The 108,351-nt window shown below is 41.2% G+C and overlaps 4 protein-coding genes across 6 annotated transcripts; 1 reads left to right on the top strand and 3 right to left on the bottom strand.

Annotated features, from left to right (window-relative positions):
- The first annotated feature begins 2,082 nt into the window (after nt 1-2,082).
- Nucleotides 2,083-11,685, top strand: dpf2 (double PHD fingers 2). 3 transcript variants are annotated; one of them, XM_073479130.1, is made up of 12 exons: nt 2,083-2,150; nt 3,578-3,738; nt 4,299-4,406; nt 4,559-4,737; nt 4,828-4,920; nt 5,246-5,324; nt 5,796-5,837; nt 7,769-7,906; nt 7,997-8,128; nt 8,212-8,324; nt 8,414-8,495; nt 9,400-11,685. In XM_073479130.1, exons 1-12 carry the CDS (start codon nt 2,119-2,121, stop codon nt 9,480-9,482), a joined length of 1,242 nt encoding a protein of 413 aa, XP_073335231.1. In that variant the 5' UTR covers nt 2,083-2,118; the 3' UTR covers nt 9,483-11,685. The 3 variants fall into 3 exon arrangements, with proteins under 3 accessions (XP_073335231.1, XP_073335230.1, XP_073335229.1); XM_073479129.1 differs by lacking the exon at nt 5,796-5,837; XM_073479128.1 differs by lacking the exon at nt 5,796-5,837 and having other exon boundaries at nt 4,299-4,433.
- Nucleotides 11,686-17,902: 6,217 nt separating this feature from the next.
- LOC141007653 (sodium/potassium/calcium exchanger 3) lies at nt 17,903-43,024 on the bottom strand. Its single transcript, XM_073480033.1, has 17 exons — nt 42,502-43,024; nt 34,660-34,770; nt 24,266-24,342; nt 24,070-24,144; nt 23,878-23,962; nt 23,418-23,521; nt 23,131-23,205; nt 23,014-23,039; nt 20,789-20,842; nt 20,537-20,679; nt 20,295-20,461; nt 19,977-20,214; nt 19,672-19,838; nt 19,436-19,550; nt 19,236-19,348; nt 19,009-19,074; nt 17,903-18,218 (listed from the first exon to the last, which is right to left on the bottom strand). The coding sequence occupies exons 1-17, from the start codon at nt 42,602-42,604 to the stop codon at nt 18,108-18,110; spliced, it is 1,830 nt and encodes a 609-aa protein (XP_073336134.1). The 5' UTR covers nt 42,605-43,024; the 3' UTR covers nt 17,903-18,107.
- An 8,715-nt stretch (nt 43,025-51,739) lies between these two features.
- Nucleotides 51,740-95,306, bottom strand: sipa1 (signal-induced proliferation-associated 1). The gene is made up of 16 exons (XM_073479994.1): nt 95,065-95,306; nt 76,242-77,849; nt 68,992-69,116; nt 68,727-68,915; nt 67,266-67,440; nt 66,807-66,910; nt 65,417-65,574; nt 64,480-65,086; nt 64,124-64,398; nt 63,019-63,429; nt 60,676-60,802; nt 60,454-60,577; nt 58,705-58,803; nt 57,735-57,804; nt 56,259-56,337; nt 51,740-54,042 (listed from the first exon to the last, which is right to left on the bottom strand). Exons 2-16 carry the CDS (start codon nt 77,353-77,355, stop codon nt 53,899-53,901), a joined length of 3,801 nt encoding a protein of 1,266 aa, XP_073336095.1. The 5' UTR covers nt 77,356-77,849; nt 95,065-95,306; the 3' UTR covers nt 51,740-53,898.
- A 3,687-nt stretch (nt 95,307-98,993) lies between these two features.
- On the bottom strand, nt 98,994-108,142 carry LOC141007158 (histone acetyltransferase KAT5-like). The gene is made up of 16 exons (XM_073479511.1): nt 108,070-108,142; nt 107,923-107,989; nt 106,872-106,940; nt 106,571-106,707; nt 105,738-105,806; nt 105,481-105,651; nt 104,589-104,759; nt 104,430-104,504; nt 102,926-102,994; nt 102,424-102,672; nt 102,235-102,324; nt 101,994-102,134; nt 101,803-101,896; nt 101,536-101,695; nt 101,345-101,426; nt 98,994-100,527 (listed from the first exon to the last, which is right to left on the bottom strand). The coding sequence occupies exons 1-16, from the start codon at nt 108,088-108,090 to the stop codon at nt 100,393-100,395; spliced, it is 1,800 nt and encodes a 599-aa protein (XP_073335612.1). The 5' UTR covers nt 108,091-108,142; the 3' UTR covers nt 98,994-100,392.
- Between the last annotated feature and the right edge of the window lie 209 nt (nt 108,143-108,351).

Below are 108,351 nucleotides of genomic sequence, written 5' to 3'. Positions count from 1 at the left end.
ATGTGAGAAACTCGAGACCAAATGGGGCAAAATGGGGATCAAAATAAGCTTTTAGACTGAGGATGGACATAATTAACAGAGGATTTGTCTTCACTTTTATTAATATAACACAATAGTTGCTCAACACTAAAAGAAACTTCACGTTTGGCTTACTGATCATTACAATAGTGAATTATTCTGCATGCTATTTGTAGATTTAATAACTAATGGGATGTTTTTCTTTCCTCTACAGCTCAAAGATGACAAATTAAAGGAAAACACTATATACAATACAATTATATTTAACTCCGTTAACGGTGTGAAATACACAGTTGTTCCAGTGTGTGTGTGTGTAGAGGATATTGGAAAGATACCTGCTGCAGTGCTGCCATTAAAATAGATTAATGATGCAACTGCAGCGAATGAGGTCAAGGATGATGGAGCAACGTACAGCAGGTAATGATGAATCAGTGGATGCTGGGAAGGATGTCATCATCTAAAGAGTAAAACCCTGAGTGAGAGTTGCTCAGAGAAACCTGAGCCTGAGTTTCACCACAGTGGCTTTAATCTCTGTACAGGCCTACAAAGCCAAAATGCAACTAGCCTTCATATTTTGTCAGAATTTATATATATATATACCCCTTATGCCAGCTGTTTCCCCTAAATGGGATCAACCTGTTTTTGTGGTGAATTCATTGGCATAATATGAGATAAAATAAAGATATTATATCCTATCCATCTGTTTATCTAGTAGTTAAGACTACTCCAACTTCAGCTTCTCTGGAGTTACTGCTCTCTGCCTTTGTGGGACAGTGTGTACTGGAGGTTGAAAAATGAGGAGAGGATGACGGTGATGGTCAAAGACCTCAGAAAATAATGAGCCAGCAGGATAACAAGTTTATATTGAGGGCAGGGTGTAGGAGGAACATCTCCTCCACATATTTGAAGCAGTTAAACGCGGTCTGTGCAGTTTAAATATGAGACATGAAAAGTCAACAAAACCATTTCGCAAAGAGTTGAAATTTAAGCACAGAATGTTAAATTTTACAGTGAAACTACAACTAGGAGGTCTAATCAGACAGAAGTGAAATCACCTGTGTGTGTGTGGAGCAGGGGTGTGTAGACATTCAACTGTCTGCTCTTTCTTTTCATTTTTTGTTGCTATTATGTAAAGAGTTATGAACCACATTTTGTATATGAAAAGTGCTAAATGAAGTTTATGTTGATGAAGGTTCTCAGTCATCCAGGTCATGGTAACTCTAAGTGCTGTATCGTAGGCAACTGGACTTGTTTCAGTTTCTTGAAGACGTTTCACCTCTCATCCAAGAGGCTTCTTCAGTTCATACTTAACTAGAGGGGAGCAGGCTTTTAAAGTCTGTTCAACACCTGGGCTCACCTAGCCCTAGCAACCCACATGAAGGCCAGCTGGGTCAACAACCCACAAGTAGCCCTAACGACTCTGTAAGGACACTCTCACACACAAATTAAAAGCCTGCAAACGTCTCCCCACCAGTTAGAACTGAAGAAGCCTCTTGGATGAGAGGTGAAATGTCTTCAAGAAACTGAAACAAGTCCAGTTGCCTACGATACAGCACTTAGAATAAATGAAGTTGACTTTTATTAAGAATATAATGCAGTCAAAGGTGCAGGCATATGCTATGTTAGTGTCTTTTTTTTTTTTTTACATAATGTAAGGGCTGTATTGCAAATAAAATGCTAAGTTATTAGTCAGTAATTGTTACTACATAATAATTAATTAAGAGAAGGTGAAAATATGATTTGATCTGTTATTACCTTCTGTTTTGTTTATTTACCTGTCCATTAATGCCCAGCTTTGCGCCTATGTTATGGTACTGACAGAGGTTATTGGTTTATACTCACCTGCAAACCTTGTAGAAAATAAATAAAAAGTCGGCCACAGATTAAAATGATGAGGGCTAATTTATCCTACAGCTTCATGAGTTGCAGAAAATATCATTTTAGTAGAAAGACTTGCAGAGGTCTATGATGAAATATCTAGCAATGGGACAACGCCACCACTAGAGGGCGCCCGGTGTCAGGTTCCTGCCCTGCCTGCCTTCAAGTCCTCGCGGAGGGCACACAGAACCCGCAGCTACTTTCCCCGTGTAATAAAGCAAGATGGCAGCTGTTGTTGAGAATGTTGTCAAACTGTAAGTGTTGGACTTTTCTACACACCTTACACCTGGCTACTTGACACACACAGCGGTCACTTCACTGCGGCTGTGTGACCATACGGTCGCTGACCGTGTCTGTAGCTAGCTTAGCAACATTTCCACTGACTTAGTAAGGTTAGCCAACGTTGTCGGACCGTCGTGTGTGTTCACATCCTGGAATGGAAGTCTAAGTTAGCAGTCACGCAGATGACGTTTCTGAAACATGAATCACGAGTCTGTCTAATAGAACATGCGTCATTTTGGTGATACATGTATTTCTACAGATAATATGGTCACTTGTTGTGTCTTTCTGACCAAACGGCTACCGCGGCGCTACCGTCAGTGAAGTAGAGCAGCTAGGTGGCTCGCACGCTAACGGGCTAAAGAGAGTGGGGTTGTGGTTGTTAGCGCAGGCTGGCGTGCCGTGGCGACCGGCCAGACATTAGTTGAGAATGAATGAAAGACTGGCCTTGAAGACCACTCCTCTCGTGTTGAGACCCCGGGGTTATAGCAGCTGTAGCTACCACATGTCTACGTCTCATAGTAACTCTTTGGGAGTGTGTAGTTAAAAGTTTTAATGAGCTGTACCCGTTTGTACCGAAACGTCCCGTTTCCGTCTTTCACCTTGTGTCGGTGCTCAGGTGGTTGATGTTAGGTGTTTTACGGTAATTACAGGCCCCTAGTATCCATGGTAACATATGGAAACGATTAAACTTAGCAGACATCTTGCTGGATGTACAAGTTTCTGCTAAACTTTGCTTTTTGGACTTCCCCATTGCTGTGTCACTTTTGGCCATGTCATTAACTGCATGTTGTCTAGGAAGTAATATTCATGAAATATTAAAAATAGTATTTAACATGCTTGTTTGGATGTATAGTTTAGTTTAGTAGGTTCACAGCATCATGCAGTTATTATCTCTGAGTTATTATATTACAATATCTGTTGTTATAAGTTTAACAGCTGCTTCAAACCTTTATACAACTAGACGGTATACTTGCAGCTCTCTCGTCAAGTATCAACTGTGCTGTTGCATCTGATGAGAAGATTTGTTTTTATTCCCTCTTTTCCTCGCCACTCAGGGATTTAAAGAACCAAGAACTGTTAGTCTCAGGAGATGCAGTCCTTAGCTTTCCTGAAAGGCAATAAGCACACAGCACTATTTGAGTGTATTTATGTTGAAAACACAGCACGCTTGTGCACGAGCTCTCTGTTGTTGATGCACCAACAAAAGAGCACCTGCTGTTGCACTCACACTAATGATTTAGTCTGAAGTACAAAGACATTGTCTGCGATTGTGTGTGCTGTTTTTCTAAGGTGGCGGCCCCATCGGAGAAAGACGGCAGGCCTTAAACTAAACTGATAGAGGGGGTTGAAAGTTTGAAGACTAAATACTCTGCATCTGGCTTTGGTTTTGTTGTGTCAGGTTGGGAGAGCAGTACTACAGGGATGCCATGGAGCAGTGTCACAACTACAATGCCAGGCTGTGTGCTGAGAGGAGCGTTCGTATGCCGTTCATCGACTCTCAGACAGGTGTAGCTCAGAGCAACTGCTACATTTGGATGGAGAAGAGACACAGGGGACCAGGTGAGTCATAAAAACATGAAGTGTGCCACAGAGTGCACTGTAATCCTCCTGACATGATCATTTTTAAAATGTTTTTAGTGGCTAAGAATCGATTCTGGACCACAGGTTCTGCAGTTGAAATGTATTAGTCTCAAAGTGTTATTTCAGAGTTACTGAATGGATGAAAGATGAGGGATATGTACAAATGTTCACATATGCAATGCAAAGATGGTGAGTTTTGAGCCTCACTGTAGCTGAAGATGGCTTTTGAGCATCTTTCATATCACCATCTTGTCTTCCGAGTTTGTAAATTTTGTGAAAGAGCTTAAAAAAACAATATGAAGATAAAAACACCTAAATTAATGCAAAAAAGAGTCAAATACAGCACACAAACTTTTCAATGAACTGAAGTAATTTAAATCAATCGCAGTTAAAAGTACCCTCTTATGTGAGCAAGCCAAATGCCATTTTGAGGAAACGGATGTAGATTTTCTTTCCCATTAGGTTGTCAAAAATCTGTCAAGCTCTGTATTAAAATAGGTTCAGTTTTATGTAGATGGATCTGTTCTGACATCCCTCAGGCATGGCTCCAGGGCAGCTCTACACCTACCCGTCCAGGAGGTGGAGGAAGAAACGGCGATGTCATCCTCCAGAGGACCCTCGGCTTATCTTCCCACCTGTCAAGTCAGGTACCAGCACATCATCTGGAATAACAGGTCAACGTTCAAAGAAAAAACTATAGAATATTAAACTTTCCAGAAAAACTGCAAGACGTCATCACTTTTTAATGAGTGTTTTGCTTTTTTGCTTTTGTCTTAACTACTCTGTGTCGTATTTATAGAGGCAGATGTAGGACTGAAGAAAGATGCTGTGTTGTCAGCGGATGGCAGCAGCCTGGAGGCCTTGCTGAAGGGCGACTCGTTGGAAAAACGGACGCCTGCAGAGATCCGAGGGTCCGAGGACGATTCGAACCAGAGTGACTACACCGGAGGCATCAACCCCGCTACTCGGATCAGAAAGGTTCTTGTTTAGAGCATAAGGAGTCAAGAAAATGATTTGGCTACCAAGTATTTGCCTACTTTTTCTAATTGCGTCATTTCCTCAACATAGAGAATCCTCGAGCCAGACGACTACCTGGACGACCTGGACGATGAAGACTATGAGGAAGACACGCCTAAAAGAAGAGGCAAAGGGAAGGGGAAGGTAAGGGAAGGGTCCAGCTGCAGGCTTGCAATTAAAAATGTTATATTTTGTTGTGCTTCCAATGCAGGTAATCATCTTTCTTTGCCTCATAGTTGCTAAAACTGCAGCCTTATATGACTTGGACTGCAAATGTTGATTGGACAGAAGAAGATTTTATTTTGAGCTCTGGGAAATTATGATGAACATTTTTCACGATTTTGACGTTTTATAGACTAACCAATTGTGAAAATAATAGTCAGGTGACAATGACAATAATTGTTAGTTGCAGGCCTAATCCCAGCTGAGTGAGTGTGTGTGTTGACTCTACTTATGTCTCTGTGCTCAGGGTCGAGGAGTGGGCAGCACCAGGAAGAAGCTGGACACAGCTGCACTGGAGGACAGAGACAAGCCGTACGCCTGTGACAGTGAGTCCTGATGGGGGAGAGTAGAGCATGTGACCTTGGGTCTGAGTAGAGTGTCACTACAGATGTTAACCGCTGTAGCGTTTGTAAACTTATCAGGAAAGTCTTTATCGCTTCCTTTTTCATCCTCTTCCCTTTCTCTTAATGTAAACCATCGTCTCTCTGCTTTTTGTTACGATCCAAATACTGATATTTGTAAAGCTAGTCTGTATTTTTTTTTGTTTGTCATTAGGATATCATACATTTCAATTTCAATCTTTCCATTGGTAGAGTGGGGTTGTTTCTTCCACTTCTTGGGTGTTGTCAGACTGTGTTTCTGTACTGCTTGATGTGTTTGTTCCTCTTTTGTAAAGCATTTTCACTTTCAGCTGCAGCTCTCAGTAGGGTGGCGCCGACTGACTGATCCTCTGTCGGTCTATGAGCCTATTTCTCTGAGTCTCTGCCTGTTCTCTCTTTTCTCCATCTCTCTTTCAGACACTATCAAACAAAAGCATATTTCAAAACCTTCTGAACGAGGTATATTTCTCTCATTCATTTTTACTCCAGTCTGCTTTGTCTTTTGTCCTCACTGCCTGTTGTTATTTTCTGTCAAGTAGATTTGCTCTCTGTGTAGTTCAGTTCATAGGATGACTGTTTTGTTCGGCACAATTTACTTAAATGTGATTAACTAGATTTAGAGTAGGTCAAGATGTTATTTTACATCCCCAGTTCAATGTAATCTGCCAAAGATATGAACTGTTTTGGCTTACAAATATAAGCTGTGGCCCATGAAAGTAATTTTTTCCCTCACTCTGGCCCTGAACGTCCTCCAGGTTTAGATAAGCTAGACGCCGGAGCCTGCTGCTGTTTTTCTCACTCTGTGCTTCATCTTTTGTCTCGCTACTTAATGTGTGCAATTGGACTGAATTAGTTTTATTTCCTTGCCTTTTTTCCCTTTTACTCCTCACCACCACCTCTGAACCCCTGAAGTCTCAGTTCACGTTCCTTGTTTTAGAGTGATCAGCTGCTTTGGTTTTGAGTCAGTTTGATGCCTGTTTAAGCTTTTGAGGGAGTATTTTTAATATCTTTCTGCCACTGCACACAATCACCTGGCATGTGGCCATCTGACTCTGTCTTTAGCGATGTTGCTGTGATGCCCTGGAGAAAATTGTCCCAAATAGTCCTTGAAGAGAAAAGCCTTTTGAGGAAGTGAAAAAGGGAGAAAGCATGGAAGTGAAAGAAGAAGTACTTTGTCTTTGGGTGTTATCTTATGACAAACCTCACACACCCCGGTGGCAAACGACACAGCTGCATCTTTGTCCTCCTTAAAGCCAGTAAATCCTCCTTACATGATCCCACTGGCTTCTCTCCCCACTGATTAATAGACTATAAATTCAGATCAGAAACAGAGGTCGTGTACACTCAAGTGCATTATTTATTAGTTAATTTCCATGGAGTGTAGTCATGAGTCAAACTCTGCTGTGGCAGTGCTCGTCTTAAATGGAGAAGTGAAAACAGTTGTTGTAAAGGTCACACACCTCTGCAGTTAACCAGCGTCTCATTTACTAACTGCAGATGTGTGGAACATCTTATCTTAAATACATGGCTACCACAGAGATCGTCGTGAGGATGCACGTGATTGTCTCATAGCATGTTCTTAATACTCCCAAACGTCTTCATCATTCTTCATATATCATGTCTGTGTGGTGATCCAGATGTTAAACAAAAAGCAGGATATCACATAAATGTGTTTGGTCTTAAAACTGATTTTCCTGCTGTTATAAAAGTGTGTGAAATTGTACCTCCGTATATTATTAGACTGTTAAAAAAAGATCAAAATGCAGCAGAACCAGAGATGTATATATGTCTTTATTTACTTTACACATTCCTCTTCCTTGTCAAAACCTCGCGCCACATTACCCGCGATGCAACTCGGCTGCTAACAGTTCAGTCGGAGAGAGCTGTGCTAGTAGCAGCTAAAGTAGCTTCAAGCCGGCAGCGTCATGCAGAGCCGAGGAGCCGGTTTCAGAGCTGGAAAATTTAAAGCCCCAGATCTAATTATCTGAACATATAAAATAAGATTATCAGCTTTGTCTGTATGGGCTTTGAAGTCTAGGAAAAGTCATTATGGATATCCTGGAGCCTGATCTTGTACAGTATATAAAATCCTATCTGAAGCTGAAAACTGTAGGGCTCTGGTAGACATTTTCAGAGAATTTAGTGAGTCCAACAGCTCCAACTAAAGTCCTTGTGTCATCATGAAAGCCACTAAATACAAAAATCTGGACAATAGAAATGACGCTCAGCTGTGCTATTAATATCTTATGGTCAGAAGTAAAAATGCACAATAGCATCAAAAAGATCGAGTCCACCTTTCCATGAGTCCCCCCCTTTACTCTGCACACCCTGGGCTTGACTAATGTATTCTTTGTTTTCATACATGTTGTGTTTTCTGGTTTTGGTGGCAGTCTGTGGGAAGCGCTACAAGAACCGTCCCGGCCTGAGCTATCACTACGCCCACTCCCACCTGGCTGAGGAGGAGGGTGAGGAGAAGGAAGAAATAGAAATTCCTGAGCCTGCCCTGCCGCTGCCCGATGAGCCGAAAAGTAAGAGATGATCCACCGTTGCAGAGATTTCACAGTTAAACATAGAGCTGAACACTGACATTCTCTGGGTGTTTTTATCTCGTTTCTCAGCTCCAAAGAAAGGCCCAGATGGTATTGCGTTGCCAAATAATTACTGTGACTTCTGCCTGGGAGACTCTAAAACCAATCACAAGACGGGCCAGTCAGAAGAGCTGGTGTCCTGCTCTGACTGCGGACGTTCAGGTGCGTTAGAGAAAGATGAATAGAGCAGCAATAGGAAAAAAAACTCCTGAGATGTGAAGTAATAAACATCATTAAACCCACAGGCCACCCCTCCTGCCTGCAATTCACTCCCGTAATGATGGCCGCCGTGAAGACGTACCGCTGGCAGTGCATAGAGTGCAAGTGCTGCAACATGTGCGGCACTTCAGAGAATGATGTGAGTTTACCCACATTCGGATGTTGTATTTATCTATTTTGGGCTAAAGTCTGAGTCATTAAGTGTTCTTGTTGTCACATTTCCGGCAGGACCAGCTTCTGTTCTGTGATGACTGCGATAGAGGCTATCACATGTATTGTCTCAACCCACCCATGTCTGAACCACCAGAGGGTAAGTTCACCACATGTGGTCTACTTAAATGTTAAAAAAACTGAGAAAAGAAATGTAACAGTAGCAAAATGTGTGATCATTGTGGCTTGTCATTTGTTTGTAAGGCTCAGAGAAAGAGAAAGAAAACCCGCAGCACAAGGCACCAAATAAGCTTTGAGTCAGATAGCTTCGTCCACTTGTGTTGATTAACAACACTTGATGTGTTGGTACCAACTGTTTGTATTGATTCTACATCCTTGGTAGCCTCTTCATTTAACAAAAGATGAAAATAGTTCTCAAATGTAGTATTATTTCAAAAAGCTATTATTGATCAAAGAATAAATCAAGAAAATTACGAATCTGACCAGAAATTTGATGCACACTTTGTTCAGTAGAAAATAAGTATGCAGGTTCAAGTTAGATATTCAGCCTTATTGGTAGGATCCCTCATAAATCAGTTGCATCATTTTTGCACCAAATATTTGCATGTATATGCAGTACTTGTCAGTCAGAATGAAGAAATATTGTCCATGTGAACATGGCTAACGTTACAGTGCTAACTGTTTTATATCTCTTACCTTAAACTCTCTTTGATTGAAAAGTATTCAAGCGCTAACGTCAGGAATATCAGCACGCTTCATAGCATTGCACCTGAAAAGGGGCGGAAATTAGCGTGTCCACCCGTCCGTCACGTTTCCATCACTGCCCATCAGAGCTGTAGCCGATAAACACCTGTGATTACTGGAGTCTTTCTACTCTGGAATGAATGCTGACTGTACCCTTTCCCACTGAAGACGAAAGCCAGATGTTAGTGGGGTTTTTTCCAGCGTGGAAAGGGTTTTGGTGTACTGTAGCGCCTGCTGTCGGCTCATGGACAAACATCTTTAAACAACATTAACATATTTTCTGTTATTTTGGCACTCAGGGAGCTGGAGCTGTCATCTATGTCTGGACCTGTTGAAAGACAAGGCATCCATATACCAGAACCAGAACGCCCCACCATCGTGATGGTCACCACTCCCCTGCACACACTCATCGCTCGACCGTCCCGCAGCTGTATGGTTTACCCTTCAAGTCGAGCTGACCGTGGAGGGAGTGTGTCCAGAACAGACAATAAATTGTGAAAAGGGAAGTATCCCTTACCTAACTGGCCTCACTTAGCTTCAGATGTGACTGTTGCACAGTTCCAAGCTCAGATTCAGACCCCATTCGTTTTTATTTTCACCTCTTTGCCACATATTTGAGAAGTTCTAAATTTACAAGATAAGATACACAGCTTAAAGAGCCACAATCTGACCTCCTGTTCAGGTTTTTTACACACACGCCTACACAAAGTTGCTAAAACCTTCTCTATCCTGCAATCCACTGATTTTATGACTAGAGCAGAAACAGAGCTTGGAATCAAGTAGCATGTCTATGCTTGCTCATCGTATATAAAAAGAGACATTTTATAATATTTATATATTTCTATGGTATATAATAGTGTTAAGTATGTACAAATTGGAAAAGAAGATTGGTCATGTAATGGTCTTTTTATTAGTGCCCATCTCATCATTATGGAGAAATCCACAACCACACGTTCTTTTATGGCACTGCTGATATTTGGTGATACACTCGATAAGAGTCAAAGGGATCTGAGGGGCTGAGACTGTAAATTAATTTCCCATCTCATCCACTGCCACTGGCCACGGACTGGCACACATGCAACCTTAAAAAAAAGACAGGAACTATGAATAGAAATCCTTGGCATGCTCGCCAAAGTGGCTCCAAAGGCTGAAGGAGTTCAGGGTCTGCAGGCTAGATGGAGCTGCACAAAGCTCAAGCAGGTGCATAATGTCCATGTTGCATTCAGGCTTCAGGGCCGCTTTTCACACTGTTCTGACGACTGCAGTTCAGAAGTGATGCTGATACTCGTGCTAATGTTTTGATGATTATTCCAGTCAAATTTAAAACAAATCCTACTTGTGTTATCAGCCAGGTAAAGGGATAAAAAGCCTTCATCGCTGTGTTCTAGCAGTTCGCTGATCATGCACCATATCCAATATCTGTTGATGTTGTGACACCACTAGATTATTTTAATGTAATTGAGGACTATGCGACCTTGCAGATGGTCACTCGCTGACCATGTTAAAGCAATACAAGAGCTCCTGTTGGGCGCTGAGATGACGGGGACTGAGTCACTTTAGGCTCTGTTTGCAGAGAATGTGCGATACTGTAAATTTTCTCTCTCAGAAAATGCTAATACAGATAGAGGATTGTGGCAGCAATTATAGACGGATCCATAGTGTAAAAAAAAAGATTATAATGTGTAAGTGTATAGTCCGGTGGAGGAACAGCTCTTTTTGTTATGGCTTTTGTAGTTTTAATTATGTGACGGTTTCCTTCTGTGGCAAGGCTAAAAGAAAAAGTCTGGCTGAATTTACCTCAAACAGAAACAGTATTTAAAGGGTTAAAACATACTGTTGATAGACGGGACAAAGGCAGCAGGATGAGTAGTAATGACAGCTGCAGTGTCTGCTTCAATAACTGCATATTCTACAGGTAAACAAGTGCATGCTCAGTAAGTGTTTGCACTCATATGCTACATAGTCGTCTCAGCGTTAGGTCGGCAGAGGTGTTGGGAAGTGGTGTAATATAAGTAACCATGCTTTCATGTTGTTTCAATAGCCAACTAACAATTACTAAAGCATTACAGTATAACTTGGTTTATTTTCTCATCACGTTTAAACTTAGTTATTTAGAGACAGTGGCTACTAGAATATTTTGCTGGTTTTTGTATTCATTGGGAGTGTTTGCGTACCTGATGTGTGGGGACATTTTGGGACTTGAGTGGAGGTTGCTTTCTAGTTAATCCTGTGATCAAGGTGTCACCTGAGCCGCTCTCTTCCAAAGCTGGAAAAACAAGGAGCAAAGCCCATAATGTGATTAAGAGGCAAATTCTGGAGCTGCACCTTCTACACTGAAGGGTTAAGTAATGATGGAGCCAGTGTACACCTTCTAGGCCGCACACAGGAAAGCCATGAAGAAAAAGGAAGGATTCCTGGTTTCTGGCTTTGGGAGAGAATTGTTCTTGACAGCAAATGTTTAAAACCAGGATCACAGGTTTACATAGCAGGTGAATTCTCTTGGGTTGGACTTTCATTTGGATTGTGATGGAATGTTTTATTGTACGAAATTTGTCTTCAGGAAAATAAAATACTAGGCACTATAACCTGCTGATGTTTTGTTTTTTTCTTCCTCAATGAGCATTTGAAAAATGAAAATCTTAAAAGCACACCATCTCATCAACAACCCTCTTTTTTTTCTTTTTTTAAGATAATCTGCTGAATTTGAACTAACTGAATTAATCGCATTTTGCTGCACAATTTTGTGTTGAATGGTAATTACGAGTAATCGTGTTCAAAATCTACACGCTCCCACTAACTCACATTATTGTTAACGAAATGTTTTCCCATAATTATGCAGACAGCACACATTTTTATAACAACATCACCAGGTGAGAAAGGGCTCATGCTAACACTGAGTAGGGGTACTGAACAAACCAGTCATCGAATGCACTACGATTTTCTTTAAAAGATAAACATGAAGACTTTTTTGGGAGGCAAAGAAAAAGAAGACTTACGTATCAGCAGGATTTAGAGCGCTCACGCTTTGGTATCTTCATTGGGCCCAATTGCTGTACAGGTGTCCCTTCAGAGTTGATCGAGCTGCTGCAGGTGACTTAGGACACTGCTGCTTGAGTGCTAACTGAGACCACGAGAGCGCATGACATCTCTCCAGTTCTCTGATCTTTACACTGGCTGTTTGTCAGAGAGTTTGCTTTAACTGTTGGTTTATACTGTAGAGCACTAAATGGTTTACGGCCAATAATACATTTCTGATCTGCTGCTCTGGTATGAACCGCCAACACCTTTCAGATGACTGCTCTGCTTACACTCCCAGGATAAAAACTAAACATTGAGAAGCAGAATTCCGTTTTTATGCTCTGCATATCTGGAACAAATCACCTTCCTCGTTTCGTGATATTTCCTTTTTCTGGATTGCCTTTGGAATCACCTTTTTCTCTCGTTTTCCAAAAGCACCCGACACAATTCTTGACTACGATGTGTTAAATAGAGCAACCAGTCATGTTGTCTTTTTTAAACCACCAGAAGACTTGAGATCTTTGACAAACTCTTTATGCCTTTAGACCCTATTTAAATGACTTTTTATTTTTTCTTTAATGCTTCATTTATTGCCTACTAATATTTCTAAAGTATAAATTTTGTCTATGTTTTATTATAAAAGTGTAGTTCTTAATAAAATAATTAAGTAAAACTCATTTAGTAAAACAACAACTGTTGTAGAAATTATGCTCACCGATTTGACTTTGACTTTCATTATATAACATTTCTGTAATTTATATTATTTCTATTCAAAGAATATACTGTATGATGTGGCAGGAAAAAATCTATTTAAGATCTGTGTGTTTTTTCTGGTTTGCTCCATTAGATGGCGGTCATGGACTAAACCACGTCCCCTCTCAGCTGCTCTGAATGTCTGCAGCTGCACCTCGGTCCATTCACTATCACTGCTACCTATAGAAAACAACGGGACAACAACAAGACATGAGTTGTTATTGCACAGGTTTTTTTTTTATTGGACTCAAGATACAACAGTCTTCTATGATCCCATACGACCTCTAAGCAATAAATTGAAACTCTAAAATATCTTCTACCTCCAACATCACAGCAGAATAAACAGAACATTCTTTGAGTGCCGTGAAACCACAACAAGTTCAGGAGTTCATCGTTTGGTTTGGTGCTGTTGTGTCTCCGTAGCCGTGACTACCAGCTTATTGAGATTATTACTGGATTAGAACAGACTCGACAGCAGAGTGACAGAACACATTAGCATTACAAACTGCTGTGAATCATCTTCTGGCAAAAAAAACACAACTGAGGATGTTAAACAGGGATGGAGATGCTGAGGATACGCAGAGACAGTTTCTACCTCAGAGAACGCTACAAAGAAACACAAAAAATGATGAACTGAGAGCATGGTACACACGATTCCTCTACTGATTACTTTTCCAAGTGATTAATTGGTCGGTTCTTAAAATGGCAGAAAACGGTGAAAAATGTCTTGTTTATTTCTCAGAAGGTGGCTGTTTTGTTCAACTAGCCTTCCAAAAGACAAAAGCAGAAAATCCTCACATCCGTGAAACGGTAACTAGTGAGTGTACACCGTGTTTTGCTTGATCAGAGACTCAAATAATTTATTATCAGAATAGTTATTAATTAATTTTCTGTTTATCAACTACAGGATTATTCAACTAATCGTTTCAGTAGTAATAGACCATATTCACATGGCGGCCATTTTCCTCTTGGGACACTGTTACACTACTGTGTTCCAGGGTGCAACTCGTATTAAACGTAGGAAATCTGTCAAATTGTTATCATTTCATCACTTCTCGGCTCATCAACAGCTGAAAAGACAGCGGATGGTGAAAATGTATATTATCGGGCCATATTTCCAGGTAAAACAACATATTTGATAACCCATTAGCTAACGTTAGCATTCCACCCCTTCCTCGCTAACATTACTGTTTCATTAGCTACAGCCAGTGCATTTAACCTCCAGGCTTAAATAAATGTCTAATATGAAGCTACGTTGATTTTTCAGAATTACTTCACACCTTTAGTGTTGTGTAACACAATCAAACATTAGCTAATCTCAGTTAGGAAGTGGCTGAATGCTAACGTTGGCTGTTGTGAATTTCTTTTTGTCTTTTTAGTTGCTGATAAATCAGGAAGTGCGAAATGATAGCAATTTGTGTAGATTCCCTACATTTATACGACTTATAACCTTGAACAAAGCAGAACAACAACTGAGCTTCACGCCCATCACGTGATGTCAGAGGAAAATGGCCGCCGTATGAATATGGTCTACTAAGAGTCCTCTGAAGGTGCAGGAAGCACTGGAACAAGCTAAATACAAGTGTGAACGTGTCTTCTATCTTCTGTACGTATTTATTGGGGACACGAGCAGTTATACATATTTTCTTTTTTGCACTGACATTTTAAAAGTGCGTCCCTCGCTTATTGAGATGCACTGATGGGATCTGATATCAAACCTTCTGGCATGACATTTGAGCAGATCTGATCAAATGTGTTTAAATGTAATAACATTTTTAAATGCGAGTATGAATAATGGATGAAAAAAATGTTTCTGAGTCTATTTAGTAGGGAAAGACGTACTTTGTCATTTAAATTAAGTGGAATTTTTCTCGACATTGGACCCTGAAAAACTAAGAAATTGAACACAAGAACATTGTAAAAGTTAAAAAGGGTGAGTAGTTTCCAAAGACTTGGTCAGTTTGAAGTGAAAACTAATTTAACTATTGAAATGGTAAAAACTCAGATTAACTACTGAGACATTCACAAAGTTAATATTTTATCCATTCTTTAAAAAAGGTGCAATATGTAAGAATTTTAGTTCAAAACATTCAAAAATAAACTAAAATGATCAACAGACGGTGAAGACAAATCAGTTTGCCGTTATGTCAAGACATCTATGTAGGCCTACTGTGTTGCAGAGATATTGTTAGAATGCTAACCAGCTAGCTCTGGGCCTGAAAACGCTCCAGTGCTCCTGTGATAGCGGTATAAAAACCAAGACTCCCCCAGTAGTCCAACTAGCTCCACGGCTAACCGAGCTAACAAGCTAAGGGCAGCTACAGTCAGAATAGAATACAGTTAGCACCAGTTAGCGGTTACCTTGGTGATATGCTGCCCCTATATGTTGGAGTATGAATTCAACAGATGGCCTATTCCTACATATAGCACCTTTAAAACATTTTTACAATTATTTTGTTGTGCCTTTTTATAAACTAAATTAAACCTGTAAACGGCAGCTTCATGTTCTGCGGGCCCTTGCATGAAATAAGGTTGAGTGTGTCAATGAATCAATACTGAAATGAAAGAACAACTTAGCGCTGAGAAGATTTTAAGACACAACTTCAATTGAATTCACAACAACTCGAGTGCTAGTCTCACATCACAGCCTTCATATTCCACTATACAAACAGTGACGGTATGCATTCATTCTGCTACAATTACAGTTCACAAGTAGGCTTACATTATAATTTTTAAAAAATATCAAAAACACCACAAAACTAGTCTCTGTCAGACATTCATTATTGTAAAACTATGTAAATTATTTAACATTTACAAACAGTAAAAAGTATTGTCAGGTAGACAATTATAATAATCATACAGCCATTTAAAAAAAAAAAGAAAAAAGATTGCTCAGATCATTTTGGTGGAATATTTAGTCATCATATTATCTTAATGCGTCCAAATTGCTATTTTTTTTAAGGACAGAGGAGCAGCAGGTGTATACAAACATGGAATATGCAGCATTATTTGCCATACAACACACAAATACAGTACATGTATGTGTGAGTATATAATGTGCTGCTTCTGTCCCGATCGAAGTGCGTGAAAATGTTCCACCAAAGCAAAATTAATCTCCGAAAATGTACAGGAAACAATACAAACATCGATTGTCGTACCTAAACGTGAAGTATTACAACTAACCTGCACTCAAAGTCATCAAAGTTTGTGACACTCATAGAAGAACATTATATATTAGATTTCATAGTAATAAGACCTCTAAAAATACTGTAACACTAAGTTAATCTCTTAACGTACATTTAGATGTACCAATACTTGCTGATAAGCAGTGAGGCAAAATCTTCAAAATATTGTCACAAAATTGTGCATTTTCATATCAGTGTTTCTGTTCCACATACATGGAGTCCTTTACTGTCGGACTAAAGTACCTCACTGTCTGTTCAGAGGTTCTCCGCTGTAATTCAGTGCCGCCTGCTACATTTGAATACATGTAAATATTTCCACACTAACGAGTGTACATTCAAAACATATTCAAAGCTAAGGCCTACAAGCATACTAGTCTGATAGAGGTTTATTTTTATCTTGAACAACGGGCCCAAGCATGACACGGCAGATTAATGTACCATTTTTGAATATCTGTGAAATCTTCAGGGAAAAGATGTTTTAACCTTTTAACCTAAAGCTGTTTATAAGGATGAGATGGCCACAGAGCATGTGAAATGTATTTAGATGTATATCCTTAAATCTGTCAGATAACTGTATTCATTTACTTTTTCAAATCAACGGTTTCCCAGTGGGATTTTTTAATTGGTAGTCTCATTTTAAAGCTGCTGTAAGTGATATATGTTTCATTATAATAATAAGTGTTAAATAGCTCTATATTCCAACAGTAATCACTGTTATAAAGTGTTTGGTCAATAACTTAGGTCTCCTCCTCCTGCTCATGCAGTAGAAGAGAAAAATAAATGTTCTGGTATCCCTGCTCACGCTATCCAATCAGGACAGAGAGCTGCATAAAGAGGCGGTCCTGTCTAGAGAGCAGGATCCTCATGTTTGCTGCCAGAGAGGAGGGAGGGGACTGCAAACTGCGAAACGGACAGGAAGTTAGCTAAAACGACCGCGACGCTTACAGCAGCTTTAACGCATAATGTCCCCTGCTGTAAATCACAGCTGCAGCTGTCTGCAGCCTGTGCACATCTGCTCAAACTGTTCCATTAGTGTCAGCAGAAACATGCACTATTGAACTCTCCTCACCAACGCAAACTTATGGAGACACAACATGTGGATACAGCAGCAGAGGTGATGCAGGCTTATAAACTTACTCTCCATGATAAACAACGGCTGTGTTGTTATGAAATCAGCTAGTTTGTGATCCTGTATTTAATTTACTCTGCAGCTGCAGCAGGTTCGAGAACACAGACATTAAAAACATAAATAAATAAATTAAACAGTACTCTCAGATGAAAAGAGCTGCAGTGACAGGAAGTTGCTGAAAGGACGAGGACCTTGTGTCATTGGCATGAGATGTGAATAGTCTACGCTTGTGAACAAGTAAAGTGTGCGTGTGTGTTGTTAGACAACTTCTAATGGCTTATTGCTTTAATGAAACAGTAATGATTCAACATTTATTCATAATTATCAAGCAGAAGCAGCTAAGATTTGTAGTGTGTTACCCAGTAGACGGGTAAGCTAACTTGGCTAAGTTTTAGCGGGAAGTGATTTCTCTCAAAACTGAAGCTTTTGTCAAAGATTGTTAGTAAAAGGCCAGGAGATTAACATCGTCATATATTTCCGTAAATAAACAGACATAAAATAAATGTCATCAAAACATTAGCGAGCCACAACAACGTACGACAACCTAGCTAATAAGGACCAGAACAATTTGTTTTCTAAATCAATTTTTTTTGTTGTTGATGATGTCATTTCCTGTTTTATATTGCTACTAATAAAGGCTTCCATCTGCCATGTCATTAAATTTTTTCATAAGTCATGAACAGTCACTACACTGTACGAAAAACAGAAAAATTGTGCTATTGATAAGAGACTTCAGTGTGTATTTGTGTAGTTGCATGTGTACAGTATCAACCTAGTGAATCCTACAGAGGTGCACAGAAACTCTCACAGTTAACACAACAACGCTGTCACTCTTGTTTTTGGCTTCAGGAAAGAGGACGTGTGGTAGAAAGGTAGGTACTCAGCATGTTGTCTGCCGGGGGTGACCTTTGACCTTAAGGCCTCACATCTGCCCGAAGAGGATGGAGCAGAGCAGGAAGATGGCATAGAGAAACAGCAGACCCAGACCCAGCCGGCGATCCAGCTTCCAGTGGTTCAGATGAACACTCGTCACCTAGAAGCAGAAAACAGTGGAGAGGAAAGAATTTTACACCACTGAATCAGTTTTGGATAAACGTAAGTGTGTACACACAATTTTGACAAATATCCCTCAAACCTGCATTCATTTATTTTTTCATTTTTATTTTCAACCCTAACCCTGCCCATTCTATCCAATCAGGACAGAGTACTCCATAAAGGGCGGTCCTGTCTGCAGCTTTTATCGACTGATATTGGAGACAAATACATGATGTCAATCTAGGCTAGCTTCTGCTCCGCTTGCTTCTGTGACTCAATGCAATCTGTCTTTCGGTTCATTAAAGGCCACTTTTTCATGAAGGTTCTCATCTAAAAGTATGGAGTGAACAACAACATACTATTGATAAAGTCTCTGTTTCGAGGCTATTTTTTTCTTCACTTTTGCTCTCTTTATCGACCCGACCAATATATCAGTCGAGCTCAACAAGAAGCCTAAAACTGTCAAAAAGAAACCTGCGTTCTGAGAATATATGACAACAATAAGAGGATTTGAATCATGTTTAATATCCTTTAAGGCCTCAGATACGAGACACATTATTTTAGAAACTTTAGAAACCTTTTCACATTGAACTAGTGACCTGGAAAACATGCAAGTCAAGTTTAAGTCTTAGGTTTAATACAGAGTAGTTCTCTTAGATGAAATCACAGTGACAGTCCATGATTGCTTGAACTGAATTAAAATCCACTTATATTGGCTTATTTCCATACTGACAACAGACATTATAACGACTACAGTAAGCAACATTTGGTACGTCTCATTTCCTCACCGTCAGAAACACGGACGCCAGCAGCAGGACGACAGAATACACCAGTCCTTTATTATTTATGGAGACCTGTGGGGGCAAAAAAAAGCAGATGTCACAATTTTATGACACATCAACACTACATTTCATTTTGGATTAACTCTCACACACATGCAGACTGTAAACAAGTCAAATCACAGGCAGAGGCAAAAAGAGATTGGTATTGTAGAAAGATAAAAGTGTATGCATACTGTTGATCCGTTGTCCACCACAAGGGTACGCAAAGCCCAGGGGAAACCCAAACCCAGCAGGATGTCAAATATATTGCTTCCTATGGAGTTAGACACTGCCATGTCCCCCATGCCTGAAAAGTGATGGGAAGGGTGACGGAGATATGCAAAACTGAAGCAAAACAAAGTGGGAACAGAAAAAATACTTTTTCTTTTTTTACCTTGTCGAGCTACAATCAGACTTGCCATGCAGTCTGGCACGCTGGTCCCTGCTGCCAGGAAGGTTATCCCCATGATGTAGTCTGGGATGTCTAGTGTGTAGCTGATGATGGTGACCTGAAACAATGGAACAATGGATGATGGATGTATGGCTTGTTCTGTATTTTAAAAGACAGCAATATCCTCATTTTTATCGCTTCAGAACCGGATCTCTCTCTCTGTCTGTCTTCCTTCTTACCATCCACACCATGAGGTAGGAGAAGACAGCAATCCACAGGGTGGAGGCCACAAAGGTGACCATGAACCAGCGGTGCCAGCGTGGCAGAATACAGTTAGGCACAGTGCAGTAGAGCAGGAGGCCCAGAGGCCACGTGATGACCCACTTCACACGCGCAGAGCAGCTGCCTGTGGAGAGCAGGAAGTCGATCAGGAGGGCGCATGGTAGTATTTAAATAATTAAATATTTTAAGGACTTGTCAACCAGAGATGTTAAAGCACTAACTAAACGTTACATTTTTCTTAACAGTGCTCAATCTTCCTCACCTGGTATGCGCACAGGACTGAAAATCCCATCTTCATCATCCTCCTCCTCCTCTGGCTGGCTGCCCCCCGCCCCCGGCTTGTCTCCCGGCTCTGCGTCTCCCACCCCGGCTCCCCTGCCTCCGTTCTCCAGACTGCAGGAGCCCGTCCTCTTTAGGCTGTTGGTGGTCGACCCCCCTCGTGACCCGGGGCCGGCCTCACCGTCCCTCTGGTTCTTTGAGCTCTGGATCAGCCTCTGTCTCTGCAAGAGGAAAACTCCTGTCGGTTTTTGTTGTAAAGCTCAGAGATGTGTGTTAAAATGTGCGACGTGTGCGTAAATACCTCACTGATTAGCACGCGTCCTGCCATGGAGAGCCTGGTGCGGGGGGAGAAGTGCGGAGTGATCATGATGCGCAGGCCGGCGTCAGAGAAGGACAGTTTGTGGGGGTTGAGGATGAGAAGCTCGTCCACCATGACGACTGGAGCAGGCTCCTGACCGTGGGCTTGACCTGTGAAAAGATTCTTGTATTTGATTTTCGAGAGCAGCGAACAAACACACAAAGACGACAAGGTCATCCTCACACCTTTGTTGAGAAGCACCATGGAGGTGTTGCAAGCAGAGGCATCCTCTCCCATCTTGTCGTCTCCGTGATCCTCTGATGCGGGGCAGCACGGCCTGCCGCTCCTGAGCTGACGCGTCGCAAACGCCAGAAGCTGGCTGTTGAACCTGCAACCGGTAAGATACTGTTTGCTTACATCCATATAAACAATAAACAGGGTTTGTACGTCGTGTGGAGGCATGATGACGTCTTGATGTTGTCTTTTAATCAACTTACTTCATGATTATAATGTAGACTCCATACATGGTCATGAGGAGCAAGGACTCCCACCTGCACAGCAAGAAGTGAAGTTGTGTTAGTCCGGTGTGACGTACAACTACGTCCCATCTACTTCAGTTGTTTAGGAGAATGCTGCAGCGCTGTTTTGCTGTGAGGCGCCAGAAATGTTTTGTGGACTACCAGACTCCACTTGACTTTCCATCAGCATGAGGGTGAGTAGATAATGACTGAATTTACATTTTTGGGAGAACTTATCCTTTAAGTCTGCTTTCTTTTATAATTATAATTAATTATAATTTCTTAAAGGCTCTGAACACCTGTTCTCTCTATCAGCATTTTAACTTCCTCCATGAACATAATATTTTTCGCTGAATTGAGAACAGGTCTGGTTATTCCACACAAGAGATGTCCGTATTTCTATCTTATTCTTGCATTTCTCACTGGTTTTTAGAGGGCATAGCAGATCAGTTAGGTGTGTGCATGTTTAGCTATTAAATATAACTAAGAAGATTTTCCTTCTGAAGTTTCACTTTGATTGTAGTTGATAGTCATGAAAATTTAATCAATGAGAGAAATACCCCCTTTCCAGAGCCTCAAGTCCCTGTTTATGAACTGTCTTTAGGAGAGAGCTTGTTCACAATCATCCTCGTGAAATACAAATACAGCACCAAGGGCACTGGACAGATGCTAGATGACCACTGCTGCACCTGCGCAGACTCATATCTCAGGTATTCTGAGCATGTAGTGATTTGGCAAAGTCAGCTGAAACACAAATCTGACAAAGAGCATTAAGAAGCCGAAGAGTGGTGAGGTGAAATACGCCAGGACAGCCTTAGCTTGGCACGGTACGAATTAATAAGCAGTCTCCATATATCACTGTTCAGTCCACAGCTACAGCCCACATTAAGACCATGGATAAATCTACTCTTTCATTAAAACCACTGACAATAGAGAGCCTTTTTTTTTTCCAAGAGGCCTCAGGTCGACAGAACAGAACACATTCAGGACAGGCACCTCGTAGCTATGAAGGCATCAAGAAGACAAAATGAGCCTGTTGAGAAAAGAAAAGCTACACAAAGGAAATCAATTGAACAACTCTTTGCAAATCAATTCGACAGCTGAGCTCTGAATCACTGATCATGTGTGAAGCGGCTGCCACACGCACCTCCTCCACACAAATTCAACAAATGAAAAGTTGTCTTCAAATAGGTTTCAATTTGAACCTCGTCACCTCTGACAGACTCTAAAATGAGCCGCGGCTGCCTGATTATAAATATGCAGATGTTTAGTTATTTGTCGAGCGCAAATCAGGAATCAGAATCAATTTAATGTGCCTCACAGTCGCTAATTGTTGACCTTGTTGACACCCTTGTCTTCATGACTATAATAACAGTCATTTGAGGTTGCTGACACCAATCAGAGCATAAGAGGAAAAAGATGAATCATTTGCAGATCTGTGTCGGTATGAATACAGATATCTGCTGTAGGAGAGCTTGTACAGAAATGTGATCATATGAGGAGATGTGCTCACTCTCTCAGTAGCACAGTGGTAGAAGCAGTACTGAGATCTTTTGCTTAAACCTTCAGTGTGGGACATACTAATGAACGTCTGTTAGATTCAAGCCCTTGCCAAACAAGTTCACACAATGCTGATTAACCTCATCACAGCTAGATAAATCTCCGTATATCACATAATACAGACTTTTGAAATTCTGCGGCAACTTTCCCTTGCTGGAGCACCGGTAGCGATGAGTTTTACATCAAAGTCAGTGATATAGTCTTCTGGTTTCACCCAAAAGAACGAAAAGGTCCATCTCTGGGGGAATCCTTTCTGTAATGCTGTCAGACACTTAGCATAGCAACGTCAGCCTGTCAGTGGCAAAAAACAAGCACTTTCTATTATGGTCGCAGTTGCCCCAAAGGATTACATTGATTCCATTGCAGTCTGTTTCGTGGCTGCAATAATGGTCTGCCAATAATGTGAACGTGAACAGAAAAATCAGCCTCCTTTCTGTCGACTGTCAACACGTAATCCAAGTTTGAAGACGTTTCAAACAAGCTGAGCCCCAAAAGATAAATCCAAACTCATTCATACAGTTCATATCTGTGAAAACTGTGTAAAATAGTGCCTGGTGTTCAACACCAACAAGGGATTCGAGCAAATCCTGAACAATCATTTATATAGCAGCAGCTAAAAAGTAAAAAAACAGAATTGAACTCACCAGACAACTGTGGCATCATAGATAACCTAAAGAGGGAACAAAATGGATTCTTCAAAGCACATTGTGGAAGTATAAAAGTTTAACACATAAATTGTTTTGATAAAAAGCAGGTCTCACCATGATGAGAGTCAGTACAGCGAGGATGTAGTAGGAGGAATCTCGGAAAAGGGACCACCATGTCAGAACCACTGTCTGTGGGAAGACGTTATAAATGTTGGAGTTCAGTCACTCAAGAACAATAAATAAGAAGACTAATTACCTGCGAGTGCCGGAGTTTTGTTTCTTCTAAACCTTGCCACTTGTGCGCCCGATATTGTTCAATTTTAGGAGAAGTCGGCGCTTTTATTTTTCCGAGTTCTCTCAGGAACAACTGCATGCAAGATGTTGGTAAAAGTTTTCCATACCTGGCCTGCAAAGATCCCACTCAGGCCAATGATGACCAGTATGTTGAAGACAGCCGAGCCAACTATGGTGCCGACTCCAACGTCTCCTTTAGTGATGAAGACACCTGAGGGTGGGGGACGCAGAGGGAGGGAGGGGAGAGGAGGAAGTGTGTGTTTACAGTCTGGCTTTGTTTGGTTTTCAGGTAAGAAAACAACCCTGCAGTCTGTCATCTCCTGGTGGCTTCTGTGAGCTCTTATTTACACTTTTTTATTGACACACATCATCCAGCTGTTTGAAATGTTTAGGAAAATCCCTTTTGAGGACTCTGCTGACATCTCCTGGAAGATGTTGGCACTGCAGAAGCTGGGAAGACTTTACATTTCCAGTATTTCTCTGAAAAAATGTTGAGGATAATTTAAAACTATTGATTTTTTTCTCTGCCACAACTTCTACTTGGTCTTGACGGGCTGAAAAACTAACCAATGAGAGAGGTGAAAAGCTCTGGAGCGGAGCTTCCTGCCGCCATAAACGTCGCCCCGGCCACATCTTCACTGAGCTGCAGGTTCTGAAGGATTAAAAAAACACAATCCAGAATAAAATCAGATTAATCACTGAGTGATTTGTTAGATTAAGAAAACTCTATTTGAAGGCTGGTTGATGCCGTTTCCTCACCTCAGATATTTTCTCAAGGGAAGGGACAAAGTAGTCGTCACAAACGATGGCCAGAGCGTAGAACATGTAGATGGCCTGGAGTAAAGTAAAGTTAAATTAGTTGTGTAACTCTTGGCTTGTAATATATGCTGCTTCTACTTCTGTCAGACCTTAGCGTGATGAGTCAAGGACATGAATACAGAGAGAAAATACTCACACAGAGCGCATGCAGGACCACAGCCCCCTTCTTCCTCTGCTCCTTGGTGAAGATGTCCTCTGGAAACTCATGGATGGCTGTGAGGAGGACAGACATGATGATAAACATCTTCCCAGATAAAACATACATTTCATTTCCCAAGTTAATAATGTTTATAATCCTGCATGCGACTTACAACAAGGTTTAAGAGGTATAAGTGGTTGACGTATTGTATTATAAGCTCTGCATTCATAATGCTTATAATACCTTCATGCCAATGTTTGCACAGCACTTTATAACTACCAGAGCTGAGCCAGTTATGCACGGATATAACTGCTCCAGTGTATCATAACTGATTATAAACTCTGACTTTGTGAGCTTTGCAGTAAAGTGGCAGCACTATATAAGGTTATTACAAATTGTATGATACTATATTGTATGACTTAGGAGCAGCATTTGCTGGCTGCACGTCAAGTGTAAGACATGAAAAATGATTATCAGAGCCAAAGCTGCATCATTGTTGTAAGTATTTATGAAAATGAAAATACATTTTTTCCTCACAAAAATGACTCAAAACGATTAATCAGTTATCAAAATATATATTGGCTTATCACAGATATATCGGTATCGGCATATATGTAGTCCAATATGTGCCGGTTTTAATTTTTTCATGACATTATGCAGAAAAAGATGCTTGAGGGAATTTACAATTATCAAATTCCCAGTGAAGTTTATTGTAACAGTGCAGTGATGTCATTTTGGATGATAAACATCATTGTTAGGAGGTAAAAGATCCTGTCAAAACTGCATCTTCGTCACAAGTGTCTGATAACCACATGTTGGATCACTGCAGATCACTGTCTATATAAGAATAACAGCTGATATATTAATATCGGGTATTTTTTCCTCCCTAAGCTCAGGATCGGCCCCAAAAATCCAGTATTGGTCGGCTCTATTGGAAAATAATCAATGAATCCATTCATTGTTGCAGCTCTAGTGCTACCATCAATCTCTGTCACATATTCTGAAAGCTGCAAAGCATCAACATCAATTTACGGAGGAACATCAAGCTGATACAGTCAGTACAAAGAGTCTATGAGATAATGATGTAATTTACATAATGCCCTCTTGCTTATGACTTATTCTGGGTACAATTTTATAATGATATGCTTCGTTTCTATTTGATCTCTGCGATTACAAAGCTTCATTTTCAAATGGCCTCCAGTGATTTCAAAATAAACTCAAAAACACAAAGAACAGAAGTCATGAGAATAACTTTGTGTTGTCAAATGTCATAATATCAGATATCATTTCTTTCAGACAACCACAACAACCAGCAGACACACTGCTTGTCGTGACTAAAGAGTGAGACAGGAAGTGAAACTGGCAGCTGCTTCCTGCCCTTCCTCGAGTGTCAAAGAAAAGAAAAAAGAAAAGCTGTTAATGACAGCTTAGCTTCCCTCTGTTCCCTCGGCGTTACAAAAGAGAGCCTCGAAAGTGTGGTGCAGCTCCAATTTACAACTCTGAGCCGCGCTGGATGAATTTAAACTACTGGGGAGCATGGAGCTATTAATAGCTCCTCTGCTGTGTGAGACAACTGTGGGGTTGACAGGCACACAATGAGCACGGTGCAGCCGTCACGATGTACGCTGCACGGCGGTGGCTGCATGGAAACTGAACAACAGACTGCGTGGATTAAGAGAAGGGTCCCTTGTGATCGGGGATATGAGATTTGATCTTTGACACCAATGTGTCAGGGAGAGAGGAGGAGGAGGAGGAGGAGGAGGAGGAGGAGGAGGAGGAGGAGGAGGAGGAGGAGGAGGAGGAGGTGGCCATATGGTCCTGAGGAGGGGACAGTAATTTGGCTACATTCTGTTGGAAAATGTAAATGTTTGTGCAGCGATGTTTACACATTCTGTGCCTGAGCGCAGCGCTGCCTGTCAGGATGCTTATTGTGCCTTAAAGAGCTTCTTGTGCATCTTGTGCAAGTTGAAGTGAGTTCCTGGAGGTTGGCAGGTCTCTGTTTTCTGTGTGCCAGCTGTTATTGCACGGCACGGCTCGTCCACTAAGTCATCGAGGCTTAGCATGTAAACTTTCTGTCATCTTTATCGCACGAAATAAGGGAGCCTGGATGCAAAGCTGCAATGTGTGCGTCTTCTCAGGCGGCCCGTCAGGCCGATCAGCTGTTGGACATCTGTGCTCCCTCTCTGGCTTTATTTCTTTTTTCTCTGCGTCCCGGAAGCCTACGTATCTCCTCTCTGCCCAAAAAACACACACTCTCAGGTTGTTCTGTCGGTGGAAACGCTGCAATGTGTAGCTCAGATGGATGCTTTGAGGAGTTGCTCTGGTGAAGGCTGTTGCTATGGCGACCCTCTCCCTGGGGGCTGCTTTTTTTTCATGGGTGGCAGTAGGAAGCCAAAGGCAAGGCAATTGCGTGAACAGTGAGAAAGGGGGAGGTGAATATGTGTTTCCCATGGTTAGGGTTTATGAAAAATGAAAAAAAAAAAACGACGTGACAGCAGCTCTGGACCGCAATTTCTAAAAATATTTATTTTTCCTTACAAACCCTCAGGAGAGGTCTGAGAGAGTGAGGGGAGGGGGAGAAGGACGCCTTAGAGACAGAAACAGTGGACTTGTTCGCTGAAGGCTGCTGGACAGGAATGTGCTTTGCCAAGACTCTTTATATCTTGGTTTCACAAGACCAGACCACAAACTGAACTGACCCAGTTGAAGACGATCGTGCATCTGCATCTTCCCGAATCAGGGATTTAAGCCAGATGTGGCATCAGCTTGATAGAGTCGTAGTTTTGTAATCAGAGGTCGAACAGCGAGCCTCAGTGAGTTGAGGAAAGATTTGGGCTGTTGATGTGCGGTTACTCTGACAATACAAAAGTCTCTGTACTCAGACCAATAACATCACGTGTCAGAATTACAAAATCCTCCCACAACTCTTTCACCTCTCGTCCAGTAGTGTCTGTCACAGTCCTCACAGCAGCTCACATATCTTTGTGCCATTCCTACATAAGCTCAAGAACTCGGACTCTTTAATAGATCATCCACAAGTGTGAATATGTTTCATATCCTCAAGCTTCTCACATTTATTGCACACAAACTGTTGCTGTAAATCATAAAGGGCAGCCCTTCCTGTTCAGCAGGAAGCAGACAGAGGACAGATGTAAAGCTTTAATTAACTGGATGAATCACTACACTAACAATTAGCACACTGGCTCTGTGATCCTTAGAAGAGGGAGATCAGAACTGGACTATCGTCTGGAAAAATGTAGAAAGTATTAAAAGATGTACTATGCAGGTTTGGTAAAGAAATTCAAACTCAAAAAATAATATTTACAATATTAATAAGATAATTATACAAACTCATAAATGTGATGAATGTCCTCAGAGAGGAATAAGGTCCCCAGAGCGCTGTTTGAAACTAGAAAGGTGGATACTTAGAAGAAATTGTGTTGTCCTTTTAGACAGTTTGTTTATTCAGCTTATTCGCTCATGAAAATCAATGAAGGATTTTCTGATTTCTTCCCCAAAACTACACGGTGCACCTTTAAACAATCTTCCCCTGGCGCGACTCTCCACTGAAAAGAAGGCAAAACTGAACTGGCGTCTGAACTTTCAAAGAATGACAGAAAATATGATACTTCAAATTAAAAAAGGCAAAAAAGTGATCTTACAATATCGGACATAGGAGTGTGTCTCCAATCTGAAAATAAAATAAGCGAAGCTAACAATTTCACTTTGCAAATAGTACTGCTGGTAAGCTACATGTGTTTAACACAAAGTGGATTCAAGTTGAAAGTTGTTTACTTCATATGCTGCCCAACAGCCCAACCAAGACAACCAAGACATTGTCTTTTTTCTTAGCCAGGAGGATTGTTCAATAAAACAGTCTATTTGTTTCTTTTTTTATTTAGTTCTTACATCTGGAACTTTATGCTGACTTTACTTCTTGCCTATCTGTTAATGAGCAGACATGGAAGATTACCAGACAGATTATCAGTTGTTTGCTTTCTTTGTTGAACTTTGTGAGGAAGAGAAAAAGACAGTGCTATATTAGAACAGAAAATAATTGGTGGAAAATCATATTAACTCTGCAGCATCATAAAAGCCAGGAGGCCCGAGTTAAAATGAGACACTGTTTGTCAAGATGCAAAGCGTAAATTGAGCCTAATGCATCTGCTTCTAGTCCGTACACAGACTGTCTGCTGTATAAAACTTTATTAGCTTTTAGCTGAGTCCACTTTTATTACTTTGCAATTATAAAACACTGTCGCCTGTTCCTAACTGCAGCAGGGTATCAACCAGGTATGGGTTTAGTTTGTCGTAACTTTGATCATATAATAATTAGGGATGCACAATGTGGATTTTTTTCAGCTGATATTGATAACAGATAATTACCTGCTTTTCCTGGCCGATACCAGATGATATAACCGATAATTGAACATTTTTGTAGTTCCTAACCTGTAGTTTATGCACACCTTAGGGTAAGAAAGCTTTAGATTGAGTAAAGATTGATGATTTAATAATCTGTAGCTCTAATAAGATTTGTTGTGTTAAAACTCGTAGCTTCCTCTTCTTCTCTGTGCATACCACCACTGACTGTATCAAAGTGTGTAACAGCCATGTTTGTTAAGTTCATGAAAGCAATCTGGCTTCGTACTGTCATACATTTTAATTGGCTATAATTTCACAGAGACTGATAAAAAGAAGATAATATACATTTCCCAATGTCGGCCCGATATACAGTATATTGTGTCTAATAATAATGACAGATAATTAAAGTCTCAAGTCTAAGAGGCAAAGATTCAAGATTCAAGAACTGTTAATGTAATATTCCTGCTGTGAAAGCCAACAACACAACAACTATGGCACTTCCTGATATTAAAGCAACAGTATGTAGAAATGGGCATTTTATGTGATTTGGCGCCCCCCACAGTTTTTGAGTGCAACACCACTGTCGTAAATACAAATCCCAGGTCTGTAACAATTTGTCAGGTGTTATGTAGGTGACACTCATCACGTCATAACAATGTTGTGTGTTAAAAACTTGTATGTTGAAGTAAACATGTATGTAACGCTGTGATCCTACCCTCTCACTGCAGTTACATAGTGCAGAACAAGTGATAGGAGGGCAGCGAGGCTGAGACAGACACGACATGCACCCTATTACAAGACACTGTACCATCAACATGATTTTGAAGCTGTTATCTTAATGTAAAAAAGTACAATATAAAAATATAAAATAGGAAAATAAGGTGTGTAAAATATCAGGAAGTAATTAGCAGCAAAACAAATGCAGCATCAGTTCTATCAGAAAGGGCCCAGTTTTCTCAACAGATGATGATCCTTTCATATACCTGTATTTCATGTGAGCCCAGATCAATAAAACTTTTGCAGCTGATTAGATCTTCAAATATAAGGTCAACACCAAGCAAATACTTAAGAAGGCATTAGAAGTGAAATCTCCACTAAGTGAAACCAGCACTGATGATGTGAGCAGCTGAGCTCTCTGAGTCGATCTGCTGCGGGGGGGGCATCAGTGTGGCTGAATGAGGGGGGTGGTGCAGAGTAATGTTATCGATCTGAGAGTCTGCAGGGTGTCCTGAAGTCAAGCTACGCTATCGACTGGCACGCCGAGTAAAGTCGTACCATGCATCCACCAAACTGGCCTTACACACACACACAGGCCGCTGCAACAAGCCTGCATTTTTCATGAGGAATCAAAAAATAAATATTTCATCCACGTGTGTAATGTAAATTCAATTATGCATTTGCTCTTTGATTTGCTTTCCTTTGAGGCAGTTTGAATACAGCGCTGATGAAACGACAGCAGCGCTTCAAACCATCTCGCCTATCAATAAAAACACTAAACATCACGTTACACTGTGGTGAACAACAACAACAGAAAAACTTCTCAGGATGAAGCTTTGTCTCGCGGCTTGATCGTCTCTTTTAAGTATGGCATTCAGCTTTAACCTCCGTGTTTTTAGAAATGTGGAGTCAATTTTGCGGGTGGAAAGGGAAAGACCATCAGCAGGATTCACATGACGCTCACGTTGACTGCTGTTTGCTCTGTGTGGCATCCACAATCTGACTGCCCTGATAGAAAGTCCAAAACAGTTTCTGTTAGATTATCTGCCAGCTTCTCTTTCTAAACGCTTTCCCATAAAAACCCAAAAACATGGCTGTGGAAAAATACTATTCTCAGCTGACTGTCGCTTGCCAAAATAAACAACATAACAATCCTCGACGACACACACATAGTATGAGCCATTTACTTCATTTGCATCATTTGGATTCATCCGCCCACGCCGCCCCACTCCTCACCGTCTATTTTTAGTTCCTTGCTTTGCACTTTTAATGCTTGAAAGACAGAATTGTCTGGGTTTCAAAATTTAGCATTCAGTTGCCTAGCAACAATGCTCTCCGAGGCTTGTCTGCTGAAGGCGGGTCACACCGTCTCCATCCTGTTAAGCACTGGAAGGATGAGAAGAGAGACAGAAGAGCCTGGGGCTGGACGTTACTGTGCAATCCCCACGATAATATCCCCCGGGGTCCAGGGCAGGCTTTTTAATCACACCACAGATTATGCAATCACTGTCAGACGGCCTGCTGAGGAAGAGGGCAGCAACCCGAGCCTGGAGCCGCGCTCACTGGTGTGTCTTATTCTAACCTGTCCAGCCTTTTGTTCGACAGCCTGTCTCCAGTGTATTACCACAGCGGAGCGTCCACCTCGCAGTACGCTTGTGTCTTTGTGAGAGATAATGAGGGGGATCTGTGTGCAAACCAGGAACTCAATAAAGGTTAGGTGTGTTTTCAGGTAGCGAATACAGAGCGGTACACAAATGAAGAGCAAATGGAGCAGAGAGAGACACTGAGTCTGTATGGAAAAAAAACCCCACCTCTACTGTAATATAACAGAGGAGGATGTGTGGTGCCTGTTATGTGTCAACTTTGTTTCACTGAGCTGGGGAGTTGTTTTCCCAGATAAGATTATCAGGAGCCACAAATGTTTTTTATATAATTTTTAAGATTAAAAATTGATGTTGAACAAAGATTAAAACTGAAATGATTCATCATTTGATATCTTCTCAAAAGCACTTAATAAATGCAAGGACTGGGTAATAAATGATTATTGGCACTTTCACAAAATATTAACACAATGAGATTTTTAAATCAATAATCACCAGCAATGTGGATACGATGACTAAGTGGGGAAAGCTAAGTATTAGACCAAGTAGAAGAGTCTGGTTAAAACAGAAAATGACACCACTTTACTGTACTGCAGCCTTTAAAACCAGGAAAAGACAACACTTATGACATATCCTGATATAATGATATCCAAAATCTAAGATCATATAATCTCATATCATGACAATGATATAATATCCTTATATCCTCAGACATACTTGAAACCAGTGTAACACTTTTGAAATAAACAAACATCTTGGTGCATTCATGGGGTGTTGAATAGTTGGAGAAACTGGTTCTCTGTGGGGATGCACGATGTATAGCAGGGTGATGAATTATCGATATGGGCAAATCTATTTGATAAGAAAAATAAGTAGTAGTAGTAGTTGTGGTAGTGGTAGTAAAAGAAGAAGAATATGACAACACACTTGCAATGTACAATACATGTTCCACAAGTTAAAACAACAAATCTTACTAGAGCGATTGAATATTAAATCATCCATCGTTGTCACTACATCTGAGCCTCTCTCACTTATGTTTTGAACTTCTTTTTAAAAAAATATGTTATGTTATCGGTAGCGGCCACGAAAAGCAGGTAATTATCAGTTATCCGTATTGGCTGAAAAAAATCCAGATGGTGCATCTCTAGTTCTCGACTGGGAAAATTCATGTGAATGCCCCATCACGTTGGAAAAACTCAGAAACTCTGGATGTTGGCAAACGACTTGGAGACTATGATGTCATATACAGAGAAACATGATGGATGAAGTCAAAAGCTTGGTTGATTCATTTTATTCAATTTATTAGGTATTAGGTTGTAACCGTTGGATGGTGTCCATGTAGAGTGACCCAGATTAGTGAGAAAAGCGATTCATCATCATGAACGCCTTGTTTCCCACAGTTTCTGTGTCCATCATAACGGATGTAAACCTCTGGTGTTCACCACATGAAATGAATTTCTTCATGGATGTATAGAAACATCAACACAAACATGATAGAAGCAAATTTCCTTGGTTTTCATACGGACATGGAGCTTTATCGAGGAAAAAACAGGACCAATAACCCATGCCAACAAATAAGTGCTGAGGTTGGCCTGCCAGGTCTGGAGCCAGTTTTATGAAGTATTTTGTTGAAAGAAATATGAACCACTTACGTCAGACATGCACTATATAGGTTACACAGCTAGCATGCTACGATTGTTAGCTAAATATGACATCAAACTTTTCACCTAAAAGAATACATAAATAGAGCTGTTACATTCATCAAATAGTTAGCTCATGTATACGGTCTGCCCACAATGCACCGTATAAACTAGAATATAGAGTTCACAGAGGTTCCTATAGAAATGAATGGACTTTGGGTTGACTTGCATACGTACATAGAGCTATGTGGCAATGAGGCATAACCCTGATGACAAGTCTTGAAAGCAATATTTTAGTGGTTTTAGGGGATGTGGTGGTACAACAACAAGTCTGGGACAAAATCTCTGTATTATAAAGCTTTAAAGTTCAAACAGCTTGAAAGGCTCCGAGCAATAAAATATAACAAATCTGCTTTGTAGCCTTCATGTTGTTTCCACATTGCGACTTAAAAGCTCATGAACACATAGAAGTCAGAAGAATGACTTTGGACCATCCGAGACACATGTGAATGCAGGATTATAAGTCAAACCTTAGATACGAACGGAACAGCGAGTGCCAGATGCACATTATGTAAACATTTTGCAAATAAATTAGGATGCCCTGACATGCTGATCTTTTCCAACTGCTGTGATGAATTAAATATATTCGAAAAGTTCTGGGAAGACTGCAGCATGCAGACATCTTTGCCTGCAGGAGATGTCAAGAAAGCGTCTTTCACATAAATCTATTTTTAAAAGCCTAAAATGATTCATTGTGTGTGTGTGTATTTTTAGGTCGCGCACGCTTTGTAGACAGAGCAGTATGTTCTGAACAGGCCATTTGCATGGTATATTATTATCAGAACTTGATTTGCATTTATTTCTGTGACAATAAGCCTGAAATTTTGTACTCCGGCTTCTACAATAGCCACGCAGTTTGCATACAATACAGCTTTGTGACTGACAGCCTAATATTAGCACAGCCTTAAAGTCAAAGATACAGAATGGTATTCTGTCAGAAAGGCAGAAGCTTTTTCATATTGCAGGCGTGTTATTTTATCTACTCTGCTCTATTCTCCCCACAGAACAATAAAGAGATTTCCTCTCCGATCTGAATTTTTAATAATAAAACTGTCAGCTGTGATGAATGCGGCTCATGTCAGCCAGCCAGTTAATCAGCCTGGGAACCAGAGAAACAGAGGTCTGATTATGGCTGTCGATTGGCTGCGTGTCTCAGGAACAATTTTATGAAGAGCACTTTGGATCCGTCCAAACTGCTCAGAGTACGACCAGATTCTGGCATCTGCTAAAGACAGACCACCTTAGAAAATCTAATCTGATGTTCACCCAGGCAGACTCGGCTCATGAGCCCCGTCTTTCGGTGCATGAACTTCGACTTGACTAGTCGCTCCTGACAACTAACACAACGCTTTGTCCGCATGACCTTTCAGATCACCTGCAGGGGAGAGGCAGGAATCTCTGGTACACTCCGACTTCCTCGTTTACCTGCACACATACACCACAACACATGCACTACTGAAACCTACATTTTCAAATTCTTGTTGGGCGATTTTACTTCCAAATACTATAGAAACCAAATGAGGCATGGTCATTATGACAATATTAAAGACTGCCAGGTGTTTCTATTATTTTGTCCACCCCATTTATATCAATCAGGGTGAGTTAAATAACAGGACCACACACCTCTAAAATGATTAGGTTGAAACAAAACCTAAACATAACCTTCATGAAGTTCGCATTTAGTGATGGACTGCATTTGTTTTAGCTAGGGTGTTCCTTAATAAAATGGCCGCTGAGTGTATACCACGACTGTGATGTATTAATAGCATTATTGCATCATGTGATGAATTGTCTGCATCCATCAGGTGTTGAATTCACAGGATAGGTTACAAATAAAGATGTTCCTGTCTGTGATATAATATCACAGACACTGTGATAGGAGATAGTGTCAATATTGCCCACCCCCACACTGAGCGATAAGGAAGTGCAGCAGACAGTCTGGGGGAGTCTGCTGTTCTGACCTGGAGGAACAGGCGGCATCTATCCAGGTACAGACAGAAGAGTGACTCACCTGCTCGGGGCTGATCCAGGCTCTGGTTGTCTGACTTCTCCTGCATCAGCCTGCGAGTCCATCGCAGCGTCCCATCGTTCACGCCTGGCTGAAGCCCAGAAGATTCCGTCTCTGTAACAAAACAACACCGGAGTCATCTCAGTGCAGAAGCAGCCAGACACACTCACGCTAAAGCTTGGTGATCTGATTCGGGGCCACTAACAGTGGTTTTTAATATGTTGATTACTTTGTTTAGTTTAGTCAGGAAAATGTGGAGCTGAGATGATTACTTGTTCAACATCAACTTTTCTGATGATCCATTAATCATTTTAGTCTTTATTAAAGCAAAATGCTAAACACTAAAGCACCATTAAGTCACCTTTCACCTTAAATAACAGCTTTAAAATCATTTTGATGTTAGAGTGTCTTGTAATAGGTTGAATGGTGTCTCTAGCCCCATTCACTCTGCCCTTTCAGTGTGTGAATCATGAGCCGATTCTCCGCATTGCCGTCTGTGTGAAAGTTTCAGATGCGGAGAGGGGGGACAGTTTTGCTGCAGCTCTGATCTCTGCTAAACAACCACACTTGCTGATGTAAATCAATCAACAGGGTTCAGTCTGAAATGTCCAAGGATGAGGTAATGCTCTAAAGTTTTATCTACGTTATGTTTTGTCCCGTTTACCGCCTTCAAAACATCTTACATATTAAATCCTTAAATCAAAATATCTTCACTCATCCTCAGAAAATCAACCAAGTATTGTTACTGCCACTCTTACTATCCATGCAGTAATTGTCTTCAGAGTTATTTTTAACTCAAGTGAGGACTGAACAGACTATAGTTTCATGTTTCTAGCTCTGGGAGATAGCTGCATGTTCAGTAATTCAGTCCATGCTGCCGTCAGCTGTTCTGAGCCATCACCACTGAAATCTTTATGGTGTGTGTTTCAGCTCTGTATTTCATTCCTCAATCGCTAATCTCTGTGTGGGTTTCAGTTTTTACGGCTTTACTACAGCGACAGCCAAGGGACTCCCCACAGATCGGTCTGTCTCATCATCTCTCCAACAGGAAAAAAAATACAGATATCCTCCACTGCCACCCACAGAGATCTTTCCAACAAGCGGCGAGAAGATAGAGAGGCGGTTATTACGCTCTGCACACTTATTTATGAGGCAGCTTGGTGTCTGTGTGTGATGCATTTCGTGATTGCCAGGCGCTGTAGTGTCCCTTTGTACCTTACAGCTCAATGAGCCCATTTCGCGAGGGCAGCGGTCGTGGCTGAGAGGAGACGTGAAGGCTTTCATGTCGAGGCATCAAGAGGAACTCGACTCGTATGAAATTCAAATGGGTTTCTGCCACAGATGGCTCTGCAGCGTTTTCACACTTACAGCTAGGAGAAGTCTCTGACACTTAAGCCACATCTTGTCTCCGTAGAAATAAAAACGATGATTATTCTGTTTACTATATATAATATACTATAATATTTTGTGTCATCCCCACAATATTGTCGCAGGTGTTTGGTCAAAAATATTGTCATATTTGATTTTGTTGTCCACTCCTAGCTTATGAAGTGCTTTCAAGGAGAAATATCGAGATACATGTCGTGTATATAGCCTAAAAATATTTAAAAACACACCTTGTGGCCCAGGCCCTACACTTACTAGTGCTGTAATGGTTAGTTGACTAATCAATCATTCAGCTGACTGACTAAAATGAACAACATAACAGGCGAATAAGCAGTGTTAATTGTAACTGGTTGGGTTTTGGACTGTTTTTAGACACAACAACATCAAATAGAAGACATCACAGTGGGCTCTGGAAAATGACCTTTACCTTTAAACAGGCTTGGGGAGTAACGGAATACACGTATCGGGAGTACGTTATTAGGATATAAACAAAGAAGGTAACTGTATTCTGGTAAATTTGCAGAAAAAAAGATGTAATTAGATTACAGATGCAATCCTTTAAAAAAGGGGGATTACTGACAGGATTATAATTTTAAAATAAAGAATGATACCAGTCTGTAACCATGCACATGTGCACACATGACGACGTTTTATGAGTCTCTCACATCACCCTGCACTTGAGTGAAACCAAATACAAATATATTTGCATATATTTGGTATTGAGGTAATCCAAAAGTCACTGAAAGTAATCAAGTTACATTAATATTGTGACACTTGGATTACTGTCTACATTTTTTAACATGCAATTAGTAACTGTATCAGAATACATTTTTAAGTAAACCTCACACTTTGCCTTTAAATGATTAATTAATTCATCTAAAAACTTTCAGATAAATGATCCTTTAGTGTAAATATCGTTTAGTTGAAGCCCTGATAGTGAGAGAGCACTAACTCCCAGCAGGAATAAAGTATGACATAAATTACTTATACAAAAGGTAACACATTCTTCAAGAGGGCATCTATTTTATATGTAACCTAAGGCTCATCTGACAGTAATGACTTAATTAATTCAAACATAAATAGACTCCTTAAATAATACTTTGGCAAGTCCTTCTTCACTGTGCTTGCATTCGTAGATCCAGTCTACATGTGTTACTTGTCTCCCAGACCGTCATTACAAAAGCTAGACTCTCTGAATCATCTCCAGGCCTTCAGTTAGTTTGAGGGTTCTGGTGTTGCTAACCCTAAACAGCCTTTCCCCAGGAAACTGTTAAGCTGAGGTGGTAAACCACACAGATCTTGGCACCACTCGTCTTGTGATCAATTAAGTTAGTCGATGACAGCCTAAACGACAGCACATATTTGGCATTTGCTGCGTCAGATAGCCAGTTTGCTCTTTTTTCTTTAATGTTTCACTTCATAAAAGTATATAATGTCTATCATGTTTACAACTCCACTGTAGAACTTTCAAATTGGACACAAATATATATAATAAGTCATACAGACCATGCACTTAGCAATACTTTCGTCACTCTGACCCTGACCTTTGACCTAGAAGCTGCTTATAACTTTGGTGATCCTCTAACTTTACTGCTAAAGTGATTGTTCCTCTAGATAAGACGGTCTGCTGAAGGCCTCAAATGTAAACATAAGGGAAAGAGGTTCCAGAGGGATCAGTGATGGAAGCTGATGAAACATGAAATGTGGTGTTTGTATGGAAATATCTTAATCCTGCTGCCACATTCCTCAACATAAACACGCTGGTTGAGTGCGGAAAGGTAAGTGTAAATACTGCGATGTTAAGTGTAAATAACATCATTCATAATTCATCTCTCTACAGTGAAATAACGCAGACAGTGAGGAATCTCCGAGCTGCGTCACATATCGCCAAATGTGTAACATGGGAGATTTTATCATGTTTTTTTTTTGTCAAAATCTCATGAATTCCTCTTGTTGCATTGTGAGCTGAAGATAAACCAAATGATGTTACTTCTTCAAATCTTTAAATAGCATCTATTTGATTTTAACAAGGCCTGAAAGAAGAAATCATCAAAAGCCATACACTATCATCTGTCCCCTTCAGGAAAGACAAACCGCTGTTGCCTCAGTCTTCAGCAGAAACAAGACATTTGATCCCGTCAATCACACATCGACTGGACAGACCGGCTTCCTCAGGTCTTACCCCAAACAGGTTCACTGCCTCCACAGGGCAGGACTGCAGTCTGTGGTAGTAAATGTCTCTGACTGTCAAATCCTCAATAGTGGCAATGCAGGTAAGCACGGCTGCATCTGAAACCCGAGTCTGTTGATAATACTTTTAAAAAATAATATTTGGTTGTCCGTCCAACACTCTGAGCTCCATTTCCATGTAGATAACGGAGCAGTCCTCCAGACCTCCACTGACATTCAGACTGAACACTTAGTCAGTGTCAAGTTGCAGTAAACAGAGAGCTGATGCACATTTGATTTGACCTTAAATGAGATCTAAATCACAGTTATATAACATCTGACCATAGAGAGTACTGCATTCAAAGTAAAAAAAAAACACCTAAACTGCAAAACTAGAGTTCAAATCAGGATTCTGTCTGAGTGCTATCAAAGTTTTATCCCCAAAAGAAGCAAAACAATAAAACCTGCAGTTTGTTGTGGTTATTATTCATATGTATAGTTTGCATGCTTTGCGTGATCATAACTGGTCATCTCTTGCTCCTGCTGCCATTATCTGGTGTGTAAACTTGTATGGCTGCTATGGCTTGATTCAACTTTTCACAATATAATACAACAGTTTTCATGCTAATGGAGATCTGATACTTAATTGATTTGCTCTCTTAACACACATTTGTAGAAAAATGAGCCAAATTGGTGAAATCTGGTATGTGTGCTTTCAGCCCATCTAACTCCCTGGGTGGATCCCGATTGGGGGGTGCAAAAGTCAGAAATGTTCAAATTCTACAAATAGTTAGTTGAAGCAATATTTTTATATTAACAATGGGTCACTACTACATGTACCTAGATGTACCGGACCTTGGCCGTCCCATGGTCAACACTGTGAAATTGTTGCAGTTCAGTTAAGTTTCGGGCTCTAAAACTTCTTGGTTAGGTTCAGGAAAAGCTCATGGTTCGGGTTCAAATAAATACATAATAAGTACATTAACATTAACTTAAGTTACATAGCTGACTAAGTTATGTGTGTTAAAATCAAAGGTTGTGTCTGAAATCACCCACTCATCACTGCCTCCTCCTCCTCACCTACAGAGTTCTGTATAGAGGACAATACAGTGAGCTCACCGGTCAAATGAAAAAACACTTTTGGACACCACTCGGGTCATTTTTTTCTCCTCCAGAGCAATGCATGATGGTATATAATGCTTGGTTAGTGACCATTGGTTGTACACTACTTTTCACGATGCATTGTGGGATACTTTGAGCCATAAAAAGGTATAATAAATCTCACTATACATTCAGACAGCACTACAAAATGGCAAAAAGGGAGCTAAAAGGAGAGTCAATACCAAACTTACATGCATCGGGAAAACAAACATGACTCGAAATGACAATTTTGATTCATGTCTGCTGGATGTTTTAATAAGCAACTGCTCAATATATCAACTTTAAAAAATGATAATATGTTAGCTTGTTTCTGCTGCTACCAAGTAGCCAAAAAAACAATTATCGCAGGTTTAATATCAAGTGTAAAAGATACTTATTTTACCATCATGGAAACTTCTGTGCAAGTTAAAAATCAGTCAATGCTAAGCTCAATGCTAATCACAAGGGATCTTATGGTTCAGCTGCCTTTTCTAAATGTTTTGCATTCTTGAAGATAAAACGTGGACCAGTAGTGTTGGCGAACATGGAACACGGTCACCTTCAACACAGAAACGTGTTGAGTTTATCAGCTCTGCTTTGTCGACGTCTAAATGGAGTTTGCTCTTGGAGGTTGTTGCCTTTACAGCTCTGTCATAATACTACAAGTCTTTCATCATGCTGTGTTGTAATCGGGACTGTAACTTATATTTCCATTATCTTTATGCTTTTTGCCAGAATCACACCAATATTGATAGCGAGTGTTAGATCATTACATCCATAAATGGTTGTAAAAGCAGTGTTATCCCGGATGCCTCAGTATGTGTCATATTTTCCACGTATTGTGAGAGTAACTGGCCTGTCGACATTACACACAGCAGACCACATGCTTTGCCCCCGTGCTTTTATATGGTTTAAGTTGAGCGGCCTTGGTCTCGATTCAAAAAACCTCTTCTGCTTGATGGCACACTCATAATTTAAAGGTGAAGTATAAATATTAATGACACGGCTCATTCACCAGGACACTCTTCAACGAAGGACGGCGTGCAATACTACCTAACAAAGAAAAACCCAAAGTTCAATCGTACATGTCGTTATGAAAAAACAAAAAATGTTGGTGCTGAAGCAGCTGATGAGTGTGGGTGACAGTCTGTGACCACGACAGCGAAGGTGATGAGAGGATAATGAGCTGAAGGGAGGGAGGTGTGTGTGTGTGTGTGTGATGCCTTTGAGTGCAATGCTGCTCGATGAGATACTACAGTGTTTTTCAACCCTTACTGAGCCACGGCACATTTTTTACATTAAAAAAATCCTGTGGCACACCACTAACCACAAATGTTACAAAATGACACACTGTAGCCTAATACAGCATATATGATGAAGTTATTTTAACTAAGGTTCAGGAACTGGACCACGCCACTCCACCTCGCTGATCTGCCACTCAGGCCCAGCCAATCAAACCACCTGTGCCTCATTAACTTGAAAACCTTATCTTCCAAAAAGGATCAAGAGCTGTTCCTCAATCCTTCCGACGACGATCTCTTCGACAATCGTTCTGTCAAGTTTTCTCTGATGGCGTCTCCATCCACAAAACGCATATTGGCCAGGAGTTGAGCATTTAGTCCACTAATGTCCATAGACTCATCAAGTTGCAATGCAAATTTCCCACTGATGCGTATCTTTTCCAAAACAACGCTTTCGATGTCTGCGGACATGTCATCAGTACGTCTGGCAATTGTGTTTTCTGAGAGATAATTGGACAATTTCCCACGGCACACCTGATGATCTCTCAAGGCACACTGGTGGTTGAAAATCACGGAGGTACTAAAGCATCTGACTCAATCTTCACTTATTACCAGGAGAGATAACTGATGGGTCTGCTGCATAATACTGGATTATTTTAGGGAGGAGGTATTGTAGTGAAGGAGACGTGTATGTTCACCTTAATCATAATGAAATCCAAAGTGACATCCACGACAATACATTTCATTTTACAGGTGTTTTGTATCCACCACGTTTAGTTTTTTACGTTTATTTTGTTGTCAGGGCTGATGAGGAATCAGCCAACAATTTACCGACAATTAATTTAGGTGAATGGAAAAACATCCTTAGCTACAGTGACGGTCTGGGAAAAACACAGAAATTGAAAGGGCAGGCAGTCTATTTATGGATCCACAAAAAGCGTTAAAAAATCTGATGTCGTATACAGTATTTCCTCTGAAGATGAAAGATGAAGCGTCAAACGAATGCCTGGTGGATCTGCAATAACCTACAACTGAACTTATCCCCGGTGATTGGATTTGTACACGCCACAATTTGAGGTCTGCTTTATGTAATCGGCAGCCTGTCACCTTCCTGCAGTGTGAACAGGAGGATGGGAGCTGGGAGGAGGTTGGCAGTCACGTTAGAAAAAACACGATTTAAATATTTTACATTCAATGAGGGTGCTTCAGGGGTCGGAGAGGTTTGTTACTTTGGAGATGAGGCTTTCTAGTCATCAGAAAACCTCTGCATGTGCATCCTCTCTCACTTAGACAACTGAATGTTTGATCATGTCTACTGTAACGATGATGGGTGGAGGAGCAGAACCTTTTCACAGTAACATCTGTGCATTTCAGACACTGCATACATATATATACACATATGTACTCATATAAAATGACTTAAGATCCAAAGCATGTTGTGCTCTGAATAGATGGATTATGCATTATTTTCCACAAGTTTAATTGATGTACCTCTCTTTGTTGAGAGCAATAACATTTTATAGGTTTCAGATTGTGCAAGGGGGAAATATTTCTTGCAATTTCATTTCCTTATGATTGGCTCTTCTTCTGTGGTGCTTCTTTATTGTCAACATGCACTCTTACACTCTCATATTTGCTGTTTTCATTCTAACCCAGGGGATCAGTCTCGCTCTTTTCATGGCAAACACACACATCAATGTCTGTAAATCCATCTAGAATAACACTGGTTAACACGCATGTCATACTTTCTATACTCATCAGTGACTGCAGAGTGTTTTAGACAAGGTTTTCAAACAGACATCAATATGATATTGCAAGTCCATTGTAATCAGAAGAATGTCAATAGGATCATAATTACTGTGCACGCACGCAGGCGCGCGCAGCCTCTATGTCTATATTAAGGTCTCACCTGGTGCCTGGATGACCTGAGCGAGCCAAATGACAGCGACCAGCCCGACTCCACAGCAGCAGAACCGCTGGAAGGGCCGCCGGTGCCTCGCTGCTGCTCTCATTCCTCAGCCGGCCGCATATCGACGAGAAACATCTGTTGCTCTCTTCCTGACACTTGTTTCACACTTTCTCAGCGAGCAGCTCCGAGCAAAGCGCCGCCAGCACCGCCTCCTCCTCCTCCCGCAACAGCAGCCAGCAGCAGAAGCAAGCAGCGAGCGACTTCTCTGCCAAGTTGTGTCAAAAAATCCCCGCAAACACGAGCCTGGTTTTTTTTGGTTTTTTTTTTCCCCTCCGGACTCAGAGCAGACGCGGCGCTGCTTCACTCCGACAAAGCTCCGGGTCGCTCATAGCGAGCGGACGCGTAAAAACAAGCTCTCTGCGCTGGTGTGTGCCAGTCTGAAAGGTCGACGGCGGATCCCACAGTGAGGCGCAGCAACAGGAGGCGACATGCTCTGAGCTCCGTGTGTGCTCCACTCTCTCTATCTCTCTGCTCGCACCGTGCGTCACTCCCGTCAGGCCACCAGGGGGCGACAAAGCCACGGACTCACGGACACGGGATAGTGGGTGACACCTCCACCTTTTTAAAGCCCGTGGCCCCCCCTGCTCACGCGCTGACAGTGTTTTCACTCCCGAGCATTAAAACACACAGCGCACATATTAAAAGCACATCGGTGCAAACGAACTGGTCCGAAGCTGCATCCAATTTTCCATCTCTCCCTGCTCTCCTCGCACCAATTACCTCTTGATTGGCTGCACACACCTGATCCCATTAATTAGGTGTGACTAGGGAAGGAAGAGGTGGAAAATATGCAGCTGTGGGAACCACTGAATGTATGATATTATTTTAATCAATAACTCATTAAGTCAAGAGAACCTAAGGCAAATATCATGCTTGTGTAGTACATGATAGGACAGCATCATTATATTTTCTTTAGGATTAATAGGATCTGTAATACAAATAGGATTATTCATTTTAGGACATTTTGTAGGAAAGATAATAAAAGTAATAGTAACCCCCCAACGGGCCGGTCAGAGGTGGAAAATGCCAGGGCCGAATTTCACTCCCAGTCCACCCCTGACAGTGAATGAAAGATGTGACTCTACGGTGGCTCTCATAGCTGTGGAAAAGCAAACCAGTTCTTCAAAGGTTCTCAGATTAAAACGACTTTGAACCAGCATGAGCACCAGCCCAGAACCAGCAGTTGGTTAACTTTGGTTGAAAGGGAGTATATATGACCTACATAAACAAACCAGACCATCACTGAGGAGACTGGCCATTCCCACACATATATTCTTTACGCCTGTCACCAGGAGTTTATAACATTACTGGGAAATGTTGATAACTTCAGCTTTCTCAACAAAATTAATATTACAGAGCAACTGAATCTGTTATTTGTAGGCCTACATGTATAAAAGGTTTGAACAGGGATCAAATTGAAGATAACTTTGTTTCACTGTTGTCCTATTGAAGTTATTGACTGCCTCATCGCGTATTTCTTTGAAAACAACTCGGTCGACAACAAATGAATGTGCTTTTTACGTGAGGAGGAGGTGGTGTCAATACCGCTTTTGGCCACAGGGGCCGCCAGACGCAGCAAAAATGAAAGTTTTTTGTAGCATCTTTAAAGTGGTACTAAAGCAATTTTGTATTGTAATCATACATAGTTTGGGGACTTCTTCAAAGCAGAGATGGCAGAGATATCTGAATATTTAGTCTGTAATTTGGTTCAAGCTCCAAAACATTCAGTTCTGTGCTTCCCAACATGCAACCTGATAGTCTTTTCATGACACTCTTGATGCTCACTTTTCAAACTCCACACCTCCAGTCTGTAAAGCAGACTTTATATTAAAGAAGGTTGAAGGTGAGATTACCGTGGGGGCATCACTATGACATCATCGGGGTTATTTTTTTAAGATTTTACAAAGCTCCCTCAAACTGTTTTCACAGACTGAATAGCACCCTGTTAACCTCTCGAGGAACTGCCATTGTCGTGTTCAAACGAACAGTTGTTTCTCTCGCAGCCCGTTACATCTAAACCGCGACCATAGCTGCCGGTAGTTCCTCAAAGGTCAACTTGATCTTGTGAATCCAGCTGCCTCACAAGGTCGTAGTATAGCCATGATGGGTGAAACTGATTTGAAATGATGACCAATCCTGATGTGTGAAATTGGTGGAGTTGCCCTTTAAAGATGTTAAAGGAGTTTTCTTGTAAACAAACTAAAGACAAGTTTACATTCAGCGTTTTGTAACAGAAAAAAAAATCTTGAGCGCTTTTTTCTTTCCTCATTAAACATTTGATTGGTTTACAACCAAGTATTTTTCTTTACTGCTTTTGCACAAGTATTACTTTGCTTTCTTTGGGTGTTGTCACCACCATCTGTCAATCAGTGGAATACCACGTGTGCTGATGTGCGTCCTCAATGGTGTGCAGAACACCAACAAAACAGGGACCCACTCTTAAAAATATTCCCACAGCGCTGCCAGTCAGAGCCTCCACAGGGTGCCTTTAGGGTGCAACATTTAAAGCTATTAATAGTTCAAATCGACGACCGGTTTCGACCTCAGAAGATCGTCTTCAGTGAGAGGGCTGGAAATAGGCCTTTTTGATGTGGAGGCCTTTTATAAATGCATTGTGAGTAGTCCTAGGGAGGGGGAACCCGATGATTGTCTCAGCTGTCTGAAAGGTCTGATTCACAACACTCACTGTCAACAAGGTCCTGATTTACAAGAAGGTGGTGAAGATGGGACAGAATGATAAAATAACCATATAATTCAGTGTGGTACAGTCCCATCAGGAGACTGACTGATCCTTTAATGTGTTTTTTTTTTGCTGGCTTTATAGGTCCATTTCATTATCTAATAATTATTGCCTTAAATTACAATCTGTGCAGGTGTTGCTTTTCTTGTGTCCACCCCCTGCAATCTGCACCCAGCAGGAGGAGATTCTGAAGCTTCCCTACTCCTGTGAGCTGGCAGAAAATGTCTTTCCCGACAATATACTTAAAATAGTGTTATTACTTTGAACAAAAACAAGTGGGCAATCTGCCAGTAGGGTTTCGAACGTGAAATGAGTTAAGTGACTTTCAGTGATATAATTTACTTCAACACACAAAATTTTCGATTCATTTTTTACTTGTATTGAGAAAAATTTGATTTGTACTGCAAATCGTTTTCAGTTGATCTCTGCGAATGATTTCTCTGCCTTATTTTCTCCTCCGCCAGCTCTTGAATAACTTCTAAATTAAAATGTTAAAAGTCAGAGGACGGCCTCACGGTCTGTTTTGAGAAACAAAGACTACTTGTCACATGGAGACCTTCCAGAAACAGGGTGAAGATTAAGAAACACTGCTGCGGTGCTGTCTGCTAATAATCCACCCTGCTGCCAGTTTCCCAGGAAGAACAAGAAAGTACACAAACCCTTTTGCGTAAAAGTGAAATGTGCTCTTCAGGACAAGCAGTCTGGTTAATGTCTTCTGTTGAAAATTAAGACCTTAAAAAGCCTCTGTACAGTTAAAAAAGTAAAAAAACAACATCAGTAAGCCTGTAGCGTCCTGGTATTTTTCGTTCTTTAATGTTTAACAGCAGAGTTTGACTCTGATTAGTTTATCATTGACTTGCATGGCTTGTTTTATGAGGTGCATCACTTATTAACAGGTTGCACGCTTTGCAAGTACAGTACAGCTGTTGTTTTTTGCACTGGAGTACACCAATTTAAGAAGTTTTTTGTCTCAGTCTCATTTTGTCTCAGTCTTTAACTTTTCTTCCCTGAACAAGTTTGTAAAACTGTCTTGATTGTGTTAAAAATGCATCGAAGCCAAACTTTTCCCAACCAGGAAATTTAATTCCACAGATAAATGAACCATTGGTTGTATTTCTAAACATTAGCTGATCTCATAGATAAAATATGTATCTGTTTGTATCTGTAGATGTGTAATACTGATAAAACCTGTGAAATCTGACTATAATCTTGTTTATGGTTGATTATGGTGATGTTGGAGGCAAACTCATCTCCTTGTTATGTGTGGTGCAACAGTGGCCTGGCCATTAAAAATACAATATACAACCCCACAAACTAGGAGTCTAAACACCCACCCACACACACACACACACACACACACACACACACACACACACACACAAACACACACACACAGCAGCAGCAGCACGTGGCCTCTGTATTTACAGAACACGGATGAGTCAAACTGGCGTTAAGCCCTTGAGCTGTGTGTGACACACAGCCCCTAGTGAAGACTCCGTCCTGCTGCTCCAACCCCAAATAAAGACATAGGCCGGAGCATTGTTGTCATCAGTCCTCCTCCTGGTGTCAGGGCAGGGAAGATGGAGCGGTTTTCTGCGGCTGGTGTTTAGGGAAAGCCTTCCAGAGGACAGAGCCCTGGGAAATGTTTGTATGATGTTGTCGTGCTGTATTATGATCATGGAACAAGCTTTGGAAAGAGTATTTGTCTTACCTCATGCTGTATCAATCCAGGAAGGAGGGAAAGTGCATCCAATCAAAGTGTTGTAAATCTGTATTATCTCACTCTGAATCTCTACATGTGTTTATGTGAGACAGGCTCGTTTTATTTTTATATCCAGGGGCCGAATCTCAATCAGATGTTTTATTTAGTTGTTGCACTGATGAGACACAGTGAGAGGAGGATGAATCCTCCGTTTCAACCATCAGACGGATTGACATAAAATTTGGTCCACATTCATTTTAACCTCAAGAGGAATCGTAATAACTTTGCTGATCCCTTAAGTTTTCATCAGCGGTGGAAATATTCAGATACTCAACTTAAAAGCAGCAATACTAATAAGATTATACTGAAGTATAACTACACAGGTATTGAAAATAAAATTAACTAAGCAAAAAAAAAAAAGATTAACTAAGTATCAGATGTCTTACTTTTCAACGTTTTTAACTTTAGACTTAAACTGGAATGAAGTGTTTAATGGATATTAAATAGTTAAATTAGTTTCTATTTTGTTGGGAGTTTATTGTGGCCCTCTGTATTTACATGAGGGTGTTACATGTGTTGTTACAATCACCTCTGCATATGGGGGCAGATGTGACGTTTGATGTCTCATGTTTCAATGAACACTGTGACTCTTACATTGATTGTAAAAACATTCAACCAAAAATTGTTATAATTGCCCCTGGTCTCCCCAATCATTTCTAGTCCACTATGTAAAATTTTCAAGGGTCACTGTGTTGTTTTGTAGAAGAAATTAAAAGTCAGAATTATAATATTTACAATATTAATGAGGTAATACTACAAACTCAAACATTTATTTTTCCCCTAAGTGAATAAACAAGCTGTTCTCAGAGGAAAATAAGGTCCCCAGAACACTGTTTGAAGCTAGAAAGGTGGCACATATAAACAAAGTTCAACAGTTGTGTTGTCCTTTAAGGTCAATTTGTTTATTCAGTTTATCCAGTACCTCAAAATTGTACTTAAGTATTGCAAACAACTGATTGTATGCAAACAAGTTATTCTCCATTGCTCTTTTTCCTCTGGTAGAAATGCCAATATGTAGAATACTTTGTTTTACGACAGAATGCCTTGAAAGTGCTAATTAGCAAATGTTAGCGTGCGAACATGCTAAATTAAGATGGTAAACAGGGTCACGATTGCACCTCTGTTCATGTACTATCCTTCCGCTCCGCCACATTTTGGAAGCAAATATTGTACTTTTTACTCCACTACATTTACTTGATAACTTTAGTTACTAGTTACTTTGCAGATTAAATGCTGCATAAGAGCCTCAGTAGCACATTTTTAAATTGATATATTGCAATCTACTGACCAAAAGTATTAACATACATGTGAATATACAGTTGGCTGTGGCTCAGGGGTAGAGCCAGTGTCTTGTTATCGGAAGGTCACTGGTTCGATTCCCCTGGTCTGCATGTCAAAGTGTCCTTGGGCAAGATACCGAACCCCAAACTGCTCATGATGTGCTGGTTGCCACTGCCATCAGTGTATGATTGTATGTATGAATTTACTGTAAGTTGCTTTGGACAAAAGTGTCTGCTAAAATGTAAAAATATGTGTGACTTTCACATTTACCAAAGTAATCTTTTAACACAATAGCTTTACTTTTACTCAAATATGACTTTTTGTAACACTGGAGTTATTATATAAGAGTTATAGCACTGTGAATGGTGTAAGAAAGCATAATAACAAACATGTTTGTGTGATTAAGGTCTGACAGCATGAACCAGATTAAACTGAAGAGTTTCTACAGTTTCCTCTGTCAGCCTTTTTCAGTTCCCTGTAGGATGTTAAATAACAGAGAATATCTGGACAAACAAAAGCTGTGTCGTGCAGCTGATATCACTGTGGAGCTCTGAAGGGTCAGGGACAGAGCTCGTCACCGTGCTTTGCTTGCTCAGCTCATCTCAGAGACAAACAGGAAGTTAAACTGTCTGTTTCTTGGAGACGCTAAAGGTTTGTCAAGTGTGATGGTCAGACAGGTTGAACCGATTCAGTGTCAACACATGTTCGTTCAGTCCACATACTGCACTGAACACATAATAATCGTCGTCACCAGTAGCTCTGGATGACGGTGTTTCAATAAAATATGAAAGTCAGAGTGTTGAGATTAAATCAGAGCTTTTGACGTCCTGATTCTCAACAGTTAAATTGAAATCTTGTTCAAATCAGTGATGTTCTTCTGCGTCCAGATAGATATTATCAGCTCTCGAGCAGCGTTAGGCTGCAAATACATTTTTAATTAAAAAACAGTTCAAATGTTTGTTTCTTTTTGTGTGTGTGTGTGTGTGCGTCATGCATCAACCTCAAAAATCAGATTTAGAACACGAAGCAGTTTGATTGTGAAGAGATGAGTGTTTTTATAATCCTGCTCCTCAAAGCTGCTGCGTTTCATTTCAGCTGCGGGATTGATTTGCACCTGGAACAAGTGCAAACTGCAAATAACAGGAACCCTGCAGCACTCTGGGTGCAGAAAACCATTGATTTGGTGTAAATGCAGTCAGCTGTATCAGGAGAAGATTTAACTTTTTCATTATTTATTTATTCACGATTTGCTTTCCTCAGTCTGTTTAGAGATGTATTTTGCCCTGATGCAGCTCCAAAACAAAATCAAATCATTTCTAAAAGTACCTCAAGTGTGGCCCTTCCCTTTTATACCAAGAACATTTCTGTGTTTGCCCATGTACGAAGAATATTTTGCATACTACTTCTCCTTTTGCTAGCTCAATTACAGCAGAAGCCTTGTGTTTTAAGACCCCAGGAGAACACACCTTCCCATAGTGTGAGTTAGACTGTTTATACATACTTCTCGTGCTTTCATCCCACCTTGTCAACTGACTTTTACTGTCTACTATTTTCAGACAATCAGATTTGGCCCTGACCTCCGTCTTATGTCAGACCTTCAAACTGTTCCTTCCGTGGCTGCTTTCACCTCCCCCGCCTGCTGCGTCCATCAGAGTCCAGTCCAGGATGGGAGATCCTCATAAAATCTGGTTCTGGATAAATCCATCCAGCTCTTCTCAGGTTATCTCTAGATCTTCACCACCGCTTATATATAGACTCCAATGGGGTGGATACTCCTATGTTAATTAACAATAAGGTCTAATTGCTACTCTTTCTATTCCTGCCTATGGTTTCAAATAAAGCAAGTGGAAAAAAATAATACTAATAACTCTCTAATTTAACTGATGTTTACATCTCATGTTGTGCAGCGTCTCTGCTGCCGTGCTTTAAATAGAAAACACCAGTTCAACCAATCAAAACGTTATGTTCTCTCTGCTGTCTGGTGTAGTTATGGAGTGATTAGAGTGCCATACAAAAGAAAGTGAATATAGAAATATCAAGAGAAATAAATAAAAGAATCAATAAGTAAATAAAATATATTACATTCTAAACATAAGGAGAAGTAATAAATGAGTAAGTCTAAGGAAAAGAATAACAAAATACAAAAGAATAATTATAAGCAGTTTCAAATGTGCTTGTTTTCTTTCTGTAGTTATATATTTATTAATATATTTTTAAAAAATGTTTTATTTGTGCTTATAAATTACACATTTTTTCTGTATATTCTTAATTTTTGCAATTGTTTTACATCATTTGTTTATTTTTAATATATTTTTATATTTCTGCCCCCTTTTTGTGTCCTAATGTTTTTTCCCTGGTGTTTTTGCTATTTCTTGAAGGGCCAGGCTGTCCATCATCTGGCTTTGGCTGGGCCTTCCTGTCCATTTTTTATCCTCTACAAACTACAACAGAATGAAAACCACCTCCCATAATCATCCCATCACATCCTAAAGTCATTTAGACACATACCTCAACATTATCTGCCTTTGGATCACTGTGTTGACACATCATGTGTATCAGCTGTGTTTGTCACCAGACTGAGATTGTTGCAATTCAAGATAAGTTACATGTGATGCCCAATATATTGCAGTTTTTTCCCCCGTATGTCCCTTTTAGGTCATTCAGTCACAATCAGATTGTTTTCTCACATACTCTGTTGGATTTTCTGAGACAATTTATTTTTTTAAATATTTAAATACCAAAATAATCATCCCTAAGAGGAAGCATACGCCATTCAACACATTCATATCAACTTCAACTCGATTTCAATGCATCATCAGACATTTGAAGCACCTTTTTCCTTTTAATTCGCTTTTAAAAACCATATATTTGTCGGTTTGCGTCCGTGAACAATCGGTGGTACTCGCTGAGCTTCAGTGATTCTTCAGACCAACAACAACAACACACATCTATTATTATCATCTGTTCCTTCGCACCATGTGTTACTCAATGACTTTTCCCTGTGAGGCGGATGAAAGACCAGATGTTGCGACGGTCTCTTAGAAAATCCTTCATCTGCCGATAAAAAAACCTCAGTAAGTGCAACCGAAGACAAAGAAATGAGGTCACTATGCTGGGTTAACATACATTACATTTTCAGGTAGGCACAAAGTCAGAGAAATAAGCCTTCACGTAACACCAGTATGACCAGTTTGACCATCCATTCTGAAAGAGGAGTTTCACTCATTAAGGCGTACCTAATGGTGTTTTAAGACCTTATTAAATATGTACGAGCTATCGCTGAAATAGCTCAACACTAGAATGATAATAAGAGTCACATTAAGCAAGATTTGCAGATAGTATTTTGTCATATCATTGTTGGTTCTCTACAAAAGAAATTTATAACCAAGCCCACCTTTCCTTTCTGCCCTATTTCACATTTTTTTTCCTCCAGTTTAAACAGCTACAAGAAAATCCACATTTGCATGATTAATAAGTTACATTTTTATACATACACACATACAGAGAGGGGGGGAGCTTGGAAGTTGCTTGGCACATTCTCATGCTTGACCAACCTCCTACAATCTAAATAACTATACAAGACACAGTTGAACAGGTCTTCTCACACGGACGTCTCCCTGTTCAGTCGTGAGGCTCACAGGAGGTGAAACAGGAGCCTGCGGATATTAACACTTTGTCTGCATAATCATCCTGCAAAAGGAGGGCGTACACAACCCAATGCACTAAGTAACATGGAACTGTACATACAGTATCTTCACATACTGATAAAGATTCATAATTTAATCTGTATATATCTTAATATGCTGGTACCAGGTATTCACAGTGACTCTAAAATAAAATTACAAGAGGAAGTCTGTACAAGAAACAAGAGAGTCTGAGTGACCGGTGAACGTTTGGCATCCCTTTTTCAGTCAGTTCGGCTTGATTGAATTTGGTGGGATTCAGGAGAGCTGCCTGGGCTTTTTCGTTGGCACTGAGGAGAAGCAGTCCGACTCCTCTAAACACGTTTGTTTGTTTGTTTGCTTGTTTGTTTGTTTATTGGCGCCGTCAGCAGTGGACACAAAAAAAGGTGAGGTAAGGAAGGTGGTGCCAGGAGGGGGGGATGAGATCGTCTCCACCTTCTTCTGTTGAGCGAGGCTAAATGAAGTACAGCATGTGCCCTGTCCAGTGCTGATTTTACATAAGAAACAAAAATGAAAAAAAAAAAAGAAAGTGCAAGAACGACACAGAAACATACACAAACACACATCAGGGGTGGAACGGTAAGATTTCACCTACCACTCAGAAGCCATACTAAACAATTACCCCAAAATAGTCACTGTAGACATCCGCCAAAAACACAAAACATATTTTAAATACAATATTCTGTATTTCACTATGAGTTCAAGGTGTTTTATTCAGACACCTAAAGCTATTTTGCCAGCTGAAAAAGAAAAAGCTGCCGTTTGGCATTTTGTGGTTCAGGCCAGCAGGAGGAGATCTTCTACAGTATGGCTGCTACAAGAGTGAGGTTAGAAGAAAACAGCTACAGGCTATCATGGAAGGAAGCTGAAGCATTTCTTTTTCCTGCCATTGTCTGTGTCTTCGGGAGAGGTACGACCCCTTTAATATTGTTTTCATACGTACTTCCAGGAGGAACAAGCATGCTTAGTTCATTTTTTTTTTCAGGGGACATTTCCAGTTTACGTCCCTTTCATTTATGTTTTTTTTTCCCTCTCCCTACAAACTGTCTTAAATACAGTACTACTGAGAAGTGATGAGGGCAGAGAGTGATGTCCTTATGTAACAGACGCTGCCCTGAGGCCAGTCACTTAGCATCATTACATGTTTTGAAGTAGAAGGCAGCCTGCAGGCTCGTCATTGACATGTTCCCTTTTTTTTTTCTTGTGTTTTTGTTGCGAGGCCTCCCACACTATGAGCACACACACTCACACATTGCAACTACACGTCCGGCAGAGAGGATAGCAATACTACTGTTCACATATATTATTGGTGATATATATATACACTTTTGGTCATTTCAGATAAGACACCACCAAACATGCTATACAGTGTCTCTCAGTCTTCATTGCCACTTTTTTTTATGCAAGTGCTATTTCAGCCCAGCTTGTCAAGTATTTGAAGCAAGGTACAGTAAGAGATGCACACACACACACACTGAGGCACGCGCGCGCACACATGCGGCACACACACATACTGTAACATACACACCAAGAGAAGCACTCTGGCATAGCACGCCAACGCAGCAGCCTGGGAGCTGCCCATTGGTCAGTCTATGAAGGGATGTGGAGAATGTCTTTTGTATGAGTTGATTTGCATACTCCCTCACCAACTGGCAGGTCCAGGATTCAGGAATGAGATACACAGTTTGAAGAGGATGTGTTTGTGTGTGTGTGTGTGTGTGTGTGTGTATGTGTCTGCTTTTGCAAATATGCACAAACAAAATAAGTATACTGAGCGTACAAGCACGCTGCATGATTTGCATCTTTCCCTCTGCTGATTTGTGTGTTTGTGCGTGCCGCGGCGAGGCGAGGTGAGGAGAGGAGAGGAGAGGCTAACAGGGCTTGTTGACGTTGCACAGCAGCTCAGTGACTTTGATGAGGCGAGCCACCGTGCTCTGCGACTCCTCCTGCAGCCGCTGGTTGTTCTGCCGGAGGCTCTGCACCTCGGCCTGCAGCACCGCCTTGTCCTCTTTCTCCTGAAAGACATCGGCACACAACAGAAAACAAAAGCCGTCGCTCAGATCGCTGTGGCAGGAACGGGAGGGGAGCGACAGGTACAGCGGTGGCTTTAAGGCAACTAGTGGGCACACATAAACACAGAGCTTGAAATACAACGACACAGGAAGTGTAGAGAGGCACATCTCACTGCAGTGCAGGAAAAAGACACAATTAGTGACTGAACGGACCATTTTCTTTGATGGAAAATGAGTTCAGATTCTAAACGAGTGATTCCCAACCTTTTCTGTAAGACGTACCCCAACAGTTCATAACTGGACTGAATGTTTAGGTCAGTTTGGTCAAGTTTGCATTTGTGCTACAACCACATTTCAACTATTTATCAATTACTTTTAGTTAATTATTTCATATCCTCTTGCTTGCTAACTAGTTTTCATGCACTCTTAATGGCAATAACACATAAATTAATTTAGTTAGTTAGTTATAACTTATGCACTTTTTAAAGGAGACATATTATGCGCATTTTCAGGTTCATAATTTTATGTTGGGTTACTACTAGAATAGGTTTACATGCTTTAATGCTCAAAAAACACATCAGTTTACTCAAACTGTCCACTGCAGCAGCACTGTATTCTCCCTCTGTCTGAAAACGCTCGGTTTTTAGCTCCTATCTCTTTAAGGCCCCCCTCCCGAATACACAGTCTCCTCCGATTGGTCAGCTCACACATGTCTGAGCCAGCACTGCTAACAACATCAGTGCAGCTGAGCTAAATCAATTCTTGCGTGCCAAACTAGCCGCTAGGCATGAATTATGCAAATGTGTGACATTGTGACGTGTCGTTGTCACAGAGTCACAGAATCAAAGGCGGGACTACTGACGAGGCATTCAGGAGCAGTGTTTTCTGTGGGAGAGATGAGCTTCTGTTGGTGTGGACCTTTTAAACTTTCAAGAACCTATAAAACACACTGAAGGATACAAAACAAAAAGCATAATAGTTCTCCTTTAAATCAAATAATAGATTCTATGTTTTTTAATTAGTTGAGCTACTCTGTAATCTCTCCACGTACCCCGAGGCAAATACAGAAGTAGCCCCTTGGGCACAAGTACCCCTGGTTGGGAATCACTGCTCTAAATGACATCATTGTCTCAATGCTTTGAGGTTTAAAGCAGCTGGTCAGACTGAGTAAGCAACTTACTACATATGTAATGGGTATAGAGCTGCAAGTATTGACTTATTCATTATTTTTCAATAATTGCTTAACTATTACATTTAAAAAAAATGAAAAATCACAGCTACCAAGATGACGTCTTTAAATTGCTTGTTCTGTCCGACCAACAGTTCAAAGCCCAAAGATACTCAATTTACCAACATATAAAAAAGAGGAAAGCAGCAAATGTTCACATTTTAGAAGATAGAATCAAAGAATGTCCCATTTTTACTTCATTAAAGACAGACGATTAATCAGTTATCAAACCTGTAGCTGATTAATTTTCTGTTGAAATTGGTGTCACCATTATTCTTGAGAGTTCATGGACCAAATGATTGGTTGATAAGAACAATAATGAAACGAGTATAGTTGCAGTCCCGATCAAAGAATAAATAGAAAACGTTCCATACAATTGAGAGGAATAATATATTTATATAATATTTTGTACACACACAGACACAAACACTATTTATAAAAAAATCCTCAACACAAGGTCCACCTGTCTGCTGACTCCACAGGCTGAATGAAAGCACAAGTGGACCTTGTATTGAGAACTCTTTTTTTCAAGCAGCTGTTTCTGAGGTGGAGAAGAAGCCTTTGAATTCATCACATACAGCAGTCTTTGACATCTACATGAAAAAAAAAAATAAACAAAGCAACACAGATTTGTGGAAAGAGGAAAGTGCTAGAAAATATTTACACCAAAGGAGTTGTAATAAATACATTTTAAAATAAGTATGATGTTGGAATAGTCAAAGAATCTGAAAATGTCACTGTACAAATTTACAACAGAGTTATGAATAAATAAATGAGTGTTTTTGTATCTTCAGTGAGTCAGCTGAGACTTTGAAATGGCCGAACGGACAGGAGGATTTAAAGTAAACAAAAGGCAGCATCAGAAAACACAAATCCTCTCGCTCCAGCGACAGAAGCTGTGATGCTTTAAATACTTTCTCCTACCTGCTGACACTCCCGTTGAGCTCACTGAAAACATTACAGAGAAAAACATTCATGAAAGTCAAAGCACCTTTTGCAGGTCATCCTGCAGCTTCCTCAGCATGGCTTCCAGCTGCGATACCTTCTCTTCTAGGTGGCCTGGAGAGTCACTGCAACAAAGAGATGCAGTGACACTCGTCAACAGCAATTACAGAATTTTTGCAGAAAACAAATAAATGGAAACCAAATCATCAACAGGGTGAATGTCTTCACTGCTGCAACACCTCCCTTCATCTCATACAGAGCGAACATCGTCCTTGCCACCTTTAATGAAACCTGTAATACTCAGAGATCAATTTACAGTAATTGCTACTGCTGACACGCAGACCCATTCTGAGCGAGTACGGTCATCCCATGATGCATTTCGTCTGACCGCAGTTATACATAATGACGACGCCCGACAGAGCGGTGCACAAAGCCGTCTCCAGGTGACGTGAAAAGCCTGACAATGACTTCAAAGGAAAGAACATGATATTGTGAAAATGACCTAGTGTTGTATTTTTAAGTTTGATAAATTTGGTATATTTGATCTTTTCTTTGTTTAAAGGAGTCACATTATGCTCATTTTCATATTCATCATTTTATTTTGCAGCACTGTATTCCCCCTTTGTCTGAACACTGTGTCTCATGAGTCTCCACATGTCGAGTGCAAACTGTATTTGTGGACAGCGTTTGCTCATCTAAATTTCTCTGAATTTTGAACATAAGAAATATTTATTTGTGCTAGATACTAACCTCTTGTTAGTATCTTGTTTCACAGACAGAAGAAGATGAAGAAGAAGTATGGTATATGGAGAATACTGTACTGGTGTCTTTTTACAGCTTTTTACATGCCAGATGGAGCCAAACTGTAATGGTGAAACAGTCATCAATGCTGACCTCTACAGTACGTGGGTGGACATGAACTGCTCCTGTAAACATGAGGGACTTGGACTGCAGAGAAGCTTTACGTCGGTGTTTGCTTGTTTTCTTATTGACTCATTTTCTGTTTTGCTTTTCGCCAACACTTCTTTGGACTTTGTAATGGTAAATGGTAAATGGACTCTACTTATGTAGCACCTTTTCTAGTCTTAGCGACTACTCAAAGCGCTTTACATCACATTGTATGATCACACACTGCGTGGAGGAGAGAAAACAAGGCGACCAAGGAGCACCGAGGAGCTGGGAAAGTATAAAAGTAAAACAAAATGGATTGGAGTGGGAGTTGATGACAATGACAGTGAGTCAGACATGCTGTGTGTGTGTGTGTGTGTGTGTGTGTGTGTGTGTGTGTGTGTGTGTGAGCATCTGTGTCTGCATGCACATAAGTGCACCACTGAGTCAGCGAGAGGGCTCTCTTTATGGGGGAGAGAAGCCATTGCACTGAGTCAAACAGTGGTATTTGGCCGATAAAGTCTGAATATTTGAGAGAGGATAAAGGAGAAGATGAAGAATAAAGACAAAAGGAAAACCAAGAGACTAACTGCAGTGATACTGAACTGTCTGTATGAACTGTAGAGCAACCCACCTGTCCTTTGAGTCTTTCAGCTTGCTATCTGTCTGGTCTCCGGCTTGGGAGGGGTCTCCGGCTTTACGGTCTGTGGTAGGGAACATTATCCACATTATTGGCATTTAAAATATCTTTACATATAATAATCAACAGTAAAGATGAGGGAGGCAAAAGTGGGAAATGTACTATACATCATATGGCCAAAATGATTTGGATATGTGAGCATTACAGGACTTTTAGAACCAGGCTGCAGAAATGTATTCCCATCCAGTCACAAAGGCATCAGTAGCTGCAGTTACACAGACAGTATTTCTTCAACATGACTGAAATCATTCTTATTAGAGATCACAACTTAACTGTTTCATAAGCGATTCGATTAGAAAGCATTTAATATAACTGTTTTCACATGCACAATAATGGTTCCACCAGCTGTGATGTGTCCAATTTGTCCGCCAACAAGCCACAGTCACCTTTAAAGTGCCAGTTTTTTGAATGGAATTTGGCTGGCTCTGTTCAATGGGGAGCCCACCAAGACAAATGCCTTTTAAAATTATCCGAATTTTATATTTCTTTCCTCATCAGTGGTAAAAAATGATCATTTGTGAGCCGGTAATTCTTGTTTATTCGGCATATAACCTTTGACAAAGTTATTTAAGTTATTTAGACAGAATTTCAACTTTTTTGTGCTTTACTAGCTACAGACACATTCCAAGGAACTTAATTTGGTGAAAAGTGCCAACAACAGGAAGGCAGACCGATCGTAAAAGTTAATATTTTATCGTAGTAAGTGTTACTTCAATGGGATTAATGTTGAACTCTGCTTAAACAGCCTACATTAAAACTTTTTGATTAATTAAATAAGAGTATCTTTGTGCTTAGGTCCAAATCTCATTTGATATTTCTGATTGTGCTAACAGCTAAGGCAGCTTGTTTTATTGTTTGACACTTAAACAGTGAAAGAGGTATGGATCTATAAATAGTGTCTCACCCTCTCGTGACAAAGCCTCCAGGATGCTGCGGCAGGCTGTGGCCAGGTCAGCGATGGACTGCCACTCCTCCTCAGTAGAGTCTGTCGTCTCTGAGAGAACTGAGGGAAGATTTAAGATTGAAGATTGTTTTCTTATTAAACATGTCTCGGTGTAGCAAATATATCATAGCAGGGAAAATAATACAGCAGAACAGCGGGACTGCAGACATTCGAGCAGCCGTTCTACAATAACAGAGAGTCACCACTGGGGGGTGCTGCTGTGTTAATGCTGGTCAGATTCAGGAGCAGAACAGAGGGACAAGGAGGACACATTATTATTTATGACTGTAGGTTTCATACAATTATGTTTTTGACTTTGTAAGGTCTTTTTGAAGAAGTTAAGATGAAAACAGTAGATGAAAGTAAAAATGTGCTAAATTTCATTTGAATAACAAAGTTTTGGTAAATGATTGCATGCAGATTTAAAAAAAACATCTAAAAAATTGATTTTAAAATGATGACATTTGTGCCTTCATAGCTGATTGTTTACTATACACAACAAATAACAATGTTGCTGGTTCAATTCCAGCTGGGGACCATTTCTCTCTCTCTCTCCCCATTTCCTGTCTGCTTCTTAGCAATCAACCTGTGTAATAAAGGCAATAATCTAACAAAAGACGCTATAATCCTTCCTTTTTAAGATCTATCAAGTCCTTGAATTTCATCTTTTAGGTTCAAAAGTTGTGGTACACTTTAACGACCTGCAGACTTCCTGTGAAAGCACACAACATAAAACAATCAGGGGCTTCAGAGGCCGCCCCCACAAAAATCAGAAGAATTTGACGAGAGGATGAGCAAGTGTGCTCTTACGGCGCTTAAATGATGAGTCTCATAGTCTCGGCGGAGGCAGAGCAGATGGTGTAAGAGGGGCTCCTTGATTTTGGGGCTGCCTAAAAAACTCCACCCCTCCCACTACCCATCTGTCCCCCTTTTATCCCCGCCCTGGCAGGGGGTGGCAGCAGAGCAGGGGTGATATTAGATTAGCGGAATAGGGGGCAGTGCGGATGAAAGAGGAGGGACAAAGGGGATGCAGCGGGGAGGAGAGAGAGGATAATGAAGAGAGGGGTTTAAGGCAGAAAAAATCTGTGGAAAAGGAATTAAATCAGGCAGGGATGATTTGCAAAACATGTGTAATTGTTCCATTTTGGCATCGCTGGAGCAATCGTGTCAGCTGTTGTGTCTGAGAGGGGGAGCTTTGTTTTGAGTCCATGATCAGGGTCATAACATCTCTGCGTGCTCTTTGTCCCTCAATTCATTTTCAAACATTTATTTCTTTATTTTACATGCAGCTTCCATTCCTTTTTTCAATTTAAAGTATTTAAAATATATATATATTGAGGGGTAAGAACCAGAGGGTCATAAGTGACATTTGACCAACTTTATAGGAAATTCAAAACAAAAAAATGACCATAATTTGTCCTAAATTTAAGTCAATATTTGGACATTTATTGAAAAGAATACTTTTAATATATGTAAGTGCATTTATGTCCTTTGGACTGCAAATAGTTTCAAGTGTCACTTCTCTTGGTTTTTGATCAATAATTGGTTTAAAATTCAAATGTGCCCTTTTGGCTGTAGAACGAGCTCAACAACAGCTTTCATTTCATATATATAACTCATAAAACAAATCTTTTTCGGTCAATCACACCCCTCTCAACTCTCATTATTACAATTATATAGCATGATATGTAGGAAAATTGATGTCCTTACTCTTGGTGATGGAGTTATGAAGACTCAGGGCTCGTGAATTCCTCTCAGCTCGGTCCACGCACGACAGCCGAGAAGACGAGTCACTCGCCGAAGCTTTGTCATCGCCGAACTCAGCGGCCATGAACTGAAGACACAGAGACAGAGGGGAAACGACACTGTCAGAGAGGAGAACAGAGCGCTGCAGAGAAACCAATCAGATATCCTCTCGTCTCAGCCTGTCACCTGTTCGTCCTCCAGGGGAACCTTGGGTTTGACGGCCAGGATCAGATCAGGTGTGGCATCCTTCAGCTCACCGACGTTCTCGTAGATGTGGCGTTCCCCCTTCAGCCCCACGTTGTCGTACACATGCCTGATGGGAAAAAAAAAAACACAAAGCAAATATGCTGTTGATGCTCCCTGACATTTTTTTTTATCCAATCCAGAGGTCAAAACAGGAACTGGATTACTTAAACAAGTAATCTGCAGGACGGCTTAGATTTTGGCCTGATTGATGTTTGCTATCCTGCCCTCACAAAATCATCCATCACAAAGATCATATCTGATGCGGTTTTGGTCAAATTGCTCGGTTCTGCTTCGCATGACAATGAAAAACAGTCAAATTCATTTCGGTGAGCAGCAGAGTTTAATATCATCCTCATGAATATTTCCTTTACAATCTCCTCTTCAAGCTGCTTTTTGGAGTTCTCAGGGGAAGGACGACCAGGCAGTGTGTTAAATAATCAAATAATTTGTCAGGCAAATACATACATGTCCTGCTGTGTTTCTCTTTTTCCTTGCAGTTTAACACTTGGCAAACATTCTTGTGACTCTCAGATGAGGACCTCGAGAGGATCAGGGAATATTGCAGAGTGCGAACCATCATATAAGTGATTGTTAAACGGAAACAAATGCTTTGTTGTTGTCATTTATTTGACTTGCTGTCAGCGACTAAGGTCTGAAGAAGAAGAAGACAAAAACTTTCAACTTGTCATACTTAAAGGGTTACTTAACAATTTTACACATTAAAGTGTGTTTACAGGTCTTGGAAAGTACCTCTTGTGATGTCACTCAGTGGCATGTTGCATCTTGGGTAATGTAGGCGCCAGGTTTTAAAAAGCATTCCACTGGTCTAATATTGCACTTCTATAAAACTGTTGGACTCATTATGGACAGTTCAAAGACAAGTGATCAGAATGGATACAGCAGAACCAGAGATATTACTACATTTCCCACAAAGCAACTTAATGACATCACTGGAGGATTTTATCAGATTACATGCAGCTTCCTCTCGAGCCACAAATACAATAATATAATGTTATATATATATATATGTGCAGTAGTACTTCCCAAGACCTGTAAACCCTTTAAGATCTACTGTGCAATCATCCAATTAGTTACATGCAGAGGTGGAATATAATGTACATTGACTCAAGTACTGCACTTTAATACAAATTTGAGGTACTTGCACTTGAGTCTTTACTTTACACACTACTTTATGCTTCTACTCCACTATAAGTCAGAAGGAAATATTGTACTTTAGTTTGACAGTAGGGGTGTCGGCAATAAGCGGTGCAATAACTGTGATATTCAAAAAATTTAATATTTCTATTGTGTTAATAATACACATAATATTGTTATTGTGAATTCTTTTCGACATGATAATCGTCCGGTGATAATCTGATATCGTGATCATATTTGACAGCTTAAACTACTGTGACTAACAACATATACATGTAAAGCAAACGAGATTAGTTGATTGGCAGCTTTTTTGATAATTGTCATAAAAGTACATTTTCATGCCAAAACCATTTCATTGTTCCAGCTCCTCAAATGGATTTGCTGCTATTCCTTGTAATCATTTTATTAATTATTAATTAATTTAAAATTATTAAAACTTTTGGACTATAAGTCCAACATTGTGATACTATTTTCTGACATATTATAAACCAAACAATCAAGAAAATAATCGGGAGATTAATTCATTTGGAAAATAATTTGTTGCAAATTAGCTCCAACTCAACAACTGTACAATGTATTTTGTATTGTATGAGTATAAGTATTAATAATTTAATGGTGTTATACATAAAAGTATAATAATCACATGGGGCATTTCTGCATTCATTACTTTTACTTTCAACATTTTAAGTACATTTTCCTGATTATACTTACATATTTTTTATGTGTAATAGAGTACTTTTACAGTGTGGTATTAGTACTTTTACTTGAGTAAAGGGTCTGGAGTTTGAAAAATAAAATGATTCAAATTGAAAAAGGAACATCTGAATGAATTTTCTAATGTGAAACTTTTGCATTAAGTTGACACACTTCAGTGACGCAGCGTGACACACTGCTTAGTGTCCTTTCTCTGTGCCTCGTCCTTTGCAGGAAAAGTGACGCACTGACTCAGAGATTAAATTGTGATGAGTCAGCTCCAATTTGAGGATATTTTCAGCCATGTTGGATGATGTAAGAGCTCTTTTTACCTGCTGCTCTCCCACTTTGTAGATGTAGCGAGAACGATTATGATGTCTCGCAAAGCAGAATTTTTTTGTCTCTATGATGCCTGTAGTAGTATAGTACACTCACCCATCACCATCACATGTGTCCGTGAAGGATGGCCGTCTCTCCAAAGAGCAGCTGCGTGTGAGCTGTGGGCCGCTGCCGTCCTGGCTTTGATTGGCTGGCTGGTCCTGCAGAGAAGTGGCCCGTAGCAGCGGTAAGCTGGGCGGCGTGAGGAGCGAGCCGAGACTTCTCTCGCTTTGCCCTTTATCACACGGCTGCGCCTCGCCCTCTTCGGCCTCCACCTGCACCTCCATTATGTCCGCTTCACTGACCCCATCCGCCTTCAGCTTCTGCTCTTCCTCTTCCTCTTTCTCCTCCTCCTCTTCCTCTTCTTCTTCTTCCCTCTCGTCCAGCACCCAGGCCTCTCCAGACTGATCCTCGCCGGGCTTGCACTCTGCATCCTTGATGGCTTTCTGGTAGAGCTCGGAGAAACTTCTGCAGAGCACGAAACAACAACATACTCAGAAAGAAGAAAACCATCGTTTGTGTCTAGCTTTTCACTGCGCTGATGAGTCATAAATTAATCTAGAAGACAAAAACAAAGACGAGATGAGAAAAAAAAGGCTATATATGTCTACGCTTCTATTATATTCCTTTGAAATCGCCAAGCCTCTTCTTCCTGTGAGGAATTATGACATCTTTGTGACTATTTGTGCTTTGTTGTCAGAGAACAAGCATTTCAGAAGTGGAATATAAATAAACTAGTTTGGGGTTCTCTGAGGATGCTTCTGCTGCCAGCTTGGAAGTGTTGATCTAAAGTTAAGAGCTCCAGTTTAATGTTATTTTTCCTTTATTGTGTCCACATCTGCCCTCTGACTTCAGCTGAGTGGTAACACTGTGTCAGAGTGATTAGAGATCATTAGAGGGATTGATTGGCTGTTAGCCAGCTGGTGTGACACTGACAGTGGGCCGTCATCAGCAGCAGAGTAGCACCTCTCTTGTCCCACTAACCCCCTCCTTCTTATTTACCGTCAACCTCACTCTCACCCCCTCACTGGGACTACTCTTCCCCTTTTGGAGCACGCTTTATACCCATGAGCCCCTTCTCCGGTCTCACTCCGCGTCTGTTGATCCAAACATGCCCTCGTTAGTGCTCCCTCCTCCTCCTCCTCTCTGCAGCCTCACCCACCTGCGAGGCTTGCCGTTCTCGTCCGGTGGGATGACAGTGATGTGGATCTTGTGCGCAGTGCGGAGCAGCCTGGTCCTCTCCTCGGGGCTCAGGTGAACCAGCGAGTGTCCGCACAGCCGCACCACACGAGCCCACAGCTGCAGGCCTCCGCTCTCTGCGTAGCAGAAGCGCTGCAGCTCCGTCACAAAGCCCTCCTCGTTCATCAGGAAGCCGGGCTGGCCGACTCCGTCGCGCAGGGGGGTGACCTCAAAAGCCTCACAGCCTCGGGTGACCAGCTGCAGGTGAGGACATGAATGAATCAGAAAGATGCAAAGCGACCACTCTGACAAATTTCAAATCTGGACACAATCACCCACCTCTAGCCTCTGCACCACCTCTCGTATATCCTCTGCCTGGCTCTCCATCACACTGATTGACACTGACTCCCCGCGCTCATAGAAGATGTCCAAGCAGGGCCCCCCCTCCTTAGTCTCCGTCACCGCCTTCCAGCCGATGACATCTCTGCAGGAGCAGTTAAACACCACCCTGCGTGTGCACCTCTCAATGAGCACCACCGACTCCGCCGACACCCCCAGCAGACAGGGGAGTCTGAGCTCTCCCGCCTCCCCATCATCTCCGCCGTTGACCATCACAGCCCACACCAGTGCTCCAGCGCTGTGCAGCTCCGCCCCTTTGGCGCCCTTCAGCTTGTCTTTGCGCTTGCCTCCCAGAGAGAGCAGTGGGAACTTGGTGGAGGAGTCGATGGGAGTGGTGGTCACGTAGTTTTCGGCCAGGTCCTTTAGGTATTCCTGTCGTGTGCGGGTGGCCATGGAGCGGAACTTCTCTGACTTCTCGGCGGCGTTTTCTGCATTCACTGCCTTCGCCAGGAGGAAGTCTCTGAAGGCAAGCGAGCGAGGGAAGCGTGCGCCCTTAGGGAACAGTGGGCCAAATAATGGGATGTCTTTAGAGCGTGTCACAGCCACCCTGAGAGGGAGAGAGGAAAAAAAGGAATGACAGCGTAAGAGAGAGAATACCGCAGAGACATTCGATCTACGTCTTGTTTTCAGAGCTCCAGTGTTTCTCCAGAAAGACAACCACTGACATTGAATCCAATGCAGAGGTGTACAGATTTAGATTTTCTCCTATATATAGATATACACCCATCTTTATATTGATTACACTTCCTATGATACAAAGCACCCACTAGCTGGTGAGTAATCTGTTCTCATAAGAGATTTCAGCCTGTAAAATGATTTTTTTTTCGGGGGTAGAAAGATGCATTAATTCTGAAAAGAGTGCAGCAGGAAGTCAGACCTGTAATAGGTTTTGTCAGTGCAGGGCTCGTGAACCTGGACGATGATGAAGACATGTTGGAAATGGGAGCGGATGGACTTTGGAGTGAAGGGCAGGGCGCCTGGCTCCTGGAACACGATTGTCACGATGTCGTTACCGATGTGTCGCTTCCTCAGCAACTGATGGAGCAAAACAGACACACAGAGAGACGTGTTAAACAAGCAGGCCAGAGTCATCATGGTAAACTAAGACGAGACGTATCTCACTGCAGCAATCTGACTGGATTTATATCTAAAGAAATACAAGAGAGGTTTTAAAAACAGCTAGAACGTCAACTACATTATTGACTGTATGTAGTTCAAGCAAACATTTGTTGAGTAAATGTATTTACTTAAAGCTAAGTAAAATAAAATAAGTATTTTCTTAAGTAGCCTTGCTTGGCATGACCCACGGACGGATCGTGAGACAACGGTCCCCTGGCCACAGACATTTAAAGGCCCCCCCAACTATTTTGTCACCCTTTCTTGTCACTACTTTTGTGTCCCTTTGTAGTTGTGTGGGATGTTACTTTTGCGGTACTTTTGTGTCTCTATTTGGTAGTTTCATGTCTCTCGTAGTCATTTCTTGTCTTCTTGCGGTAAATGTATGTCTCTTTGAGGTAGTTTTGTTTCTCTGTAGTTGTTTTGTGCCTCTTTGTAGTCATTAATTGACTTTCGCAACCAGTCAGCCCATTCAGTAGTCCATCTGTGGCATGACCATCCTGTTTCTATCGGTTTACTCACTTAATACTCAAAAAATAATGTACAGTATGAGTCTTGTATCTTCAAAATCACTGATTTAGCACTTTTAAAATGTTTTAGGACTTTAAAGCCAATACTTTCTCTTTTGAATTCGTTAATAGAACTGAAACTAGATTGTAACACTGAATAAAGTCAGAAAAAACATGCCACTAAACAGTTTAAGGAAGTAGGGCTTTGTTAAACCTCTAATCTACATAGTGTAATATAATAGTACGTCATGTCCAGTCTCTTTGAAGTGACGGCGAACAGGCTTAAACCACAGCCTGCACATAAAGAGCTGACAGTCAGCTGAACAGGAAGGCTGCCTGAGAGGCGACAGTGAATACCTTCATGGTGGGAGTGAACACTGGGGGGCAGGATTTTTATGTCATGCTTGTTGCCGAGTACAGAGGCTTTTTCTAAAGCATTTACCAAAGCATGACCGTCTGAACAGAGATGGGTAATGAAGGTTGTACCGAGACTGATGCAATTTCTTTAAGAAGAGAGGTGAAACATCTGAGAAAACTGTCAGTGGGAGAACTCCAGGAGATTAACCTGGTATTGGAAAAAATGCAGCTGCAAAACAAAAGGCAGGAAATGGAAATTGTGTGTCATATCTCTGTTTATTTTACCTGTTGTGTGTTGTTGGCTGTGTAGGGCAGCATGGTGGACACATGAAACATAATCTCATAGTCCTGGTAGCGCGTGTAGAGGGAATGTGTCCCCGTTGAGTCCGCTACACAAGCACACAGAAACACACAGAAACACACACACACACACACACACACACACACACACACACACACACATCACATAAAGAGATTTAGCAAAATCAGTCAACGTCTCTGAATGAAAGACTAAACTCAAACTGTCACATTCAAAGCGGTTCTTTGCTGCTCACTGAGGGGAAAACAGCTCCAAGATAATCAGCAGTGACTATGCTATTTTGCAGGCATTACTCAGATTACATGTGGCCAGATAGCAGTTATCTTAGGCTTTCAGTGCTGCACTGATGCCCTTTGGATAATGGTACTGCGACAAGGTGAGATCCAGCCGATGGATGGGGGGTGTGGTGTGTGTTTTCAGCTCACTCTTGTTGTCCAGCTGAGCTCGGTATTTCTCCCAGCCCTTGAGGCGCACACGCTCCCCCAGCAGATCCAGAAACTCCTCGAATGCTGGCCCCGAGCTCTCGTTGTTGTACATGTCCTCCTCTGAGCTCTGCCCGGCCCGGCAATACATCACCCCGACCTTTCGCTGGAAATTCAGCTGCATTAGAAGACAGAGAATCACAGAGTTTAGGCTGTTACATATGCATATTTATACCATCCTTTCATTTAAACTGCCAGGACTTTTCATCTATATTAAATGGTTTCCTGATCATTTGACATCTTACTTTACAGCACTAAAAGGTTGATTTTGTCGAAGGAGTTAACCTTTTCACTTGAGGGCCTTAATGTTGACCCACGGGCCAAAAAACAACACCTATTGTATTGTTGAAATGCAAGATGGTAAGAGCCCAAGTTCCCTTAATTGACTGACTTCCTGTGTCCCCCACGTGCTCACATTATGAAAAATGCTCAATCATTTGTTATCTTACATATCAAAAGAGCATTTTAGTTTGCGAAAAATGAATGAACAGTGATTTTTAAATTTTATTTTGAATGATTTATTACGCTAGAAACATCCTGCGGGCCAAATCAAACCTTGTAGACCGTATTCACACAGAGACCATTTCCCTCTGACATCATGCTCAGGCTGGGAGGCTCGAATTTAGTTGACAACCCATTAGCTTTCATTAGACAACAGCTAATGATAGCAATCAACCACTTCCTAGCTAACCTTACTGTATGGGAATGTTACACGATACACTAAGAAAAGCATAAAATTATTCAAAACTATCAAAGCACATCTGAAAGACATTCATTTAAGCTTCGAAGTGAAACACGTTGGATGTAATCATGTCTGATGTCCCTCCTTAATTTTGCAAGGGGTCATGAAAGTAAGGTTTCCGTTCATGTGATACATGATCAGAAAATCACCACGCGATCAACATGAGTTAATCAATGATGTTTTCGGCTGCAGTGTCTCAGACCTGAATATTTGCATGCTTTAGTTTAATCTAGGTTTTTATTCTTTCTGAGTATTTGTCAGACAAATTCAGCAACACTCTGGGCTCTGAGAACATATTACAAACAACTGTCATTGTGCTATCTTTTTAAATTATTAATTGAAAAAACGATGGACAAATTAATGATTAATAAAAAAAACAGAATTTCAAATTAAAACCGATTTCTTTCTGTAAACAACTACATGAACAATTTGGGATATAACAATAAAAATTAGAGCAGAAGACAGAAAATGGCAATTACTCTCAATAAAACAGATATACAGTATAATACGTACTAAAAAAGTCAGCGGGTGTGGACTTCAGATTCAGACACTGTAGTCTGACCTTGGTAAAAAAAATAGTTTTTCATTGTATCTATCCGATGGCCTCAAAAGCTTTCTGTCTGACGCATGCTGCAGTCTTCACTGTCAGCAGACGTACTCACCCCCTGTTCATCCAGCTTCAGCAGGGTGTCCCGGACCTTCGGGGAGTTTGAGGCCAAGCGAAGGCAGTGCAGGTTCAGCTCAGGCATGATGAACTCCAGCAGCCTCTTGGGAGACAAGCCCCTAGGGGTCGTGTGACGGGCGGCAGAAGGCACTGACTCCTCCAGGATGGAACCTCGCAGCGTCTTCAGCTGAGGAGAAGATTCGCATTTGTCACATCCAGTCGGATCAATTGTACACACACTGAGCTCAAAGTGCAGGTTTTACCTCTGTGGTGCGAAAGATGATTCTGCAATTGTACTGAGCTCCGCTGGATCCTTCTTTCTCCTCTCGACGGAAACTGATGGCCACTGGACCGAGGCGATCGTCCATGCCGAAGAAATTCTGGTGTTCTGTGATGACAATACAGTCACATAAATACAACTGTGAAGAACACGACTGTGACAGAGTTGTGCTTAAAATATGGTGATCATAAGAAAAAAAAATGTGCAAAGACAAGCGGATCGCTCTGTTTTCCTCACAGTAGCAACTTCCAACAACACAGGACAAAACGTGAGTTTATTCATGCATTTAGTTTATAATAGAGACATAAAAACAGACAAAAATGGTACCAGGCTGCCAGCCTGACTGGGAAACTTTTCCCGATAGATTTCTTACCCAGTGCCAGACAATGATAACATGAATTTGTGACCATAAAACACATTGGAAGAACCCTTCCACACCCATGCAGCCCCCTTAGTGGGAAGCAAATTGTTTAGTCTGCACCTACTCAGGTTTGGTGAGATGTTTCGCCAAAGAACCACAGTAAAAGTGGCAACAAAATGAAAAGAAAGGAGGGAAATAGGAAACAACTAGTGAAAAAGGTGAAAGTTCCCATGAAATGCTATTTGCTTTGGCATAGTTTCCCTTTAAAAACAGGCAACTAGGGAGGAACTTTTCACAAATATTGACTGGCGTTTACAGTAGCCAAGAGCGATAGGGAATACAGTACCGAGGTGGTTTTCCTGCCAGGTTTGGCTCCTGACACTCCGTGGCTGAGTGAGCAAATAGGCTCCTGCTGCATGGCTACAAGCTAACTGCATAGCGACAGCTAAATTAGCAAAGGTTACAGGTTACCTTAGCAACTAAGCTACTGGCATCTGTCCATCAGGACCTCGGTATTGTAACTGGTCTCCATCATTCTCAAAGGCTGCGTAGGCCCCGGTCTGGAGGTGTTCATTGGGAAGCTGTAATAGTTAGCAGTTACTCGGGCCAACTTTCTGGCTGTAACAACCTGAAGTGGGAACAGGCTGCGGATTTTGAAGCCAACGAGCGACTTTAATACTTGTGGCACTCACAAAAGCAGATTTAGTGATATTTAACAATAAAGTTTCACAAGAAAAAGCTGAAAATAAAAAGTAAATCTAGGCTGAAACTTAAAAGAGTTTTCCTGACCTCCCAGATAAGTAACACTACCCTCCGCTCAAAAAAAAGTACTTAACCCCCCCCCCCCCCCCCCCCCCCCCCCCCGTCCCTAATAATTTTAGCACAGTCCCTAAATGATACATTTGTACCCTGATAAAGTCTTACTCAGACTTAAAAGGTGATTGTATTGTTTTACATGCAAGGAATATGTCTTGGTGTTTTGGTGCACGACAATAAATATAGTAAGTAGGAAAATACAGTATAAAGAAAGACAAAAAGCAAGTATTGCAAGTCTAGGAGCAAAAAATATAATAAAAATATGTACAACATGTTGATAGCTTCAAAGCTGACATGGCTATCCTGATTCAACAATCAACTGAATCTCTGAAGCAGTCAGTGGATTCACTAGGTCAGCAGGTGACGTCATTTAACAACCGCCTCACTACTACTGAAGTTGTGGTGAGTGAAAACTTCGAAAAAATCACAGAGATGGAAGCCGCGGTTAAGACCTTGCAATCCCAAGACACGGTGCTCCTGGAACGAGTGGACGACCTCGAGAACCGGTCCAGGCGCTCTAATTTGCGGATTATCAACATACCCGAAGGGAGCGAGAGAGACCAAGACCCGACAAAGTTTGTTTCCAACCTGCTGATGGCGGTGACGGGGCCCGACGTTTTCGTCAGCCCTCCCGAGATAGAGAGAGCTCACCGCTCCCTCGGCCCCAGACCAGGTGATGCCGGCGCGGGGAAACCAAGAGCCTTCATCGTCAAATTCCTCCGCTTCCAAGAGAAAGAGCAAGTCCTCCGATGGGCCAGACAACACAAGATGAATTACCGCGGCTCCGAGCTGAGGGTGTATCCAGACATCAGCGCTGCTCTGGCTAAAAAACGGGCTGCATTCAACGCCATCAAACACTCTCTCTACGTGAAAGGAATCAAATTCCGCCTGCTGCATCCTGCCCGTCTCCAGGTCTCGTTCCGAAATGAGAACTTTTACTTTGACTCTCCACAAAAAGCCCAGGACTTTTACAACGAGCGTATTGCTCCCACTGGTTAGTGGTCCTATTGAGGATGCTGGCCTTATCTGGACCCAGTGCACGGTCAAGTTTGGACGTTTATAAACAATCAGGTATGGAACAGATGCGCCAGTAAAACTTTGTACTTTATTGTATCCAAGCTATTATTCATCCGAATAACATGATGTGGCACTGGCACCACATCAGTCAGTTCTGTAATTGAAATATTTTTTTTTTTTTTCTCCTCTCCTCTTTCCCCCTGAAAGCTATTAGACTAACTTTTTTTATTGTAAATCTACATTTTTATTTTCTTTTTTTCTTTTTATTTGATATGGACAAGATGTAATTCCAAGGGGCTACTTAGGTTATTTCTTAGTAATTTGAATGCTGATATGGGTGTATTACTGCCCCCATCTATATCTTCTTATTTTGCGCCTATATGCACATTGTAGACACACTTGTAGATATAGGAGCCCTATCTGCTCGGTGAGTGTTTAGTTCACAGATTTATGTCACATGGAAGTAACAGAGTCTATGGAGTCCCGCTGCTAGTTCTCGTTCTTAGGACAAGCTTAGGGAGGTCTTGGTGTGTTTATTTGTTCCCTGTTCTAAGGGTTTTTGTTTTGGGGTACTGGGGTGGGGGATCCTACAGATTTGCTTTTATTTATATTTTTGTTTGTACGTTTGTAACACTACGTCCTTCTACAAAGCAGTGTTTTCTCCTTCCATATACTTACAAATTTGTTTATGGCTAATACTACAAAAAAAGGGGTGTCTTGTCTGAGATTTGTCTCTTGGAATGTTAAAGGGATCAATGGCCCAGTAAAAAGGGGTAGAGTATTTTCTCACTTAAAACATCTTAAAACAGAAATTGCTTTTTTACAGGAGACGCATTTGATTGCTAAGGATCACCATAGGTTAAAGGCTTCATGGGTTGGCCAAAGTTTTCACTCCAATTTTAGTAGCAAAGCAAGGGGTACAGCGATTTTGATACATAAAAAAATACAGTTTTACCCAACAAACGTCATAGCTGACCACCAAGGCCGGTTTGTTATAGTCTCAGGCTCCCTTATTAATGTACCTGTTGTTCTTGTTAATCTCTATGCACCCAATTGGGATGATGAGGCATTTATTAGGAAAGTAACCTCACTTTTACCAGACTTAACTTCCCACCACTTAATCTTAGGAGGCGACCTTAACTGTACTATAAACCCTTTGCTAGACAAATCCTGCCCACGGCAGGTCTCCCCTTCTAAAGTTGCCAAAGCAATTTCAACGTTTATGGATCAAATAGGAGGTTTGGATCCCTGGCGCTTTCTCTATCCTGATAAAAAAGAATTTTCTTTTTACTCTCAGGTCCATAAAACATTCTCAAGAATTGATTACTTTTACATTGATAACTATTTTCTTCCTGTTGTCGATAACATAGAATACTCAACGATAGTGGTATCTGATCATGCTCCAGTGCTACTCGACCTTTCGTTTACACTTTTACAAAAGACACGCCCTCCATGGAGGCTGAATTGTACATTGCTAAACGATGATGACTTTTGCCAAACAATCTCCAAAGTAATCGATGATTTTCTTGTTACCAACAAGTCCAATCTCATATCCCCATCTTTACTGTGGGAGACATTAAAGGTGGTAGTCCGAGGAGAGATTATATCTTATTCTGCAAGACTGAATAAACTCAAAAAACAAAAACAGGAACAACTCATGGAAAGCATAACAGAATTGGACAGAAAATTATCAACATCTCCATCCCCTGAATTAGACAAAGAGAGACAAAACCTTCAAATGGACTATAACTTGCTGTCAACGCAAGAAACTGAAAAATTACTCTTACGTTCACGTGGATTTCTTTACGAGCACGGTGAGAAGGCAGGACGCCATCTGTCACGCCTAATAAAAAGCCAATCAGTATCCCAGCAAATTAAACAGATTAGAACTCCTTCAGGTGAACTTACAGTAGTGCCATCCGTCATAAATGAAACCTTTAAAACATTTTATTCTGAACTATATACTTCACAATCCCCAACTGACAAAACAAACATGATGAGCTTCCTGGATAACCTAAATTTCCCACCCATTTCTTCTACTCAGAAGAGCGAAATGGATCGACCCTTAGAATTTCGTGACTTAGCATACTCAGTTAAACTAATGCAAAGTGGCAGGGCCCCTGGCCCAGATGGTTACCCTATAGAGTTTTTTAAAAAATTTGCTGATAAATTAATTCCTCTCCTCTTAGACATGTTCAATGACTCTCTGGACCGGGGTGCTCTGCCTCAAACTCTCACCGAGGCATCTATAACCTTATTATTAAAGCCGGGTAAAGAAGATTCTGATTGTAGCTCTTACCGTCCTATCTCCCTCTTAAATGCCGATTATAAGATTTTAGCTAAGGCACTGGCCTTACGACTTGAATCAATTATGCCGAGCATCATTTCACCCGACCAAACCGGGTTTATGAAAAATCGACACTCTTTTTCCAATGTCCGCCGCCTCCTCGACCTTCTTTTTTCTCCCGCGTCCGGGGAGACACCAGAAGTGGTGGTCTCCCTGGATGCGGAGAAGGCTTTCGATCGGGTGGAGTGGAGTTATCTGTTGGAGGTCTTGAAGAGGTTCTGCATTGGGTCTAAGTATATATCCTGGATCTCACTTTTATACTCTTCCCCTAAAGCGTCCGTAAGCACTAATGGGATGAAATCCCAATATTTCACACTCAACAGAGGAACCCGCCAAGGGTGCCCTCTGAGTCCACTATTGTTTGCTGTGGCAATCGAACCTTTATCTATCGTACTTAAATCGGCCAATTTTAGTAAAGGAATCCACAGATGTGGTTTGGAACATACACTTTCCTTGTATGCGGACGATTTACTATTGTTTATTTCTGATCCAGTAACCACCATCCCCAAGATAATTGAATTGCTTAACAACTTTGGAGCATTTTCCGGTTATAAGTTGAACTTCTCAAAAAGCGAATGTTTTCCTGTAAATAACTTAGCCCTTGGGATCCCCGATGTGTCTTTCCCATTTAAAGTGTCTAAAAGCAGCTTTAAATATTTAGGTGTGCATATCTGCCGCAAGATGTCAGATCTTTACAAGAACAACTTTTCACCCCTAATCGACAAGCTTAAATCAGATCTGGAAAGATGGTGTAATTTGCATATAACTATAGCAGGCAGGGTAAATTGCATCAAAATGAACGTGCTTCCACGTTTTTTGTATCTTTTCCAATGCTTGCCGATCTTTTTACCCAATTCCTTTTTTCGTGCTATAAATAAGCAAATTTCATCTTTTATATGGAAGGGCAAGACCGCCAGGATAAGGAGAGAGTTTTTACAAAGGCATAAGTCCGTTGGTGGTTTGTCACTCCCTGACCTAAGACTCTACTATTGGGCAGCTAACATAAGCAAAATGACTCTCTGGATTCGTGAACCTGAATTAATCTGGTGTAAACTAGAAGCTAAATCCTGTTCTACATCACTCCTAGCTCTACTTACATCAAAATTGCCCTTTCAATCATCCAAATATACATGTAACCCAATTGTCGTCTCCACCCTTAAAATTTGGTTCCAATTTAGATGTACTTTTGGACTCAAAGGATTGTCTAATCACAGCCCCATACATAACAATCATCTCTTCCTCCCTCCCAACATTGATAATGCATTTTCTCTATGGCAGCGCTCAGGCCTTGTCAGGCTAAGTGATCTATATATTAACAATGTCTTCGCTAGCTTCAGCGAATTATGTGGAAAATTTAACCTTCCCAAGTCTCACCTATTCCGATACTTCCAGGTTCGTAACTTTGTTAAATCCAATAGTACCTGTTTCCCCAATATCCCTCCTAACTCAGTAATTGAATCAATTTTGGAAATTCCCACAAATCAGAAAGGCCTTATCTCAAAAATGTACACCTTAATATCCCATCTCAAAGAGACATCTCTTGATAAAATCAAGAAAGACTGGGAACAAGAACTTGGCAGGGTTATCGATGACGGTGACTGGGACTCAGCATTAATTCGTGTAAATAACAGCACATCTTGCTCCAGGCTTAATCTGATACAATTTAAGGTTGTCCATCGTATTTATTTGACCAATTCCAAACTTTCCAAAATTTATCCCAATGTTGCAGACACATGCAATAGGTGTCACTTGTCACCAGCAAACATGACCCACATGTTTTGGTCGTGTCCCCGTCTGCAAGTTTACTGGACGGCTGTTTTTAAACATCTTGCAGAGGCACTAAATATGGAATTGACACCTTGTCCAGAATTGGCTATTTTTGGAGTAGTATCAGACCAAACAATTAGGAAAAAGTTTAAGGATAATATCGCCTTTGCTTCTTTATTAGCACGTAGAAGAATTTTATTGGAATGGAAGGCACCAGTTGCCCCCAAAGCTTCCGTGTGGCTTAAGGACCTCATGCTATACTTAGATCTGGAGAAAATTAAATACGATCTGAGGGGGACACCTGGAAAATTTGATTCGGTTTGGGGCTGCATGATTAGTTACATAGCTAAATTAAAGACACTACAGGACAAGTGAAATGTTCACTTCTGACAACTGACTTTTGAATTTCCTTTCCTTCCTTATCTCATCTCAACCCATTGAAAATATTACTTCTCAGCTTTGTGGTGTTTCTTATTTTTTTTTATTTTATTTTATTTTTATTACTCTCTCTTAATTGTCTAGGCACTTTTATATTTGCATGTCTGTTTACGGTAAGAAGGAAGGATGTGTGTTATTACTGATCTGTGCCAAATTTTGTAGGATTGGGGAGGGCTGGGAAAGGGAGGGAATAAGTGGTTGTTGTTTTTGGAAAAAAAAAGAAAAAAATCCTTATTTTTCACTGTATGTACTTTTACCTGTCAAATGAATAAAAACATTAATTAAAAAAAAAAAAAAAAAAATATGTACAACATGTTATTTAAATTATAGTGCAGTACAGTTTGTACAGTATTGTGCAGGAATCCACAAAGCACCACAGTGTACTTCCACTTTCATTTAAGATGAACAAAAATTGATTTTCATCCCTGATGTGACATTGTTCTCTCCATAAGAAGAATCAGCATGAGTTGCCTTGTGCTGCACGTACCTTTCATGTAGAAATATTTGCGATAGTAATGTGCTCCCAGATCTGCGTGCTCTATGAAGTAGTTGCTCTTGCCCTGCTGCTGGACGTGACTCTCTCTGGGCTCCTCCAGGACCGACACTGCATCGTTGGGGGTTCGCAGGCTCGACCAGAGTCCCCGCCTCCACTGGGATCGACCCAGACCCACCTGCTCCTCTCCCCCCGTCTCGTTGCGGAAGTGTGGGCAGCTGAGCAGGAGCTCGTTATCATTGCCGTCGCCTTCGTCCAGCAGCAGCGACTGCTCAGGGTCATCTGCGTTCCCACCATTACCTCCCCCGCCCTGCGCAGGTGAGGACGGGGTGGCTTGGGAGAGTGGGCGCAGCTGGGAGGCGGCTGAAGCCCCTGAGGTGATATTCTTTTTCCGTCCGATGCTGTCTCTGTTTGTAGCCGCCTCGGTGAGGTCAAACAGGATGCTCTGAACGTCGTAGTGGGCAAAGTTCCTCACCCAGGCTCCACCCCCGATCACGTCATATGGACCTGGTTGAGGGATCTGAGGGGGCACAGGTTTGGTCTTCTTACTTAGACCTTCAGGCTTCGGCGGCTTGGCAGGTTTTGGGGAGTCCCCTGTGGGAAGAGACAGACCCCGAAAGAATCCATCAGGCTCCGGAGGGTTGCCTTGCAGTCCTAAGAGCAGGAAAGGGTCTTTGAAGCGGAGGGCATTCGGACTCAGGGGCCCCTGGTCGTCTGTGCTTGTCTCCTGGGCTTGAGACTGTCTCTCCAGTGAGGACAGGCTGCCATATTCCCTGTGAAGCAACACACCTGAGTCCCCCTGAGAACCCGCACCCACCTTTTCACCAGCTGCCCGAGCTGCCTTGCCCCCTGCCTTTCCGGAGGAGTCCAAGTCTCCTAAGGTTACATCGCTGTTGCTCCTCTGCATGATGTGGCCACGGCCCACCGACCTCAGGGTTAACCCTGCGCGGCTCGGAGTGAGGCTGTCTCCGTCAGCTCCATCACCCTCCCTTCTGGGCGGCCACTCCACCACACCTGCTTCCCGCTTTGGGTCAAAATTGACGGTGGCGATCGGCGGCCGCATGTTCTGACGGCGAAACTTACGGATGAAGAGGTCATCTGACTGCATGATGCCTGAGGAACCAGTCTAACTATCTATTCTCCACTCTGGTCCCAGAGCTCTCCGCTCTCCCAGTTAAATCTCTGTCCTGGTCTCTATGGTGCTGGTGTGAAACGGGAGAACTGTGTATGAGGACGAAGTGTAGGCAGCAAATACAGTCCTCATTCACACCACTTAAGATGGCTGAACTTTCTCAACCCTTCGGGCTCTCATCGATGCCTCTGTGAGCTGCCACACAAGAGTTCTGAAGTGTGAATGAAGAAGATTGAGGAGAATGTGCAAGCGTGACTCGTCGCAGGTGTGCGTGTGAGAGTTTCGGTGGTGGTCCAGTTGCGGGGTGCTCCTTCCTGCGGTGTGAGGATGAGAGGATCATCACTGGAGCCCGACTCTCTGTCCTCTGTGTAGGAGAGGCTCTGTCTCTATCAACCCTTCTAACATGGCATCCATTCGTCTGCACTCTTCAGTGCCTGCTGCTGCTGCTTCCCTTTTGGTCCACTGGCCACCTGTAGAGAAAAAAACACAGAGGAATAAATAGCTTTTTCAATCTCATCCGTCCCATCATTCCACAGTGCTATTATCCTAATCGACGGCTTTATATTCAACCACGGCAGCTTGTAAGCGAGTGCTCAGAAACACTTTGTGGAGGAGAACGGCTCTGATAAACAACTATTGAATTCTAACTATAAAGCAGTGAGCAGTTCTGACGTGTGTCTTATTGTTGAGTAATGCCTCGTACCTCTGTTTTCTGCTTTCTTTCATTATTATTCTTTCCTTTACACACTTTCCGTTCCACAGTTTCCCTAAATAGTTCGGCAGCAGACTAAAATGCTCAACACATCCACGCCGCACACGCTCACAATAGACAGTATTAACAGAGAGGAGGGGGCCTTCCTGACTTACTGACAGTGTGCCAACATACAAGAGAAATAAGTGTAAACTCTCTCTCACCCTTGCATACGTTCACACACAAACAGACACAGTTTGGTTTAGCTCACTCCTGCACCAGTGTTAAAAGAATCTATAAATAAAAAACAACAGGAGCATTAGCGGTATAGTATTTTGGATCAGCTGTTTTTTTTTTAAGAGTCATTCAAAGGCAACAGAGTACGAAGCACATTGCTTCCCTTTTTTAAGTCCAAACAGACAAATCATCGTTTTAAGTCTTGACTGTAACTTACCGACAAAGTGGGTTTTGTTTCTGCTAAAGATCATTCGGTTTCTGTCATCATCTGCGACTGCTGCCCTGTCTTTGACCAAACTGACGTCAATCAGCTCGAGCTGAAACCTTTTGTCGCACTCAATAAGGTACGAGGCTTCTTCCTGTCTAGCTTTTTCACATGCATCTCCTCTCTCTCTCTCATGCTTGCAGCCTAAAGAGCAGGTGCAGTGGTGCAGAGCTGCTACCAGAAAAGACTCACACGCACACACACATGCACACACACACACACACACACACACACACACGTAAAAATGCTGTAGAGTAAAGTGAGGAAGTCACAAGAAATCTTTGTTTCCCTTCCTTGCCTGCTCTGTTGTCACGATCAGAAGTTATCAGTAGTTTCAATAGCGTGTCCAGATATGCTGACATGTGAAAGTGTTAATGTGCACTTAAATCACCGAGAAGACACCCTGTGACACCAAGGGGCTCACTGTTGGCAGGAAATTTGAAGATTTGACCAGTTTTAAGGAGACCCATTAAGTTTTTCTTCTATTTCTTTCCTTTAGCGTTTCATATAGATTCTTGTGCATGTAAAAGGCCTTGAAAGCTAAAGAGGTCAAAGTCCGCACCACCAGAAGCTCCTCTCTCCCACAGAAAACACTGCTCCTGAAATGCCTCATCAGTAGTCCCAGCTTTAAATTCTTGACTTTGTGACATCACACTACGTCACAGAGTCAAGCATTTGCATAATTTATTCCTAGCGGCTAGTTTGGCACATAAGAATTGATTTCTTGTTGTTAGTGGTGATGGCTCAGGCGTGTGTGAGCTGACCAATCAGAACAGACTCAGTATTACATTTCACTTGTTTTCTTTTTGAAAATGTTGGAATGACACCATGGCTTTAAACTAAGCTGATTTACTTCTAGCTACCAGTATCTTCCTCCTAGGCAATCATGTTGAGACTTTACATTAACAATAATATGCATTTTAGTTTGTTGGTGTTGCTCTGCTAATGCAATGCTTCGAAACAAGCTGACGCAGACGGTCCCTGAGCTCGCAGTCTCCCCGGCCGAGCTTGAGACACACATCATTCGATGCAAATGAGCACATACTGTATTGAAAGAAGCATTCAGCTGCTACATAAATCTAAATGCTAATACAAGAAAGGACCGGGAAGGTGGGGTTAAATTACTGGAAGCAGACAGGATGGATGTTTATGTATGCATGGACACAGTCGGGACCTCAGAAAAACTGAAGTCATGAGTGCAGATCCCCCTTGTGCAAACCTATTAATCAAAAATCTTAATTTCTATTGTATTTTATATATATGTGTAAAATGTTATTTTCTGTTATCTTGAAGCCTAAAAGATAAGTGGACATTAGTGCAAAATGCTTATAAGGATGGCTAGTATTATGTGTATATGTGTAGCATTGGGACAATAAAAGACTACCGTGTCTGTCTTATTGATTATCTCATATGCTTCAAATGATGCTGCAGAAGTAGCATGATGAATTACATGCAAACAGCTAATTAAAAAAATACACCTCTGACTGGTCCAGGCTTCTCTTTCCCCGAATATCTAAGACATTTCCGTCCATGTGTGGTTCCCCATTTGACACACGAGCACTGGTTCACATAGAGCAGCCTCTGTGCACTGTCTGCGTGGTGCCAGGGCTGCTGACATTAAAACCCCGCTCATGTTTCTTTCTGGGAACCTTCAAATCTTCTCCAACCCCCCCATTACCCATGCGGGCACAAATGATGTTCATCTATCTGCAATCATTATAGGTGCAGCATCATCTGCATGTTTCACAATGCCATGAAAAAGTGAGCGAGCAAACCCATTTTCTCCGGTGTCTCTAAAGTGGGAGTGGAGATTGTTGGCAGCAGGTTCTTTTTTCGAGAATCACAGATTGCCTTCATGTTGTTCCAACAACAAACTGAACTTCCAGGATCTGCCAGAAGCACTCCTGCTCTCCACCAACACACAGCGAGGGCTGAACTTGGACACTTATCACTCACCACTTTTGTTCAAACCGTGTATTCCTCGGCTTCCTGAGACCCCCGACCCATGAATCACTCCTTGTTTCCATAGTAACCGGTCTGGTGCCACCCTCTCCGATGTGTTATCTAGTCCACCGGTGCTCTAAATTATTCCTGTTTACTCCACTCAGAGGGTGAAATAGCTTCACTTTTGTTAAACAAGCCGTCGGCTGATGATGACTGTGTCGGTGAACTTCAGCAAACTACTACAACAAGACAAAATGATCTTGTCATGGTTTAATTGATTGCCTTCAAAACACAAGATGGTTGACTGAATCTTTAGTTTATTCAAATTTCACCAAAATAATATTGTCTATCTATAGATCTATATGGGTTTGATAGTTGCAGAAAGGAGGTGGTAAAATAAAATTAGCCATAGGCCAAATAAAGAAAATGCAATTGCACTTCACACAATAAATCTGGGTGCTTAGCCTCCAAAATAAAACATGTCCAAGTTAAAAACCTAAGAAAAGCGGCACTCATCACGTGCCAGCAGCATGGCTGCAGCATGTTTAAGTTAGCATGCTAACACTCTAAATTACGGCTGTGTCTGAAATCGTTCTCTCATTCACTACTTCCTACTAACTGTTAGTTAGTCATTGTGAATATGTGAGCATGCTAATGTTGACATTTAGCTAAATACACCAGTGCAGCCAGCTGTTTTCCACTGAAAAAATAAAAAAGTTTCCATGTCAAGCAAAGAAATTGGTCAAGTTAGCAACACAGAAAAGCACAGCTGTGCTTCCATTATTTGACAATTTCAATTACCAGTGACATTAGCCTAATTGTTTGTCTTAAAACCTCATGTGCAATCGAAACTTTTAGTTCCTGTCGCTTCTTAGTGCATTAACCTGATCAAAAAGAGGCATTCGGCTGTACTTAACTACTGGTATCAACAGAAAACTGAGGTCTAAATGTTCAGCAGTCTTTTCAGTCCTTCATTGATCAGGACCCAATTGAAACCAGCTTTGAAGAGGAACTGCACAAGTTATGAACATGATTCACATCTACATAATCTGCCTGGTGCTTCAGCATCTATCTATTCCAGTGTTATTAAGTCATTTTTCATCTGCTGTGTGAAGGTAATAAACAAATTCTCTTTGAATCAGAATCAAGGACAGCAACAGAAAACGGTACATTTCAAAGCAAAGACAGCCATTTTCTTACCATTACTGATATGTGATGTTTTCAATCAAATCCTCACTAGTTCGGATTAGTTTTTTTAAATACCCTTGCCACATTAACAGTGACTTTGAATAGATACTGCATGACTGACTGTGGTACTGCTATAGAGAAGTGTGTGGTGTACCTAACGTAGTACCTAAAGTACAACGTGAAGAGGAACTGAAGTGTTGACCCTGCCCCCAAAAGTTTCTGCTCAAAGTGAAACCAATTGTTTGTATTTTCAGCTGTATGCATTAGCCATGACAATTTAAATATCATTTTGCATCCTCCCAACACAAAAGCAGGGAAGCTTTGTCATTTAAACAACTGTCTCTTGATCCAAAAAACTGCTACCCTAGAAAAACACATAAATGATTAATAACTCGCTTAATGTTTTCCCAGGATATTTCTAGCTGAACAGTCTTACGAGCTGTATCAGTCTGCCTTAAACCAAACCCTAATATGATCATAAATGGATCATTTCGTGATAGTGAGACTGACTGAGTGGCTATAAAAAAGAACTTAAGGATATTATAAAGGCTTGACAATAAACAGCAACGGGAAGCTCTTTTTTCAAAAGCTTTCATGCAGCTGATTGTAGTCTGACTGTAAATGTGCATCTCAGTGGTTTCAAAACTGTTTCCAGTAGTTCTTCTTTGGGGCCGCACAACTAATTGAAATATAATCGAAATCGCAATACGGTTAAGTGCAATAACATTTGGTAAAATGTGTGACAAAGCAGCATTATAATGAAGCACTGCAGAGCTTCAGAGGTGCCCCTGACCTACAAATTTTGTTCTCCAGATGTTAGAAAAGATGTCTGTTTGGTACAGAGCCCAGCAAATGTTACATCATCATGATTTTAAAGGAGACCTATTGTGCTTTCTTGTTTTTTTTTCATTTTCTTCAGTGTTTTATATGTTTTTGTGGATGTAAAAGATCTTGAAAGTTAAAAAGGTCAAAGTCCGCACCAAGAGAAGCTGCTCTCTCCCACAGAAAATGCTGCTCCTGAAATGCCTCATCAGTAGTCTCGACTTTAGTTCTGTGACTTCATGACATCACACTACGTCACCATGTTACACGATTGCATAATAAATGCCTAGTAGCTAGTTTGGGACCTAAAGATTAATTTAGCAAAGCTGCTCTGTTGTTGTTAGCGGTGATGGGTCAGGCGTGTGTGAGCTGACCAATCAGAGGAGACTGGGTATTCGGGAGGCGGGCCTTAAAGAGATACAACAGAGGGTTTCAGACAGAGAGGGAATACAGAGCTGCAGCACTGGACAGAATGAGAGAGCTGAAGTGTTTTTTGAGCATTAAAGCATGGAAACTTATTCTAGTAGTAACACAAAAGAAAATGATGAACCTGAAAATGAGCATAATATGTCTCCTTTAATAGTTTTTTCAGTGAAAATTAAAATTGTGAAACAAAAATGATCATTCCCACTAATCACGAATTATATTGCAATTGTAATAACTGTCAAAACAATCACAATATGATTTGTGTCCTGCAGCCCTGTTCTTCTTTGAATACAGCTAAAAACAGCCTGAGAAGATTAGAGAAGATTAAATCTGTCTACATGGTGTAGTTGCATCACTTTCTAACATTTTCAAATGCCAACAAATAAAACAGTAGGTCACTGTCTGTTCGGAGATTACTGCTTTTGAATTTACATCAGATATCAGCTCTCTTCTCTCCTGTACAGGCAAATAAATGCTTCACACTGTTACAGTTGCACTCACCCACTTCAACAGTGCAAACATATTTCTCCATGGCAGTCAGTGCAGCAGTTGATGGAAACCGTGCGTGACCCCTGATGCTCCCTGAGCCACAACTCTGCAGCCACATCAAGAGAAACTTGACCACTCACTAGACTGGTTAGCAGCAATCACTCAAACTCAATTTATTAAATGACTTTGAAGAATAACGGCACAGAATTTGATTTGCTGACATTTGGCATCACTTAAATCTCAAAGATCTGGTTGTTTGGCCTTATAAACTTCACTAATATTTCCAAGATATCCAACAGTGGATTGTAACATATGGTCAGACTATTGGATAAAAAACAGCTGTATTCTCAATATCTTGCAGGCATTGTGGTCTATTCAAGCACTGAATCACTTAGAATAATAAACAGAATAAAAACAGTCTTTGTTTCTCTCTTCTGCCACAGCATCAGTCCACGAGGGATGACCCAGACATGCTGCTGACACTCTCCAGGTTTTTTTTTTTTTTTTTTGGAGCATTCACTAACAGCACAGGGAGGATGCTTCCCTCCGCACATCTCCTCACGGTACCAGAGACGGTCTCTCTCTCCAGGAAACTCAATAATGCATGTAGACAGCAGTGTTTAATCCTGCATCTCAGAGCTTAAAACTCTGCTAGTAGACAGTGGACAGTACTGATCTCAGCATTGTGCTCACATAGTCTTATTTTAGTGCTAAAAAAATCTATTTCTTTGTGTGCTGAGCTCCTGTGTCCATCAGAAATGATGACAGTGTCAGGTCAGGCTAGGGCAGAAAGGGAAATGTGAAATTTCACAGTGGAGCAGCATCATATGATCTGCTTTAAAGGATTATATCTCTACTGTTGCTTTGTTCTTTTGCACCAGATTCACATTGAAGGGTCATTACTGCCCAGTGTAGATTTTTGGTATCACTGACGACAGTAAATGAGGTCCACTTCCAAGTTAAGTCCAGGACAAGGTTAATGGGCCTCTGGTGTACGCTGTCAGGACACAAACTGAAGTCAGAGGAGAGGAGTATTAAACATGCACCATTTTGGGGAAGTCATGGCCGCTTGACTTTTTTTGCACAGGCTCGAGCAAAGTCTGCGTCCTGTGAAACAGGAAGAGATGACTGACTTTTGAACCCTGAGAGGATGGGTGTCGTCATCGTTTCTACTCAACACTTCCACACCTATGGCAAGAGCAGCTGAATCAGTGAAGCATGAATGAGCAGCTTTTTGGTTTCCTGCCTTTAACTGAGGAACTACTTAAACTTAGTTTTTATCATATCGAAAGGGACAACTCACCCCAAACTTGAAATAACATGTTTTTCCTCTTACCTGTAGTGCTATTTATCCATATAGATTGTTTTGCTGTGAGTCGCCGAGTTTTGGAGATATCCACCATGGAGATGTCTGCCTACTCTCGAGTATAATGGAACTAGATGGCAGTCGGCTTGTCGTGTCAAAGTGGCAGAAAAACTATGTTTGAAAAACTCAACCACAGTGTCTATTTGCATAAATCATGGCCTGGTTACTCAAGATAATCCACAGACTTTGTTGTGAGCAGTTTCATGTAGGAACTACTTTCTTTCGACCGAAATACACCTGCCAAAAGCATCACCGTGCAGAATGAAAACATGCATCTGCTCACGGAAGGCACAAGATTTAAGCATTAAAGGCATCATGCTCGGCTGAGCTGTAATATTAGCTAGCTTAGTTAGCTAGCCCCTCGGCATAAGTGGATACATGCTTCCCTCTGCACAGTGATACGTTGTAATTTGGTAGAAAGAAAGCAGCTCCTACATGTAAATGTCTGTGGATTATCTTGAGTAACCAGGTCATGATTTCTGGTGAGAGACACTGCAGTTGAGTTTTTCAAATGTATTTTGAGCACCACAAGCCGAGTGCTGTCAATTTGGAGCAAAGACAGACATCTCCAAAACTCGGCAACTCACACCTACACAAACTAGATGGATAAATAGCACTACGGGTAAGAGGAAGACATATGTATTCGTTTTGTGGTAAGTTGTCCCTTTAAGGCTGATGGTGCAGTCATTTGAAGTGTTTAATGGCAAAAGAAAGATTGCGTCCTGATTCAGACGATTTGAGATTTGATCCGTTTTCTCCTCAGGTGAAGCTGCTGCAATCGGCTTAACGGCTTAGCAGCAATTAGATGTGATCAGTGACAAAAGTTGCGCGTTTACTGCAGCCTTATCAACTCCATTACATCACGTTGCAGTTTCGTCTTGCAGCTCGATGTCGTGCTTGTTGTCTTTCTGTCAACACTGAAGACTGACGTTGTGAAATACACCGCATGCCTCCACATGTTAGGCAAGCAGACTGTTTTGACATGTGACATTAAAATGATACGTAAAGACAGAGAAACCGACACGACGAACATCCAACAGCGTGCATGTCGCTGCACTCGGGTGAATGTTTAACCAGGCGGGTAAACGTCCAGCTTCACAGTCTCCAGGTCAGCTGCTGTAGTGTCACAGTCTATCCTTGTAGTTAAAAGCTGCCTTACCGATCCTTAACCACAAGGTCTAAATCAACTCCTAATAGTGATTGATTTGGGGAAATTTAAAACCTGGCAGAGCCTCACTCTCATTATTGATCCCATACAACCCTGTTATATCTGAGATCAGGTTGCATCCCTGCTTTGCTGCAGAATATGTGACTCTTCACTGCAAAGCTTTTAATAGGGTAAAATGTGAATTAATGTGGCTGGATCTGATTCAGAAAATGAGTTCATTCTCATGCCCAACACTCGCTTTAGGCATCCTCAATCTTCCCCCCCTCCCTCCCCCCCTCACCACACTGCGGACAGTGAACTGGGCCAAGTCCAGAGGCTGCTAAGTGGATGGTACTGCAGCACTCCCTTTTTTGTGTAATGTGTTTTATCTCCCTTTTTCATTCAAACTGTTTGCAAACGTCAGTCGGAGCTATTGGTCCCCAAAGACACATAAGCCTGCTGCATCGCCAGCACCTGGTGCTCGATTTTCGAAAAAGAGGAGAACTGTTAGGGCGGCAAGAGAACGAGCAGGTTGTTGAGGAATATCAGAACATTTCAGCCATTTCTGTGAGAAATATTTTGCAGACTGGCACTATTGCCAACACGTATGTCTATGTCATGTCACGTGTATATTACACATGTATCATCACTACTAGAGTGAATTTTGACTGTTGCTGTAATGATGTTTTCACACAACCCTTCAAGGTGACAGATAGACTGCCAGAAGCGCGGCTGCATCATTTAAAGAAGTTGTTGGTGGTTAACTCCTTCACCATTCTCACACATGTCCTCTCATATTTCTCTCTTGTCAGTAACGTTGCAGCATATCAGTGCTAATTGGATCTTTCAGGGTTAGCGTAACAACATGTTCCCCCTGTGACATTGACATCTACTTTTCCTATTTCAAAGATCAGCTCCAAAATGTCTGGAGAGGAAAGTATTTCAATTAATGTAAATTTTCTCCAGGTATTAGGGAGTACTACTGCATATGTGAAAAAGTAGTATGAAGCCTTTCGTGGCTCCAGAGGGAGCTGCATGTAATTTGATAGATTGTCTCCAGTGATGTCAGTCAGTGGCTAAGTTGCATTGTGGGTAATGTAGGTACCAGGTTTTAAGTGTCTAGCATTTCATTTAATAACGCTGTTGGACTGATAAGGGACAATTTATTCCACGCATTCCTCTTCCTTTACAAAACCTTGTGCCTACATTACCCACAATGCAACTGAACCAATGAGTTTCTCGATCACTGGAGAAAATGTATCAGATTAGATGTAGCTTTCTCTGGAGCCACAAAAGGATTTATACTTTTTTTTCACATATGCTGTAGTGCTCCCCAACACCAGTAAATGCACTGCACTGCCCTTTAAATGCAGCTCAAGGAACAACTGGCAACAAGACTCTGTGAAAAGCAGTCATTGCCTGCATCAGCTCTGCTGTACAGCTCTACTGTTGTGGATCCAAGTTGAGGTCAAGCCTCTCTCTGGTCTACAGCTACAGCACGATGAAGCATCATCTCCACACAATCAAAAACCTTCAATTTCAAGGAGAGCTGCCCTCCTTTAAACCTGTCCTTCAAAAAATTGAAAATAAGTCTTCTGTGTTATAAATTATTAATGAGGCTGGGCCAAGGGGGCGAGGGTTACCAAGATGTTAATTATTCATTGGTTGGTTCTCCTTTGTCCACTCTCCAACCACCGGGGATGCACACTCAGACCAGAGCTGATTTGTTATGATTTATATCTAAGTCTGCGTCTTCTTGCGCAGATGTGCTTCAGGTCTTACTGTAAAGCAGCATGGCTGAGGTCATCCAACATGACTTCAGAGGTGCCTGCACCAGTTTCAGTTCTTTTTTTGGTCCGTTTTAGCAAAGAGGTGGTCTTTACAAAGAAAACAAGCTGCTCAAATTAGTCACTGGCAGTCAGAGCGGCACATGAAATAAATGTATCTAGGGATTGCTTTGTATTACTTTTTGCCCATGATGGGGGCATAATTAGTGAACTTCCCCCTTCAGTAAATGCAAAGAGGAAGCACGCTCAGAAAAGCTCCGTCTATAGCATTGTCCATATTAAAACCTCACTTCCTCTTGTAATAAATAGCACAACTTACAAATGATGCACTCTCAAATACAGTCTGTAGTACTATTGTTTCAGACACAACCTACGTGCTGTTCAGGCACAGCAAAAGAAAGTACCTAACTCGCTATTCTTTGACAAGTGATTTGCCATGACATCGACACTGTGCGCTGGCAGAGTACTGCCACTTCCTGTGTATCTGAAAATACACCTTGTGGCAGGCCATGTGTGTGACAGAGGAGGAGGGGGGGGGATTTAAGGCCTAAATGTGAGATGGCTCGACTGCATGTGTGTCTTTGTGTGCCTTTGCTGACTCTATAAAAGCCTTATACATGTGGCACACAGTGACAGGAAGAACAGCTGTCCCTCTGTGACTGCCGTGTGTGTGTGTGTGTGTCTGCGTGGGCGTGTGAGAGAAAGGAACTGACCCTCAGCTTCATGACTGCATCTATTATGTTGAGATACGGTTCACTGTTACTCCTCCGTCATCAGTGGAATCGGCTCTGAGGCAGAGGAAAGGAGATTGCTCAATATTGCTTCAATAGCACTCTGAACTGTTACCCTACCTTTTCTACATGCAGAGGAAGAGACGCTGACCTCCTCCGCTTCCTCACTGTCCCTATTGTCTGCTGAAATGTAAGCGAGTGCCCATGAAATGGCTGCAGCACCAACACTAAACACACTTATCACGATTTTTTCGGCTGAAAATATTTGAGAACTGACTGCAGTGAAATAAGTGATGCTTGTGACTTGAGGGTGCTGCATTGGGCCATTTTGGCCACTTCCTAAATGTTTGCCATCAAACTTAGAAGCTACACTGTTTCAGCTTGTGTCCAATATGATCTCAAAGGACACAGTACACAGTGCAGACTCCGGTAAAGTCTCCCATCAGAAAGGCTCTATATGTTTTTTGTCCATTTTCCCTATTTATATGTTATTATTTGTGTTTATTATTTATTATTTGGAGTTGGCACCCTTTACTTGGCATTACTGCCCCCGCTGTACTTTACTCGTCCAGTATTTTGTTCTATTACAACTTATTTTTGTCTTTCCTATCATCATAAACATAATACATACTGACATTATGCATTTGTTTGCAATAATAAAGAATACAGAATGAGAGGAAATAAAAAAAAGTAGACTATATGTGAAAGACATCCATGTATTGTGTTGCAGTGATATCTACTGAAGTTAGCATGCTAACCAGCTAGCCCCGAGCCGCTTGACGAGAACACTAACACTGATAGTAAACAACACTAACAATGATAGTAAACAACACTAACAATGACAGTAAACAACACTAACGCTGATAGTAAACAACACTAACGCTCTCCCAGTGGGGAGCCAGCTCCTGGTCCGGACAGAGTTAGCTAATGGGAGCACTAGCTGTATGGCTAGCTGAGCTAACTAGCTGATAGCAGCTTCAGTTAGTTAGCAGTTAGTTTGTGATATGCTGCCCCCTATTTGTTTTGAGTATTAATTCCACACATGGCCAATTTATACATACTGTACCTTTAAATGATTAACCAATCATCAACTAATTTTCTTCTGATCGACTAACTGATTATTTGACTAATAGTTGCAGGTCTAGTTTTGGATTAACTGATTGTAAAATATTAGCATTTGCAGGAAAACCAGCTCCTTTACCTTGAGGCTAATTAGCTATTTTCAAAAAACAAAAGGTCCAGAAATCCTAATTATTCAAACGTCCTACTAACACACTATTTTGGGAGGAGCTAACGGTACATCTGCTCTACAGACAAACACCGGCTGCAGTTTGCAGCCTCTCTTGCCTGGTGGCCTTGTGTCATTCACACCATGGCTCTGCACTTTCTGACCTACTTAAAAATGAGCAGCTCGTGCACCAATATGCTAACTATGAGGATGCACACAGCGGTTGCTTTACTGGAGCTTCTTCTGCTGATGAGAAGAAACAGCTTCTGCGAGTCTGTGGCTTTACACTCGTGAATGAAAACACGTCACATGCGTCACCGGGACGCTGCTATGTGTCGTGTGAATTATTAGTGTGCACTAATGCTCGCATGGGATGAGTCACTAAGCCATTACGGACAGAAACCTGCTCAGTTGTTAAGTTTATCAGTGACTGCCTGGAGCAAGCATTTTTTTTATTTCTGGTGCCATTTTTTTTTTTCTTCACTAAGGTATAAAATTGACACGTAACCGCTGTAACTGCGAGGCACATATTTGAGTCCCATTAATTAAAATGAGCAAGAATAAGAGAAGTGTGGCAGAAATGAATTTCAAAGCAAACGTCAGACACCTCTCTCCTCCCCTCACCCTCACCCCTCCGGCTCTCTTCCCCTCTATGCCACTTAGGTCACATCTGTCAGTCAGTTTCTGGTGTGCGGTGGCTGCGTGGGGCTGCAGACAGACAGCGAGGCAGCACCGAAAGGTATCTGCTAAAACTGCTCTCACTTCTTCATTAGCGCTGCTGCCTTTAGCATGTCTATGAAACAGTTGAGGTTGCAACTTCCTCCCCATAGTTGTGACAGAACAAAGAGGCCCTTCAGTCTGAGACAAATACGTTGATAATCTCTAACATTTCACGCAAGGACAGAATATTCCCCACAAGGGTATTTTTACACTCCTCGCAGTGTGGAATTTTTTTTTTTTGCCTTTTGATCTGTATCTGCCAAGTATGAGGATGGAGTGACGTGGTGCGGGCGTGAATGGTCGGGCCTGGTCTGCTTTCAGTGGCTCTGAATACCCTCGAGTGCACTTGTCCTGTAATAGCAACGTGAACAATGAGAAGGAGCCACTGCACCGCTTAATGGTTTAATGTATGTATGACATAACTGAGAGGGGTGTTGTGATCAAGGACAATAAGCCCAAATGAAATGCGTTTTTACAACATGCAAACATGCTGGGTTTTTTTTTATACGTGTGGGTTTTCTAAATGTAAGTGTTATAAACATAAGTGTTCATAGCAGATGCTTACATAAATATGTCTCATGGAGGCAGCTCTCACATATTTTAGGACTATTACATCAGGGTTTTGTTGTTAGAAACCCCAGGCTCGATTTCTTATTATCTCTCTGTAGAAAGTACAATAATTATGCAGACTGTTTCATTTATCAAAATAGGTCCAAAACATCATTCATCAATAATGATGATGTTCTTTGTAGTAGAAGCAGCCATTTCTTTGTTCATCCTTGACTTCACACTCACACAGCCAATGGATTTGTGAGTGGTTTTTGAAAGGGATATTAAAGACTATTATTCCTTTGTGTGGTTTTAAAACTGTATCAGGAGGTTTGACTCCCCAAATATTAAAAATTCTTTCACCAAATATTTGTCATACTAACAAATCTCTACTGTGCAGTCTCGAAAATGATACAGCTAAAAACAGCCTCGGACTAACCCAGAGGTCTGATCTTCCATTAAGAGCAGTGGCCAACGGGAGGGACAGGTGACACCAAAGAGCACGAGCTAAGAGGATCCACCCAGTGGCTTACACTGCCAGCATCCTGCCATCCGATGAGGAGAAGGCTCCGCCTGTCCAACTGCCTTCCCTGCTGAGCCCCCCCACAGGGAGACTGCCGGGGTGTAGCCATGCAAAATGGCTCCAAATGAGAGGAAAGATATGATGCTGACTCAGACCAGAAGAAAATCTGCCTGGTAACCCTGCGACATGTTCGTCTGTATCTCAGTGACTGAGTGCAAAAACATCTCAAAGTCAACTCTTTTCTTTCTGGGCAACTTTTTGTTCAAATATCCATACACGGGCAAACTGGATGTAACTATAAATAACTTTTTTGCTGCCTGTATTTTCCTCGCATTATCAAACGAAGACTGCTGATCGTTGATCATCCGGTGCTCTGCGGACAGAGAGTCGTTTTGCCACGGTGTCGTTCAGTACAGAAGCAGGACAAACAGTGTGAGCTAAAGTTAAAATCCTGGCACAGAAACAGCACCAGGAGACATCGGCCTGGATCGAACAGCCCTCACAGTGACTCAATCTTACTGCACAACTGTGTGATGCTACTAACAGTCATCATCATCATCATCATCATTCAGTGGAAAGCAAACAAAGGTTACTCACTTCTCCACCTGCATCTGAAAGAGCAACAAAAACACGACACTAATCTACAATCCTTTGTGTCTTTTCATGGTTTGGTTTCACAACCGTGATGATGCTCTCTGTTGTCAAAGGTTACAGTCGGCACAGAAAGAGACCGAAGCATTTAGGGATTATTTTAATGGCATTACCTCTCCGCTGAATCTGAATCCACAACATGACACACATACACATATACAGTCAGGCTCTCTTGGCTCTTCTTTGGTGCAGGAAATAAAAGTAGGCCGATCGATTCGAGAGTCTCCTCTGACTCTGCTCCCCTCCTACTCAACCTGGAATAGTAGCACAGAGGAAGCCTCCCAGAGGACAAAAAGACACCCCTCAGTTTTAAAATTATCACACTAAAAAAAACCTGAACCCTTGTGCGTGTGTGCTATTTTTTGGTCACGGACATTTCAGTTTATATCTTGAAGCTTGGACAACAAAAAACTTTCGTAGGAGTCTTTTTGGATTTGTTCGGCGTTTCACACATTAAAATAACTCACCTCTAGTTCGACTGCTTCTGGACTAAAGAACAACAGACGAGTCAGAGGCCTAAAACATTCGGGACGACTGTGTCAAATGTATTCAGACCAGATGAGACTCCAAAATGTGCACATCAAACTGTGGCTGAGACGATGAGGCAACATGTTTGACCACTGATGAACTGTTTAAGTCATCAAACAAAAATGGCAGTGTTCTTTCTCTGGTTCTCTCCTGACTTCCTCCTTTTTCTCTGCTTTCTATGTTAGTAACCTAAATAATAGAGCTCTGATGAAGACAAAGTGGACGAAACGTGTGATTTTCGAACGCATGGCCTTTTAATGATTCAGCCACAAACTGGCTCAGGGCTACTACTACTACTACTTCAATAGATAGGCCTCTGTCTCTGCAACACAATACACAGACACCTTCGACATTATGACAAAACTCTTATTTCGTCACATTCTGATTGATAATTTCAGTTCATTTTTGAATGTTTTAGAATAAAATTCTTACATATTGCACCTTTGATCTATAATTAACCTGATAGGAAATTGTTAGTTGCAGTCCCAATTCAAAGGTGTCTTTTTCTCGTCGACACTCACACAAAAAGCTGTAACAGACAGACATGTAAGGGGCCACGATGGCTTCAGGTATTCTGATGTTAGTAGGCTTTTAAATATAATTTGGCTTTGTGCACCTGCTCTATCAAGTAATACACAACTACTTTGGATTAAGGTACTGCTGACACTGGTTTCAAGATTAAAGATTCAAGATTAATCTAACTGTCAATATAATTAATAACGAAATTGATCTATTCATGGCAGAGTGTTGCGGACGAGTTCAGGAACCTCACAGCCTGAGGACAGAAGCTGCTCTGTAGTCTGGTGGTACGGTAGCGGTTACTTCTGTATCTTTTGCCGGGCGGTAACAGGATGAACAGACTTTAGCTGCTTATCTATATTGTATACTGTAATTGCAGCTCCGTGTGTGACAGCAGCAGCCGAGTTGGAAGCATAGGCGGCATACTGCCAGCACCGTTGTGTCAGTGCACCTCAGACACACTTATCATAGAGAATCACTGTAGGTAGTTAAACAAGGTGGATTTTCACACACACACACACACACACACCTACCTAACAGCCCTGCATTTAAAGTTGACCCTGATGAAAAACACAACACACCCTCCTGCCAGTCTCGCCAGGAACACAAACACAATGCCACCAAGTCCCATCCAGCCATCACACATCCTTCCTCCCATCATGTCAGCTCCAACTGCATTTTATTGTCTCAAATGCTATCGTGAACCACAGTGAACACCACACTGCATGAGGAGCCATGCGGCTCAATGTAAATTAAATGGCCCGTCCTTTGAGTGCACTGGCTTATGTAAGCTGCCGCTGCTTGTCCTCCCCCCCCCCCCAAACCACCCCCTCCCACCCCCCCCCCCCCCCCCCCTCCCTGCCTTTCTTTCCCCTCAGCAGCTCTAACCATCCCCTGAAACCCTGATGTCTCGTAAACACACAGCCCCATCCTAAATTAGAGAGTGCAGGGGGCTGGTGGAGGAGGAGGGCGCGGAGGGAGGGAGGGAGGGGGGGGGGGGACCTGACTCCTGCATCCCTCATTTTCTCTGCCACCTTGAAAACAACACCCCAATTCCGGTTGTGGCTTCTCCATTCCATCATTGTTTGTGCACGTCACATGCAGTGGTGTTACAACGCTCTCCGTCCACACACATCCCCCTGCATGCCGCACACTCATCTGGCCTTTGAAAGGACGCATCCAGAAAGAAAAACCTGCTCCTCTTCTTTTTGTTCCTGCATCTTCTTCCTCTGTGTCTCTCTCTCTTTCATTCTCTCAGTGTCCCTCCATCCCTCCCCTCCCCTCCTTCCCTCCACCTTGCCCTCATCTCTGAGTCCTGCAGCCACAAGCGCTCTACAGCGAAGGTTTCGCAGTGGCTTCTTCGCAATGTCATAACACTGTTTTTTTGAGACGATCCTGCCCCTGCACAATGGAGAGAGACAGGGAAGATGATGATGGGGGGGTTAGTGTCGGGAGAGGGGGAGGAGGGGAAGAGGGGGGGGGGGGAGGGAGGCCGGGGATGAAATGCGACAAAGGTTGCTGGATCCGAACCTACAATGTCGCGTGTAAATGCTACGTAGAAGGCTCGCTGGGTAAAATGCATTTTTAAAGAGCTGACAGCAACACAATGGGCAGAGAGGCAGAAGGAGGGTAAGCTGGATCATGATGTGATAATGCCGAGCCATTATTTCATATCCTCTGCTGCTCTCATACATTGTCTCTGCTTGGATTGTGTGAGTGGAACAGCATGCCTGTACAGAGGTATGTGGCACAACACGGTGTGCAGATCCATCCATCTGAATTCATTATCATCAGAAAGAGGACGCACACGGGGAGGCTGGAATGTGAATTCTCCGTAATCTCGACACAGAAAGGAGAGGAAAAAAAAGGCTTACCTCCACATTTCAGCTCCGCTCGACCCTGCCTTGTTTCATCCTGTTTCTCTCTGCCGACTCCCTCCCCTTCTCTCCCCATGACAGCATTTTTCTGCTATCTATCTCCACGGTGAGGCTCTTTTCTCCTCCTCCTCCTTCAGTTCCTCCTGTTCTCTTCCTCTCACCAAAAATAAAAATAAAGCAGCAGAACGCGACACTTCCCGATCTCTGTGTCTGCCGGCTCCTTCTATTCTGTTGTTAAAGTCAAGAGGCAGGTTGATTTGTGCCGTCCTCCTCCCTCTTCTCTTTCTCCCTCTCGCGCTGATTCTATTCCATTCACATCACACTAAAGCCAACCCCCCTCTTTCTCCTCCTCTCTCTCTCTCTCTCTCTCTCTCTCTCTCTCACACAGCTTTACCCGGCCTCTCTCTCCTTAACCCCCCCCCCCATCTCCTTGTCAGAGAGAGGTTGAGGCAGCGACAGACAGCAGTGGCCAAAAGGAGAGCTCTCTGTGTCTTTTATATATAAAATGTGCTGAATCAAGGACGTTACAACCACAAATGTGCCAGATTAGACTCTGATGCAATGTTAGATCAAGCGTTTCCCCTCCTACAACCTCTCAATCTCTCTCTCTCTGATACATTAATGAAAAGAGGCTCATTCTTCTGTGCCAAAACAGACATTTCTGCGCAAGAGAGATAAAGGCTCCGAAGCAGACTCGAGGGCAAAGGTGAAAATGGCAGTGTGTGTGTGTGTGTGTGTGTGTGTGTGTGTCAGTGTGTTTATTTGTATGTAGGCACCTCTGTGTACTCCCCAAACGTAGTCAGCGGAGGTTTGAGACCATAACAAACAATCAACCTGCTTCAGAACAATGAGAGCTCAGGAGTGTAACAACACAGCTCGCCCTTCCCATCTTTAAAATAAAACAAAACATACCTGTGAGCTCAGATTAACCGTTTAATGATGCTGATGGGAGGGGAGGAATCACGCTGCTTAACCTACACTGCAGCACAGCCAAGTGTCCGGCACCATCCCCCTAATTACTGTATGGAGTGTCGTCCCGGCCGTACCATATGGCTCTGTGTGCTACCAGGTCAATGGCTCTGGTCTGGGGTGAGGGGGGCCGGGGAGGAGCCTGCGTTGTTGGTGGCATGTGTCTCTGGGAGATAAGAAAAATAATAACAGAGGCACCAGTTGAAGGTAGTTTAACAGTTTTCTTTAAAACAAGCGTACCTCAGAGTGTGTTTATCAGGGGATGGTTGGTGTTGTGGGAGTTTGCTACTTCCTTGTTTTAATCTGATCAATAAGATATTATAAATTATATAAAAGTGGAATTTCACCTGACACCTTACATTTCCACGTGACAATAAAAGACAAATATGAATGTTCAGACGGATCTAAGATTATATCTCATTCTGATTCCATTCATGCATTTGATTTACTGGGATGTAAACAGTAACATTTTGTGCAGTACTCAGAGCTGGAGCATGACTTGTGATGGTGTGAGATTTTAAAACTGTTAGTCCCACCAGAGGTCATTAAGTAAATGAAATAGCGCCACAACAATCAGTGCTACAGTGACACCATGTGGAAATTAAGACTCTTAACATGCTTGAAGCTCTGCAGACGAACAAATGTGTCTTTCTTACGTTTTGTCCTCGTTATGCAGTGTTGTGAAAAGTACCCAAAAGTCGTACTTTTAATAAAAGTAACAATATAATTCTAAAAGGCACGCATATGAATAGTACTTGAGTAAAAGTCTGATATTAGATGAACTTTATCAAAAGTACAAGTAAAGTAAATATTTACATGTATGTATAAACTGTATACTATGGGTCGACTGATGATCAGATCTGATATTCAGCGTTCTTCTGATTAGCATGCTAACCCACCAGCCTCATCTTGTCGTGGTGCTACATTACTGTGCTAGTTTCCTAGACCAGGGACGTAACATTAAATCTGGACACCGCGTTGGAGGCGGAGCCCCATTCATTCCTATGAAAGCTGCTCAGTGGCGTTCAGCATTTAATCTGGTTTGTTTTGAGTATCAATTCGACAGGGGACCAATTCTTACATATTGCACCTTTAATATGTAAAATTGGTGGAGTTACCCTTTAAGAAGCTGCTGACAGAGAATCTTTGATGGGTTTTTTTTTGCTTGAAAAGTAACTCAAACATTAACAACATTAGTATTCTGTTAATCACATCAGTTAACTGACTAACTGTTTTCACCAGCGTACAAACACCTGTAGCACAAATGTACTTGTATCTCTGAGGTCCAGATGACAGAGTGCGGCACCATTCAGGAATCAGGATGAGGAAACGTGCTCAATGTCAGGAAGACTTCCCAGATGAGTGATGTGAGGAGGATATTAGATTAGTGTGAAGTTCCTCTCAGTCCTGTGGGGACTGCTGTGGCTCTGCCAGGTGTGATGTGATGTGATGTTGGGAGGGAATTCACCAGAGCCAACCATTGTCACTATTATCTTACTCTGCTTAAAACACTGTACAGTATTTGTTTTGAAATAAAAAATAATGTGAAAAGAAAACAGCTAATAGGCTGATAATGCAACAGCTTCAGGCCTGGTGTAGATAATAACTGCAATGATAACATGGAACAACAGATGTGTTCAGCCCCTGCAGGTAAAGCAGTCTGTTTCTAAAGGTTTTGCCTACCTTGTCCTGTCCACATGTGAAGGTGTGGCTCAGCAGCCGCCATCAGCTAACCCAGGAAAATCAATTATCTCCCCCCTGACCTGCAGCGGTGAGTTCAGGCTCCTCACTCGGTTTAGGAGCATATTTAAACAGTTATTACGCATCTACCTGTGCGCGTGGACAACCAGAGTTGATCCAGAGCAGGTGTCCATTTGTTGTTCAAATTTAGCCAGTCCCTCGCCAGCTCTAATACAATTACAATGGCGAAGTTGCAGATTGTATTACATTTCCTCCGTCGACGAGCATCCCTCCTGCCTAATTTTAGCCTGTGGTCTGAACTTTGTAATGAGATTTTGGACACACACAGACAGAGGACTTCACACTGCTGCCCCCTGGTGGCCATGACACCAAACAGCATATGAACATACAGTATACATATCACTTAGTCTGTCTATTGGTTTTTTTTAGTAGTCTGCAGTTTTCCAATATTGATACATTCACTTCAGCAACCTCTGCACTATACCTGTGGGTTTCTTTCCTGTTTATACACTACAACCTTGTTCTATAAAAATACTGTATACTGAATAAAACTGCAACTACAGATTATTTACATTAGCAAATAATCTGTCAGTTTATTTCAGGATTTAATGATTAATGGTTTAGGTTATAAATTAACATTAAAGTAAATTCAACTTGCTTTTGTTTAAAGTCCAAAATCCAAAGAAAGCAGCAATTAAAAAGCTAACAATTAAACAGCTGAAACCAGTAAATGTTTAACATTTTTTCTTGGAAATTACTTATTTGGAAATAGCTGGTGATTAAAGCTGCTGTAAGTGTTATTTTCTTTTTAAAATGAGTATTAAATAGCTCTATCTTCCAACAGTGATCGCTGTTTTAGTGTTTGGTCAGTAACCCACATCCTTCCTCTTCCTGCAATATAAGAAGAGAAATCTTCTGGTATCCCTGCCAACTTTATCCAATCAGGACCGACAACTCCAGAGCAGGATCTGGTACCTACAATGGTGGAACAGAATAAAGCTACCAATTCCTGCGCTCCAGCCAAGTGAAGAAAAATGCTTAAAGAAATAAAGAGGCAGAGAGCTGCCTCAGGTCATGCAGGTGTGGTGACGTAGAGAGGAGGGAGGGGATTGCCAACTGCAAAACGGACAGGAAGTTAGCTAAAATGATGAGAAGGTTTACAGCAGCTTTAATTTCCTTTTAGTTGATTAATTGACTAATTATTGCAGCTCTACTACAGGAAGACAAACTTTTAAAGACACATTAAAAAAAACACGTTATGGGTTTTTAAACATGTTTTTTTTATCAATTCGACAAGCTTTTCATATCAAATGTTCAAATCATACTCTCAACTGTGTTTCACTTAAAGATATACTAAATCATTTCAACAGGGTAAATTCAACATCCTTTGTGACATGTAAACATAAAAACACAAAATGAACATAAGATATCACTTAACGTCTTTTCCTGTTGATATTGTGCAGCCAGTTAGTTTACATTAAGTAAAAAAAGAAAAAGACAACTGTACACAAAATTTACATTCCTCTAACAGTTCAACATGGCTTCTGTCTTCTAAGCTTTTTTTTTCCTTTTTACAATCAGGTTCAGTATGTACAGTTAGGGGGGAACATAAGTTTAACTTGGGGAATTGATTTGTCTCTTTGTGCACTGCACAGATGACGATGACAGGTTATGTGAAAAAGAAGAAATATTCACCTGAATGATCACATAGAGCATAAATACTATTTAAAACACAGGGAAATGAAGAGCAGAGGTAACACTGTGAAAGATAAGAATCCTGAACTGACCATGTTGGCTCTTTAGCAACATTATAACTGTACTGATGTCTAATTTAAATTTTTTTAAATGCATCAAAACTGTTTATTGGAATTTGTAGCATTCAGGCGATCCAACAGAATCCAAATAAACCAAGAAATATTATCCGAGTGTTGAGGTGTTTTTGAAGCCTGCACACTTAATATAAAAATCACTATTCAAAAGTAGAAAGTGGTGACTAAATTCTGGAGTGCTGTTTAGACATTAATGAGCTCTACCAGTACATTTTCCATCAACTAATGTTTCTCAGTTTTGAGTAAAACAAAAACATTATCGTACTGGAAAGAGTCACAAAGAATTCTGCTGACTTATGTTACAAACAAACCTTTCTTGGATACATAAATACTTTTAATGACATTGTGGCAGAAAGAAAGGACGTAGATGAAAACACGCTAAGAAATCCCCTTTGTGGTTTTTACAATAATGTGATGAGACAATTCACTAATGAGCTCAAATTTGTATCTATAAAACCACCATCTTGTTTTCATTAGGTTTGCCACTTTAGGCTTGAATTTACACTATCAAACAGATACCACGTGTCACTTTTAACGCACTGTCGGTCATAAACAGGGTCTTTCACACAGTAGAAGGTGTATTATTTGGTGGTGTCACTATCAACCAGTCTCTGTTTTGTCCCCAAGTTTGAATTCACAATATAGATAATGAATATTCACAATAAAAGTGTGCGCATCTACAGAAAAATTGTGTTTGTTGTTTATTATCTGAAGAGGAGTCCTGGGTTCCAACAGGTTGCAACAGCTTGACAAAAACCTTTCTCTGGTCCACCGTTTGTTTGGAGTTGCCGTTTGGAGAGGGTGTTCAGTGAACCAGGTGGGGTATCTACCACTTGCCCCTCTTGCTCCAGTCCTTAGGTGTGAAGTGAAGGCATTTTGGATCTATGCGCAAGTGTCTCTTCTGCATCGCTCTTTCGTGTCCATCCACAATGTCCTCTGAAAGAGTCAGGATGTACTGACCCTGGATTCAACAGACAAGACAAAGCCAGCGTCACTAAAATCAGCATTTGTTTTCTGTGCTACTTGATTGGCTATCGACAATTGACGTTTGAAAGATTGACAGAGAAAGTTAGGCGCAACAAATGGTTGTCATGTTCAAGTACAGCCACAAAAGCATTTTGAATGGTGTATTTATTCCTGTAACACATGTAAAAGGGGACAAATCAACTGTAAACTATATTAATAATCTGGCTGCTGAAAAACAGACGCTTTGGTTCCGAAGGAGATAGCGTCAGTACATACGACTAGAATACAGACGTTTGGTGGTAATTACTTAACTACACAACGTCCCCCGATAATACTAGTCCCATGTGAATGGCGCTTTAGTAGCGTGTGGTTTCGCATATTGAGTTTTGCTAAGTGATAATGCAGTTAGTTACGCAGGATTTGGAAGCACAGGCTATATTAACTGGCACTGAACTGATTAACTAGATTGTTTTAACCACAGGAACATGGATACACATTAATTTGATTGATGTTCTATGTAGCTCTTACCTGTGGTTGCAGAGCAAACATTTTGGCATCCTCTTCCAACAACTGAATAGGAAGTTGTGTAAAGACTAATGACTAAAGTGCAGAGGGCCAGTGTTTTACAGTGGAGGACATCAAGCTACCAACTTCTGTTGTTTCTCAATCTAAAATTTAGTTATTTACAAGACAGTTCAGACAGCTTCCCATGCCAACCACAGAGATGATAACTCTGTGTTGAGGCAGAGGCAGATGCTCTACAAAAGCTGCAGATGCAATCAGAAAGGGCAGCGTTGAGGATGGTCTCTCACCTTGTAGTAGTTGATGAGGTTGAGGTACTGAAGCGTTGAAATGACATCTTCTTTCTTTACACTTGTGATCTCGCTGATCTCACTGGAGGTTTAAAAAAAAAAGGAGTCACATGAAAAGGGACCCAATAAGTTCTGAAACTGATTCTTGCAAGACAATTAAAGGCTGAGAGATAAAGCCAACAGTCACATACTTGATGGTGATCTGTGGTCTCTCTCCATTGTCAGGTTTGAGGTCCATGAGAATTTCGAGGATGGTCTGGGACCAGTAGGAGCGATAGGACAAGAGGCCGAGGTCAGAAAGTGGCTTCTCAGGAGTTCCGGTCTTCCCTTCTACCTTTGACAGCTCGTAACCTGAAAAACAGACAATGAAAAAACAATTACCATTGGTGAGGCAGACACAGAAAATTCCCCAAAATATCTCCTGAGTTTTATGCCACTATTTTTGATTAAACACTTACTGAACTCAATGAGCAGTTTCCCATAACCTCTCCGCTGGTAGGGAGGCAAGGTCAGGATGCAGGCAACGTTATAATCTTCAGTCGACTCTTTTTCCTGCACACAGAAAACCAAAGTTAAGTTTCGTTTTCAGAACCCCCTGGTTCAATAGGGTATATTTCCAAGATTGATCAACATTGCATCATTTGTGTACCTTAGAGAAGTATCCCACTATGTGGAAGCCTTTGGAGTCGTACTCGGTCATAACATAGAACAGGAAAGGGTCTGTGTCGTAATACAAGGTTTTGTGGTCCAGGAAACATTTAGCAAGTAAACACAGGTTCTGGGAATAAGTCTGGAAAAATATAAGAGACATATCAATCAAAATCCAATCAAAACAAACAAAATGTTGTAAAAAATGTTTAGAGGTGATATAAATATATCTCATCACTAACTTTGTTTTTCCTGCCGTCAATCTCAAAGAATGAGATGGTGCCTTTGCGGTAGATCTCGTTGCCTGGCGGATGTCTTAGATTACATTTTGTCTGTCAAAGATGATGGACACAATGAGGATGAGAGCAACATTCAGGCGAATTTAGGAGCAGGAGATTAAGGGCTTAAGCTGGTGACACATTGATTCTTACCAAATGCCTCTGGAGACACTTCAGGCTTTTGAGGTACTTGAGACAGAATTCACAGAGGTAGAGGATGGGCAATGTGGTGAGTTCCTGTGGGTACGGTGAGAAGTACCAGGGCTTCAGTCTGTGACGTCCCAGCTCTATACACTCTATGTTTTTCATCCGGGTGACAATGTCGTCGTGGCTGCGGTCGGACACCAGACTCCCCGTCATGCGGGGCGCAGTAGGGATGCCATCTGAACTGTCCTGGGAGTCCTGGTGGTTAACAATGTCAACATGAGACACATTAAACACTGTTGGTGTAGTTATTTGATCAAATGGGAGTAAATGTATTTTGAGATTTTCACAGATTTCTTCAAATTAGTAACATGTATAATCAAAATTGTGGTACGTGGCACTAAAAGGACTGAACTTGGGTCTGAGGTAAGGATCGCCTCCTTTTTATTGGACCCACTAAGGCACAGCTGAATTTGCAAAGCAACACAAAATAACAGGAAATAAAACAGACCTCTGGTGGTGGTAGAAAGACACTGGCACTTTGGTTGGTTTGGTTGTTATACTGCAAAACCTTTATCATCTAGCAGAAAAAGACACAAAAATACAGGCTTTTGGAAACTAAAGAGGGGAATAAATTGATTCGTATTTACACTGAACAGTTTGGTGAAGGGGCAGATTGACAGCAATATTGAACTTCAGTGTCATAATTGTAGTTTTAGTACACTCCAGGGTGGGTTCATCAGGAGCCAGATGGCAATGCTGGCACTCAGGAGGTAGTGATAGAGATGTTAGAGGACAGATGAAGAGTGAGGAAATGAGCAAACAAAATGTTAAATGTTAGACCAATTATTTCATGTGGGTTTGACAAATCATTGTGTTAACTTATCTGACAAACCCATTGGCCACTGTCATCAAAGATGATGTGAGAACAAGAACTCGAGATGTCAGCTGCAGCAACAACCTAAACTCAATACTACAGCTGAGCTGCTCGATTCAAGAAGCTTGATGGAGGAAAATAGAAAATAGAAATCCAGCGGAGGTCTGACCGGACAGGTTTATTCATTTTTCTGCCTCATTTAGTTACAATACATCTTTTTTTAGTGTGTATAACTGCCTCTGCTCTTCTGCTTGGTAAAACCAAGAAGACAAAGAGCATAAAGTTGATGATTATTTTGTCAGAGATTTGAAATACAGGGTTACACATACACATCCAGGTTCCTTATAGAAGATTAAGGTTTTCTTTAATATCGTACGCCTGCAAATGTCAACATGTAAATAAATGCTCCTCAGTGTGAAAGTAAATTATACAAGACTGGAAATCTTGTAGAAAATGGCAATTAAAAGAAAAGGATGTTAGAATGTAAGAAATGAAAATGAATGAAAGCACTGGATTTGGTCCACAATACCTGCTGGTATGTTATGTCATTATGTTTATTCATGTTAGTTACTGAAATTTATGATTCAATAATCAAGCATTATTCAAACTGAAGCAAGATTTTAGTTAACATCGATTTTAAGCTCAGAAACATAAAACAAAACAATATTGTAACATATAATGTAACATATAAAATTAACAAATTAGAAGAATTAACTGGTAAATATTTTTGCTATTTTGAAACCTGCATACTTGGGGTGACCAAAGATGGTTATACAGAAAAGAAAAGAGTAATCTATTAGTATCAAATTTTAGATTCATCTATTGCAAAACAATTTATACAACTTAAATCCTTCTCACATTAATAAAGGCAGCATTTGTAGTCAAATTGGCTTGAATACTGGAACAGATGATAAAGATAAATAAAACTTAAACATTAGTGCAGCTTCTGTGCACCAATTTGATTTTCTCGCCTGCAGAATTAGAGAATACTCTACTGTAAACTTACGTATACTGTATATGTGCATTAGTTTGCAGTGCTCGAAATAAAAGAGGATAAAATCATACTGACATAAGGGATACGTTTGAAATGAGTAAATAATAAGCTGGCTGTAAAGATGAATATACTGAAGTTACAAACCTCATCAGGGCCTCCACAATTAGCTTTTCTCTTCCTCCCGGGCTGTGAGGGGACGAGTCGCCGGGCAGTGCCGTTCTATTGTTACAAAGAAATTACGCATTAGCCTATGAGAAAAGACTCCAATGTAAACAATGAAGAACCCCATGTGATGTCCTGTACCGTTGTGAGCGAGGAGAGCTGTTCATGGTCTTCGCGTGACTTGAAGGTGTTGGTCTCCCTCACAGCAGGAAAAACAGATGCCTGAGTGGCTTCAGCTGAACTTGGCAGGGAGGGCACAGGGGTGGCCGGGGATACCTGAGTCGCCAAGGGGACGGCCTCTACTTTCCTCTTCTGCAGCAAACAAATGTTGTTAGACATTTGGCTTAAAATGAGTACACATTGACACTTAACTGAATCAGGATTTTTGTTTCCAATCATGATTTTGGGATTCCTGCCACACTAATGTAATGATTAAAAGCTGGGGACTGTTATGAGCTAAAACTGTTTTGATAGTCACATGACAATTTAAGTTTTAACAATTTCTGCTCATCTCCAAATGAAAATAGTCCAATGTAAATTAAACCTTATTTAAGCCTGGCATTAACATGCAACAGACACAAATCAGCTGCAACTGCAATAGGTTCAGCTGAAATGTGTCTTCAGGATTTTTTTGGACTCCTCTAAAATGCCAATTGGTCCTGCATGAACTAGAGATGTGCATGATTAGTCATTTAAATGTTTCTAACATCACTAGTCAGCATCAGACTATTCAGGTAAATTAATTATTAGTATCAATTACTAACTTTAATAATGCCAATTAACTGCTGTGTCCAAGATCTTATATAAACAATGTTTTTGGACAATATTTAACATAACAGATTATTGTGATTTCTTACTTTTAGACTAGTTGATTAGTCAAAGTTTAAACGTTAGTAACATCCTTAACTTCAACAACAGCATTCTTTTAGCTAGTTTCAGTACATGTGAAAAAGAAATTTCATTCAACTCATAGAATAATCAATCTTCAGCACTACACAAGAGATTTCAACATAAACAGAGAATACCAGCTAACCTTGACAGATTTGAAGCTGAAACGTGGCTTGACGTTTCCAGTGCAAACACTTGACAAATGTTTGGATACACTGTGTGTTACACCACTTCCAGATGTGATCTGCACAACTTGATCATCATCTTCTTTTTTTGTGTCATGGTTGTTTATTTCTTGATTTCCATGACCCGACAGCTGTATGATCACACAAGATGCATGTTAACACCAGGTTTAAACAAGGATTTTTAGTCATTTCTTGAATGGGTAAATTCAACTTGTACCGGTGTGGGGAGGGTTTTGCCTCTGGAAGGAGCTGTGGCAGGTTGTAGGTTGAGATCTAGACTCTTCCTCTGAATTGAATAGAAAGGAAGAGAAGTGATGGGGTTAATTGACATTCATATTAACCCTCAGATTAATACTCAAACATTCACTGTGTCTTCAACAATTGACACAGCATTTAAAATCTGTGGTGGTCAATTGGAATTAAAATCAGATCTGAAAAAGTATGAATTCTAAAAGTCCAGATTGAAAGTGATGATTTCAATATTTCCTTATGGGTCGAGGCTGGGCTGAATGTATAATTTTGTGCCAATACACATAGCAAACGCATCATATATTCAGCTGGTAGCCTTTAACAAATAGTTTTTCCAGCAGCACTCAATATACTGGAGGCCATCAGTAAAGTGACCATGTAAACAGTCGCTAATAATCATCAATGAAACTGATTAACACACAAAAATGCGACTTATTATTGACCACTGATTACAAATACTAATTTAACTTGTTTAAAATCTACACTATACAGGTTATCATATCCAGTTAGTAATATTCATGACATAAGAACTGTCACTGGCATTAACTTTTAAATTCTGTGAGCATCTTGAAGGAATAAATAAAGCTGACAGAAATATGACTAGTCTCACTAATCTAATAGAAATAGCATTCACAGGACTTTATTGGAGCCATTTTACAATTAGTAAGAAGTAGATTCTAACTAGGACTGAACAATATGCAATATGATAATTGTTCAGCCCTAGTTCATACTGAATAAACTATTGTCTTAACAATGTTTTGGGGGCTGACATGAACATTGGGCAGCGCAGCATACACTTACCACTTCTCTCTCTGGAGAACTGGGACGGGAGCCTGGAAGACCATTCTTGGTTGGTGTTTTAGCTTCTTTCTTAGGGAACTGAAGCTTCTTCATGTCCAGCCTGTCTCCTGTGACCCACTCATCCAGGCGCTTGTTGACTTTTAACACAAGCAATTTCACACAAACAAGAATACATTTGTTCTGATGCTTCTGTGTATGTAATTCTGCTTAGAAAGTTACTTTATACAGTTAAAATAACAGTTTACATTTCAATAATAGTTCAAATGTCAAAGAAAAAGAAGAAGTAATAAACTGTACTCACAGTCAATGTAGTGAACATAGTAAAGCTTTCTCAAAGAAACTTCCTTCACACTTAGAATTTCAGCCAATGCTGCAAGAAAGCAAGAGAAGTCAAACCAAAATTTGAACTGAGCTGTGTTGACATTTAAAACAATTGTGATGGACATCCTGAAAAAAACATTATAGATTTACCACCATGCACAACAACTGTCAACAAACAACTGACAGCTGATGAAACTACTTAAAAGACTTCCAAGTAACTTTCAGTACTTAATTTGTTAATAGACAGAAGATTTTTCACAAAAATACCAAATATTTGTTGGTTTAAACTTCACAAGTGTGACGAAATACTGCTATCAATATTATTTTTTATTATTTTTATTGAAGGTTGAGGTCTTCACTGAGCTCTAGGAAATGCTGATGGCCATTTTCACAATATTCTGAAATTTTATAAACAAATAATTTCTAATTTAAAATATGTAAGCTGTCATCCGATATTAAAGAACACAGGCAAACTGTGTGGACTGTTACATTTTCAGACCTCCAACGTGGATTTAAATAATAAAGAGGAAAAGATGGGAACATCTGTTTACTCACAAAAACCTGTGACAAGGTGTGGAGAATGGTTAACTTTTGATAAAAGGGTAAAAATTATGCCAAAACGTTTGAAACAACCGCACAAAACCCTCTTGGGTGAAAGTTCACAAAATGTTATAAAATATATTTATTTATGGTGAGATGTCAAAGAATAACGATGCTATAATGAGCTGTTTCAGATTTGTAAACACTAACGTTAGCCTGATGTCAGATGTATTTCGCCTCGTCTTTCCCAATAAAATATATTTTATAAAAATGTTCCTTACAGCTGGCTATTGAGTTTCCTGTGGGATGTAACAGTGGTTTGAGCAAGCATTTAAATAAAATAATTCACATGGTACAACTGCATGTGCCGCTTGTCAGTGTGGTGTTTACAGTGCTTTAACTAGAGGCCGTGGCGTCTGCTAACAACAGCTGAGGTTCGCTAGTTAGCATTAGCTAGCTTAGCACAGGAAAAACAACCGGACAATACTTACGCCATTCGTCCTCGTGTTCTTGGTTTTTACGAAGAACGGGAAGGCGACAGCCCTCGACAATCTCGACCTGTAGAAAATAATACGTTAATTTGCACCCTGAAACTGTTCAATGTCTCTAAAATAAAAATATATCGCCCGAAAACCTACCGAAGATGAGTTGTCCGCCATTTTCGAAATCTGTGAGAGCAGGAGCAGGGTGTTGTGGGAAAATGCCGGTCTACAGCAAAGATGAAATAAACAGCAAGATGAGCTCGAATGTGTGGAGCGGAAGTCGGAAAACAAACCCGGAAAATAGAAGTAGTAGTCTTTTTCAAGAGGTGCGTATGCCATCTGAACTTTTCTGTGCTTCTTTTTTTCTTTTCTTTTTAAATTAATCTATGTTCTAACAGGTTCACACTGTGTGTAACTTCGGTATTACATTGTTCAAAA

This window comes from Pagrus major, chromosome 13 (assembly GCF_040436345.1).
Source record: "Pagrus major chromosome 13, Pma_NU_1.0".
Lineage (NCBI taxonomy): Eukaryota > Metazoa > Chordata > Actinopteri > Spariformes > Sparidae > Pagrus > Pagrus major.
Note: the sequence above shows the minus strand (reverse complement) of the source record. Positions and strands in the feature narration are given on the sequence as shown.

Coding starts and splice junctions, on each gene's coding strand:
- dpf2 (XM_073479130.1), top strand. CDS start 2,119: ATGGCAGCTGTTGTTGAGAATGTTGTCAAACT. Junction 7,907..7,996: donor GCTGCCCGATGAGCCGAAAA/GTAAGAGATGAT, acceptor CTCGTTTCTCAG/CTCCAAAGAAAGGCCCAGAT. Junction 8,496..9,399: donor CATGTCTGAACCACCAGAGG/GTAAGTTCACCA, acceptor TTTGGCACTCAG/GGAGCTGGAGCTGTCATCTA.
- LOC141007653 (XM_073480033.1), bottom strand. CDS start 42,604: ATGAGAGCAGCAGCGAGGCACCGGCGGCCCTTCCAGCGGTTCTGCTGC. Junction 23,963..24,069: donor CCCTTGAGAAAATATCTGAG/GTGAGGAAACGG, acceptor TTAATCCTTCAG/AACCTGCAGCTCAGTGAAGA. Junction 20,680..20,788: donor GTCTACATTATAATCATGAA/GTAAGTTGATTA, acceptor TACCGGTTGCAG/GTTCAACAGCCAGCTTCTGG.
- sipa1 (XM_073479994.1), bottom strand. CDS start 77,355: ATGCAGTCAGATGACCTCTTCATCCGTAAGTTTCGCCGTCAGAACATG. Junction 66,911..67,265: donor AGCTCAGCTGGACAACAAGA/GTGAGCTGAAAA, acceptor GTGCTTGTGTAG/CGGACTCAACGGGGACACAT. Junction 58,804..60,453: donor TCATAACTCCATCACCAAGA/GTAAGGACATCA, acceptor ATCTTCCCTCAG/TTCTCTCAGAGACGACAGAC.
- LOC141007158 (XM_073479511.1), bottom strand. CDS start 108,090: ATGGCGGACAACTCATCTTCG. Junction 102,673..102,925: donor TCTTTCTACCACCACCAGAG/GTCTGTTTTATT, acceptor GTTAACCACCAG/GACTCCCAGGACAGTTCAGA. Junction 101,897..101,993: donor TAGTGGGATACTTCTCTAAG/GTACACAAATGA, acceptor TTCTGTGTGCAG/GAAAAAGAGTCGACTGAAGA.